The 102,636-nt window shown below is 32.7% G+C and overlaps 21 protein-coding genes across 31 annotated transcripts in view; 10 read left to right on the top strand and 11 right to left on the bottom strand.

The window, feature by feature from the left end:
• LOC129945368 (uncharacterized) overlaps nucleotides 1–1,647 on the bottom strand; it is a 7,364-nt gene extending 5,717 nt beyond the window's left edge. Inside the window, exons 1-2 of the mRNA XM_056055059.1 lie at nucleotides 1,495–1,647; nucleotides 1,120–1,426 (exon numbers count right to left, since the gene is read on the bottom strand). Of these exons, the coding sequence (XP_055911034.1) occupies nucleotides 1,120–1,426; nucleotides 1,495–1,503 (316 nt within the window). The 5' untranslated portion in view covers nucleotides 1,504–1,647. The remainder of the gene's footprint in view (nucleotides 1–1,119; nucleotides 1,427–1,494) is intronic.
• A 1,507-nt stretch (nucleotides 1,648–3,154) lies between these two features.
• Nucleotides 3,155–3,676, top strand: LOC129945725 (transmembrane protein 258). The gene is made up of 2 exons (XM_056055595.1): nucleotides 3,155–3,280; nucleotides 3,343–3,676. Exon 2 carries the CDS (start codon nucleotides 3,344–3,346, stop codon nucleotides 3,584–3,586), a length of 243 nt encoding a protein of 80 aa, XP_055911570.1. The 5' UTR covers nucleotides 3,155–3,280; nucleotide 3,343; the 3' UTR covers nucleotides 3,587–3,676.
• Nucleotides 3,677–3,680: 4 nt separating this feature from the next.
• On the bottom strand, nucleotides 3,681–7,158 carry LOC129945724 (tumor susceptibility gene 101 protein). Its single transcript, XM_056055594.1, has 9 exons — nucleotides 6,988–7,158; nucleotides 6,844–6,928; nucleotides 6,703–6,768; nucleotides 6,478–6,641; nucleotides 6,287–6,395; nucleotides 5,968–6,212; nucleotides 4,476–4,688; nucleotides 4,269–4,402; nucleotides 3,681–4,213 (listed from the first exon to the last, which is right to left on the bottom strand). Exons 1-9 carry the CDS (start codon nucleotides 7,033–7,035, stop codon nucleotides 4,027–4,029), a joined length of 1,251 nt encoding a protein of 416 aa, XP_055911569.1. The 5' UTR covers nucleotides 7,036–7,158; the 3' UTR covers nucleotides 3,681–4,026.
• Nucleotides 7,159–10,923: 3,765 nt separating this feature from the next.
• Nucleotides 10,924–13,646, bottom strand: LOC129945722 (differentially expressed in FDCP 8 homolog). Of its 2 annotated transcripts, XM_056055592.1 has the most exons (4): nucleotides 12,860–13,646; nucleotides 12,739–12,789; nucleotides 11,665–11,994; nucleotides 10,924–11,594 (listed from the first exon to the last, which is right to left on the bottom strand). In XM_056055592.1, exons 1-4 carry the CDS (start codon nucleotides 13,518–13,520, stop codon nucleotides 11,245–11,247), a joined length of 1,392 nt encoding a protein of 463 aa, XP_055911567.1. In that variant the 5' UTR covers nucleotides 13,521–13,646; the 3' UTR covers nucleotides 10,924–11,244. The 2 variants fall into 2 exon arrangements, with proteins under 2 accessions (XP_055911567.1, XP_055911568.1); XM_056055593.1 differs by lacking the exon at nucleotides 12,739–12,789 and having other exon boundaries at nucleotides 10,932–11,594; nucleotides 12,860–13,644.
• Nucleotides 13,647–15,153: 1,507 nt separating this feature from the next.
• LOC129946865 (protein KRI1 homolog) lies at nucleotides 15,154–20,349 on the top strand. The gene is made up of 6 exons (XM_056057226.1): nucleotides 15,154–15,359; nucleotides 15,425–15,712; nucleotides 15,778–15,953; nucleotides 18,263–18,420; nucleotides 18,481–19,336; nucleotides 19,399–20,349. The coding sequence occupies exons 1-6, from the start codon at nucleotides 15,227–15,229 to the stop codon at nucleotides 20,158–20,160; spliced, it is 2,373 nt and encodes a 790-aa protein (XP_055913201.1). The 5' UTR covers nucleotides 15,154–15,226; the 3' UTR covers nucleotides 20,161–20,349.
• A 2,452-nt stretch (nucleotides 20,350–22,801) lies between these two features.
• On the top strand, nucleotides 22,802–23,480 carry LOC129946871 (autophagy protein 12-like). Its single transcript, XM_056057237.1, has 3 exons — nucleotides 22,802–22,988; nucleotides 23,060–23,196; nucleotides 23,259–23,480. Exons 1-3 carry the CDS (start codon nucleotides 22,925–22,927, stop codon nucleotides 23,379–23,381), a joined length of 324 nt encoding a protein of 107 aa, XP_055913212.1. The 5' UTR covers nucleotides 22,802–22,924; the 3' UTR covers nucleotides 23,382–23,480.
• LOC129946869 (NADH dehydrogenase [ubiquinone] 1 beta subcomplex subunit 5, mitochondrial) lies at nucleotides 23,438–24,400 on the bottom strand. The gene is made up of 4 exons (XM_056057236.1): nucleotides 24,193–24,400; nucleotides 23,907–24,124; nucleotides 23,738–23,844; nucleotides 23,438–23,671 (listed from the first exon to the last, which is right to left on the bottom strand). Exons 1-4 carry the CDS (start codon nucleotides 24,275–24,277, stop codon nucleotides 23,530–23,532), a joined length of 552 nt encoding a protein of 183 aa, XP_055913211.1. The 5' UTR covers nucleotides 24,278–24,400; the 3' UTR covers nucleotides 23,438–23,529.
• An 848-nt stretch (nucleotides 24,401–25,248) lies between these two features.
• Nucleotides 25,249–32,203, top strand: LOC129946867 (rho GTPase-activating protein 68F). 6 transcript variants are annotated; one of them, XM_056057233.1, is made up of 9 exons: nucleotides 25,249–25,342; nucleotides 25,944–26,054; nucleotides 28,524–28,649; nucleotides 28,715–28,747; nucleotides 28,821–28,894; nucleotides 28,965–29,092; nucleotides 29,161–29,861; nucleotides 29,928–30,034; nucleotides 31,425–32,203. In XM_056057233.1, exons 2-9 carry the CDS (start codon nucleotides 26,006–26,008, stop codon nucleotides 31,623–31,625), a joined length of 1,419 nt encoding a protein of 472 aa, XP_055913208.1. In that variant the 5' UTR covers nucleotides 25,249–25,342; nucleotides 25,944–26,005; the 3' UTR covers nucleotides 31,626–32,203. The 6 variants fall into 6 exon arrangements, with proteins under 6 accessions (XP_055913208.1, XP_055913207.1, XP_055913206.1 ...); XM_056057232.1 differs by having other exon boundaries at nucleotides 25,268–25,342; nucleotides 25,941–26,054; XM_056057231.1 differs by having other exon boundaries at nucleotides 25,272–25,396; nucleotides 25,941–26,054.
• Nucleotides 32,204–35,091: 2,888 nt separating this feature from the next.
• LOC129946866 (eukaryotic translation initiation factor 3 subunit L) lies at nucleotides 35,092–37,345 on the bottom strand. Its single transcript, XM_056057228.1, has 4 exons — nucleotides 37,190–37,345; nucleotides 36,525–37,003; nucleotides 35,414–36,383; nucleotides 35,092–35,348 (listed from the first exon to the last, which is right to left on the bottom strand). The coding sequence occupies exons 1-4, from the start codon at nucleotides 37,217–37,219 to the stop codon at nucleotides 35,214–35,216; spliced, it is 1,614 nt and encodes a 537-aa protein (XP_055913203.1). The 5' UTR covers nucleotides 37,220–37,345; the 3' UTR covers nucleotides 35,092–35,213.
• An 847-nt stretch (nucleotides 37,346–38,192) lies between these two features.
• Nucleotides 38,193–39,982, top strand: LOC129946868 (acyl-coenzyme A diphosphatase FITM2). The gene is made up of 2 exons (XM_056057235.1): nucleotides 38,193–38,343; nucleotides 38,425–39,982. The coding sequence occupies exon 2, from the start codon at nucleotides 38,572–38,574 to the stop codon at nucleotides 39,736–39,738; it is 1,167 nt and encodes a 388-aa protein (XP_055913210.1). The 5' UTR covers nucleotides 38,193–38,343; nucleotides 38,425–38,571; the 3' UTR covers nucleotides 39,739–39,982.
• Nucleotides 39,983–41,416: 1,434 nt separating this feature from the next.
• Nucleotides 41,417–45,547, top strand: LOC129945850 (ganglioside-induced differentiation-associated protein 1). Its single transcript, XM_056055782.1, has 4 exons — nucleotides 41,417–41,632; nucleotides 44,413–44,605; nucleotides 44,694–44,876; nucleotides 44,936–45,547. The coding sequence occupies exons 1-4, from the start codon at nucleotides 41,525–41,527 to the stop codon at nucleotides 45,421–45,423; spliced, it is 972 nt and encodes a 323-aa protein (XP_055911757.1). The 5' UTR covers nucleotides 41,417–41,524; the 3' UTR covers nucleotides 45,424–45,547.
• A 305-nt stretch (nucleotides 45,548–45,852) lies between these two features.
• LOC129945851 (dehydrogenase/reductase SDR family member 4) lies at nucleotides 45,853–47,009 on the top strand. The gene is made up of 4 exons (XM_056055783.1): nucleotides 45,853–46,054; nucleotides 46,111–46,513; nucleotides 46,569–46,703; nucleotides 46,763–47,009. The coding sequence occupies exons 1-4, from the start codon at nucleotides 46,005–46,007 to the stop codon at nucleotides 46,931–46,933; spliced, it is 759 nt and encodes a 252-aa protein (XP_055911758.1). The 5' UTR covers nucleotides 45,853–46,004; the 3' UTR covers nucleotides 46,934–47,009.
• Nucleotides 46,956–47,812, bottom strand: LOC129945852 (charged multivesicular body protein 2b). Its single transcript, XM_056055784.1, has one exon. It carries the CDS (start codon nucleotides 47,722–47,724, stop codon nucleotides 47,092–47,094), a length of 633 nt encoding a protein of 210 aa, XP_055911759.1. The 5' UTR covers nucleotides 47,725–47,812; the 3' UTR covers nucleotides 46,956–47,091.
• Nucleotides 47,813–49,615: 1,803 nt separating this feature from the next.
• On the bottom strand, nucleotides 49,616–50,381 carry LOC129946550 (EKC/KEOPS complex subunit TP53RK). The gene has a single exon (XM_056056780.1). It carries the CDS (start codon nucleotides 50,334–50,336, stop codon nucleotides 49,653–49,655), a length of 684 nt encoding a protein of 227 aa, XP_055912755.1. The 5' UTR covers nucleotides 50,337–50,381; the 3' UTR covers nucleotides 49,616–49,652.
• Nucleotides 50,382–51,595: 1,214 nt separating this feature from the next.
• On the bottom strand, nucleotides 51,596–54,678 carry LOC129946551 (eukaryotic translation initiation factor eIF1). Its single transcript, XM_056056781.1, has 3 exons — nucleotides 54,500–54,678; nucleotides 52,606–52,763; nucleotides 51,596–52,530 (listed from the first exon to the last, which is right to left on the bottom strand). The coding sequence occupies exons 1-3, from the start codon at nucleotides 54,525–54,527 to the stop codon at nucleotides 52,384–52,386; spliced, it is 333 nt and encodes a 110-aa protein (XP_055912756.1). The 5' UTR covers nucleotides 54,528–54,678; the 3' UTR covers nucleotides 51,596–52,383.
• A 2,727-nt stretch (nucleotides 54,679–57,405) lies between these two features.
• LOC129947134 (protein ST7 homolog) lies at nucleotides 57,406–61,313 on the bottom strand. The gene is made up of 3 exons (XM_056057576.1): nucleotides 60,942–61,313; nucleotides 60,618–60,854; nucleotides 57,406–59,182 (listed from the first exon to the last, which is right to left on the bottom strand). Exons 1-3 carry the CDS (start codon nucleotides 61,078–61,080, stop codon nucleotides 58,050–58,052), a joined length of 1,509 nt encoding a protein of 502 aa, XP_055913551.1. The 5' UTR covers nucleotides 61,081–61,313; the 3' UTR covers nucleotides 57,406–58,049.
• Nucleotides 61,314–64,264: 2,951 nt separating this feature from the next.
• Nucleotides 64,265–69,951, bottom strand: LOC129946691 (bax inhibitor 1). Its single transcript, XM_056056963.1, has 4 exons — nucleotides 69,680–69,951; nucleotides 64,881–65,334; nucleotides 64,646–64,816; nucleotides 64,265–64,552 (listed from the first exon to the last, which is right to left on the bottom strand). The coding sequence occupies exons 1-4, from the start codon at nucleotides 69,736–69,738 to the stop codon at nucleotides 64,517–64,519; spliced, it is 720 nt and encodes a 239-aa protein (XP_055912938.1). The 5' UTR covers nucleotides 69,739–69,951; the 3' UTR covers nucleotides 64,265–64,516.
• A 7,657-nt stretch (nucleotides 69,952–77,608) lies between these two features.
• Nucleotides 77,609–86,472, bottom strand: LOC129944616 (cleavage and polyadenylation specificity factor subunit 6). 5 transcript variants are annotated; one of them, XM_056054164.1, is made up of 8 exons: nucleotides 86,120–86,471; nucleotides 85,848–86,057; nucleotides 85,321–85,776; nucleotides 82,333–82,488; nucleotides 80,985–81,472; nucleotides 80,633–80,920; nucleotides 80,510–80,578; nucleotides 77,609–80,431 (listed from the first exon to the last, which is right to left on the bottom strand). In XM_056054164.1, the coding sequence occupies exons 1-8, from the start codon at nucleotides 86,195–86,197 to the stop codon at nucleotides 80,227–80,229; spliced, it is 1,950 nt and encodes a 649-aa protein (XP_055910139.1). In that variant the 5' UTR covers nucleotides 86,198–86,471; the 3' UTR covers nucleotides 77,609–80,226. The 5 variants fall into 5 exon arrangements, with proteins under 5 accessions (XP_055910139.1, XP_055910138.1, XP_055910140.1 ...); XM_056054163.1 differs by having other exon boundaries at nucleotides 77,609–80,437; nucleotides 86,120–86,470; XM_056054165.1 differs by having other exon boundaries at nucleotides 77,609–80,428; nucleotides 86,120–86,470.
• Nucleotides 86,473–90,555: 4,083 nt separating this feature from the next.
• On the top strand, nucleotides 90,556–93,656 carry LOC129944154 (heat shock protein 83-like). The gene is made up of 3 exons (XM_056053365.1): nucleotides 90,556–90,697; nucleotides 90,764–91,700; nucleotides 92,162–93,656. The coding sequence occupies exons 2-3, from the start codon at nucleotides 90,764–90,766 to the stop codon at nucleotides 93,367–93,369; spliced, it is 2,145 nt and encodes a 714-aa protein (XP_055909340.1). The 5' UTR covers nucleotides 90,556–90,697; the 3' UTR covers nucleotides 93,370–93,656.
• Nucleotides 93,657–95,389: 1,733 nt separating this feature from the next.
• On the top strand, nucleotides 95,390–96,054 carry LOC129946186 (UPF0235 protein C15orf40 homolog). The gene has a single exon (XM_056056273.1). The coding sequence runs from the start codon at nucleotides 95,513–95,515 to the stop codon at nucleotides 95,924–95,926; it is 414 nt and encodes a 137-aa protein (XP_055912248.1). The 5' UTR covers nucleotides 95,390–95,512; the 3' UTR covers nucleotides 95,927–96,054.
• A 3,440-nt stretch (nucleotides 96,055–99,494) lies between these two features.
• LOC129944395 (heat shock protein 83) lies at nucleotides 99,495–102,203 on the top strand. Its single transcript, XM_056053784.1, has 2 exons — nucleotides 99,495–99,656; nucleotides 99,799–102,203. Exon 2 carries the CDS (start codon nucleotides 99,799–99,801, stop codon nucleotides 101,938–101,940), a length of 2,142 nt encoding a protein of 713 aa, XP_055909759.1. The 5' UTR covers nucleotides 99,495–99,656; the 3' UTR covers nucleotides 101,941–102,203.
• Nucleotides 102,204–102,636: the final 433 nt, after the last annotated feature.

Below are 102,636 nucleotides of genomic sequence, written 5' to 3'. Positions count from 1 at the left end.
TGTGCGGATGAACAAATGTGCTCTACAAAAGCAAGGAATATTTTAAAAAGGTATAACCCGAATAAACCTCATAAATTGGGCTACAAATTGTATGTTTTGAGTGGGTTTGAGGGAGTTTCGGGTTTCGGTTATAAGACAGAGGTTGAGACTGGAAAGAAAAACATTGTGAGAACTGAAGAGCCACATTTGGGAGCATCTTCCAATGTCGTAGTAAGATTATAGCGCATGATTGCTCAACACCAAAATTACATGATTTACTTTGATAACTACTTCACTTCTTTGCATCTTTTGGAATATTTAGCCAAAAATGGTATTCATGGTCTAGGTATTGTAAGAAGGAATAGATTACAAGTTGTCAAACGAAAAAGTAATTATGAAGAAAGACCGAGAATACTCAGAGGAATACGTAGCTAACATCAACGGAATCGATGTTTCAACGGTTGTATGGAAGGATAATAATCTTGTTACATTGGCTTCCACTTTTACTGGGCAAAATCCCATATGAGGTACGCAGATATGATAAAAAGAACTCGAGATATATCAACATCCCGCAACACAATGTTGTGAGCGAGTGTTAACTATGAATGGCTACATAAGTTTCTTCAAATTCTCATTTTGGACAATTGAACTCCTTGTAAAATATAAACAACAGTCTTGATCTAATATAGGAACTTTGATAAATCCCAAGAATAAATAATTTTATTTTTGATCTTACAATTTCGCTAGTATACTTTTAGAAAAACTTTGTACTCTGTGTAGAGATCCTTTTTGGAGTTTAAGTTCTGTGCTTACACTACTACGCAAAATCACGCTTATTCTATGCTATTTTTCTATTTTAAACTTTTACAATTGCAATTAAAATTGGCCCAAAAGGTACATATCTATTAAAACTGTAGATTCTTGGTCATATAGAGTGAAAAGTTCAACAAGGGTTTATAAATATTTCTTCAGAGCACTAATAAAAGTCGAACGTACATTTTCAGGAAACTATCAATTGTCAACTCTCTGTTGAGCTTAGCACAATCAAGATGCCTAATAGTTAATTTTTTTGTTGTTTTAATTTGGAAAACGCTGATCAACGAAAAATAACCTATAAATATGTAAACATATTGAACTTACCGCTTCCACCTGAACCACTGGGCTTTGCTTTGTTCACTTGTTCGCCAGCGTCTGGAAGTGGCTTTGATTTTACTGCCAGTGCAGTAGGGTTACGGTTGCGAATATTTTGTTTTTCATTCCAATATCTTCCTCGTGTTCTATCAATGGATGTGTTTATAACACTAGTAGCGGTGACCTGCCTCGGAGCCGGTAGTAAAGCTTCCTCATAGGTTGCAGATAAATCACAATCACCAGAAGGCTCATGGTGAATTTGTGAATAGAGTCGTGCCTCCAATTCGTTTAGATCTTCTACATTTTCGATATCAACCTAGAATAGCAACAAACACAAGAAACATTACATTTTTTGTGGGAAAAACTAATTAAACATGATTTTACCTCATCCATATTGTTATTTTGAAAATATTTATCGATAACAAATTATATTTTGATCCTGAAATCCAAAACAAAAGGGCACGAGGAAAAAGCGAGCCATTTAACTAAATAGAAATGAGAAGAAGAAAAAGAAATGAGAATTCGAGAAAACATGTCGAAACTGGACTCTAATTGGGATGTGTTAAAAAAGTAAAAAGTTAAGTTGTGGAAGGTAAAACTGTCAACTTTTAATGCTGCAGGGATGTCATAAATCGATTTTTTTTGCGGGCTGACATGGTTTTATCTTTCAAAAACATTTGTACGTTTCAGTTTTCAAAATGTAATTACATCGGTTGGATAGAGAGAGAAGATCAAATATGCCGACTTCTTCAAAAATACAGATCATAGGAAATCGGATGAATTTTCTAGTGAAGATTAACATGTTCATTTTTATTATACCATCTGTGTTGCCACAATGTATCTGCAGCTGCATAAGCAGTAGAGGGGTAGAGGGAATGGAGAGAGACAAATACAACAATATCTCACTTTGCGTCGTGGTTACCATTCAAAAAACACGACACAAATTTAAACGACGCAAAGTGAATTATAATTTTATATAGGAAACCATATAAAGATTCAAGATATGTTCCAGAGTTACGAAAATACTTTTGTGTAAAAAAAATTAAACAAGGTAAACATTTTAAAACGAAAATAATATTAAATTCTATTACATTCATAAAAACAACAAAACAAAACAGTAAAACCAATTAAAACAAAATAAAATGGTCAATCAATTTATAAAAAAATCAAACATTTATCACTGTCTGATGAGTCCATATTTGCTGTCGTTAATCTACTTTCTTTATCAAAATACCGGTCGAATGTTTGCTGAACAGCTTAGAATATAAAGGGAATCCATGAGTGTAATTTGCGTGTAATTTGAATCAAAAGTCATGGTCATCTTTTAAAAAAATAGCAACGAAAAAACGCAAAACGAAACTCAAAAACAAAACCTGAAATTGAATAAAGAATAGACCATTGGTAACTCTTTTTACTTCTTATAAAATACTAAAACTCTTTGACAGTACACTATTGCCGCAAGCCTAGACTAAAATGTAATAAATTAAATCAAAAAAGCTAAAAAATAGTTATAAACTTGGAAAACATTTAAAATATAAAAAGTTTTTCCACAGTCCACAATAATAGTTTAAAGTTTTTTTTTTCTAAATTCGTTATATAGTAAAAATGCATTAAGATTCTTGAAAACATATCTTGCTGATGTAAGAAAAATATTGCAATTAGGATTAAAAGGAAATTTAAATGAAATTCTTATAAGAATTTATTATAATAACAATACTTTAAAATATAATAACATAATAACAATACTTTAAAATATAAAAGCTAAGCTTTTGTTATACTTGTTACAACGCTCATGCAGACGAAGATGCTATAATAAAGATGAAAGTATTCCACTTCACTATTATCTTCATTTTAGATTTGTTTATAATGCAGACATTAATATCTTCGCTTTTCGGTCTTTTCTTTCTGTCCCACAAACATTATTTTATATGCAGCATTAAAAGTTACCAAGTGGGCAATCTGCCTTAAATAAACTATAGAAATTTGTTTAACTTTTTTCAATTGGCAGCACTGCAAGTAATCAAACTTTCCAATGTTCCACCATCCACACGCAAAATAGCAAGAAAGAAGACACACTCTTGTCAAAGTCAAACCAACCCAAAATAACTCGCCGGCCACGTAATTTGCTTTTGATTTATCCGATAAAAAACATAAAAACAATTAAATAAAAGTAAATAATTATTAAATTTAAATATTTCCATAGTCGAAATTAATTATTTCCTCTTAAAATAGAATGGAATCCATGATCCGATATGTATCACCGATCAACCCAGCTGTATTTCCTCATCTAGCTACAGTGCTTCTGGCCATTGGAACATTTTTCACTGCATGGTTTTTCGTATTCGAAGTGTCACGACCACGGAATTCTCAAAAAGAGTCTACCATCTTCAAAGAGCTCTTGATAAGTTTGTTCGCTTCGATTTTCCTTGGATTTGGTGTAGTTTTTCTCCTTTTATCCGTTGGAATATACGTATGAGTAGAAACAGACATTCCCTATAGTTTTAATATTTTCAATTACCGAAATGTATCAACAAGATAAACAATAAAACAAAAATACACAAATCAATCGATTAATATTTAACTTAATTGCTTTATTTCTGGATAAAATATATGTATATAAAAATAAGGAGTAAATTATTATGCACATTATGTGAAAGGTAAAATTACGTTTTTCGATTTGAAAACTTGAAACACATTAATTTCATTCCTTTTTTTTTATATTATAATTATTATGGTGTTCTTTGATTTGTTCTTTTGATTCTTAAAAAAAAGAAAGATTTTTTTAAGATAAATAGTAACTGATATTAAATACTTTTAAAATATAATGTTTAATTAATGTTTCAACTTTCAAACTATCAACAGACAACATTTTTCCTCGACAATCATTTCTGGATATTGCTTCTTTTTTTTTTAAATTTAGCCCGCAAGTCCAGCCTTTTGTCGGCACTTTTGCATTATTGCACGCAACATAAACTGTTTCCGGGACAGTTGGCGGACGTGCTTTAGAAAGGCTTCCAGGTCAATAACGCCACTACGCAAAGCCTCTCCCAAATAGTAAATGGCGTCTTCTGTGGCTGCTTCTTCAGCATATGCATTGAGTAATCTTCAAAAAGAAAAAAGTGTTTATCAAGAGAAATATAAATAAAAAATGATATTACTGTTTGTATAATGGAGCTGTGGTTACAACAGCCTCGTCGACATCAATTCCGTCGGATTGTTCAAGTGATTCTAGAGATTTTTCTAGTTCTTGTTCTTTATCACGTAGAATGAGTATATTTTTCCTTAGTTCGGCCTATTGTTGTCAAAATTAACATTTGTGGTTTTATTTACAAATTTTTTTAGAATCTTATAACTTATACTTATACCTGCTCTCTTTGCAAACGAGCAATAATTGTTTCGATTTTGGAACTTCCTTCGACAAGTTCTTGTTTTGTGCGATTAAGGGTTTCGATTTCAGCTTGACACTGATTTACTTTTTCCTGAACTCTTCGCCTAAGTTTATCTTCGACGGCACTTATAAGTGATGCTTTTATATGTTCTTCAGTAATGGTACCAGTTTGACTTGGATTTCCCGGATTCTGTTAAGACAAATACAAAATTTTAGCAACGATTATGAAATTGCATTAAAGTTCTTAGTTTAAAGAAATCAAAGGAATTGACTATTTGTGTTGTTAACATGAAATAAGCCAATGTTTTCGATGAACTCGAACAGCTGCGCTGTATTTCTTTATTGTAACTTATTTTCTGCATTTATTTATCATTTTAAAAACAACAATATTATGCTTTGCTTTTTATCAAATTGAAATAAAATCTTGGCAATTAAATCTAGGAACTATACGGGCCTAATATTTGTGAAGATGTAGTATCCGTGGTACGATGGTTAGCGCGTAGGACTATCATGCTACATGTCTTGCACTGAATCCATGCGTGTGCCACTTATCATAAAAAGTACCTTTTCAAATTAGACGTTTAGATTCGACATAAAACTGCAAGTTTCATGTCGAATTCCTGACATGACTTGCGCACGGGAATGGTTGAGAGTTATAAGACACTAGGCCCTGGTTCTCAACGAAGTGCTACGCCACCTAATTTATTATTAATTTTAATTTTGAGCGCATTTGGTTAGAGTTTGATGTAAAATTACAAAAAAAGACGTTCGCGACGTACAGACATTACAGACTGTATCACACAATAACAGACCCTGTACGCGGCAAGTCATGTCAATTACTGATCAGATCTTAACTGTTAGACTAACATAGGTGAAGGAGTAATTGACCTTGGAAAAACAAACCATGATTTTGGCACCCTTAAAACATAATCCAACGCCTACAAGGTATTGGCTTACGCTGAGGTTATCGAAATTATTAAAACTCATCAAGCTGTGTAGGGTTCCTTCATCGAAGTCGAGGAGATTAATTGTTTCAAAAAACAATTGCAGCGTAGGGGCGGCTGTCCAAATACAAAAGGAACTTGCAATAGTCTTTCAAAACTCTTTGCCGGCAAAAAAATTAACCATAAATTCTAATCTAAAAAGTCTTAAGGAAATTTGTTAGCCCTACGAGCAAGCAAGATTCCAGAGACGCTACAATCATTGACTGTATGCAATCTACTTCGATGCACATATAAACTCGGTAGAATCCAGTAGGTAGGGCACCTAGCTCGTAAAGAAAAGGAAAGACCATGGCGTGGCAGACAATGCTTTCATTAGAGAGACGGTGTAGGATGAACGAAAACTTGGGTGGCACAATTGGGTGTTGTAGATTTGCGATCGGGTTGAGAGTACAAATTATTGTTGGCAACAACAAATATGATAACTTAAAATTATTTGTATTTTTTAAATATTCTAAAAACACTTACATAGCCCGAACCATAGCCAGGAACTTGTGGAAAATTCATATACGGAGGATAACCACCGGCAGCGTTTCCAGATGGACCTGGTGCAGGCCCTGGTCCTGTTGGAGCAGCATTTGGCATATACGGCGGATACTGTCCAAAGTTGTTGTTTTGAGGAAACGATGGAAAAGCTCCTCCACCCCCACCTCCAGCTGGGTACGGCAAGAAAGAATTTGCATTATTTGCTCCTCCAGGCTGTGGCATAAATGCTTTTAAATGGAACAACAAATTAAATATTAAAACTTTATTCATCAAATTTAAAATATATACAAAAAATTCCTACAAGATGTTGGATATGGTGCAACTTGTCCTTTTGGTTTCGAATACACAGGTGGTTGGTCACCAAAAGTCACTATCATTACTTGGATCAAACCCAAAAGATCTGAAGTTTGCTAAAAAAATATAAGAACAAATTAGTTTAATACTCGTATCTTATCGAATAGTTTGGACTTTGAAGTGGAAATATTCATTTACCGGTTGCCAGTCATGCAAATATGGAAGATAAATCTTGCCATTGTGGTCAACATACATGGAAACCTTAATTTGCATGTTTGGAGTTGGTTTGACAAAGCACATTGGAGCATTCTGGGGATGAGTATCGGTCAACCAAATGCATATCGGAATGTGATAAGTGTTACCTAAAATCATAACATTTGTTTATAACTAACTATTATGATCAACAAAACTATAATCAATTACTTTTATAAACAACTGGTATGGTTCCCTGTAAGTTGAAAAGTTCCTTTTGTGTCCCATCATTGAAAACTAAATAAGAAATTTGTTCGCGATTAAATATTAAATGCAAACTAATGATAACATTATAACAACAAGCAAACTCACCGAATTTTTGAAGGTAATGTGTAAGACTTCGGTAATTGTTTAGTACATCAATCACATCCTTTTTTGTTGTGCTTATGTTCTTGTACTTGTAAGAAAAATATAATAATTAGAATTATTTTTGTACTTTATTTAAATATAGATTACCTTGGATAGTTGTTTAAGAACAATAGACTCTTCAGTAGATGGAAACATTATTGAAATTAATAACTTGGCTTATTTATATATCAAACAAATTCAATTGAATTTATAAATAAAATCAAAATAAAAATTTTCTTCTGTCTTTCATCACCTTCACCACTTACAATACAAAGTGACAGCTGCTAGCAAAAGTTATGAGTAATTTTTTTGTTCCGAAATCGAATTATGAGGATTGGCAGTACTGACATTTGGAAGTTTTTTAATCTAGTACAATATATTTCTGTACAATTTGCAAAAATTAACAATAATTTTTGATCACATTAGCCGCGCCGCAGAACAACCGTCATTTGTTTTTTAAAGGGTGTTTTTTTAGTTGTATGAGATGGTTGCTTTATTGCCAAACTATAGAAATTTACTTTGAAAACAAATGGCTGCGTTCAGCATCAGGTAGATATGATGACCGGATACCTTTTTGTTATTGTTTCACATGTTAAAGAACAGCTGGGCTATCAAAATATGAATCCAAAGCCAAACATAAACTTCTGGTATATGTTGCTACCTTGCTCATTCAACATTATGGTTGAATTTGCATTATTATATTTTTATTGAGTTTTGAAAATGTATATTACATGAATGCGTGAAATATAGTTCTTGCTGTCAGAGCTTTAAAAAGTGTCTTTATGACATATGGTTGATTTTGAAGGAACCTGAAAATGTATAAGCTCGTTCAATAAGGTATTTAAAAATTCACCTATCCTCGATAGCCTATCCAAACACGAGATTGAGCGTTCATAGAAGAGCTTTGTCCGAAAAATTGTGCATGATGTTCATTTCTGATTAAATGGCTTAATAAAAGCTGTATATGGAGTCTCAAGCAATTAACGATTCACTATTTCATCCATTGTAATTCATATATCGCCTTTAAATATCAATTCATTTTAAAATAAATTTAGTGACCAATTTGTTTTCAGAAGCAGTCTTGGTGACTGGACCTCTTCTTTGTGAAATAGCTTGATTATTTTTTATATAGTTGAGAATTTTCTCAGACAGATTGACTGACCCAGACAATCAAATATAAACACTATTCATTCTCAGCTAGCAATTTTTATAAAGCTTGAAAAATACAAAATCAAGTTCAAAAGTTTATCCATATTTCTGTTGAACGCGAAGTTGCCTACTAGTAGACTAGAGAATGAAGGTCAATGGTCTGCGATCTTCTAAAATTAAATGATGATTAGTTTTGATGTTTATTTCATTGTTAAGAGGCATGTATTCCAAACAGCTGTCATGGCAACGATTTTACCACCATACTCTTCCCATGAAAATTACCGTTAACTCTATCCTACCTACTTATGTTTCTAACACAAGTTCTACTCTTTAGACCCATTCTGGGTGAGTGATTAAAGAAAGGTTGTACATTACGATCAATTATCTGTCCCAGCCTTTTCTAGACATGATTTAATGTACTTAACTTATGACTTTGACTTACAGGTCGTTACTCAAAGTTTCCAATTCAGGAATTTTTGAAATATTGATATTAAAGCGTTAGAGGTATGTAAATGTTAGAATCATAAATTGTGGTACCATCTATAACCTGCCCTCGTCAGACCTTCAAGGTTGGATGTTAACTTTGTTCAGGTACAAAGGTATAATAAGCGCGATCTTGCATATAAGGTTTGGGAACGATATTGACTATTAGAACTAAGGCACATTTACTGCTAGCTACGTAACAAGGTGGTAACCGAAATAAGAAATTTCAAAAAGAATAGTTTTTTAAATAGCCTAATCCATTCGCAAGGAGGTCGAAAACTTTGATTTATGCAAGAGTAAATTGTGCCTCAGCGCTGAAATAGATACAAAAATGCTGAACGAAAGATTTATTACTTCTTCTGTTGAAACCTCAAGTGCTTCAAATTCTCATTACCATGAAGTTGGTGGGCCTGCGTCAATAGAATAAATGGCCATCTCTGGTTTCGGTTTTTCGTCCGTCTTCTCTGCCGATAGTGTTGAATTAATTCTCTCAATTAAATCAAAAGCCGTTGGCATTGACGATATACATCCATCATTTCTCAAAATTTTACTGCCTATTTTCTACCATACTTAACCCATATTTTTAAATTTATCCTAATGTCTGGTCACTATCCTATGCAATGGAAGCTAGCAAAAATCTTACCTATACCAAAAAATTCCAAAGGGATATTGTCCTTTTTGTCTAAAGTCTTTGAAAGAGTCATTCAAAAACAATTATATAATTTTTTTAATGCCAACAATCTAATTACTCCTACGCAATCTGGTTTCCAGAAGAAACATAGTTGTATCACTGCCTTAATCAATGTTATTTAAGACTTAAGGATGTCAATGGATAAAGATCATGTGTCATTTTTAGTCCTCTTAAATTTTTCGAAAGCTTTCGATTCAGTTGATCACATTATTACGCAGTAAACTTATTAATGAATTTAATGTTTCTTCTGCGACAGCAATCTTAATTTTTTCATACTTTGCAGGTAGATCACAAGCTGTGGAAATAAAAGGGTCGCTAATAAATTTCCTTCTAAATTTAAATGGTGTTTCGCAAGACTCCATTCTTGGTCCATTGTTGTTTTCAATATACATTAATTCAATTCAAGACGCAATGAAATTTTGATCCTTAGCTTTGTAAGCCGATGATGTGCAGCTTTACTTAAATTGTCCCCTCGGTTTAATAAACATACTATATTGAATGCTTATATGAGGATCTTGAAAGGATTTAGAATTGGTCCACAGCAAATAGACTTCAACTAAATCCTTTGACTGTATAGTTATTTTTCGAGCACCTCTTGATCTGTCTTACTTTCCTCGTATTGTCATGAACTGTATCCCGATAGAATTCGTTGAGACGACTAAAATTAAGGAATAACATTTGTTTGTGGTCCAGCATTATACTAAAAATACCAGTTCCTACTTATGGATGCGATTTTTTTTCTTCTTGTAGTTACTAAAGTAAACGAAAACTTACAGTCGCATTCAATAATACTGCCCGCTATATTTGATTGATATGATCACATCTCAGAAATTTCAAATCATATTCTAAACATGTCATTTGAAAACATGCCCAATTTTTGGACATTGTCCTTGCTTTCTGATATCCTACTTTCACAGACACCTCGCTATCTCTTCGACAGAATACGACGAACCTCATCTGCTAGATCATTACAACTTATCAGCCCACGTTACTCTTCTCTTACTTCTGAACGTTAATTTTATGTTAATAGCATTCGGCTTTGGAATGCCTTGCCAAGATCAATAAGAGAAATACGTGATGCTGTCAAGGCAAAACTCGAAATCAAAAAATACTTGTGAAGATCGTAATTTCATACATATATCTACTTAGTTGAAATGAAGTGAACAAATTTGTAAATACGTATGTACATTATGTATATAAATTTGTATACTATTTTGTAACGATTAAAAAACTGTTGTTTCAATTAAAATTTAATACTTTTGTCAAACGCCCTCTGCAATGTAGTATCTTTTATATATAGTTCCATATTTTTGTTTAATACTACACTTATCATTAGCTTATAAGTTATCTTATCTTAAGGTGAACAAGTTTTCGAAATTGAAATAAATAAATAAATTCACTCCTCGATTACTTCATAAGTTCCATTTTTGCTTCCTTCCATCAATCAATTATTGCCATAGGCTTTATTTTTCATGTTGGCTAGATAGATAGATAGAAGTTTAAAGGTGTGTTAACTCGCAAGATTTAGGTTGTTGATTGTGGTTAGCTCTTCAAGAAATAACAATGCCATTGAACTTTCTTTTGCGGGTATAGCACATAGCACCTAAAAGGCAGTTCAAAAACTATCAGCTGCCCAAATAGCGGGCTATTCAAAATTAAACCTTTTATTACAAAACCCCTTGATTTTTGATTTGTATTGCATTTTTAAAAATGTTTTGCGTTATTATTTATTTTGTTTTAATATTATATGACACTTTTCACATTACACAATAAAATACATAATATGATTCGTTAAAAATTTGAATAACAAAATATATACGCATATAGTTAATATCTATGATAAAAATTAATGATTTTTTTGTAAAAATACAATTATAGTATATCAAACACCATAACAAAGAATTAAATATACAGAAAAAACAAGCTTGCAAATGTTATTCTTATTATAAACAAAAAGAAAGACGCTTTTACATTTATACATAACTTTAAAGTAGTGGTCAGTATTTTAAAATTCTGAATTTGGGTAAAAATCAAATTACGAATTAATTCCCATTTTCAGCATCTTCAATCTCTTGTGTCTGCAATAGCTGACGCTCTTTCAAGCGAGTACATTTTGGACAAATCATATTTTTGCGTGTCATACAAACACGATGGTAAATTGATTTACATTTATCACATATGATACATCCATCGTCGAATGGATATATAACCTCATCATTGCTACATATCTCACAGATGTATGCTTTAGCTGTACAAAGAGCACAGGATCTAATATGTTTGTCGAAGATATTATAGATCTTGTTTAAAAATTCATACAATACACTTGATTCGACTTGTTCTAAATCTTTAAATGAATAAAATTCGCATGATTGCACAAGATGCCGTCTGGAACCTTAAATTTAAAAAAAAAATAGTAAGAAGTGAATTTTTTGTTTAATTAATAGGTAAGTTTATTTTATTACCAATTTGATTGTCCAGTAATTTTTCTTCTACGGCTACACGACATTCGAGTAAATATTTTCGCATATAAGACAAATTTTCACGTAGTTTCTTAATTGAACTTAGCTTTTGCAAAAATACAAAAAGCTTCGGATTGGCCTCTTCTAGTTTCACTACAGGCTTGTCAAGAAATAGATTTATCTCCTGAAGTGAAGCTCGACAAACTTTACGTGGCTCAAAGTCCCAGTTATGAATTATTCTTGCAGGAGTTACAGACACATCATTCCAATGGCAACTGGGACAAAAGTAGAGTCCATTGTAGTCACATAGTCGTGGTTCAACCCAATTGTTTTCTATAAAAAAAAGTAATATCAATTTTTCTAAATGTTTCCATAAGATAATTTCTTATTAAAGAGAAACACATTGAACTAATTAAAGCTAACGTTTAAGACAGAACGTCGCAAAAAACACAATTTTGAAACATCTAGAGCGAGGAAGTTGAAGTTCTAAATTCTAAATATTACTTTATCTTGGTTTTGTCAATCCTTTGTTTTATGAGATAAGGTAGGTATATAGTCATTAAAGGAAAAACAAAAACTCTACAATTGCATATTTGACTTCTTTGATCTTTACTGGTTTGCAGTAAACCTTCTAAATGTAACTTTATAAATGTGACAGACACAAGCGATTACGCATTACAATTTTGAAATATCAAAACAAAAGAAACCTTTCATCGCACTTAGGAAAGAAAATTGTGCATTAAACTATTTCCCGGCAGTTTGATAATCATCCCAAGGCATTGCATATTCTAGATGAATTAAAAGCATCACATAAAGAAGACTGAATCTAAAATAAATAGATATGAATATATTTAGAATTAGTTGGTACTTTCACAACTAGATTTGACTATTTAATTGATAAGAAGGTCAAATGTTATCTAGCGATGTTTGGAATGATGTCAATTTCTGTTTTGAAATAAATTCGGGCAACCGGTAAAAAAATGCTTACAATTGGAGTAATAGAATTCTAGCAAGAACTAACTGAATATAGATAGGAATACTTTTAAAAGTTCTTGATAAAGAAAATGGAATGTGTACCATGGTTTTTTGATGAACTTTTTCCCCAGCACTGCATGGCCTCTGTTATATCTAATAAAAACAATCACAGTAAACACAATGTAAAATCAAACTTAAAATCAAGTTAAAAATAACTACTTACTGAAATTCAATGGTGCCTGGCATTCGGCGCATTTGTAACCCTGAGCTGCCAAGCCAATTTCAGGGCATATATCAGAAATGGGATATTTACGCTCGGATACTACAACATGAGCACACACTCGCACTATATCATTTATGCATTTACTATGAACAGTGTACTGGCAATCATTGCATATGTAAGAAGCTTGAACGACGCTCCATATGATTCCAGTGCAATGGTCACAGTAGGTACGGGCGTTTTGTAAACTACGTCCTACATTTCTTACACTTAAATGATGCCCAATCACAGTTTTTGCAGATGGTCCAGCTTCATTTGGATCTTCTTCGGCTTCTTTTAGTCCTTCTAGCTCATAACGCAACTCGACCAAATGACGAACCAACCACTTTCGTTCGTCGCTTAATTCGTCAGTGCTCAAAACAAGCTCTTTGCACGTGTTGATGGCTTGTTCTAGATTAGAAATCGTTGCGTCCGAATTGAATATTAGTCTCCATTGTTCTTTGATTAGAGAAGCTGGTATTGTCAAGGCCTTATCTGATGAAGATTCTTCTGAATGTGATGATGAAGGTGTGGTAGATAGATTCAAGTAGGATGAAGTACTTTCACTGAGGAAATGTGTGACTGCACCTGGAATGCTAGCGATGCTTTCACGAAACGAAGCCATTGTATATAAATAACATAATAAATCGCGATTTGTTTTTTTTTGTTTGTGTGTTTAATTATTTTATTTACAAAATATACGCTGACTCGTCTGGATGTTTTGTTTTGTAACTAAACTAACTATTAAAAAAAAATCAAGGGGATAGAGGTGACACTTGACAGATGAGCTAATTCAGACCAGGATGTGTTCGTAAAGTAGTGTCCTAAATTAATATTAAGGCCTGATTATTCCTGACTGTTCTTTATTATTCGGAGAACTTTTCAATTTTCTCCGTAAGTGCTCAATATACTTTTGAATGTCTGAGAATACAAAGTTATTGTTACTTTAAAGCGAGATTTTTTATGACCATTTTCAAGTGCACTACCAAAATGGAGGATGTGATGAATTACAGAATATCAAGATAAATGCATAACAACAAAATTTGTTTTTTTTTTTTTTTTTTTTATCATATTGGCATATTTTCAGTGGCAAAATGGGCATTATTATCAGTTTGACGTTTATGCAGTTAAAAGTTTCTTAATGAAACGATATTTTAAAAAATCATTAAATCGTTTTTTACTCCAATACAGTTTACGAATCCATATTTTCTTATACTACGTTTACACCCATACTGTAACGATGTAACCTAAGTAAATCCAATAAACGAGAAAAATATACTTTTGCCAAAAATGACTTGTCAAAATTTTCGTGCACGGCAGAATAGATACATTTACCTCAGAAATTTGAATTGGAAAGTGAAAGATTCATACAGAAATTAACCTCATCGGTTACAGCGTATTCTTGAATTGAATGCAAGTATACTCTTAATTTGTACGAACAAATAAAATGGCTCAACTTTCCATTACAACAGCACGAATTTCTACACGCAGTTTTTTTTATAGATACGTGCAAATAAAAAATAATTATAACAATGTTAGAGCGAGGAAACATTTATTTCTATTTTATATTAATTTTCAGAGTTTACTTTTTAATATACAAAAGACGCAAAAATGGTTTCTTCCCTATTTTTGGCCAGTGTTGCCACACTTGATTTTTTTGTTTGGGATTCCTTTGATTTTAGTGCTCAAATGCAAAATGTACTTTGCATGTATCAAAATCAAACCCACTCCAAATCATATAGTGATCCAGCAGGGAGATACATAATTAGTTAGTACACCGCGCCATGCTATCAATTCAAAAAAAAACTTGTTTTAGGCTCAAAAAAATTAAATATAAAAAAGGTGGGTTAGGTCCGAAAAAAAAATATTTTTTTATGACTTTCCTCTTCCTAATATTTAAAACATGTTCTATTGACACCCCTACTTAACTGTAAAAAAATGAGAAGGAAATTATATAGGATATAAAAAATCAATGTCTTTTCATAAAATTATATTCATACAATTAAAATCATAGATTTCTCGTTTAAAATCACAGATTATCGTTTCATTAAAAAGCAGCAAACATCAGGTTGCGAACATTTTAAAGAAAAGAAAAATCACAGACAGGAATAATTTTGTTAAGCTTTTAACACAGTAAAGTAATCAAACAGAGCAGATAAGTGACATTTTTAATTTCCGCAACATTTGAATGACATGTATCTAATTTCACATAGCAACATTTGTGTTGTACTTGTCAAATCATAAATGTTGCTATCAAAACCAAAACCCAAACACGTGTGGTTCTAAATATTTCTCTTCAAAAATTTCCGCAAAAAATATTAAAAATTCAATATGAATAAAAATAAGAACAAAAATAATCTTTTCGATGATTCTGAAGAAAGTGACAAAGATATTGAATTTAATACAAACGCTGGATATGCAAAATCTTACAATAAATTTCGTCAAAAAGAATTATTAAAAAAGTGTAAGAAGAAAACTTGACTAAAAACGAATACTTGAATGATAACTAAATTAATTTAATTATTTTAGATAAGGATCGTGGAAACGATGTCTCCGATTCGGATTCATCAAGTGAGAGTGACTCCAGTGATGAGGATGAAATTATCGATTCCAAATTTGATCAGGAGTTCTTTAAGACACTTTCATCATTGAAAAGCAAAGATCCAACCATATACGATAAAAATACCCGATTCTTTGATGGTGTCGAACTCGGAGTTGGCGTTGGGCAAAATAAAAAACAAACATCCTCGAAACCTGTAACCTTAAATGATTATGAGCGCAAAATTATCTTAGAAAATGGGGGCAAATTTGAAGATGGTATAAAATGAGTTTATTTAACCTTTAATTAGCAAAGTAAATATCTAATATAATCGAATGTATAGAATCGGCAAATGAAAATGAAGAGCATGAAGAAGATGAAAGGGCAGCATCTCCGACGTATGTTGAAGAGCAACGTAAGCTTAAGGATGAGTTTAGGAAAGTTATCAACGCGGAAAACTCAGATGATGAAGAGTTCGGCGGTATTTTCAAGAAGAGAGTTAAATCTAAAGAGGAAAAGGTTTGTATTAATTTTATTTATTTGTTTGCATTTGAACTATAAAATAACTCAATGCAGGATTTTAATTTTAAATAGAGAACCTTATGAATATTCCTATAAAGAATGTTGAGTTTACCAGTTGCACTTGGTGCTCCGAGAATAATATCCAAGTGCTCCGTAGAAATATTTGGAAAAGTAAAAAATTATAAGACGGACTAGTAACTTGTTAATTTTAAGCTTCTGATATTGTAATTTTGATAATTGATGCATTTACATACAATACCACGAAGACTAGTGAGAGTGCCGATTGAAATAGAAACAGTTTTTTTTTTCAATTCATGCAAACTTTTAAACGCAGTACGGTGAAGTTAATTTGCAGGTGCTTTTTTTTATTTTGTTTTTATGCATTAAATATTCAAATCAATCGCTGGCTTAGGTCTGGATCATTGAAAAAAGCAAGTGAAAAGCACTCGCAGCTGTCGAAGAATCTCCAACTGATGGGTATGTCCAAACAAAATCATAATTTACGTAAACTAGTAATCCATTTAACCGCACAAATTGATTTTAAGGATTTAATTTTGTTTGGTCAATTTCGGTTTTCCATATACTTATTTTAGTGCTAAGAAATATGACGCAATAGAGACATCGGCGGCGCGCGTTAGATATTTCTGTAGGTTTTGAGTTTGATAGTTTGTCTAGTACCTACTAGTGCCACTGTGATCGATGCTACAGAAAAAAGATCAGTTAAAGGTTGTACCACGAATCATATTTAAATTTTAGATTTCCTAAGACAAGTGACAACAAACCTAAATGCGTAATTTGCCGCAAAGTGTTGTCGAACAGTGCAATATTTGCAGAAAAAATCAAACGTCACTTCCCAGGGATTCATCCAGATTGCAAAAGCAAACTGACTGATTTCTTCAAAAGAAAGTATGCTAAACTTACTAAATCTCAAACCCTTATTACTTATCACTCAAAAGCAGTGAACGAAAATGTGTTAATGGCATCCTATTTGATAAGTTTCCGAATAGCGCAATCTGGTGAAGATGGTCTTCATTTACCATTACTGAAAACTTAATAAAGCTATGTGTTAAAGACATTGTTGAATGTTTGTTCGGTTAAAAGGTCAAAAAACTTGTTGACAGCGTTCCTTTGTTAAATAACACAATATCAAGATGAATCGGAGACTTACCGGAGAATGTGAAAGCTACTTTTCTTTTACGAATAACTCACAAAATTGGCTATATTAATAGTATTTGTGAGCTACCAATATCTACAATCCTTTCAAGAAGATCTGTTCTTCTGCAAGCCGCCGTTGCCAAGTACTACAACTGGTGCTGACATTTTGATTGAACATTTTTTTGTATTGCAAATGACATACTATGGCACGACGCGAAAAGTGATCCGCGATTAAAAAAGATTGTGAACCGCTGATCTAGACCAAACGCTCTAGCATTCGCGATGGGGTTTTCATTAAAGAATGGATTTGGGTTTTCTTTTTGTTTCAAACCTCTGAACCAAAGAAGTGAGAATGTTTTGACTTTCTAAACTTAGTCTAAGTACATTACGGGTTATAGGGTTTGCTGTTATATCTTCCTCTCCATTCGTCCGTATTCCACACAAAATCAAATATACCACAAAGAATTCATCTTTCAGAAGAGCTAAGTAACAGCTCTTTCTTTCGTCAGTACTTAACGCTTTTTAAGATGACTAGCATTATGATAGTTTTGTACATTTTGAAAAATTGAATTCAATGTGATTTCCTCCAAGATCTCCTAATCTCCTTTCAAGATCTCCTAAAAGTGTAATTCATAGATTTAATGTTTTATTCATTATGAGGATATAAACAGGATAGGATATGAATAACATAAAGATAGGTGGATGTTGGGGAAAGGTTGTTTTAAATTTAGGTTGGGTCGCCTCCCTGAACCATCCTTTCTTTGTTAAGCTAGCTTTGGGCATTCGCCAGAGAAAGAAGAAGGTATCCTCTTCCCTCTCCTAGTCATCACTTGGGTGTTTAGTAAGTTGTCACTTCTTACGATAACCAATAGGGATAGTTAAGGCCTACTTAATTATAAGAGGTATGTATATCGGTTTTTCTTTGAAAATATTCGGCCCTAGATTTCTCAAAACCCAGAATTCCATTGATTTTCTTTAGTGGTGTATTAATCATTGCATGAAGTAGTGGTCCGATTGCCGCTTCCCTATCGAAACATATATCTATTTATACCTGACCTAAATACTATTTATTGGATAAGGTATCGATAGCAAACCCTTTGTATGAACTATATTCGTAATTTGTAATAAACATTACTTTTTTCTTTTTTAAGGAAAAAGAAGAAGCTGACTTTACCAAATGGCTAGCTGGAAAGAAGGACGATATAGAGGAAGAAGTTAAAAAATCTCTTGGACCACTTAAAAATTATTGGTCGAATGCAAAACTGCCTCAAAGAGAAAAATTCCTCCGAGACTATATTTTAAATCAAGGGTAAGGAAATCCTTTGAATATTTGATTACAAAATTTTGAGTCTATTATCATTTTATGTAGTTATGCTGAAACGAACTTTGCTGATATTCCAACTTATGAAGATATCGTTGGAGAAGATGAAAATCTATCAGAAGACGAAGTTGAACTTGAAAAACAAGAAGAATTCGAACATAAGTACAATTTTCGTTTTGAAGAACCCGACTCGGAATTTATAAAACGTTATCCGCGTACCATTGAACAATCTGTGCGTAAACAAGATGATTCACGAAAACAAAAGCGTCAAGAAATAAAAGAACGCAAAGAACGTGAGAAAAAACAAAAAATGCAAGAACTCGAAATGGTAAAGGCCATGAAGCGAAAAGAAATCGAAGAGAAAATAATGAAATTGAAAGAGGTCACTGGAAATGATGAACTCGGATTCAAAGACGAAGAGCTCGAAGATGAATTTGATCCAGAAGCTCATGATAGACGTATGCAAGAATTATTCAATGACGATTATTATCAAGTTGATGCGGACGAAGAGAAGCCCGAGTGTCCTGATATTGAGGAGTTGAAAGTAGAAGATTGGGATAACTATGATCCAACTAAAGATGATTATGGTAATGAATACAACGAGCCCCATTGTGAAGACGAAGATTTCAATATGGATTGTGATTATGACCCAAATGCCAAGGAAATTCTGCAACAAGAGCTTATAGAGAATACACGGGGCAAGAGGAAGAAGAGGAAAAGAAATCGCTTTGCAGAAGTAATCAAAGCTGAAAAACCTGTGTTCAATCCGGACGATGAAAAGACATATGGAGAATACATTGATGAATACTATAAATTAGACTGTGAGGATATTATTGGTGACTTGCCATGCCGATTCAAGTACACCGAAACAGTGCCAAACGATTTTGGATTAACAATTGAAGAGGTTTGATATTTTATAAATGAGGTAAATTTTTTTCTTTATTAAGTGATTTTATTTTATTTTAGATTCTTTTGGCTAAAAATAAGGAACTTAATCAATGGGCAAGTCTAAAAAAGACAGTGCAAATTCGTCCTGACAATGTTGAGAAAAAGGAGCAAAAACTGTATAAGATGAAGGCGAATAATGAAGCCTTAAAAAGAAAAATATTCAAAAGCCTTTATGGAGATGGATCAGACGATGAAGATGGTGAAGAAAACAATCAACCATCACCAAGTCAATTCCCTGTCAAGCGCAAAGCTTCCGAAACAGTAACCTCATCAGATTCTAAAATAAGTAAATCCAATGAAGAAACGGAGGAAAATAAGAATAATGCAGATTCTTCTGTTGACAAAACATTAGAAGAATCAAAAACTGAAACCAAGGCTGAAGCAGGTACTTCATCCAATCCTGACGGAGAAAAACAGAAAAAGAAAAAGAAGAAGAAAAAAAAGAACACAGCACAAAATGTACCGCAAGTTGGGGAGCAGCAGAAAAAAACAAGCCAAAAGCAAGAACCCAAAAAAGAAGACGTAAAATCAAAAACATCATCGAAAAATCCATTTAACAACAATAAGGATCAAAGAAAACACGCAAATGGTAAATCGAATGCAACTCAGAGCTCCAATAAAAGCAGTAATAAAAATAAATTCAATAAAAGCAATGCCAACCAGCAAAAAAACGGTGATAATGGTACATCATCACAGATTACAGATGACCGCCTAAAAGCCTATGGAATTAATCCAAAGAAGTTCCATAAAAAGCAGAAGTTTTTTAATAAGTCAGCGTAGTGTAAAAGTTACCTAGAGTCGGTTTACAGAATCTAGAAATTTGAATGGGTTCATTTGAACGAAATGTTATTCGTTCTATAAAAGACTTTTCGTATTTTGTCTTTTATTTTCAAACAAATCAAAACATGTTAAATAAAAATTGTATAATATTTTTTTATTTAATTAAATAGAAAATTATTTCGAATTGAATTTTCAATTAGTGCAATCAAATTGTAAAGATGATTCATTTATAACCCTGGATTGTGCAACTGGCATTGTTTAATAATTTATTTTCAAAGGCTGCTTTTTTTATTCTCTCCGATTCTTTAATTTGCTCCCTACTAACTTCGAACTAGACAGCCAGCTGGCCTCCTCCAAAAATATATTCTTTTGCTAATCAACGTTATAAAGTACACCATTTTTTAGCGTTATCATAGTCTTTTACGCTGAATATAGTAAGAAGAACTTTTCGAGTTGGTTCGTTCACGAGTCGTAGGCGATCAGTCTACCGGAATCTATTGAGTATAATTTTTGTGATGATGTCTACTTTGATTTAGATTGTAGTAAAAAGTGGATGAAAGTCAGAGTAGTTTTTAATAAGCACTCTAGTCCATGGTTCTCTACAACAGAAGCTGAGAAGTTATATACCCCTATTATGGTTGGGGAATCAAACGTTCAAAGTGAGATATTTTCATTAGCGAACACACATTCGACATACACGGTTGGCGAACTTTACAATTCATGTTCGAAATTCAGTGCTACCATACAAAAAAAACAGCAGGCATAAATAACCGTCAACTCATGATATTTCAAAAAAAAATGTTGTTCATTAATTGATAATATTCATACTTAATAAAAATACAAAATGATAAGCAATATAGATTTGTTTCTTGGAGAAAACGAAAATTACAGGAAAAAAGTAAGAATGCTTCGACTGCACAAAAATATTCGAGACAACTCTTATTTCTTGGAACGCCCTCATTCATTCTAAGTAGAACAAATATTTTGTACCTAATGGAAGTACATTAAATTCTAATTAATTCTTTTAGTTTCAGAGGATTTGTTGACGGAACCAATATAGGAATCGTTGATACGATTGAGTTGCGTCATCAGTACCTTAGCAGAAAAAGATATTACAGTGATAGTAAGTTTTTTGCCCGAGTGTAGCTTTTGGTTTTTAGTGCAAGTTTTTTTGGCGTGTGGCCATTAAATGTGCATTCGTTATGTTTACTCAAGATATCCTGGATCAACCCATGATTCCTATGTATGGAACTCCAGTAATTTTTAGTCAGTTTCTGAAACGTGGTATCAAATAGGAGAACGTTCAATGTTCCTTGGTAGTATTTTTTTTTCATAGCGAGTAGGTGGCCAAGTCAGTTGAGGGTTGTAGAAAATTGGTCCCAATATTCCTTTTGGTTTTTTATTTGAAGAACCAAGCTCTCCACCACCTCACGCTGCATTCGGGTTCGATTCCATCAGTTCGACTAACTTTTCGTACAGATTTTTATTAGTTCTCTTGCAGCTGAATAAAAATACATTGATTCATGTTATTTTATAAAAGAAATGAAACATAAATATAAACTTACATTGTTTTATTTTCCGACTTTCTTTTACATAACGTTCGACAAATAATAACACAAATGACATTTAAATCAATGAACATTCAAAAACCACAATAGAGTGAGATCAATCTTCGAAAAATGTATGACATTTAAGTCGAATCAACGGTTCTCAATGCACCAACGGTAATACAAATTTTTCACACTCACACGTTTATTCATTCGACTCGCCAATGGTAATAGGGGTAATAATAGTGTTTTGAGGTTTAAGGACTATATCTGTCTATGTGGGTTGATTAATGATTTTTCTAACCACCTTATACGCGTTACGTTAATTAAAATTTGTAATATATTACATAAGACAATAGAAAACAACTTATTCAGCTCTATCACGAATTCCATCGTTATAGACAAATTTTACGAATCCCGAAAAAATCTATTGGATCGGTTTTTCGGAATTCTTAAGAGTTTCCGATTACGATGGAATTCGTGATAAGCCAGGCTGTAATTAATAACAAAAAAAGTTCGTTTTTCTACCTAAGAACAACAAAATAGATCCAAGTGACATTTTGTTGTTATTAAATAGAGTTTTAATGAATATTTATAGTGTGTGCATTTGATTTATTGCAATGAATATTTATCACAATACTTTTTTAAAATTGTGTACTTCATTCTATTTTATTTAGATCACATCTGCATCAATGAATTGTACTTTTAACATAAAATAGAAGACCTTACGTTAGGTTAGGTTAAAGTGGCTGTCTAAGATGGAAACGGTCACAATTAGGCCAATTTAATGGCCCATTGTGATACCACATGAATCTTGAAGCTTCCTCCTAAGCTCAATGGAATCAGTTTAAGTCCCTTACGAAACGTGAGAGGCTGATTAGAACAGAAGACCTTACTTCTCTAGAAAAGTGTCCAATATCACTTGGATTTATTTTATACAAACTAAATCGATGAATGGATAAACTCAATTTAATCTATTTCATTCTTAACAAGTTATATTTAGGGTTCGTTTCCGAGCCCTTGTATTTTATACAAGCATGTAAGCGCTCCATTATTAGAAAGAAACATAATGTCGGTAAGCTAGTTCTACACCATCTGTCAAAATAAAAAATATATTTTTCTTTCACAAAAACAGAGCTTCAACTTTTCTATTTTTCTTAAAAAGTTAACATTAAAAAAATAATCATAATAAACCCCCATTTCAATATCCATCAATTATGTCGGAAACAGAAGTGACTGCAACTGAAAAGGAAACTACAAATGAGAAAGACACCTCAAAAGGCAAATGAATTACAATTCTAAAAACTGCAAATAATTGTTCTTAACAATCTTCTATGCTTATTTGTTTATAGTTTGTATTTTATTAAATGCAACTGGAAACGTGCCAATTATCAAAAAACGAAAATGGATGGTTGATCCAAACAAAACTGTCAGCTCAATAATGCAATTCTTTCACAAACATCTGAAAATGGATCCCCAAGAACAACTCGTAAGTCATAATTTTATATGCTATTAATTTTTCCTCTTAAAGCAATTGTTTTTCTTTTATAGTTTCTTTATGTCAACCAAACATTTGCCCCTTCTCCTGACCAATTCATCAAAAACCTATACGAATGTCATGGCACAAATGGGAAACTTGTCCTCTACTATTGCAAGAATCAAGCCTGGGGCTAGGCATCAACTTAATCATCATCGTCAAATCCGTTTCCCTACCAATGTAAAACCAAACATTATTTTAGTCATATTTTACTGAATATAACGGTATTATGTTTATTTCTGTATTATACTATTTCAATAGAAATTATGTATATAAAGCCTTGGTTTAATTGTCACCCCGAAGAGATTCCAAATGATCTGCGGCTTCCTTGGAAATCCTGTGGTACTTGGCAATAGCCGGGCGATAGTAGTAGGCTTTGTAATCGTTGCGTTCGGACATTTTTGCACGGACCCGTTTCTCAAGTTCCCTAAGAAGATAAGCGGATGATGTTTTGTTTCGTGTTGTGTTCTTAAGTCGACAATATGAAGCTTACCTTATTTGAGCCTTCTCATTCTCTTCGTAGAGATGATGGCACATTTTCTCGTATTCTTGCTGGGGCGATGGGAAGATGTACCTTGCAATAAAACGAGAAATTGGATGCTGAAATGAAACAAAAAACAGTTTACATAGCATCTTAACGATTTTGAATATAATTGACCAACCTTCTGAGTTTCATAGTACTTGGGAGTGTAGCCCTCTGGGATTTCAGTTAAAGTGGCAGGTCCAACAAAAATATTGGCATACAATATGACTGCTGTCATTGGGATTAGACCAAGCATTACGTAAAAATGAAGCATATCCTTGAATTTGTGCCATTGGAATCTGGATGGTGTGATCTGGAACTTATGTCCGCTCATTTGTCGTAATTGATTTTGAATAGCTGCAAGTAGATTGTTTTGGTTATGCTTATGAGTGGAACATGTTGCGTAACGTTCTTTGGAATACTACCATATTTAGCGACTGGAGAATTCAATATGCCACGATATTGGGAGAAGGCTCCGGCCGATCGCACGAGACTGCTAAACACGACCATTTTTTATCAATACAATTTATTTTACACTCGTGCTTTCTTTCAGTTGATTAAAAAATAAATGATCAAATTCAATTCGGGTTACTCGCGAGACGAGACAGAAAATTTTGACATTTCGAGGTATTCGCGAAAAAAACATCGGTAATGCAGTGAATATCAAAATTGACAGATTTTGGTGATGACAAACTCAAAATTAAGGGTCTGTTAGTAAAATATCCCTTTTAGGCTGGATGTTGCATTATTATTAAAGCGGGGCTGGCATGAATTATTTGCCAGCAATAAAAATCTCACGTTGAAAATTTCGTCTTGGTATCGTTTTTAACACGGATAATGTTGAAGTAGTTAGAACTGCACTAGTTACATGCCCTTGATATGAAGGAATGATTTGAAAATAGATATACATTGAGTTATCAATTTTGTGCATATATGTATATGCATTTCACGGTTTTTAAAATCGACAAAATTGAGAAATAAAAACATTACCTGTTAGCTAAATTTTTGTAAAAATGTGTTTCATTGCTTTAATAGCATTATTGTAGTGAGGATAACTTCTTATATGAAAATATTGTACTTAATTTTTCACATTTGGGATTAAACAACGAATAAAAGTATTTCAATTATGACTTTAGCTTGAAGGTTAAAGCTTCGCTAAGGCACATGGTACCTGGCAGTGCTTTTATGTGGTAATAGTATCATACGTGATACCAACAATTCCCAAAGAGGATATTGTAATTAAAATTGAACTATATCTTATCAAATTTAAAATGTTTGATGGCAATTGCTATGAAAACTTATTTCTTAATAGGAAAACGAAGTTGAATAATTGTTTCACTTTTTAATGTCGTTGGCAATAAAAAAGCCCAAATTTGGTGTACTCAATCACTGGTGTAACGAAAAAGTAGGGATTTTTATTGTGGGATTTTTTCTTTCATGTACCACCACTGGTTAATATGTGTTTTTGTGTGTTCGTTCATTGTTCATTCTTTATTTTATGGTTAAAATTGGGGGTGTTCATTTTGTTAAAAAATACAAAAAAAGAAAAACAACAGTAAAGTTAAAAGCGAAAATGTACGTGGTCTGCAGTTAATAAATTTATTTTTATTTTTGTTTGTGTTTTAAATTGTAAGAAAGCTCAAAGGAATAATTTGTCCAAAAACTCATACTAATAATTGTTGTTTTTCAAACTTTACTAAACCAAAGCGCATAATTGAAAATAGACATTTTGGAGAAAAACTAGGTGTGTTGTTCGTAGACAAAATTTTCTTAAATCCACAGTAAAAAAAAAACAAGATAAACACTTTCGTTGATAAGAATCATAATTAATTATTTACTCATTAATTAAACTTTTCTCTTTTTAATTTATGTACATACATTATTATTATGTTAAATTACGCTCAATATGAAAATAGAATTTTTCATTCATGTAATACCATCGTCTCTAGTCTATGCCCTTATGCGTCTTTTCCGTAACCTTTGTGTTGTTTTGTCTACTAAAAAATAAAATGACGTCAATCGAAAATGCATCTATCTACATTGGATTTAGTTGTTATTGTTTGTTTGTTTTGTGTTTTGTCTGTTCCATGATATCTACACAATTGCGTACCTGCCTAGCTACTATGTGCAATAAAAATATGTGTTAATAATTGTACTTTTATTTACTTTTCAGCAGTTAAAAGAAATCATATTTTATAAAGAGCTTAGTTTCAATCGCATGAAAGTCAAATAGCCAAAATGAATTCAAGCGGAACAGCTGCCTTGGGGTCAACATCAAAATTGCCAGGTGAGTTTAATGAGATGTTACTCAATTTCCTTTGTTAACTGAATTATGTATGTACAACTTGATAACACTAACACCTTTCTTCGAAATCTAACAAACGAGATCAAAGGTGTAAGAAATTTCGTTGTAGAATCTTGTTTCAAAAAAAAAGAAGGAAAACGTGAATACCCACTTATAGTATAATTTGTTTAAATTTTTAAAGCTTGTTCTAGTCGGACTTTTTGCCTGTCAGATTATATACAGTTTAAAAAAAGTTCATAACATTTTTGGTGCTACAATATCCATTCATGTGTAATAGAAATGTCTGGGATAGAAACGACCTTCAGCATTTTGTGAGATCTGAACGGTTAGCTTGCAAAGCAATTTTCTGAATAGGAAAGTGGATCTCAACCACTCCTCGGAAATCCGAACAGATAGCTTGAAAAGCACTTTTCTACTATTTCCTGGAAAAGATACTTTATGAACAATAAGATAGCTCATAGAAGTAAACACAAGACACAAGATATTTGAAGCAGCTGCCAAGAGTTTTCTCTTGTATGGCGCCCACACGATTGAGAAATCGTTAACACACTATGTGAAGAGAATATTTCACTTGCCAATAAACACGCCATACTACGTTCTTATGCTAGAAACAGCACTGTCACTTCTATTCGTAAAAATCTTGAAACTCCAAGTCGACTATCTACGTAACGTCTTCAAGATGCCTGAATATCGGTTCGTCAGGAAAGTAGTTCTGAAACTAATACAAGATCAAAGTAGCTGGTACCGTGAGTGGGCATGTCTTGCTGATGGATATTGCACCCGTTGAATTTAAGCTTCGTAGCGAATTATTAAGCTTGAATTCTATACCACACAGACCCGATTAACAATTGAAGTGCAGTATTTGCAACTTATGAAAAAAAAGGCTTAATAAATTTTGTCGGAAGCTATCCAACTCTCAGGGAGGCTCGCATGAAGCGTCTACCTCATCTGTTTTATATATGCGGAGCGTGACTGTCTCGAAACCGTATTTTATCAGTCCCTTATCTAGCGCCAGAGAAGCCACAGAGTTCTTATTGATTACGATAATTGCACTTCGATAAAGACTTTTTGACTCTGGGTTCTTTCGGGATCCATGAGCAAGCTCTCGGCCTGCAAGGAATATCTTCCTTTGCAACGACCTCGAGTTTTGCGCCTGGCCAAACTTCGCCCAGCATGCCGACAGCAAGCGCATAGAGATCGTTACAAGTGATGAGTTTGACAAGACCTTGATGCGACCCCCATCGCTTGTTACAGGCGGTGGACCAGGATGCTCTCTCATGACTTTGAGAAAACCAGCCGAGAGCCCCAGTTTCACCATCTGCCAACGGTCAGAGGTAATCGTGTCATCAATATTGCTCCTATCCTATGTTCTTGTTGGACTCCTTAAGTACATTACTAAAAGGTTTAGTGAAAGGTACTCTAGCAATGTTGGGGTGCTATTGTTCTGCAATTTGTGCTTTTTAGGGACGGGAGTGGACTCCTCCAAAGACCTTTGTCGCTTTTACGTGGAGTCGTAGGTGATGTTGGTCTTGTCTAGGATGGATTTAGCCCACATCTGCCTCTTGCTAAGGGTGGGATTACTTTCATCCCCTAATGTTGAACCAGGGGAGTTTAGAATCCTCATAGCATAACAGCCGACGTTGCCGCCGAACTGCCGCCCGGTGTAGCTGGTAAGACTAGCTAATCCGTAGGTCGCCTGGTATCAGGATACTCCGTTAATGACTGGGCTATTTTTACAAATTGGGCTCTAAGCCTGGTTGATCTTCGGCACGCTTCGTATAACACCTTAGATCCAGCCCAATTGGGAAGTTGAAGGGAAGGATATGGAAAAAGAGAACAGCAAATAAGCCATAAGCGTCCCAGGAAGCAAACAAGGTATTGAGAGACAGTCATACACATACAGTCAGGGAATAAGGAGCCATCAGCCAGCATAATAGCACAAAGTCGACGTAGGAGGGGGTAAGGAAGGAAGAGGTGAGCGACCTTTGGTTTCAGGACTCTTCTGGAGAAATAATTCCCGAGAATCATTGACCTTACTCAGCTTCTACAACTCGACAAGTTCGACGCTCACGTAGAAAAAGACGCTCAGGTAGAAGAAGACGCTCATACAGAAAAAAAAGCAACATTCAAATTTTATCAGCAAATGCTAACCTTATGCATGAAAAAAAAATTCCAGCCACAAACATTTGGATGTCTAAATACCTCAAATTGTCTTTGTTATTAAATTTTCTAAAATCTTAATTTTGTCAATTAACGTCTTCATTACTTTGTATTAAATGGTACCTCTAATAATTTTCGTAAATAATTGAATCCTTTTTTATGTTAATAAAATAATAATGGCACTTTTTCCTGCAAGGATTTTATACGATATTATTATTAATTTTGTATGAACCAAAACTGAAACTAAAAAAAAAAATATACACACTTGCAATAACAATAACATTTTTTCAGGACCACCGATTAGCCCACTCGTTGAAAACTCTGACGAACCACTTCCAAGTCTATCAGATCTGCACGATTTTGAGCCTAAGTTAGAATTCGATGATACCGAACTTTTAACACAATCTCCTATACCCAGTAAGTTCTTTACGATTGTCAAAAAATATTTACATTTTCTAAAAATCGGTGCTATTATTTTTCAGATGATGTAATGGTGGATGACTTTGTTTTAGCTGGTAAGATTCCAAAGAACAAACAAATTACTATTTAATTTTCTTACTAATTTCTATTGTATTGTATTCTGTTTAGCTGGAGAAGAAATTGAAGAAGCTGAAATAGAAAATCCTCTGGAGGACAACGATTTCGAAGATCAACTCAAGGAGGTTCGTCCTATATAAATAAATTAATAATTTCAGCTTATACATTAATTCCATTCTTTTGTTTTTCTTTTAGCAATCCGAAAGTTTTACCACAAATAAAACAAAATGTGATTTTCTTGGTACAGATAAACAAGGTCAACATATATTTGGCATTTATGCATCACGCTTTCCCGAAAAGAATCAAATGGAGAAGTTTATCCGGTAAGAATATAACATTTTTAGGTTGTGTTTGGAAAGCTTACAGAAATTATTAAATTTTTTTTTCAAAGGGAACTTATAAAGGAAATTGAACCATATGTGGAAAATGATTACATTTTAGTATACTTTCATCAAGGACTCAAAGACGAGAATAAACCTTCTGCACAATTTTTATGGAATTCATACAAAGAACTCGATAGAAATTTTCGAAAAAATCTAAAAAATCTTTATGTCGTCCATCCGACTTGGTTTATACGAGTTATATGGAATTTCTTCCGTCCATTTATAAGTGACAAATTTCGCAGAAAGCTTGTATATATTTCCACATTGGACGAGCTAAGACAAGCATTAGGTTTAACCAAGCTTAAATTACCCGATAATATATGTGAATTTGATGATAAACTTTATTCAAATCGTCGGAGTGCGCCAACAAGTGTGACTGACGGTTCTATTATCAAAACAACGCAATTTGGTGTTCCATTGAAGTTTATCACACAAAATAGCCCGTGCTTGAATTCCATTCCACCGATTGTACGCAAATGTGTTGATTCTTTATCGATGACTGGTGTTATTGATACAGAAGGAATTTTTAGAAGATCTGGTAACTATACTGAAATTAATGACCTCAAGTTAAGAGTGAATCGAGGTGAAGAGGTTGACTTGAAAGACGTCAATGTACATGTTATAGCTGGGTTACTTAAATCATTTTTGAGAGATCTTAGTGAGCCATTGTTAACTTATGAACTCTACGAAAATATCACAAGTTTCTTAGGTTGGTGTTGAAATGTAAATACAAAATTTGTTTGTGAATTAAATAAGAAATATGTTTTATTTATAGATTGGCCAAAAGAAGCAAGATCTCGAAATGTGACACAACTAATCAGGGAAAAGCTGCCTGAAGAAAACTATGAGCTCTTCAAATATTTAGTGGAGTTCTTGGTTAAGGTAAGTTTTGAATGATTCAAATCATTTTTATGAGTTCCCAGGTTTTTATTTTTATTTTATCTTAAAACTATCTTAAAGCCAGAAAAAAATTCTTAAAAAAAACTAATGTAAATTTCAAACTTAAATAATTTCCTACTGGCCCTACGCGGGTGCTCTAAGTTAATCCATTATCTTATAACTACTGCCTTTCGGCCTAAGAACAATTTTAATGCTAAATAACGAGAACTTGATCTAAAATTACGAAAATTTATTTAAAAAAAAACTTGGTATCTTTATCATTGTTTTTTATTTTTGTGTGTTTTTTTTTTTGGTTCCACCCTGACTGTCCCTAACCTAATCCTTAAACCTATGTAAGCCGGCCAAGACCAAACGCCCTTGACAACTTTAAATGACATTCTCAATTTGAAGCCACCAAAACTGGTTCTCCTGCCTTACCCTATCTCTTCGGTCCCTATCAGAAACAGTTCTACTGAACCGAAGGCGCTCCGTGCAGTGCGAGGACGTCTCGACTGTAAAGGAGTCGCCTATCTACAGTTTTACGGCTGGTAGATTAGAACCGCCTCCCTATCGTGTATCAGCCCTCGATTGTCTATACGCCGTAGCCATTGTCTCTCAAACACCCGAATCTTTTAAATTTGAGATGGAGCAACGTTGAACCATACCGGGCACCAATAGGCAATCATCGGCCGGATAACGCCATGTAGCAAATCACCTTCACCCTGCTGTCAAGACGGCTGCTAAAAAACAACCGTTTTTTCAGGGCAAATGCTCTCCAGCTCTGCTCAGTGCAGCACTCATATGTCTGTCGAAGTAGAAGTACTGATCCAACCAGATGCCAAGGTACAAGTTCCCAGGGTATGTAGGTGGAGATGAAGATTACAACAAATCTTCTTTTCATTAACCACTGACTGGTTTCACTCATAGTTGAAAAATAATATGATATAATGTCTAAAGCTACTTTGTCGCGTTGAGGAGTAAAATCAGGGTCCATATTCAATAAAAAGGCATCAGAAACTTTCATTCACTTTTCAAGAACGAAAAAAACTGCGATTACAATCAATGACATTATTTTTACACAATCGAAATTTTTTCGTTAAGAATGCAATGGAAGACAAATCGAAACAATGTTTCTTCATTGGACCTTTTTAGGCACTAAATTAAATTAAAAGTAGATCCTTTAAGCATTCTGACGTCAACAATTTCCTCATAAGAATAAAAAAGTGCCAACTAGCTTCATCGAGTATAAAATTAACACCGGGTCGGATTCGTTTATGTGGCCAGAGTTTGAGGTGGGGAAATATACCTGAGGAAAACTGTATTCAGTTTAACCACCAATAATTTTGTATATTTTTTATTTAATTTTAAACTTTATTAACAATTTAATCTATAGGTAATGGACTGCGAGGATCTTAACAAGATGACATCTTCCAATCTGGCAATTGTTTTTGGACCCAATCTAATCTGGTCACGTCATGCACAAATGTCGTTAGAGGAAATAAATCCAATTAATTCATTTGTAGACTTTGTGCTGCAGAATCACAAAGATATCTATTTGGTTGACATTAACAAAAAAGCGTCGCCAATAGATTAACCTAGGCTTTTATAATAATTTACAGTACGTTTTTTTCCTATTTTTTTATTCTATTCTCTTCTAATTTTTTTTTATTATTTATATTAATCTTTTTTGTTGTTTCTTTTTCTAATTTTTTATTACTACCAAAGAGAAATATTTTATAAAAAAAAATTGGAAATTACAATTTATAAAAAAAAAAATGAAGTATCCATTTTGGGTTGTAGAAAATTAAAAGATTAACAAATCTATCTCTGCACATACTTTTTCTCTCAAGAATACACAGAAATTTTATCAATCAACACAAATGTACATTTTTGTTACTGTTAATACTAGAAATAGTACAAAATTTAGATTGCACCGCTAAAAACTGTTATTTTTTAAAAATTAATATAAATTGATCATTTTTACAAATGGAAAAAAAGAATCTGGAAATTTTAGATTATATTTTAAGCTGAAAAGTAATTTTCGGTTTGCACTATTTCGAGTGTTTACAGTAAAATAAATGTACATAAAAACTGTTAGTTGATAAAAAGTAATGAAGAAAAAAATATTCCTCTTTTATAACATCACAAATCGCACATGTAAGAAAAAACAAACATTTGCGCAACATGTGAGGTGAGAACTCCTTTTTGTATTTATAATATTAAACTGTTAACAAAATACCGATTTTTTAAGAAACTATATTTTAACAATGCTGAAAGAGCACAATGTTTTACTAAAATATATATATCAAAAAATAATATTACAATCTCCAAAAGTAATGTTTAATCCAGTTTATGTTTTTTACACAAAAATACGATTGTATTAAATAAAAAATATAAAACAAATAATTCCTAAAAAAACATACATTTAAAATAAGAAAAATAACATGTGAAAAATAATATTCAAAACAAAATACATATTTGTTATTTAAAGAACATTAAAGTTTTTTTTTTCACGCGTGAAGAAATACTTTTGTTCGTCAGAATAAATGAAGATAAACTGAAAACAGGTAATGTTTCAATGCCATTAAACGCCTGTAAGTTATTTATTTAGTAATGAGGCTAAATGCGTTTAGTGGTTATCCCGTATGCGAGGAGATGGACTGTACGCAATCTACTTGCAAGCAGATATTGTGTCAAGAATTAATATCGCTAGATTCCAAGCTCACATGAGCGTAGAAAAACTGTGTCGCAAAGTAGTAGTATTATCAATTTCTTTAGTATGTTTTGTTATTAATTACAATTGCATAATAACTAAGTTTTAAGATTAAATAAAATAATTCAAATATATTGCTTTCTGTCCATTGGAATTCTGGACAATACTATCTCTGTATTCACCGCTGAAGCGACTGCGATCTTAAAGACTGCATAGATAATATCAAAACTACAAGGCCACTTTGTGATTTGTTTGGACTTGCTATACGAAATCCCAACAACGCCACCGTCATAATTAGCAAAATAAGAAACCATCTCAATAATCTGACAACAAACTAAAGCTAATGTGGGTTCCCGGTCACGCGTGAATTCTTGGTAACGAACAAGCTGATAAAGCAAGCTGCTCATGTTTCCCCTGTGAAATCTGTGCTTGCACTCAGAAAACGTGACTTATAAGGTGAAGTCAATCGTAAAATCAAAGCACAGACTAAATGACTGGCAGTTACCAGCATTTCTACAGTTCCATCAACATAGATAAATCTAAACCAAGCTACCCAACCTCAACTTCAAGACAGATGATCACCACTTTGGGACACTACGACTAGGGAACACTGCTCTTACACATCAACACCTTCTTAAAAAAGAAAGCCCTCCAACTTGTACAGACTGCCAAACAATCTTGGACGTTAATCACATTCTAGGAATGGGTGCATGCAAATACTTAACTTGTAACACCAGCTTATACAGTACACATCTAATAACCACCAAGATCCTAGGAAACTTCGATCCAAATAACATCAGAAAAATGTACAACTTTATAAACCTACATATCTTTAAAATCTAATTACATAAACCTTAAAACTTTATAAACCCAAATAACATTAAAATATAAATATTTAATTTTCACTATACATATTTATACTATTTTCTTTTTACACTCTTTAGTTTAAAAAAAAAGTTAGACAAGCTTAGCTTTTATAAAGAATCAAAAACCTCAGCAGCTAAGTCTCTTAACATTTTATATTAACTTGTAAATTTTAATTTATAGTTAATAAATTTTAATAATAATAATATTGCATGTTTACATATATACATTATAAAGCTAGAGTTCTTCGAATGTGTTTAATTAATTCATTTTTATATCTTTTTAAATTCGTTTCAATTTCGATTTTACTTGGAGGTTCATTAAACTTTTTTAACCCTTTATGAAGTATATTTTGTGTTCTGGAGTCTCTAAATATTTTGAATTTAAAGTTACAATTATTTCTCAAAGAATGAGGCTAGGCATCTTGTACATATTGCAAGTACGATGTAAGATACTTTAGCATCATATTGTATTTCATTTTAAAAACAAACATCAGAATATTCAGTATAATGCACTGCTTCACAGATAGCCATTTTAGGCAGGACAGCATCCAGACTGTAAATGTTCGAAAACTGCTTTTTGTTATACCTAGTTCTCATTGCTTTATTTTGCAGAATCTTAAGACGTTTGATTTCATCATTGGTTCCTAGGAATAAAATAGTTGAACAATAGCCACAATGAGGTTTAACTATCGTATTATAAATAATAACAGCAAATATTGTTGTTATATTTTTCCTAATTCTTCTAAGAAAATCATTTTTTTTTTATATTTTACCTATGGTGTATTGAATATGACTTAAAGTTTAATTTATTGTCCAATTTAATACGCAAGTATTTTATTTCATCAACTTGTTCAATTTCAAGGTTAATTCGATAATCACTGTTCATGACCATACACTTAGTTTTGGTCACATTAGTCTTTAACTTGTTAGCACTTAACTTTTGAACCACTCAAGTTCAATACCATGTTTTATTATTTCTCCAATTTTCAACTAAACATTCTGTCGATTGTTTCGAACGCTCTTTGAAAATCTAAAAATAACGCAACTATCTCCATCATGAACAAGCTGTATAAAAGTCATAATCAGCCAATTTAATGATGCTTCACATGAATGTCAAGTACGAAAGCCGAATTGGTTTTCTATAAGCAGATTTTTTTTTCTCAAAAAATGTATAAAATTGATCATACGCGCACTTTTCCACAATTTTTTCCAGTGTCGGCAGTCACGCCAGAGGTCTTGGGTTCAGTTCCTGCCAGTGCAACCTATACATATTGACAAAGCATCCAAGAACATTTCCTGCCATAAAAAATGCGCTCTGAAATTAGCCGTTTGGAATCGAAATAAACATATAGAACCTTCCTGACATTACTCGAACACAAGCGGAGCGGTTGAGAGTTGTAAGTCACTAGGCTATGGTTCACTACGATCTGTTTTAATTTACTTCTATAAAACTCATTTGAAATAAATAAATAATATAAACATTTTTAAATTTCTTCTTCTGTGTGGTTCTTTATTGTATATAATTTGAAAAAGAAACATATTTTCGTTTTATTTTTATTAAAATACGAATGGGAAAAATAGTCTACTTCCAAGGCTTTCTCCTTTAAATTGTAATGTTTTTCAACTTGCGATTAAGATCCTCAAATTTCAAGATTTTCCTTATGAAGAAGTCCCCGTATCTGTGCGAAACTTTTGTATCCGCAATATGAATCATGTCATTATCGATATAGAAGTCAAGCTATAGGCAAAAAGGAATTAATTATAAATAATAATTAGAGATATAAAAATAACAAAATGACTTACTTCAGAGCCAGATTGGAATTGCCCTTCAAGACCATTTGAACCTTTTGTCCAAACGAGATTCCTCATTTTGTGTTTGAAACACAATAAACGAATGAGAAGGGTCTTAATTTCATCATCGGTCTTAGCATCAATGAATGACGCCAATTTCTCCAATGGCAATGTAGTGTACAATTTCAAATAAGACCTGGTAGTTGGCACATCCTTCTGCTGACGCACTTCATCCATAAAGACCTGCAATTGATGTTCCATTGGATCCTTGACGTAATCCTCCATGGGTGCGTCTACTGATGGTGGGCATGGGCTCACAAACCGTGGGCAAGCAAAGAGGAAGAACATTTTAAAGGCCTCCAAGTCACCACATTGCATCTTGTACATATTGTCCTGATAGTTCTTTTCCCTCAAAACTTGCTGAATTGACTCGTCGATGCATTGTGGATGCAAGACCAAGCAAATAGCCAAAAGGTGGTACATTTGTTCGGCTTGCTTGTTAATTTGATCGTTTTGATACGAGCGTGTGCTGTACAACTGCTTGGTGCGCTGGATATACAAGAGAATATCTGAGAATGTTCGGATAGCATCAGCGTAGCGGCGCATCATCATGTAAGCGAAACCAACATAGTAGGATGTTGATATTTGGCACGCTGGGATGTGCGAGTATTGAGATTTCTTGTGAATCTCAATTGGCTCAAGTACTTTAATAGCCTGGTAGTAGTCTCCCAGTAGAGAATGAACGCGGAGAAGTCCAACCAGCGAAAAGTATCCCAACATCTTGTAGAAGGAATGTTCTCCGAACTCCCCAGCAACAGTTTGGGGATCATTGCCTTGTGAAATAGCTAGCAATTGTTTTTTAATGTTTGAAATGTCCACAAGGGAGTGAAGGACATTCAAAATGCACAAAATACTCCAAACGTTGTTGTGCTGTACGCAAAGCTGTTGAATTTCTTCTTGGCTCTTGTCGGCGAGACGTGCTCTGTAAAAAATTATAACAAAAACGAGTTCGATTATTTCGTGACCTAAAGAATCCACAATAAATTGCTGTCAAAAGTTTATAGAGAAAATAAATATTGCTTGTTGTGATAAGGAGGGTTTAAAAAAGTATACTTTTATTAACCTGTATTGAGCAAAGTTCTGGAACTGGTACACAAATTCATCAACCAATTCCCAAAGCCAAATGTCGGGTAATTCAAGCAAAACTGGGCTGGGCGATGAGATAATTAAGTTGAAAAAGTCGCAGTAGTTGAAGAACGAATTGATACGCTGTTCCAATTTCGGTCCACCTGGAATACGGGCGTGGATGTGGCGATAGTACAATTCTTTATATAAAATCAGGAAAACTTTATCGTGCTCAACCAAAGCCGATACTTCTTGCTCATCGGGCCAAGCACTCTTATCGAAATGATGATCACTGATCTGAGGGAAGGTATTCTCGTACATGTTCTGGATGTCGAAGATCACTCCCTCCTTAATGGCCTGGCAGAAGTTAATCAAGAAATACTTGACATTCTCCGGCATCTGCTTGGAATAGTAATTGCGTTCGTATTCCATGTCCAATTGTGGATCGCCAGTATGCCCATAATCATCATAAATATCCTAAAAAATAGATTAAATTAATAACTTTGTACTGAATAAGAGAATTAATTTTAAAGCTATGACTGTATTTTATTTTTTGTTAAACACAGGACCACTGAAGTTTGGTTATGTTGCACTTCTCAATTGTTGAGTTCTCGAAAGAGTATTTTTCTGGGTTTTTTAAGGAATACATTTTATTTGATATACCTGATTATTGTAATCTTCACCACCGTACATTGTTTTAGATTTAAATTATTACTTTATTTAATAAAAAATTGCAAAATTTGCCAGCAAGTTGACAGAAACACGCCAGCAGCAGAATATTTCAAGGGATAAAAGAGAAAGACAGAGATCGATATAATTTGATTAAGCGAAACGTCTATATACAATTAGTTATGTTCGAATTCAAGAATAAGATGTACTTGGTAGGTGTGTTTAATAAGCTGGAGAAAAATCGGCTAAGGTTATAAGGGATTGTCGTATTTTAGATAGTCGAATTGACTATCAAAGAGCATTTCGTCAGTGTTAGATGATTCAACTTAATTCATTTCGATTGAAGAATTTCAAAATTCTTTGTTGCCATGGTTAAATTTCAAAGTAGTTCCTACGTTATATCTTAATAAAAGTACCAAATGTGGAAAGGTTTGGCAGTTACAAGTTATTTACTAAAAACAGGCTACTAACAAAATAATTTAGTTGCTTGAGTAAGAATTTGGTAGCTCTATTCATATTACGACAGAATTATCATATATGTTCACATTATCACATCATAATTTAGCTTTTTAGCTATCAATTTGACTAACACCTTGCATAAACCATATTTGCCTATGTCATAATTTGCTATAAGCCCCTGTTTCAGGCCATCTCTATATTTCAATTATTTTACTTAGAAAGTTAACTGAGAGAAAGATTAAGTGAAATAGAAACTATAGCTACCAATAGGGGCATACTGTTTAATAATTTTTCACTTTTTTATTTCAAAAGATTTATACGAATCAAAATGCAATACCTTCTGTTTGTAAAATCTAAAGTATTATGATGCAGCTACTTTTTGTGCGTTCGTTGTAGCCTTAAGATGGTATTGGGACATTTTATATACAAAAGTTAAGTAAAAAAAAATTAGGTGTCATCCGCATAAAAACTCACGAAGATAGAACTATATTTTTTTTATATACAAGACACCCTATATTTAAAAGAAGTCAACATGCATACGTAGCATTAAATAGAAGTTTAAACGAACAGACCCTTTTGGTGTTTTTTTTTTCTAGTATGACTTAATTTAGCCAGGAACATGCCAAAATGACATTTCAATATTTTTGTACCTACAAAAATAAAAGCAGGGACCTAGTCAATTTACCGAAGTAATTTTTTTTACTATTTATTTATTTTAAATAACTATATATAACTTAAAAGTACCAGACTAAAACAATAATCTTCAACAGATTACTCATCAATGGATTGTCAATACAACGTTTTCTAAAACAAGTTGTTAACACTGAATTTCTTTGCGACCTTTGACACCATATACCTACTTAACATAATAAACGGCCAACTTTCTCTTCATAATAAACAGAAGCCTAATCTACACGATGGCCACAAAAAGGAAACCGATTCGACCTGTTACAGTCAATACGAATATGAATTTCCGACCTGGGGGACCAGATGTCTCTAGGTCAGAAGCTAAAGGTACACGACCAACTGCTGCACCAACGACCATTAAGGAAATCATAGTTACCACAATAATGTATGTTTGCAAAAAGACAATCTTCTTCGATACCAATCTCAAAGTAGCTCTCTACCTAGGAAGTCTGTTTATAATCTCATTGATTGGAGATTTTATACCTTATCCCAAGACTTATTTCTCCCGTTCAGACAATTTATTTAATATCTACTTTGTGAAAATCGGCTGGGGATGGACATTGCTGTTTAGTTTGCCTTTTTTGGTGATGACCTCAATAGTCCTATGTTGTGGTGATAGGAAGAAGATGCTTACAAATCACTTACCTCGATTAGTAGTCGCAACTTTCTTCTGGTTCTTCTGGACGAAGTTGTTTAATGTAATTGAGACATCTTATGGCAGGTGTACCGTTCGAGGATTTGATAGTAAATCGAGCTGCTTGCGAGCTGGCCATTTATGGAATGGATTTGATATATCAGGCCATGCATTTATACTGATTCACTCTAGTTTGGTACTAATAGAGGAGGCAAGACCAATTGTTAAATGGGAATCGATTAAGGAGCATCTGCGAAATGAATTGCACAATCGAAGTGTTGCCGAGCGGTCAAGTACAAATCCATTGAGGAACCTCAGTGATGAACAAGTGAAGATGCTTAACTTCTTATATGAGCGCTTGACTCCGGCCATTCGGACTCTGTTCATTGGAATTGCAGCGTTGCAGCTTCTTTGGGATGTGATGCTAGTTGGAACAATGCTATACTACCATAAGATGATAGAAAAGGTTGTTAGTGGAATTATTGCGATTTTGACGTGGTATTTCACGTATCGTTTCTGGTATCCATCAAGTTTATTGCCTGATCCAGCTGGAAGTGGATGTTTCTTCTATCAACGTGAAAGAAGTGACACATTTGTTTACAAGAGAGCTCCAAGTTTGACACCAACTACGCCTACACAACGTACAGCTAATGCTTCTGGTCAAGTACCCATGTTTATGGGTTTGCCTATTTATGCTAATCTAAGGGCAAATCAGGCCTCTACTACGCCTAATACATCAAATGTATCATCCGAATTTCTTTAATGAAGTTTTTTGTTTTATATCACTTAAAAATTATGTAGTTTTTAATTTCTTTTGTTTTTTTATTTAATTTTTGGTGAGACTTGTTTTGTTGTTTTTATTTGTTTAAATTTTATTTTCCTCTCTATAACTAGGTACATTGTTATTTAAATTTGTTCATATTTGACGTTTCGTTTTTCGATCAACCCATAAATGTATTAGTTCAGTATGGTTTTAAAGTGGTGTTCAATAAATCCTTTTTTTTTTTGTTATTCTTATTGTTTATTTTTATGTTGTTTGGTTGTTGTTAGATTTTTATATAACACAAATATGTACCTATTTACATATATTTGTTGAAGATTTAAATAGTATAAGAATTCCGTTGTTTGACAAAAACTGATATTTCTTCAAAAGAAATTTATTCGACGTTTTTAAATTGCCTTGAAATCACTATGATTCTATATTTTTGTAAATTAATTATATGGTAAGTCAATTTATACAATTTTTACTGCTCTCACTTATTCACAAAAACTGAATTGATCGGTTGAAGGTTTTTAACGGCTCGTCACACTTTAAGTACTGAAACCACAATTAAAATATAAAATCAAAGCCTGTGGTTAATTCGAACTGAAGTTTTAAAGGCCTAGACCCTATAGCATTTGTAGCACCAATAACAATATATGTACATTGTTTTGTAAATATTTATTTTATAACATGATTGTGGTGAAATTTTGAGGAACATACATATATCTACAAAAACATAAGTATGCATGTAGTTATATTTTTTTTATACATAACATTTTATGAGATATACATAATTGCACAGAAAAAAATTCTAGCAAAATAAAATATTTTTTTTCATATTATACAATTATGCAAACATATTCGATGTTAATATATGTTTTTATTTCCTAAAATATATTGTAAGTTTGTAAGTAGAACTGAGTGTAGGTGTTTATTTATCTAAATTTATAACTCTGGATAGGGGTAAGTTGGCTCATCGCTTAATTAATGTTTTTATCAAGCGTAAGGCGTGCTTCGCGATTTAGAAAAGAATCAATTGCTCGATATTATATTTTCTCAACCTGGACGAATCGAAAAATTGAAACAGGATACAAAACTTCATATATCAATGAAATAACTTGCTTAAAAGGGTTAAAAATAAAAATAACAACCTTCGAATTATTAATTCTTGAACAATAAAAGTGTATTAGGGCTGCTTAAGTGAATTCTACAATTAAAACGCCAAAATATGTTTATGAGGTGCACTAAACACCAGAATGCTAATCATAGTAAGGTAGGTGTAAACAAAAAAAAAGCCGTTCTTTCACCCTTTGCTGTTTTAATTGAGAACTAATCAGAATCATAACCTAGTTATTAGTAACACTAACGTCTTTTGCTAATGGTATTTTATGATTTTGAATTTGTTCATAACGGATAAATAGTCAACTGAAGCTTTCTATGCTATGACATATTAAAAAAAATAGAGAGGGTGATTACAAACCAACAAACACTTACTTTATCGGAACACATTATATTTATGCATACGTATACATACATATGTAAATAATTATCTAAGCTCAACTTATCATAACCAAATTTTATCCAGGTATCTACTGACTCCGAACTCCAACACTCATTTATCAATTTTACGCAAGTTAAGCTCATTTAAACTTGACTTCGATAAATAGGTACTCGATTACAAGCATTAGTTGTGTCTACCTATCTAATACTTCCGGACGGTTTGCAGCAAAGCTGGCGATAGCTTTTTTTGCTGTTGAAAACTCAAATTAAAATTTAAGTTAAAATAATGAGTGAAGACAATTCCGTGAACTTTGAAGATCATGAATTTAAGGAGCCTAGTTTATCGGAAGGACTCGTCCTTTATTTTCATCCAAACAATTTTCATTCGCTTAAAGTATGAGTACAAAATGTTAAAGTAAATATTATACAAATTATTTTTCTCTTATCATGTGACACTGTGCCATGCATATGGATGATGTATTTTTTTTACAAAAAATATAGTCACTGGAGCATCAAGATTAACTTTTCGAGAATTAAGTTAGATTATTATCTATTATTTTTGTTTGTTAACATTTGGAGGGTCAGAGCGATGAGAAAGTAACTAAGAATAATAATATGTACACATACTAACTCTTTTGTTGACTTTTTGAGTTAAAAGATATTATTTATCAAACCATTTATGAAGAAAAATTAGTTGAAAAAATGTGGGGTGTAGTGTTTTTATTGTAAATCTTTAAATTTAGAAAAGACTAAAAATCAATGTGTTTTTATTATTTATATAATATATAAACTTGTGTTACTATTTGAAGGAGTATCATATCATGACCTAATTTGCTAGAGTCAAGTCATCCCAGATCATTTCGTATACATTATATGTATGTACTTGATTTTGACCGATAGGCTACCTCCTTGTCCAGATTGATTGGCATATCTGGCTTATGTTTATGTATGCTTTGTACATTTAAGAAAGTGGCTTTTGTGCAAAATGTGAAAATATGTATTATTAAATAATTGTGTATTTTATCTTTGCATCGCTAAATTGGTTTTACTACCCTTTACATATGTCAACACAGTGCGAGCGTTAGGAAAGTAAAGGAAAGGATTTAAGAGTATTTATTTTTTTTTGGAATTCAGGTCAGCTACCGAAAAACATGTGCATTGGGTACAATTCAAAAAAATATGGGTAAGTTTAGGCAACAAAAGGGACTTCATTTGCAGTCAACTTCATTCTTTGAACGTACATACATTTTGACCAAGGCAACTAGTTTTCCAAGTGTCATGAATTTCAAATTCAGAACTTTACTTCACAAATTATTACTTTAAGTTCATAGTACAAGATTTACCAAACCCATTATTGCTTAAAAAAACACTCCTCAGACAAGCTACAGGTCGATTACGATTTTTCTTTTGTATTGTAAAGAAATATTACTTATTTCTTTTTTAAATTGACAGGGGACCCTTTTACACAACACATTAAATGGAATTGTGCAAAAAAGAGTAGTAAAGCTCAGCTTTCACGTGAATGAAAAAAAATGACCAGTTGTCATTTTGAAATAAGTTGACTTGACTTGATAGTTAGGGAGATTTTTCTTGACTAACTTTCCAGTCAACTTTCCAATAAAGTTGCCTTAATTGGAAGGCAATTTTTTGGCAGCTGGCCAATCAGATGCTAGACACTTGCCTTACTTTAATTATGTCGCCTGAACCTGTCCAATTTTTATCAACGTTTATTTTCAAACTCTATTCTCATAAGTTAACCTGGAATAGTACAGGGAACCCTGGGTCGCAATCTATTTGAACATCAGGAAATAATTTTTAGTATTTGTAAACAACCCGTAGCCTGTTCGGATTCGGCTTAAAACTGTAGGTCCCCTCCATCCCTGTCAACATTACTCGCACACATGAATGGTTGAGAGTTGTATGTCGCTAGGCCCTAGTTCTCAATGAACGGTTGCGCCACCTTATTTAATTTAATTTCGAACCAATAATGATTTTTTAAAGGCTTACCAAAGTTAGATTACAGTCACTGTTTGTTGATGGGTGGAAACTCATTCTTAAATTTAAATTCAAAGATACAAAATTAACAAATGTGTAAAAAAGATCCCAAAAATATAACCCAATTTTTGAAGAATTGTTCGTATCCATAGTTAAGTCCCTTCTTAATAATTTTAAGTTTGGACTGCTAGTTTAAGAAAATAGCTGTTTAAATTTGTAACATCTGTATAACATCAAAGCCTTTTGTATTTCGATACAAATAAGTAGACTTTGTGCCTTAGAAATGTTAGTTTTCGAATTTAAAAAAATATATATGTCGCGAGCTATGAAAGTTTAATTTATTTAAATAGAGTCTATTTTATATTTTCGTAAGTTTATTTATTTGTGAGAGCGGGTCAAAGTGCTGTATTTTAAAATACTGTTGGTCAAAATTCTGTTTGATACTGTACGATACTGTATGGTCATAATACTATATGGTTAATATTCTGTACATTTAAAATACTGTATCTCAAAATGCTGTATTGTCAAAATACTGTATATCAAAATACTGTATAATACTGGACGTTTTAACAGATCAATTAGTTTGGTGCAATTGTTTATGCAATTGTTGACTATGATAGGAAAAATTCATTTACAAATGTGAGAGAGATACAAGTAACTAAGAAGAAGAAAATGAGAATGATAAAACCATTTATATTATTTTTGTTTTTATTGTTTCAGAGACTTATGAATTATCATAAGAACGTATGTCATTTATCAAGGGAGTATATTAGAACATTATGGTAATGAAAAATTATTAGGTAATGATGTTTTCTTTAAAAAATATTCTGTTTTCAAAATTTTGTATTTCAAAATGCTGTAATGTGCTGCATTTTGATCATGCTGTATTTTGTACATAAAGTATTTTGATCCATACAGTATTTCGACCACAACCCCTTTTTTGTTTATATCATTTTTTGGTCCTAAAATTGAAGGGATAGAAGTTTTTGTTTTAAGTTTACTGGTAAAATTCTTTACTACAAAATTAAAACAAAAAATAGTAAGGGACATTGCCTTTACAGTAAACAATTTGCATTTGATTTATGGCATTTCTAGTTAAAATGATATGAAACTGTAGAGTATAATGGGTTTGAAAAGTGTTTAAAAATAGCAAAGTAACTTTATTTTTTGTATTTGCAGATCTTGTTCATACTTTACGAAAAACACATCAACTTTACACCATACGTGTTGAATCTAGCTAATGGAGAACAATATTCACATTGGTTTCTCAACAAAAATCCTAAAGGTGATGTTCCGGTACTTCAAGACAATGCATTTGTAATTCCAAACTCTCTAAGCATTATTAATTACTTAGAAGGCAAATTCAAAGGAGGTAATTCATGACTTATCTATAGATTACGAAAAGAAAATTCCGCATACATATTAGATACGTTATTAACTTTAAAATTTGTTGGTTTTAGAAAAACATCCCGCTCTGATACCGATTGATAAAAAATCAACTGAGTACACTAAGTTGGTCATGTACGAGGATATATTAAGCAAGCTTCCTATTGGAGCTTTAAGCCTTGGGTCTTTTGTACACGAAGATTTTCGATTAAATCCAAAACCACCTTTTATTGGACACATTCGTCAAGCATGTGTGGGTAAAAACATTTGTTTAAAGTATATTTTCAGTAAAAAATAACGATTTTTTTTTTTCAAGAAAATAATGAAAAGGTGTACGAAATCTTAAAAAAATCAGTTGATAAAGCTTCTGATTATCATAAAAACACTTTGTTGGCCAAGCTCAGTCTTCAAGATAAGCGAAAGGAGTTAGTCTATTCTAAAGTGCATTTTCAATGTGTTGTTGATAAACTTGAAGAAGTTTTGAAACAATTTGAAAAAGAACTTGAGGAAGGTCCCGACCGAGATTGGCTTTTATCTTCAGAATTTTATTCAGTTGATGTTAGCTTTGGACTACTATTGCATCGCCTTTGGAATTTAGGTTTCGAAGATTACTTTTGGGAAAACGGAAAGTTGCCAAAGACTAGCCAATATTTTTCACGTTTTCAAAAACGACAGGTTTTTAAGAAACTGATGCCAAGCAATGTCGGTGTGCTAACAAATATGTGGTTGAATACTCCAACTCATTATAAACTTGGAGCAGGTGCTATTGGAATGGCAATAGTAGCGGCAATTGTTCACAAGTAAATAAGTTTAAGATATAGTTTTAAAGAAAAATAAGAAGCCTTTATTGCATGAATAAATCAACATGTTAATATTTCTTGAATTTAATTAACAAATAACGAAAATAAAGTTAAATCAGTAAAATACATTGTAAATGTTTTTCTTCAGGTTTGGCAATAATATCTGTTTTTAATTTTGTTTGTATTTAAGTTTGAAGGACAACTCAAAGTTTAAAGCTAAAAAATGCTTTCTTCAAACTAATTTTAATAAAATTCATAATGTGTATCTACAATAATAATTTAATAATTAAAAATTCATTCATTTCAAATAAAAACAAAAACATATAAATAAATATGAACAGGGGCAACGCTGACACTGACAAGTTTACTATTTTACTTCATTTTATACAATAACAATACTGCTTCAAATTGAAATATGTTTTATTAATATTTTGACTTAATAAAAGGTAAACAAGCACTATCAAACCTCAGTATCAAGAAGATAATACGTTCATAAGTTCATATGTGCGTATGTACATAGATATTTATTAATAATTATTGAGTATAAAGTTCAATTATCAAATAGCCAAAAGAAAAACGTGAAAAATGAAACGACTTCATGGAAAAGTTGCAATTGTCACAGCTTCAACTGATGGGTAAAAATTAAATATTACATACGTACATACGACAATACAAATCGTTATTCCCTTAGGATTGGATTTTCCATCGCTAAACGGTTGGCTGAAGATGGAGCAAATGTTGTGGTCAGCAGTCGCAAACAGAGCAATGTCGATGCAGCTGTTGACAAACTCAAAAAACTTAACCTTGAAGTTCTGGGAGTCAAATGTCATGTAGGACTTTCCGAAGAAAGGAAAGCCTTGTTCGAACAGACTATACAAAAGTATGGCAAACTTAACATTTTAGTTTCAAATGCCGCTTCGAATCCAGCTGTGGGTGGAGTTTTGGAATGTGAAGAGTCCGTATGGGATAAAATATTTGATGTAAATGTTAAGGCAGCATACCTCTTGGCCAAAGAATCTCTTCCTCATTTGAGAAAAAGTAAAGGATCTAATATAGTGTTTGTTTCATCTATTGCTGGCTACGATCCTTTTGAGGTAGGTTAAATTAACTTAACTTAACCGAGTCTAATGTTCATTAAAATCGAAATAGTTGTTAGGCACCTATTCTGTAAGCAAGACAGCACTTATTGGTTTGACAAAAGCAGCAGCTAAGGAATTAGCACCTGAAGGAATTCGGGTCAATTGTATAGCTCCAGGAATTATTCGAACAAAGTTTTCAAAACCGGTTTGTTTGCAAATAAATTTACTTTTGTCAATCTAATAATCATTCAAATTTCATTAAAGCTCTATGAAAGTGAATCGGCGCATGATGAGGCATTATCGAGGATTCCAATGGGTCGGTTAGGAGAATCTGATGAAATGGCAGGTGTTGCATCATTTTTGGTGTCTGAGGACGCTAGTTACATCACAGGAGAAGCAATTGTTGCCTCCGGAGGAATGACTTCAAGATTATAATTTAAGAAGAAAAACAAGTACATGGAAAAGGTGGTGGAATTTAAAATTGAATAAAATATTTGTTTTATAAAGATAAGGCATTTTTTACATGAATATATATTTCTTATACAAACGAAACAACATTAAAAAGTAACAAAAAGAAAAGCCCAATTCAAAATTTATGTAGATCTGAGCTTAGCTAACTGAGATGCTATGTCTTTCTCTGATGTCTTATTCGATTCAAGCTCATCGCCTGCCGATGGAATGTTTGCCATCTTTCCAGAGATTTCGATACCAATCTCATCGAGCACCTTGTTAACAACGGCATTGCTTTCGTCCTCATCACCGGATTCCGTCAGCATATCATCCAAAGTGTCGTTTATCATTTCATCAGTCATTTCCATCTTCATGTTAGCCTGTTGGAAGTTTCGCATGCTAGCGGCTATAGCTTCTGGTCTCATTACTTTGTTCATATCGGCCATGGTCTTCGAAGTAGTACTCATAGCATCGGCCAAAGCAATATTCGAGCCGATTGCTTTGTTTTGGAAACCAACAGACGTTATCTTACTGTTTGCAGCAAATGTACGACTTTTTTGCTTCCTTATTTCTATCAACTGTTTGGCCAAAATTTTACACACATCATTATTACCAGCCTGGGCATTTTTGCGGATTTCCATTTCTAGTTTTTTCTCTTCATCTTCGAGCTTGCGGCGTTCTCTTTCGATTTCTCGGCCAGCCTTACGTAGGTTCCGATCATTTTCACGCTGTTGCTCCTTAACCGTTGGTTGTTTTCCGAAAAAATTATTAAACATGATTTCCTTTTTATCTGAAAATATTGTTTACTAGTTCTGCTTTCGCTAATGAAGATGATTCATTTTTTAAACGAAAAATTAAATCATGACAAATGTTTAAAGACAAAAATGGCGATTGACGTACAGCTGTTTTTGACAGTTTACAGAAGCGTGAAAAAGTATTCAAACACGAGGGGACAAAACAAATTGCAGGAAAGCACGTTATTGTCTTGTTTACGTTATTGATCCCAATAAAAATAAATTCAAAAATTAAAAAAAAAGGAAAAAAGGTACATACATAGGATTTAAAGGAAACAGACGAAAATATGAGGGTTGGTAAAAACGTCATTGATTCCGATTAAAATGGATTTGATCTTTATGATGATTCACAAATAGAGTATCTGTTATCTATTGCTCTGTGAGCTCAGAATTAAATAACAGAGTAAACGGAGTAAAATGCTGAACACAAATAATTTGATATTTGAAAGCAGGGATATTGAAAAAAACTTCCGCAAAACAATAAAAATGACGGAAGAGGCTATTCGCTTTAGTGCAGAAGGAAAGATAATTTAGAAAAAACTAATTACATATAGCATTACAGCTTAGTGCTCAAGTTGTTTCATAATTAAATAAGAGAGCGCTGAACATACTCTGCTTAGAATTCTACTCTACTCTGCTCGCTCAGACTCTGCTCAGTGCTCAGCTCTGAACTAAAAAGGAAAACGCCAATTGTCTTGTTTACGTTATTGATCCCAATAAAAATAGATTCAAAAATTAAAAAAAGGAAAGAAGGTTCATACATAGGATTTAAAGGAAACAGACAAAAATATAGGGGTTTGTAAAAACGTCATTGATTCCTATTAAAATGGATTTGATCTTTATGATGATTCAGTATTCTCTCACAACCAAATAGAGTATCTCTTATCTAAAAAAGAACAGCTAATCCAAAAAAGAAATACCTGATATACATTATGACTGGATTCGAACAAACTTGAAAATTGATTTAAATTTTTTATATTTTTTATTAAAAACAAAATAAAAGATGTATGTTATGTAAATTATTAGAACAAAATTATACTTTATAATAGTTTAGTTTAACTGATTTTTGAAAGCTATCTCAATTAAGTTATCTAACTCGTTCAATAACGTATTAAGAAAGTAACCAGAAAAGCCTATCCAACACGAAATTGAACGCAGCCATGATCTAAATTTCGAGGTCCTAAATAGGTTGTTCCTTCAGTAATCTAATAAATAAATTGTGTGGCGCAACAGTCCGTTGAGAACTAGTGTGTGCGAGTACTGTTGTCAGGGATGGAAGGGACCTACAGTTTAAGCCGAATCTGCATAATAACAGCTTTTTTAAAAATTTTGTTTTTTCTCTGCCATTCGATTTCATTAATTTATAAATTTAAACTCTATATTAGTGTTTTTGATCAATTGTACGATTCACATCGTACTTCTTGTATGAATTTTATGGAGTTTTATATATTTTTGGTGCCAATTGTTCATCTGTTCATACTTAAAAATTGTTCCACTTATACCCAACATTATGTAGATCGGAAAAAAGATACCCAACTTTATTTGTCAACTTCTGGAAGCAACAACTAAAACTGGTTTTCTTGTCTCACTCATTCCCTTCTTTCCCGATTTATGAAATCTTGGCAGTTTAAGATTTAAGTTATAGAATATAACAACATTCTAATTATATTTAAAAGGATTTACAAATTGTAGTCACTGAAAAATAAGAACTTTAAATTATAAAAAAAAAGAAACAACGTACGAGTATAAAAAGTTAAAAAAAAAGGAGAAAGCCCAGACCTACATTGAAAAGCCTACGAGACACAGATTCAATTTTAGACGAAATAAAGTAATATTTGCAAATCTTCAAAGTGTTTAAATGCAAACAAAATGCTTTGGTTTTTAAAATGTATTTTATTTATCTGTACAGTCTAACCGACCATATTTCTTTTCCGACCACGTCTTCTTACTTCCTGAAACCGCGATATGACTGCCTGACTATCCTGCATTTGCTTTTGGTATGATGATAAAATGCTTTCAAATAGCTTAGGTTGCTGACTGTGTGTGCTGAGCAAAGCTCTCTCCAATACGTACAAATCAACGCCTTTATCCTCAGGACTCGTGCTATACTGACTCAATCCGAAGTCTATAAGAATCAATTCATAATCACAGAAATCTTCTACTTTCGGATTAACTAATATGTTGGATGTCGTTAAATCGCCATGAATTATGTTATTGCTATGAATTTTACTCAAAACAATCCCTACTGATGCACAAAGATCTGAAAGTTTGGTCTCAGCTTCAGCAGTAGACTCTGACGAAACTATTTTCTTTATAAATTCCTTGCACGTTATTGCTTTTTCAAAGTACTGCATGTAGATTTTTTTGGAGTTGTAGTTTACTTGTAGAACTTTTGGTGCTAGAACACCGGCTGCAAGACAACGTGTAATCGCACTATTTTCAGCTTTGATTCGTTGCTTCGTAATCTGAGTGTCCAAGTCCGGGTGGCGGTATTTTTTGGTGAATCGTTCTTTTATGATACATTTTTCGTCGTTAAATTTTCCAATATAGACTCGAGCCTCAGCGCCTTGAGTTAATAGTTCTTCTGTTTCCATTTCTGATAAAAAATACAAAATTGTCTTGATTCTTGAATATTATAAAAAAATCCAAATATGTCAAACTGAGCAATAATTGACAGTTTGCTTGATATCATTGCCAGATAAATATTAATTTGATTTGGGGGTTGGTTACATTTTTTACGATATTGTTGGTTTGAAAAAAAAAAACAGGTAGTACAATGTAACAGTGAACGATTTCTTTAGTTTGTATAAATAGAGATGAACCTAAAGCTCTCCTTTCTTTAATTAGAAGGGCCTTAGTCTTAAAATAGCTTCGAGGAGCCATAGAAACCACCGACACCTCCGTTTAAACACTCTCTTCATTTCCTAGTGCTCACACTGTGTCTACATAATAAGCGATGTCCGTCTGTTTAACAGACAAATGAATAGAATTCAAATCGTCTCAGGATCAATCAATATTTAAGTAAATTCACAAACGTCAAATTTGTTGGTAGAGATTAGACATCACTGCTTTTTTGCGATGCTGATTACAATGCGATGCTCTTTGACAAAAAGCAAAAAACAAATTTTGCTTAATGATTGATGAGATACTAATAAACACACTGATTGTAATTAAAATCTGGAGCCACACATTTTATCCCCTCTAAAACTTTTCTCCATAATACTGACTTTGATTTTCTGCCTGCAATAAATTCACCTTTTTATTTTAATCTGATTTCTATTAATAGTTTAATTTGTGCGCTGGTAAAACAATCCCTGAAATTCATCAAATTAATTAATTTATAAACAATTTAGAATTTTATTAAATACTTTTCATTGTCTTTTACCGACATTTTTGCACCGAATCGTGTCCGCATGAACAGCGTATCAAGAAAATTCTTGATGCGTTTTTTCTTTATATTTGCGCATCAGTTTATCGAACTTTGCAATAATGAACAATTGATATTTTAAGTGATGCCAATTATTTGCGTTTATGAAGGTGCTAAATAAATGATCACAAATCTTCTTTGCAGTGATGCGTCTGTGAATTTACGCATTAATTGCTCCGTTGCGCGAAATATGTGTTTCTATTGCTAGTTTCGAGTGATGTATTTTTCCAAAAGTCGATCAAATGGATGTTTCACTTCTAATGTGCTTTTGTAATAAACGAAGTTTGTTCCTACATAAGGAGTTCTTAACACCATCGACTCCGGTTAAGCAAATGTCATAAAAGTAATGAGTGGTAATTATTGTTTATCTGCTTACAATAAAATAAAGTTTATCTTCAACAAAACAAGTAACATTATACAAGAAAATCATGTTCCAATACAGTTTTATTAATTACTTCATTCATATCTATTAACTAATAAATTTATGTATGTATTACCCTATTCGAATAATTATTAAACTCTCTCGTTTGTATTTTCTTCTTTAGTATTTTACTTTTTTTTTGTTTTATTATTAAATACTTTTTGTTAATTCTATATAACTCATTTTCCAATCAGTCAATTCAATATTTATGACTGTGGTATTATAAGAGATAAAATGGAACATCATACTGATTAAGTTTAAAAGGATTTATAAATTATACCGAAATAAAAGGTAAAAACTTCAAGTTACAAAAAAGAAAAAACAGGAAAAGTTCATGAAAAGTTAAAAAAAAAGAAAATCTCCACATAAATTTAAAAGTTTCATATCAATTTAACCATTTTTGAAAATAACGTGAAGTTGGCGTTGTTGTTTGTTTGTTGATCTATTTCTTTTTTTTGTTAAAAATTTATTAAAATTTATTACATATATTTTGTTAGGTGTAGTTTCATTTAAGAAAAAAAAGTTCAATAAAGCGATATATACGCTTTTAGTTTGTATGTGAAAACATTTTTTATTTTTATTTTGTATTTGTTTTTTGCAGATTTTAAAACTTTAAAGTTTTATTTTGTATTTAGAATTTGTTTTATTTTTTAATTTTTTTCTTTGTATTATATGATTTGTTCTTTTAATAATTAATTAATTACCATTACGCGAAGAATTCCTTATTCTTTGTTAACATAATATTTGAATAAATGGAAAATCTCATTTTACGGCTCGTGGTTAATATGATTTCTTAGAAACCGTGCACCTTCAGCTGATCGGGTTTTGCCAGACCTGATTTTGTTAACCACTGGCAGATATTTTCTCTTTGATCGCCCTGGAGCTGCAGAACTTCACCGTATTCTGGATGTTCAATGACTGTGCCGTTGCATGCGAATTCCTGATGAAAGAATACAATTTATTTCTTTTTTAATAAAAATACAAATACATTAAATATATTTAAAAAACAACTTACCTTCTTACATGCTCGGACGATTTTTTTCAGGTCATATTCTGATGAAAGCCCTTGAACTGTGGTTAGTGTCTTACGACCATTTCTTTGCTGAATTCTTATGTGTACAAGCCCGTCTTGTACATCATCATCAGCACCCTTGATTGCATCAGCAAAGGGGTCTGTAAAATATGAGGTGACAACATTAAAAATTTAATTCAAACAAAAGGTCAAAAGAAAAATGAATGTTTTTTAACCCTAGAAAGATAACCTACGTCGAATAGACGTAAAAATCATGTGTATCACTTATGGGATATGAAATAAGGTTATCTTTCTAGGGTTAATATATAACAGATATTTCCCAGAAGATTGATAATGCCAATTGAATTTAACTTTGTTTGATTTATAAAACAACACAATCTAAATTATTTTTCATTTGGTTCTGCCGCTATTTGATTGGAGTATCTTAACGGATTAGCTTAGTTATCCGATAGTTGGTTCTTCACAATAAAAGCAACTTTGTTTAATTTGATTAATTTTTAAATAACTATTATGAAACTTAAATATGAAATAAATACAACAAAGCCTAGAAACATTAAGTTACAAAAGAATTAAAACACGGAAGACAGATATAAAAAAATAATGTTACGAAAAGCTAAAATTACGAAAGAACAAAGATACGAACCACAAAGGTACGAAAACCCAAAGATAAAGCAGATTAAATATAGGAAACAAAAATATGCCTATAATAACACTGAACAATACAAAGAGTGAAGCTATTAATTAATATTCTAAACAGTACAATTTTTAGCAAAGCCCAAACTCATAGTTTTGTCTTTAATATAAAAGAAATACCAACTCTGTTAGACGTTTTTATTTATTTAAAAAAAAAATCGCCAAAATATCGCTCAATGTTTCTGAACTCTGTTATTATTTCAAATCACATCAGATTAAAAACTGGAGCCATTGATACTTCAACTAGAAACTTCAGTCAGCTTCGTTCTTCACTTGACAAGGTATAATTTAGCAAACTCTATAAAACAACTTAAAAGACTTGTACCACCTATACATTAAATTAGTTGTATCGTTGTTTGTTAACCTGGAGAAAGTGTGCGAATTCTTATTACTGAGCATTTATTCTTCTAACTATGTTAATACCGTAAAACTTTAGAGAAAGCAGTAAGGTTTATAAAAATATACATATTATTTCATTATATTTTCTAATATAATGCAACAAAAATATGTACTCCTTGAGATGAAGATTTAGCGAGCAGACAGCGCGAAAAATTATTTATTTAATTTCATCATGCTAGATCATTGCAATTACTGTTTGAAAATAAAACAAGGCTAATTAAATAAAATCCTTAACGCGCAGCCTATCCCCATTCAAATCAAATAGAATATGTACATTGTGGTATAGGAAGGAAAATAATGAATTAATTGTGTTAATAGGTCATGTTTTTCTTCTATTTGACTCTAGATGCAGATTCTAGAATTTTATCATTAAGCAACCATCAAATGGATTTTGTTGATTGAAAATAAAATTTCGAACATCATATTATAAAATTTTATCATCGATTTGACGATTTTATTTCAGTTTAATGACGTCACAAGGAAAGGCTAGAAAGATTTCTAAGACCATGACAATGAACTCTGTGATACCGAACCCAATACTGCTTAAATAAGTTCCCCCCAAAAAATATATTTACAAATGAAGACAATATATATTTATTCTATTTATAGTAATTAAAATGCAATTCATCAAAAATTAAATGTAAAAAATCGAATTTTTGGTGAAACACACAGCAAAAACGGCAGCCATTTTAATTGACTCATTTTTACGACGAGGTAAGGAAATAATTTTTCTTTAAGTCGGAAATAATGATTTTTTACAACAGCTTAATTCACAGGTTCTTACCAAATGTGTTTAAATTCTGGATGGACATACGATAAATAAATTAACCACGTCCAAAAAATAAAACTTCGCAATGGAATTTGGTTTAAAGTGTTTTCAATTGAATTGAACTCGTGTCGAGATGAGAAAATACGGAAAACTTTTTGTTCTGTACAGAATTGACAACGACAAATTAAAGACGACAGACGAAGACGAGACAGGCAACTACGTGGACGTGAACGTTACGTAGCGTAAAAGTGACGGAATGTAAAAACGAAATTATGGCGTGGTTTTTGACATTTAATGGCAGAGTTAAGTAATTATGTTTTTTTAATACACATAAAGTCGGAACCACATTTGTCTCGCCTTTGACTGTCTCATGATTTTGTTTTTCTCATTTGAAGGAGTCAAGAGGTAGGGGTGTAAGGCGCCAGTTATAGCTATCATTGGTTTTATCATTGAAAACAAACATTGGAATTTTTTTGACAGGTCGTTTAAAGCTATAATTCAAAACTTCAGCCTTTGAAAAAATGTGTGAAATCAACCGAATCCAAATGTTTACTGACAGAAATCTGTCACTGGAATTGTGTGAAATTGGAACGCAAATCAGTGGTTTGCTCCACCTTTGAACATAAAAGTATCAGCAGTTCAGGAAAATGCAATTCGGCCGGAAAAATAGAAAAATACATTTTTAGAGAAAAATAAATGTGCAATTACACTTTTTATCCTCAAACAAATTCGTTTGTGTGATTTCCGATTGATCAGTATATAATTTTCATTTCTAATCAAAAGGAAACACCATCAAATATCAATTCAAACATTTTTCTGGATCGATTTCAATGATAGCTATAATTGGCCTCTAAGGGAGATATTTTTAAATTAGTTGAATAATGTTAATTGTGGAATAAAATGAAGAGACGTATAAGAGTCACCTCAAAAAAGCGCAATTTATGAGCTCTAAATAAAATGTCCGAGCAAAAGTAAAAACCTTAGCGTTGCTGACTTTATGTTTGTTTCGTGTGGTATGAAAGAGACAAATGACAGTTCATTTCTTTTCATAAATAAGTCGGAGAGCCCCAATCAAACTCTGCTCAGAGCGTACTCGATGGGCTTAGGCTCAGCTGGGTACTCCTAAACTGGTTTTAATGTTTCACAATCAGCTGTTCGGTAAATTCACATGTATTCATTCAGTATTTAAATATGTACATAAATCACACATTTTCAAATCAAAATCAAATGGGGTGGCGCAACAGTCCGTTGTGAACCAGGGCCTAGTGACTTACAACTCTCAACCATTCCTGTGTGCGAGTACTGTTGTCAGGAATGGAAGGGACCTACAATTTTAGGCCGAATCCAAACGGCTAGTTTGAGAAAGCACTTTTTCATGACAAGAATTACTCTTGAAGGATTTGTCAATTCCTCGCAAGAGGCAGTACCCGCGAAAATTAATTTTTTTTAAATTAAGGTGGCACAGGCAGGGTTTGAACCCAAGACCCCTTGCATGACAGTAAAACGCACTAACCATCATGCCACGGGTACTACAATCACACATTTTATTGAATTTAAAAACAAAAAAGATTATTTAAAGTTCTCAAAACACAATTGTTTCCTGTTTTATATACTACCATTTGTTTTATTAATATGATAGTTTCGAATTGACTAGCTTTGTATTGCAATTTTGTATTCACAAAGCTAGCTGAATTTTGACTACGTAGTCACTAGTTTTATGAATACACGCAGTGTGTTATTGGGCAGGTTCAGGCAAAGTACATTTTGACCAAGGCACTTAAGTTTTTCAACTGTCAAGAAGTAGAGTTGACTTGATACTAATGGAGATTTTTCTTGACAAATTTTCCAGTCAACTTTTCATTAAAGTTGCCTTGATTGGAAGGTTATTTTTTGGAAGCACTGTCCAATCAGATAATAGAAACTTACTTTACTTTCAAGTCCCTTATGTCCTCTGAACCTGTCTATTTTCTATGAAGTTTTTTTTTTCTCGAATGAAAATACGAAAATGATTAAGTCTACCCCTGGTTACAAGGTAGATCGACGAATCGAAACACCAAATCTTGATTCAATTCTCGTTGTAAACTGAGTATAAGTCGGCAATATAGTTATAACCTTTTTTCGAACTTGCAATACTGAATTTGTATTACAAATATTATCATTTTTTAAGTTTATTGTCGAACAACTGACCGGATTTTGAAATGTGACGTGTTTGAAGTGGGAATACATTTCTGCAAATGACAACATTTTTTGTTCTCAGAGAAAAGAAATTTGTATTACAGGTAGATTTGCATGAAAAGTTTTTTAGATATATGTGAAGCCAACACACCTTCTGAAGTTATTTAGACGAAACGAGTAATTTCGAATTTGGTTTCGAAAAGTTTTAAATGTTGAGAAGCATTTTCAACTGTAGGTACTTTTCAACTAAGAACTATATTTTAAAACATTAATATCGATCGTCTTATTTGTTGGACTTTCTTACATTACTACAGGATCGACAATATTTAATAATATCGAAAATCCAGAAATGGCATAGTTTGGAATATGTAATTTAACACATTTGGGAAGCCAAATTCGAAGTCTTAATTCTATTTTAAGGAAAGTAAATGTATGAAAATAAAAAAAAAAAACTAGACCTGCCTTTTAAAAAGTATTTTTCTTGAAAGTTTTGCCGTTCTTGTAAAATATTTGTAACACTTTTATACAAAATTAGTGCGATAAAATACATTTATCACTTTTTGAATTCAAGTTATAAGACATAGGTCTTCTTCGGTCTACAACTCTTAAGCCATTTTTTTTATTTCATCACACTTAAACTTTCAAATTTGCTTTTTGGAATGTCTTTAAAAAGTTTGTAATGCAGCTATTCCATTTACTTCTTTTGTACTGCTTGTATTTATCAGAAGAAAATAAAACACAAGACAAAACGTTTACTTATTGAAATGGACATTTATCATTTATTTTTTTGTATTACACTTACATACATATTTAGTAAGTGAAAATAAATTAACACGCATTGATATTTTACAATAAATTAAGATATAAAAAACATAAAACTAAAATTTGTCATTCTAAATAATGCCATTTAGCGCACGCTAGTCTCCTAAATAAAGATCTAAACCGTTAGTCAAACACAATTTAGACACAATAATGTTTTGTTTGTCACCAAAGGGCTCCAATACGTTTTTCGAATTCGTTTGCTTTAAATAAACCAGTGCTAGGAGTAAGAATTTTTAAATTATTTTTGCTGTCAAACACTGGATAAGAATAACAAACAAAATACACAATATTCTAAATTATACGAGTAATAGAGTATAGGAAAACGAGATTCGTAAGAGAACACACAGTTAACATAAAAAGAAAGAAATATGAAGAGGCGAGTCTTGTTCTCGATCAAATAAATTAATGTCGTTACAAAAGAAAAAAAAATAATAAAAAACACCTGTTTTATGGCGTAGAAGAGATTAATCTGTATGTAAACAAAATCACATTAAATGCATTTGTTGTAGCGCTTTTTAATTCATCGCTGTCATTTTGCCCTCTCAAGCCTCAAGATAGTCGAAAGTCCCTAAATTCTTGACAGTTGTTGCAGGAGATTGCAAGGCCAAATAGCCTCGATTCGTTCCTTGATCAGCTGAAACGGATACGAGATCCAATTAAGTACAGTTTGTGCAATTATGCCCATCGGTTCGGGGTACTGGTGGGTCAGTAGCGCCAAAAGTGCTGTGAATGAACACAGACCTGCGGTAAACAAAATGAAGAACGGCAGTTCCTTTTTGGGATACACCGAAACTTCATGGAACGTTGGTAGAAGTTCACGATCAGCACACTCGGTGCATGTTGGATACGGATAAAAGAGGTGGCCTCGTTCAAGGGGATACGGCAGCATTCGAAACGTTCCCTCCCATGTACAATGTAGTAGATTGAGTGCTCCGTCGACATTCTTCCAATGCTTGAGATGAAAGAACGCGTAAGCGAGCGCTTCCGAATCACCGCGTTTGAGTATATGCTCTGGCGGAAGAATGAGTGGCTTGGTCTCTAGCAGATACTTGGGAACATGTGGGTTAAACTCCACTGCTCTATGAATCGCTTCAACGGCACTCATCTCAGCCGGACTGAGGCCACGTTTCGATGCAATGTCCGGCGAGAATTTATCGGCCACAGCTCTGGCCTTAAGGAGCGCTGCTGTGTAACAAATTGCCGCCGACTTTGGCAACGAAATGTCATCATATTTGGCTAATACCGCCTGACAGTCTGCATACGCTTGCATTTCAAGAAGAGTTTCGATTAGATTCTCATGGATATTCAACACATTCATGATCGACGGAATCTCCTTTGTCAGATCACGAAACATTTTTGATGCTTCTTTAAGTTTGCCCAACTTGCGGGCGCACATTGCCAAACGACGTTTTATATAAATTAAAACATTCGTATCACGACGGTGCATACCCTCAGCTATGGCACCCTGATGCTGTGTTGCTTGTGACTTTCTATAATTTGTTTCGGCAACTTTAAGTGCTGTTTTAAGAATTTTCTCTGCCTCAAGAATTGTTGTGGCTTCCTCCTCGGCTAGAAGAATGTATGCTGGTGCACATTCTGTATTTAATTCTAATGCATTGTGAGCAGCTTTTATTCGAACCACAGGATTTCGTTCTCGCCAAGCTGTTTGCATGATCTCGTACTCAGCTTTACCAGCATCACCTGAAAATATGTATATATACATATATTTTAAGATTGAAGTTGAAAGAATATAGGCATTTTTTGTGAAGTCCGTCTGTACAAAGAATTAAATAAAATTACGATTTGAAAAACACTGTAATCTTATTTTTAAACTTGTATTTTAAATTGAAAATCAAACGAAAATAGATTGAACATTCATGGTTTAATAAAAGCTTATTGCAGAGGATTTCAACTTATTTTTGATACTAAGCACAATTATACCAAAAACCAAAGACAAATCCACATCTTAATATTACCGAAAAGACTTTAAAATTTAGTAGTTTCCTTATGAGAAGAAAATTCTGATGATTAAACTTTTGCGGTGCCGTACCAACAGTAAAAGAGATGAATGGGATCGGCGATTTTATGTGGAATCTAAATGGCTTATTACGCATGGTAATTGTCTGCTATTAGGAAAATTAGAACTGATTAAATCACGACTGGCTTGAAAAACTTTCAAGGGTTTGTATAAGGTGCAACACTTGAACTATATTTTTTCACTCGTTTCATTAAAATTATACAGAAGGAGAAAAACTAAAAAACTCCCATAAATGTGTCTGACGCTTCTATAAAAGGAGGATATGGCTGAAGTAAATTGGTCTCAAAAGCATCCTGATAGGCATAACTATAAATTGCAATTATTAAAATAAATATTCAGAATTCTTTAACAAGTCTCTCCATCTACCCCGCTCTTGATCAGTTCTTTTCATGTCCTGGTGAAAACTATAGTCCTTACATTAATTATAGTTAAAACATTATAATATTTAACTTGTCAGAGATTATTTTTGAACTCATCTAGAATGAATTAAATGAAGCGGTCGAAAAATCATTCCTAGTCCAAGAAAGTACGTATTTACCAAATGTCGTATTGATAAGTATTAATGCACAATTCTATAAAATAAGGTAGCCTAATTCTTCCTAAATGAGAATTTATCAGCATTTGTATGAAATATTTTTAAGAAAAAAGATAAGAGTTAAGACGAATGATTTGTATTTTTATAGGACACCTTCAAAGACAATTTATTTCCTTCCAACCAGAAAGTGTGAAATAAGATAGTGAAAAGGAAGAGCTTACTCTTGAATGAAATAAAACTTATGATTATAAATATTGCAACTAACATTATGTTCAGACTTCCCTTTAGTGGCATTCAAGATATTAAAAACAAAGACTTTATAGCATTTTTATTTGTATGCATTATATGCATCGTCTGAGTAAAATATGGAACTATTGATTTCGAATTTATAAAGTTCACATACACAACAAATACATTTTAAATCACTGGCTAACTTCTTTAACTCACGGATCAACTTTAAAACAAGTCTAACTATATTCAACAGATGTGGAAGTGAAGTATGGAAAGTAAAACAACAAAAAAATCAATAACGTAATACGAATAATTAATACAACAATACAAACCTTCGCATGTAAAAAAGGTTTGGTGATCTTGTGCACTCAAATTCATGTCATAGTAAGTCAGCGGTTCCTTATTAGTTGTCCAATAGAATCTCTGATATTCAGCTCCACGAAATAAATTCAAAGGATTGCGCCAAACTTTACACTCTGGCATTTGTTGTCCTCCATTTGTACCATTTGTTTCCGACTGATTGTCACTGCCATTTATCCACGGACTAATGTGGTTAATCGAAACTTGTTCTGATAAAAAAAGAATAAAATAACATTTCAACAAATAAATGGCACAAGTTATAAAAGAAAATCCATCGAAGAATTTTAAATTCATACCAATAAATGATGTACCATATTTGCGAAAATACCACCATTCGAATATAAGGATTAATCCAGATATTAAACTGGAAGTACCGGTGAGTGCAACATAAAATTTCGGAGTGAGTGTACTCAAAAACATCGAGGAATCCCACATCTTTCTTTTTATTTGACTTCGTCTAAGATTATATATTTGTACATCTATGGGCTAAATTTGTTTGGTTTTCTTTTTGTTATTTGTGAAATTTTAATTCTAAGCAATTGTTTATTAGTTTATGTTGATATTAACACAATAAAATTAACCCTTTTGTCTGAAAAAAATAATTCTGTAATGATTTTTTTAATATATCGCAGAGCAGAGAAGTTTGACTTTTCGAGTTTTCAATTCTGACAGAGTGACAGCAAAGGTTTAGAGTGAAGTTGTTGTCGTTTGGTAAAATAAAATGAGCACATTTTGAAATGAGCTATTTTAGCAGATCGTAATAACAAAATGTTTAGGTGAGTCCGCACTTGATTTGGAAATATTATGGATTGTTTTTTACGTACTACTTTTAATTTTGGTTTTAAAGAATACAATACCATTACTTGAACAAAACTGTCAGAAGATATAAATTGTATCCGCTCTCTTAGAAATCTGATATAAGTTTCAACTAGAATTTATATATTAATTAATATTTTACTCGTGAAAATGGAATGGCAGGATTTAAGATCGTAAAAATTTGTTCAGATAGGACTAGAGATGCCAGATTTGCTTCGCGGGACAAACAAATATTTAAGTGAATGAGAAACAAAATTGATCTTTAGTTTAAAAACATTATTTAGGAATTTAACATTCTTCAGAAAAAAAAAAACATATACGTTAAACTATAAAATATAACAAATAAACAATTTAAACATAATTTTGGGCTGATGTATTTTTAAGAATTATTAAGTTTAAGCCGCATTTCGTTAAACAGAATTCCTAAAATTCTATACAAGACATATCGAAATTTTGCTGTATCGTAAGCTTTGCTTCTAACACAGACATTAATATTTTATTTCTTTCTTCCCGCCAAGAATTTTTCATTGAACTGAAAATTCTTTCAGAGCTTGCGTTAGAAATAGGCAATAAACAAACAAAATAAGAAATTTTTTTCAAAACTTGGGGTCTTGTTTTTCTTAAAAAGTTTACCCAAGTATGGATGGATTTTTCATTAACATTTCGAGACTTACAAATTCCTGAAAAAGCAAATCAACGTCTTTATTTTTCATTTTAAAGCAGTAAACAATTTTTAAGTAATTTTAAAATTTGTTTTTAAAACTTAACCCTGACAAACATTTTATATTATAACTAAAATCAAATTTATTCTCTAAATATTCAATAGCGTTTTCATAAAGTGCATCAATTTTTTTGTCTCTCTCATTAAGAATTTCGACTCTCGAATATCGAACAATAGTTGCGTTCAGTAAACCGAATGAGAAAAGGTTCGACTTTATGAAAAATTAAATGTCATGTTGCACGCACTTAAAATGAAAAAGAAAAGTATTGAACAAGACAAAATTAAGGGTATTTTCGCGGGATTTCCGGGACATTTATCTTCTCGGTGAGACAAAACTTTGTCGCGGGACAAAGACGGTTTCCGGGACAATCCCGCTCGTAGCGGGACCTCTGGCATCCCCAGATGGGACTCTTCGCAACTCACTGCTCTATGTTTAAATCCGTTTAATTTAATTTGTATGAATAAAAAGATGTAAATTCAATTAAATGTAACCCTTGTAACCGTATCTTAAACACTCCTCAATAAAAAAGAATAATTATTTCTAATGCATTTGCAAAGACAATTATGTTGTTCTTTTATCAAATTAAACTAGAAAAAAAACAATTAATTTATGTGCTACCATTCTCATAAATTAGTTTCTATTATTGTAACTTAAAACTTCTATTCTGATTTCCCTTTGTTAATCTCTTAAAAAAAGATATATGAATGTACTAAAATTGATATTAGAAAATTTGTATGGATAACATTTTTCTTCGTTTTTAGGAGTAACTGCACTGAAAACTTATTTGGCAGATTAACAAGTATCTGCAACAATAATTATGAAGTAGGGTAGATGGAAATAGATGTTTGCCAACAAATATAATTATGTATGTGAAAGATTGCATCCAGTGAGCTTCAAAGCTGCATTAGAGCACTCAATTTAATCTACAGATCTTTGTATTTTTGGTCTACTACCTCTATCTAACTTATGTAATTGCAATATTTTGCATCTTCTTTTTTTGTTGATATATTTGAAAGTATTTTTTTTAAATTTAATTAAAAGCAAAATTACATTGATTTTCTTCTTCATACACGTTCTTTCTTAAGAATAGCCTGATTAATAGTTTAACGCTTGATAACTTTAATTTCTTTTTTTAATATCTTTTGGCCAGTTTTATAATTGACCCATCAGTCTATCAATGTTTTTCAGTTTAAATTCAGTGATTTCTGTGAATTTATTACCACATTTTTGAAGTTTTTTAATTCCTATTTCTTGACAAAGTTTTAATTCCTAAAACTAGGGTTATCGAAAAATTATAACTCGATTGAGTTCTAACTTATGTATTTCCTTAAAAAGTGCTCAAGCATTGGAACTCTGATTTAGATCTTACTTTAAGAAATAACTTCGATTCATTAGGCCCTCAAATTTGGTACGAAATTAGTACTCAGTTTAGTAATGTATATACTTCTTCTTTAATCGACTAAAAGTTCAGATACCACAAGAATGTTTGATGTTGAATGTTAATAATAAATATGTAGTTAGAGAATACAACAGCCTTCGGATGAAGAAATTAATTGATGTATTCACACACTTTAAATATATGGCTTGCAGTTATAATGACCATGGACGTTAACATTCTACAAGAGAACATAAAATCTATAGACATTTTGTAGTGAAATATCTTCTTAAGTCTCAAAAGGTTAGTACCAAGTCGAAAATGAACGAACAATAAATCATACCGACCTCAATTCTATTAAAGTACAAGTTGCGCAAGCTAAGTTAAATTGAATTTCGAATCACCGACATTATTTTAATCAACAACGCCAAAGGTCTAAGCACAGGGGGCGTTAAACCAAAAATGTATTGACAAAAATGAACAAACCTGCTAGAAGCAAACAATAAAAATATCATTACAAATAATCTAACAATATTGGTACACAGAAAAATAAACATTATTTACACTCGACAATTTATTCAATGAACCAAAATCAATGGGAAAGTAGTTTACCGGAAAACATTCATTAATTTTTTGATAGAAATTCGATAGTTTTTACATATGGAAGTATGTATTATCTTTCAGTACAATAAAATAGAAACACACATTTGTACTATTTTTTAAAGTTTTTCTTTAATTTTAGTATAAGTAATGTTTTGTTTGTTTTATGATTATAATATTATACACAACATCAAATGAACCAAATTTGTTGCATAAAGATGCTTTGCCTTTAGTAAACAAACAAAAAATTGAAAGGTAAACCTATAACTTATTCCAAAAGTGGTTAATAATTATCCAAATTTTTATAATAAACGAAAAGAAAATTTGGTTGTTTTAATAACAGTCAACTGATTTTTATTTAGTCTCGTCTCTTGTTTTGCCTTTGTCTTTCTTCCTGAAAATTAAAAAAAATATATATCAAATTAACTTGTGAAATAACACTTTTTGAAATGTTAAACAAAATTTAATTTTACACAAAAAAACTTACCTTTTGTGTGAGAATAATCAATAGTTTCCTGAACATACTGATCAAATCGAAGAACAGATCAAGCGAGTGTTGAATGCAGTCCTTATTGCCCATACGGCATTTTTCGATGATCATTTGTGTGTCGAAGAGAACAAATGCAGCCATCGCAAAAAGTCCGACGTAGAGGTGGAACTAAAAAAGGAACAACTTTAATTAATGTTGAACTTGATTTTTAGATTTGGTTATTTTAACATACTTGTGACACTATGTATGACCTCATGAAAATATTCAGAATGCTCATCAAAGCCATTGTATTTAGAACACTGACAAGCAAACCACCAAGGAAAATATATTTTCCCTGTTCAGCCAAGAGTGCAGCTAAGGACAGTGTTAAAAAGGTTATAACTGTACCACTAAGTGCTGACACAATAATGGCGGGATTCAAGTGTACAACATATTCCAGCAAGGGTCCAAGAGCTTGTCCTGAACAAAGTCCAAAACCGAGAAGCATTGCCAAACGTGGATAGAAATTCTTTCCATTGTCTTTTACGAAATGAAGAGACAAAACCAAGACAATTGAGGCCAAGGCACCCAAGATACCAGTGTCAAGAATTCCGGTTAGAAATAGTACAGCACCGGCAGCAGATGCAGCTGTTGTTGCACCAAGGCATAAATAAACTCGCATCAAGTGATGACGAACTTCAGGCTCACTAAAATAAAAATTTAAAGCAAAATAAATAAATAAATGTAAAATAATAAATGTACGGGTGATTATACAAAAGTTGGTTAACTTTTGAGGATATTTTGTTTACGATAATTATTAAATCAAACTTCTACAAATTTATGTATGTATGATAGCTAATCCAATTATTAAAATATTGTTCCCAATCGGGCCAGTCACTTTTTTGAGTGAATTGTAAGGTATTTAAAAATTTCAGAATTTGACTGACGAGGTAATATAGTATTGCTACATGTTATACAAACTTTTGAAAGTATTATAATGAAATTTAATACAACTTAGCAAAAATATCTTACGATTTAATATTTATCACCTAAAATCACTTAGTAACAATTAAAAATACGGTATTAATATATAATACTGGGAGAGAATACTACATCAGTTTTCAAAACTGAATTTTGACATTTAACGTAACGTAAATATTCATCTTAAAAGTACAGGAAAGAGTCAAAAAAGCTACTTTAAGCTATTGGTAATAAGTGGGGCTTACAACCCTGAATCACGCATTGGTTATACACATCGGTAATAAAACCGATTTTAATGGACGAAAAAGGAATAAACCGGGATAAATTAAATAAAGTCCAACGTCAATGTATAGGCGAATCGATTCGCACGACCCCAGCTGCGGCACTGGACACCTTACTCTACCTAACACCTCTTGACATTTTTAGCTAACAAATAGCTGCAAGCTCTGCTATCTGTACCATCCACCAACTGCAATTCGACAGAAATTTTTAGATTTCTATACCTCCCTGATCTTTTTGGGAGAATAGGACATTCTTGGAGGATGAGTCAAACCATTTTTATACAGATGGTTCAAAAACAAAAGAAGGGATTGGTGGAGGTGTGTACTCTGAACGACTGAAATAAAGTGTCTCATACCGCCTTCCCAATCATTGTAGCGTATTCCAGGCGGAACTTTGGGCGATAAAAGAAGTCTTGTCCTGGCTTAAGGAAAACTTGATATCTGATTTCCGTATTTTCTCAGATAGTCAGACTGCTATCAAATCACTGGACTCTATCTCTACAAACTCTATAACAGTCCATAGCTGTCGATTATCTCTAATGGAGATGACACAACAGTTTAATATTCATGTTTGCTGGCTCCATGCCGGGCCATAGAGACATTCCAGGTAACTGTAAGGCAGATGAACTCGCCAGGAACGGTACAGTGCAGCCCATCCTAACACGTTTGACACACACTGGCATACCAATCGCTACTTGTAAACTGATGCTAATGCAAGACTCTGTGAGGAGGGCAGGCAACAGGTGGAACAACATCACCAAGTGGTAGGTCACAAAAAACATTTGGCCAACACTGGATTTTAAACGTTCAAAATTCTTGCAATCTCTAAGCAGATAGCATATAAGCTCGATAGTAGGTGACATAACCGGACACTGTCTAATAGGAAAGCACGCCACGCGATGAGGCGTATTCACAAATCACTTTTGCAGAAGCTGTATGGACGAGGAAGAAACAGTTCTTCATCTTCTCTGTTCATGCCATACTCTGGCTCAAAAACGCAAGATTTACCTAGGAAAATTCTTTTTTAACGATCTAAATCATATCAGCATAATCAGCCTCTCACGTATCGTAAGGAACTCAAATTAGTTCCATTAAGTTTAGGAGTAAGATTCAAGATTCATGTGGTATCACAATGGGCCGTTAAACTAGCCTAAGTGGGTCCGGTTCCATCTTGGACAGCCACTTCAACCTAACCTAACCATCTTAAAAGTAATAATGGTCATGAAACAAAAAACGATAACAATATACTTGACACAGGACTGACGCAATAGGACTGATGAAAAAGACGAAATTTGACATTATAATCAGGACTAATGTTTTTTTTTTTTGTAATTTCGAATATTAAAAAACTACATTTTCACAAATCAAAGTCTAATATGAATAAATAAAAATAAACTTTAAATTAACAAAAAAATAATGACTCACTATAGGACTGACGTGTTGAGTTGCTTGACTTAGCACGTGTATAGACAACAAACATAACCCAAACTCTTGTACAGTTATGGAGGCCCTCAAATTGTGCGACCCGCAACTAACTTTATTACCAACATTAAAGTTCAAAGTGGGATTTGACGTTGAGTCGGCGATATTTCGCTTGAATTTAAAATTTAAAAACACACAACCGACTGACGAATGAAACTGGATCCAAAATTTCTTATTTTTTTAAATTAAGTGTAGTTGTAGTACCTTATATTAAACTATATACATTCAAGATTGTATTAAACTGATAATTTTTCTCAAATCAATGATAATGGGCAGGTTCAGGCGATATAAGGGACTTTGAAAGTATGGCAAGTTTCTAGTATCTGATTGGCCAGCTGCCAAAAAATTGCCTTCCAATTAAGGCAACTTTATTGGAAAGTTGACTGGAAAGTTAGTCAAGAAAAATCTCCCTAACTATCAAGTATTCAAGTCAAGTGAACTTATGTCACAATTACAATTGATGATGTTTTTAAATTCAACTGAAAGCTGAACTTTATTACTATCCATGAATCATTGATTTTCTGCACAATTCCATTTAATATTTTTTGTAAAAGAGTTCCTTGTCAAATTGGAAAAATAAATATTACTTATATCTCTACAATACAAAATACAAATCTTGATACAATACAAAATACAAATCTTGATGGATTTGTAGCTTGCATGAGGAGTGTTTTGTAGACAGTAATTTTGTTGGTACTTTTTGTGCTAGGAACTCTAAGTAGAGGTTTGCGAAGTTAAGTTCTGAATTTGAAATTCATGACACTTGAAAAACTAACTAGTTGGCTTGGTCAAAATGTACGTTCAAAGTATGAAGTTCACTGCAAATGAAGTCCTTTATGTTGGTTTAACCTGCACAATGTTTAAAAGACAGTCACTTAATTGTTGGTCTTCGGGATTATAACATGCCAAAGGCTTGTATTCAAAACGAAGAACTGAAATTGGGTGACTTAATAGAGATCTTTCCATTGTTTTAAAGTAAATTGCAATCACAATAAAATATAATAAGTCTTTGTATATATTAGTTGATGACATCGAGTTACCCAACTTTTGTATAATCACTCATGCTTTCATTCAAATGACTTTATATTAATCATTAGCTTCACAAAAATTTTAATTGGTCTATCTTTAGACATTTACAGTATTTTAACAATTATTTATCATTTTTTTTTAATAGAACAGACCCACATTAAACTATTTAGAAAAAAAAATCTTAAAATTTCTTGTACATAATTTAAACTTTTTTACCAGTAGCGCTAAGAAAAATAAGTCTTCTACACCTAATCTTTATCGAGACCGCAGAGAACCAGTCAAAGAGAGTTTAATACTTATATTTTAATTATTTTTAATTAACTGGAATAGGTCAATATTTAAGTTAATGAAGGTAGATAGCAAATGTTAAAAACACACTAATAAACAAATACCTTTTTTTATACCTATTCGAAACATCACTCAGGTTGTTGTTACTTTTAAGGTTTCTATCCACTATAATAATTATATATTATGGTATCTAGATATTTGTAAACTATTTTTCTGTATATCACCTACGATGTTATGTATAATTGTTGGCAGGTACATATTTCATTAATAATTACTTAACTAAAAAAAATGATAAGAAATATCTTTGATTCTTGCTTTATTAAAACTACGATCAAAATGATTTGTTATCATACGATATCAAAATAGGAAAAGAAAGTAACTAGTCATTCAATACCCTATAACGTTCTCTTACTATTCTTCCTAAAATCTAGATAGGTACCTAAATTATTTCTTAGTAAAAACGTATCTACATACATTTTGCAGGTTTTTCTTCACAAATCTCGATCATTTCATTTTATACATAAGAAAACAAATATGAAAGTCAGCCGATTAATCTATAAATACATACTCGTACATCACAAAGGCCACGTCAGATGCATAACTAATAATACGAGAATTCCGAAACAAATGTAAACAAGGCTGATGAAACTAAAAGCCATTTAATTATTTACCAAATAATATATCAAAATATACCTACATTGGAAGTACTAATTTGAATTTACAACAAAAGAAAAAAAAAACAATAACCATACAACATAGAAAACTCGAGAAGTGTCTGTATGTAATGAAAATAAATTTAATTATAATTTTAAACTTTTTTTCAGAATAAGGTCGGGTCTCTTCCACGATATCTTATGCATTTAATTCGAGCTTTATGAATCCCCCCTAACTTACACTAAATTTCCTACATACATATGTAGTTACGTGAAAACTAATAATTTGTAATCTAATCAAAATATAAAAAGTTATTCATATTAAAAGCAATACTTACAATTTTTGTCCTAAACTTTGCGAAAATCGCTCAAAGGTTTGGAATGCAGCACTTGACATTTTTGCTAGATTATTTTCGATGTAATTATATTGAATTTGTGTTTTATTTTGAATATTAAATGATTCTAAAGTAATCGAAAGAAATAAAACTATGTTCTGTTCAGTTCCAAAAATATTTTTTTGTTTTGACTTTTACTTGTTCACTTATTAAGTTTTTCTGAATAATGAAATTTGATTTGGTTGGGTTCGGGTTCAATTCCAAAGACAAAAAATGACAAACTACGAAAAAGAGTAGGGATGGTAAGTGACATAGACAAACCATATAAAGACCGGAAACAAATCTGTCATTCTGGTTTGCCTACAAGCTGAAACGTCTACTTACACGCACCCTTAGGTCTAACATCAATTCACCGCTGCTAACATCAATTCACCACCCTCTAAAGTCAATTCACCACGAAAATAAGGAATAGTGCTGAGAAATTCTTTAGGGGTTGCACCTAGTGGCTACGGCGACATTAGCTATTGCATTTTTTGGGAAGAGTACGATAGCTCAGGCGACAAAGTTTGATGACGGATTTGTATAGAACAGTTAAAAACAAGTATTTTTTACTACGGGAGCGGGTCTGTTTCCCCCCATTTAGGAGGTAGGGACATTTTAAAAAAATATGTAAGTTAAATGGAAACAAAATAATGGTAATACTTACAACTAAGTTTTATAAATTTTTCAAAGCCAACACTTTTGTCTATTAGCTTTTTTTGAAATCAAGTCAAAACTATGCAAATTAGAATAGTTCCTTGAGATATTACATTTTTAAATAAATATTTATTAATCGAAACATCTCAGATGCCAACTTAAGACTAAAATCGAAAAACATTTTTGCTGTTAACTGTCGTTAAATATTGTTTAAGAAAGACCTTATGATTTCTTATACATGAATCACTTATTAAGAAAACAACATGTTCCTACGCGATTCTATTGAAATGTAACATAATATTTAATATCATATTTTATGATCGAGAGGATCGTGCTTAATGCTTATTATTATATTTTGGTTCATATTTTCTAATTAATAATGGAATAGATGTGTTAATTTGCATAGTTTTTGAAAAAAATTGTTTTAAGCTCAAAATTTGGCCAAAAAAGGTAAAAAAAAGTTTTGAAGTGTAATTTTTAATACTTAAATTATCTATTATTGTTTTTAGAATTCATTGTTCATATTTGTTTTTGATCAAAAACTGAAAACCAGATGATTTTATGTCTTCTTGTTCTTGAGAAAATTACCAAAAAATATATTTCAATTGAATTATTGTTTCCTTCCTTGAGTATTTACATACGTAGTCTTATTTTGATAGGAATAATCGAATATTTATTAAAGTATACCCAAGATAAATAATTTTTTTTAAATAGAGCTTATTTAAATGCTAAAGAAACTTTTGTAAGAAGAAGTGGCAAGAAATTGTTAATTTTTTATATATTTAAATACTATATTTAAAAGTGTGTACTACGTATAATACACTTTTCAATTCATTTGTTGTATTATGTAAAGAAAACCTGAAATATATTAGCGAAAATGTAAAACATTATTTTTTTTTAATTTTGAATCTAATATAGAGTTCTGATTGAGGTAAAATTAAACGTTCCAAAAATTATATTTTTGAATGTTATAATAATTCTTTTTTTATCGAATTTAAAAACGATGACTATTTCATAAAAGAATTTTGATAATTACAAAACAGTGACCAAGTTTTAACAATTTCAATATAAGTTTAGTTTTTCAAATAAAAATAAATAATAAAAGTGTGACATCACCTCAACATCACACATAACTTAAATGTTTATTTCTTCGAGGTGAGTTTGAAAACGTCAACAAAAATTCCAATGTTCGCATTTTTAAACTTTTTCAATAGGAAAATACGAACATTGGAACTCACTCGGAGGTGGTTTTTTAAGTTGTTTTGTTTTTTACTAAAAAGTATGAACGCAAAGTTCCTACTCACACTTCAAGGATTCCAGGAAGGTATAAACCATTCCTGTAGGTACATTATTGTACCAAGGACACGACCGAATGAGTTCCAATGTTTGCATTTTTAAACATTTTCGATAGGAAAATACGAGCATTGGAACTCACTCGGAGGTGCTTTTTTAAGTTGTTTTGTTTTTTACTAAAAAGTATGAACGCAAAGTTCCTACTCACACTTCAAGGATTCCAGGAAGGTATAAACCATTCCTGTAGGTACATTATTGTACCAAGGACACGACCGATTGAGTTCCAATGTTCGCATTTTCCTACCGAAAATGTTTAAAAATGCAAACATTGGAACTCATTCGGTCGTGTCCTTGGTACAATAATGTACCTACAGGAATGGTTTATACCTTCCTGGAATCCTTGAAGTGTGAGTAGGAACTTTGCGTTCATACTTTTTAGTAAAAAACAAAACAACTTAAAAAAGCACCTCCGAGTGAGTTCCAATGTTCGTATTTTCCTATCGAAAATGTTTAAAAATGCAAACATTGGAACTCATTCGGTCGTGTCCTTGGTACAATAATGTACCTACAGGAATGGTTTATACCTTCCTGGAATCGTTGAAGTGTGAGTAAGAACAATGCATTCACACTTTTTTGTAAAAATCTAAAAAACTTTTAAGAACATGACCAAGTGAGTTCCAATGTTCGTATTTTGCGGCATTTTAGTAAACAAAACAATTCGTCGTAGAAGTCAAATTCTCACCACAGCTATTTTAATAAAAAAAAACATCTGTCAAAACAAGTAAATACACCGCATCGAATTGTTGTTGCATTTCAAATTTCAAAATGGACGTCATGACAAATTACAAATACAACAATGTAAACAAATGGGTGTTGGAGGGTAAAACGTACGAAAGATTCCGGTCTTTATATGGTTTGTCTATGGTAAGTGATTCGATGGGTTTTATGGTGAAATTTATAAAGTGGGGAGATTCACACGTCAGATGAAACCGTTCAGTGAAATAGATGAGTCGGTGATGTGTTCCTGGCTTAAAAAAGTTTAAGTTACAATGTTAAAAGTAGAAATTTAAAACAATAATTTTTTGCAGTTGGGAGTTTCCGGAATCTTAATGTCACAGTCAAAAGAAAAGGTAATTTTTTAAAAGCTAAATGCATTTAAATAAAACAGAATTAACTTAATAACTTGTTTGTATTTATCGAATATTTATTTTATTTTTTTGAGATCCTGTGAAATGTGAAAGTATTTTTTTTTTATTTTGAGGATTCTGAGGAACTGTGTAATTATGATGTGAAATTAGTGGGTAAGTAAATATTATTCATTTTAAAATAAATAGCCCGTGGCATGATGGTTAGTACGTTGGACTGTCATGCCAGAGGTCTTGGGTTCGATCCCTTAATGTGCCATTTAAAGTTTTTACACGGGTACTGCCTCTTAAGAGGAAAGTGCTTTCTCAAATTAGCCGTTCGGATTCGGATTAAAACTGTAGGTTGCGTCCATCCCTGACAACAGTATTTGCACACAGGAATGGTTGAGAGTTGTAAGTCACTAGGCCTTAGTTCTCAAAGGACTGTTCCGCCAGCCAATTTATTTTTTAAAATATAAATTAGGATGCAAAAGATGGCACTTATGTCGAGTTTGACTTTTAAGTTTATGCATGAGTGATTCCTAATTCAAAACCAGAAACAAATTTTGCTGTTTTTCAAAGTTATTTTTTTCTGAAGCCTATAGAAGCTTTCGGATTACCAAACATCATAATCTATTTCCAAGCCTATATTGGGCTTAAAGATATACTACACTTGTCGGATTCAAATGTTTAACAAATTGAAAAGCAATATTGGTACGCTGTTTATTTGCACTATATCGTGCATTTTCGTATAAATGGATTCGAACTTTTTGTAAATAGTGTCATCCTACTAGTAGTGACTATAAAAAATATCGAAATAAAATTGAATGTCAAATTAATTTACCCATCGACGATTTAACAACCGCTAAAAACATCTTGTATGAAGTCATTTCAAAGGTTGATGAGAAATGTAGAGCTGAATATATGAAGCGTTAATTCCAACTCACAGCCGATTAAATCATAACCTTGCAGAGAACAACTTTTTTAAGGATTCCAATAATGTCCGTGTGATTTCTTTGATGGCCAGATATAGATTTAAATTTCATTCCACATAGACCTGATTTACCCCTAGAGTGTAATATGTGCAACCTATCACAAAGAGAGGATACTGTCCACTTCTTGGGAAAATGCCACATTCTCAGAAAAATCAGAAGGAATGTATTCAGAAGTCTTTTTTTTGGAAGATCAAGTGATTAGTTTATTGAATGAAATAAATGTTGTCAAACTTTACGAATTTTAAAAAACTGCGCTAAGATATAGAACTGCTATAATGAACGAAGATTTCTGATTGTGTTTAATTATTATTTTTAATCTATCATGAAGTTTGTATTGTTAAAAAATTATAAATATCGTTTTCAATATTGAAAAGAAATTATATTGAGGGCTTTTAACCTTAATTGTGTTTTGTTGTCAATCTGGCACACGGCAATCGCCACGCTATAATGATTTTTGTAAACATTTTTGGTGTGTAATGTAAATTTTACTTTAATTCAATAAAATCTATATCTATCTATCCACCTACTTTTGTAGACCCTTATTATGAAAAGTAAGTCGAAAATTCGACTAAAACACTCAATGTGAACTTTTGAAATCACAAATTTCTTGAGTTTGAAAAAATCGATGTTACCGTTGTATATAAAATCATGTATTATCATGTAGTTGTTTTTTTTTTACGTTCGCCGTAGATGGCTTTGAAAGTTTAATATACAAAAGATAAGTAAAAAAACTGCAATAGCTAATGGCGCCACAGCCCCCCTAGAACACCAAGATGATTTTACTCTATTTGAACTTCAAAGTTTACCCACAAATTGGATTTCTCAAACTTTCACTTTTAGTAATAAGGGCCTTAAATGTGTTCTGCTTGTCTGTTCTTATCGCAACAAAATTTTGAAATTTATATAAAGTAAGACTATCAGCTTACATCAAGCGAACTAAGCAATTTTAACTGCTGTGTAAGACAAAAATATCCGTACCCTGATTTTAAAAAATCATAATGAGGGTACAATTCAAAACTTTTATGAGTGTCACACACATTTTTGTTCGTCCTGAATTTTTTATTAGACCGAAATTTTACTTTGAGTAGCAAAAATTAATCAAACATTTAAGTTATAGATGAAGTTCAATTTGAACTGAATAATAGCTCATAAAGAAAATTTATCCATAATCAACGATAATTGTTTTGAAACTAAGAGTAGGGAAAAAGTGAAATATTTTCCTGATGATACCAATATAGTAGTAGTATAGCTTGTTTACGTAAGCTCTAGCTACATCCAATCATGATTTAGAAATTGAGTAATGAATTCTAAAATAAAAAATTCTATAATTATAAAATAAACATTAATCATTGTAAACTTAAAAGCTTTTTTATGTGATACAACTATGAAGGTTCTAGTAATCGAATTGAACACAATAGTATCTTATTTTTATTTTATAATTAAATTCTAATCATTCAAGTAAAATATGTAGAAGTTTTCAAGAGCCATAAAATGTTTTAAAATTGAAATTAAAATAATTTTATTTTAAATACAGATTTTAGAAGAAAAACAATTAGTTTTTGGACGTTCCTAGTTTAAACGATCCGAAAACCGACCGTAAACGTATTTAAAAAAAAAGCCAATGTTAAAATATGACGGTCTGTATATTGAAGCAAATTTTAAAACGAGCATTAAAACTTTTAAAATTCAAGAGGCCACGGTTACAATAAGGGTTTTTAAAAAGTCTTATATTTTGAGTTTCATTAACAGGAGTGTCAAAGTTAAAGTTTTTATGGATGATAACTTAGATAATTTTGTCGTACCTAAACAAAATTCATATTTTCGTAATTGAGATAAAACCTTGCATTTTAGGTGACGAGTTGATATGTCATCATCACTAACGAAGCACTTTCTGCCAAACTCTTGCATTCATATTAAGAAAAACGATTTACAAACAACAAGTTTGTTGTCGGCTATCATAACAAAAACAAAATTATTTGTAACAAAAAATATATTATTGAACTACATGCATTGCAATTTTTCAACAATCAGTTAAATAATATTAGTATTTATTTTAGATAAAGACAAAATTTGTCTTTATTTCTCCGATAGCTAGTTGAGTACTTATTCAATTAAAAAAATTACTTATGGATTTCTAAATGATTGTAAAACGTATTTGTTTTTTTTTTAACTGATTGTAACAACTTTAGTTGTGTACAAATATACCAAAAAAATATATCCTCTAAAAAGCATTTTTTTCTGATTGTAAAAACATAAATATTTTATATAAAATTCTTGAACAAAAACGAAATTGTTCACCACTTCTTGTCATGTCTAGTTGTATGTCGCTCTATTTTAAATGTAAATTTAATAAATCTTTTTGTTTTTTAATATACTTTTATTTATAAAACTGTAACAAAATAATTTTAATTTATAAATAAATATACTAACAAAAATAACATCAATATTTTTACTTACCATTATTTATCAGAACTTGTTCTTTTTCAAAGTACACATCTTCTTAATTTTATTCAAGCATTTCTTTTTGAACACATTACAAAATTGTTAGTAATTTTCGCTTGTTGTTATAAAAACAAATTTTAAAGTTGATATTGAAAATAAATGTTTAGTTATTTATAATGTTAAATCAACGAGGTTTGAAGCGATTTGATTGTAATTTTATGTTAAGAATTTGATATGTCTTATTTTATTTTTGTATCATAGCGTCATATTTTTTGACTTTTTTCTGACCGATTCACTCGGCCACCTTTTTACACTTATGAGTATGACAGAACAATGTAGACTTATTATACAAACGGCGTTGAAAACTTGAAAGTTTTGGGTTTATATATATTCAGGATGGTTTTAAAACAGTTTTCATTGTAGAGCATTAGGCTTTAGTCATAAAACATTGACAAAATTGAAAATTTAGTAAATTTTTAAGGGGACAGAATCAACTTAATAAGTAATTAGAATATTGTTACATCATATTACTAACAAAAATCGGCTTTATATACGTATTATGTTATCTAAATAATATTAGTTGATCTGGTATGTCTTAGTTATATTGAATTATTTTATCAATTAGCGTTCTGCATTTTAGTTAATTTTAAAGTTTTTTAAAAAAAAAAAGTTTACAAATATTTAAGACATACAAAGACAACTGAAAGTTTTATTAATTTAACATAATAAGCCACACTTTCAATATATATTTTTTAAACTTTATTTTTAACTATGAAGTGCACATAAACAAATATTATAGTTATGGCCTGTTATGTTATTTCAAAAATAAAGTATAAGCTGATAAATAAGAATATATTATAAACATGTAGTCCGTTTAAAAACAAAAATATTTTGTATAGGTATCATTTTTAGCTTAACGGTATTACCTCATAACTTATTAGTTAACAAGTCTTTCTATCAAAAATAATTGGCTCAAAAAATAAAAATGGTTTAGAAAGTGATCTTAAGTCAATCTTAAAAATAAAATCTTGTTGATTAGACTTTGAGATATTCTTTAATTGTTAAATTATCTTTTAACCATTAACCCGTTTTAATACTAATCCTTATTTGTCATTCGATTCCTGATTCAATCAAGAGTGTTGTGATATTTGGTTTTTAATTTTCTTTTAAAAAATTTATATTTGAGGTAAAACGCGCAACCAACTTACCATACACTTATTTTAGATTTAATAATTATGTATTTATAGGCTATATGTTCGTCTAAGAAAATCTTTTTCACTTTTTAATTACACGTACTGACTTTTCAAGTTTAAAGATACATAATCCCTGTTGTTAGTTATTATCACATTACATAATGTAGTATTAAGACACCAAAAGGCAAAGAATCGAAGTGTTTTCTTATTTTATTGGATGGAATAATAGCATAACACTTCTTAACTCAATATTTCTTTTTTAATTTGGTCTATGGAATGTTAATACATGTTTTTTTTAAAGAAACTTCGAACAATTGATTTAATTGATCCGTTTTCCAAATTTAATTTTTAAATGTTAAAAAATAATTATATTTAATCAATAGCTTTTTCTTAGAATTTTAAGACCTTTGGTGTTATTTCTGTAATTACAGTTTTTTGGAATTAAAATCAAACTACTCTTCCTATTCCAAAAATGTTATTGTCTAATGGCAGGAATGATGCTAGAAAGTTTCCTCTGTTATTATTCTGTTTTCTCAATCATTACAAAAGAAAAGCAAATGAAAATCTTAATCATCAAAAAAAAGTCCTCGAAATCTTAAAATGTGTAAGGTTCATCATATTTAAAGAAAAATGAGATTCCTAATTCAGCTTTCTTAGTAAACTACATGCTCGCAAAAACTTCTTAGTTTCTTATTCCTTGTAAACACAGTCATTCGTTTTTAGCCAAGTAAAACCACAAAATATTTATATACATTCACATTTCAATAATTAAGTTTGTTTTTGATCTGAAGAGGATTAGACTTTAGCATTTGTCAGTTAAAGGAACTTAACACGAAATATTAAATCAAAATCGACAGCTCAAACAATTTTGTTAAGCGTATCAAGTCTTTTGTTTGCGTGTGAACAAATTTTGCTCAGCTAGTTAAACAATTTTATATACATATGTATATAAAAAAATAGTACACTTTTCGCATGATAGCTTTGTTTTTGTACATTTTCAGAAAACCATTAACTTTCAAAATTGTAACATAGAGTTAAAGATAAATATCCAAAGTTGTGATATCCTGACCTAAAATCGAGTTCTTGTTCAACATTATTCTCAAATTATCTCTTGAAGTCTTTAATTTAAATTGGCAATTTTAAAACCATACTCACTAAATAAAAACAACTAAAGGATACCAAATTCAAATGTAAATTTTTAAATTTCTACCATGGTAAAAATTTCAAAAAATCTTTCAGTATCCAAGACCAACTCATTATGTGATTGAAGTGATTTTAAAATCACCTTGTTAAAGGATCTACCTGCATTTCTATGGAAAATTCTAAAAATCGTGTTAGTAAATTTACGCATGCAATCCTAACCATCTAATGCCTAAATTATACACACAAGAAGAGTATTTTTCTACAATTTTATGCTATACAATTTTGTTTTAAACAAAAATATGTTAATTTTATATACTTGTTGTTTATACTATCGTCTACTTAGATTATATCAATAATTAATAAGAAATTATATACATTTTGTATGTATTTTATCACAGATTTATCACAGAAAATTTACACAAGTCCTAAGTTTATAGATCTTACTACAAGTTATATTGTATAAAACATATTTCAATCGAGTGAATATGAGCGAAGTCTTTCCAGTTTTGTTTTTCTTTTTGTTTCAAGTGAATTAACAATTGATTCACACATTTAAGTGCAACTTACACAAAGAAATGCTCAACATTATTTGAAATATCAAAAGTTATGCAGTATGTTTAAAGGAATAATAAAAACATTAAAAATAAAGAAATTAATTTAAATCACAAAATAAATATCAATAAAATAATTTTTAAAATTACATTATTTTTGTTCCTTAATGGTCGACACAGTGACCGTGGTTTATTTTTGTTATTGTTGTTCCTTATTTAAAATATATATATATAAAAAAAAAACAAAGATACAAAAAGTACTTAATCGAAAAGAAAAGTAGCTTTGTGAAATGAAATGAGTTTTTGTGTACACAAAAAAAATATACAAACTATTCATAAATGAATATACATAAAAGGCGATGGCACAATTATAATATCGTGTCAGAAATGAATGAGTGAATACTAAAAAATATTATAACAATGAACTGAATACACATTTCATATTCGGTTCAATCTTTTAACTATGATAATCTAAAAATGGGAAACGATACTGTATGATTACATAGATTTTATAAGAAAATAGCTGGTTCGATCCGTACATAAGCAAAAAGGTAAGGTTCGAGCATTCATTTGCTCATTTTGCACATTAAATAAAAAATAAATATAAAATAATAAATGTAAAGAAAAAATTATTTTCACAAATAAGACAATACAGTGTTTTTTCTTTTTCTTTTTTTTTTTTTGGAATAAACATTTAATATATATTTTATTTATGAAATTCAATACATTCTTCTTATGAGGAGGCGCTGTTGATATCCCCTTGACGGCTGTGTGAGATGTTGTCTCGAAGTGTTCTTCGGCTTTTTGCTTTTTGCTGTGAGTTGAGTTCTTGTTTGTAGATATATTTTTTGTTGTTGGCGATGAAGTAACTCGTTCTGAAGAATGCCTTGCCGCTTTGATGAAATATTGATTTTTAGAACTACTTTTGTTGATATTGAATAATTGTCTTAAACTTCTTGCCATTGCTCTTGTATTGGAGCATTGGTATTTTGTTCACTTTTAAATAATCTTAATAGGGATTCCATGGTAAATAGTAAAATCATATAATTAATGTTTTATGCTCAATTGTTGATGTTCGGTTTTAAATAGAGTACAATTCTCATTTGTATGGATCTAGTGACGAGATCGATGCTCTTCGCGGCGATCGCGTTCGCGTTCACGGTCACGGTCGCGATCACGTTCACGTTCACGATCGCGGTCACGATCTCTGTCACGATCCGAAGACCTATACCTTTCCTCATAATAGCTGCGCTTAGAAGGTGGATCACTTACTACCTCTGCAACGGCTTCCGGTGATTTGCGGGGTCTGGCTGATCTGCTAGAACTAAGATTTAATATTGCGTGTTCGAGTAAACAATAGTCGACCTCAATTGTCAGTCTGTTTAAAAACACTTACCTGTCGTCTCTGTAATGATCTGCAGTTGCACGTTCACGTTCTCTACTTCTCGAGCGTTCGCGGTAGCTCCTAAAAATATTTTTTTATCACTTGATTAATGCATATGTATGATTTGAAACTTACGCAGCTTCTCGATCTCTTTCCCTTTCCCGCTCTCTAGACCGTTCGCGATAACGTGATGACGATCGCTCACGCCTTGGTCTTGATCTATGAGTTCGTTCTCTGGAGCGTGATCTTTCTCTGCGATTGTAGCTCTTAGTTTCGATCCCATGGAGGGTGTCCTGCAGGGAACTTATCAATATCTTACAGCGTTCGTCATTAGCAACTTTCGATTGCTTTATTAGTGATATAGCAGTTACAAGAGTTTCAATTGCACTGGAATATTCACCTGCTGCAGCATCTGATACCGCTCTGAAATATTTAACTTTGAAGTGATAAACACAGCTTTATTGTATGACAATTGTATAACACAAACCTTGCAATTGCTGAACTACTAACAGTTCTATTCCTTCCCATTATCTCTTCGAACTCAACTTCATTCAATTGAGGAACAATAGCTTGTTCAGGGAATGGTCCAGCTGGTTTGGCTTGTGCACCGGGCCATGGACCCCGTGGTGCACCTTGTTGAGCAAAGTGCGGAGGACCTTGATGAGGCATAGCCATTCCGGGTTGCGGGCCCGGTGGACCATGGGGTCCACCCATTGGTGGTCCCCCAGCATGTTGAGGTGGTCCACCACCTTGATTGAAGAACGCTGGATTAACATGAGGAGCTGGTCCACCATGTGGTGGGCCTCCGGGTCCACCCATCTGCGGTGGTGGTGGTCCACGAGGTGGTCCTTGCATATGAGGAGGCCCTTGTGGCGGGCCAGGTGGACCTTGTGGTGGAAAACCACCATGCATGGGAGGTCTACTCCAGTCCGGTCGCGGTCCTCGTGGGGGCATGCCACCTGGCGGTCCCTGGAACTAAAACACATTTATAACAAAAATTGATATTGAAAGTATAAAACTTCACATTTTGTTTTAAATCCTCCCTCTCACCAATATAATTATACATGTAACCCTTTTTGTAAATATTTGAGTATGATTTTATGTGTAACAAAGTTTTGAATAAGAGAACGTATATTTATTTGCTTTTTGGAATTAAATGCAATATCGTATTTGTTTGCCTTAGCTAAGTTAAAAAAAAAAGATTTTGATACTTTTTTTAGTACTTTTGATCTTATGAATTAAAGAAGTTCCCTTCTAGTTTTTGTTTAAGTACAAAAATATCAAATTTATAAAATTCGAATTCAACATTTTTAAACTGGACTTAAAAAAAATCCTGCCTGCTTATATATTCGTAACACAGTTATGAACCCTCATACCTGATTTTGGTTTTAAAAGTATTATTAAAAAGAATTGGTATTTTTTCTTATGCAGTAGGCGTCTGTGATTTAGCGGCATTGTTCGTTTACATTATTACTTTCACTAATGATGAATTTAAAAACAGATACATTCTTGAATGTATAACAAATAATTTTAATATTTGTTTTTCGATTCAATTCCTTGTTTAAACATATGAACTGTTTTATGGGTTTTTATTTTCAAATTAAATATGAATAAATATTTAAATCTTTTCATTGGCAGAAGTGACAAACCGACTTGTACGGCGTTGAACAATACCATTAAAAAAAATTACATTACTTTGTATTTTAGCCAGTTTTCTTATTCTAGTTTTCATAATTTTATTTTTGAATTTGTCTTAAAACGTCTAATTTATAATAATAAAATTAATATTACGCAATAAAGAATAAATATAGATTCATTCTAATTAATTAGTTTACCATTTGTGGCCTTTGTTGATGAGGCGGACCATTCATAGGACCGGGCCTTGGTCCATTTGGACGTGGACCATTCCACTGGCCCTGATTAGGATAACGAGGCGGTCCTTGCATTTGATTCTGTGGTCCCATTGGTCCTCCTTGGTGCATTGGCGGTGGCTATAGATAATGGATAATGTTTAACACACAATTCTTTATAACAAATACATTTTTTTTAAATTGAATACAATGAAAGTTGTTTGTAGAATTATTTATATTTAATTACGGATTTTTTTTTCATAATAATCATGCAAAAACTATACAAAATAACTTTTTTTCTACTAGGTTAGCAATTTTTTAAAGATTAAATGTTAAAGGATTTTGTACATTATGTGAACTGAGTGCAAATTATAAAAAAAACGAAAAAATGGAAACAAACTACTATTGTGTACTTGTAAATTATTTGATTTGTTTACGTTTTAAAATTTTTGTCATAGATATTAGATAAATCATTTAACAAATACAAGTGCATGTTCTACGTTCTCTGCGTTATTATTAATGATTTTGATGTGACATAAACAAATAATAACTAATAATTTAAAAAAAAGTAAAAACTGTGAATTTCAAAACTTGTAAATTTTTCTTTTACTTAAATCCTTTTTGTTGTTTCATAAAATTTTTATCTTAAACTGCTTTAACAAAATCAGCAAGAGAATAGCATGAAATTGAATGTATGAAAATATTATAAAACTGGTGATTTTTTAATCACACATGTAGTTTCAATCCTGCAATAGTTTCTCGGAATGCTTTGACATTCGTAATCGTAAACAACATTGGCAAATCGTAGAAATGTATTACCAAAATAATAGTTCTGTTCGCGCATAGCATCACATGTCAAAATTTGTGCTTTTCCAGTTTTTAAATTAAATTATTTTTAAAATATAATTCCAAACCCTTATCTTTACAATTTAGTTAAGTCTTTGGTCATAACATTACATTATATGCGTTTTATTTGTTTTTGAACCCACACGTATAAAAAAAACATCCTTTATTTAAAATATTGATCAAAGATAATATTATACATACGTATATTTTGCATATCAATTAAAAATTACATCAACGATTGCTTCAGACTGTACCACTATACCGGAAAAGGAACAAATATATTCCTTTTAACTGGATTATTCGGTATGATTATGTTTACAAAATTCATGTAACATCTATTTTGTATTACTAATTATTGAACATTTTAATGATTAATATAAATTCAACAAAACAAAAATGGAAATGGGTCAAAGAAACCGATGTTGCCAACGAAATTTTTATTCGAATCGCCTACGATGATAGTTAGATACATTTCAAAAATAAACTTTGTGCTTAAGTTTAAACATTTGATTTTTCTGTATTCTGTAAAAATATCCCAAAACTTTAAAAATTGACTTGAATTTAATTTATGCTGAGAGCAAGTCTTAATTAATTTAATTACATATTTAATATGTAGTAAAATAAAAAAAAATACCTTCACTTAGCAGGTTCGATTAGCTAAGAATGAAATTATAAACCAAAGATCTCAAAGAGTATCTACTTAAATACTACAGAAAAATGTATTATCTGGTTGAATAGTCTATTATTATTATATCACAATTTTAAATAAATGAAAGAATAAACATTTCTTAGACTGTACATTAACAAATGCTTTCAAATCTAGGCATATTTTTGGAAAAATTTATTTGGACCACTTCTTAAAATCTCTGTATGTACATGTAAGTAACAATTTTGACGGTGTTAACAAATTATAGATTAGTTATGTTTTTCTTAAAATTTACCAATGTCGGTAAAATACAGGTAAAATGTTTTTAAACATTTTTTTTCTTAAGCTATTAACCTCCATTGATTGATTCGTTGTTGTATTATATAATAAAAAAATTATCTCATAAACTTATGCATACAATTTAGCCTGGTCTGGTAATAATAATACAAGAAAAAAATAATTCTTAATACTAGAATAGTTTTAGTGATATAAGTTCCCATGCGTACCCGCAACTGTTTTAACTAATAAGAGAAATAGCTTGTTCATAAAAAAATGCAACTGTATGTATAAATAGTGAATTGAACCTTCACTTTTAAAGTTAACGTTTATTGAAATGCCTTATTTTGAAACTTTCACCTCAATTCTATCGTTTGGCGGCTATTTGTTCGTGTTAGATAAGAAATAATGAGCACGTTTGTATAGAACATAAAGGGCAATTGTGTGTTCCACAAATTTTGGGATTATTCTTTCTTGAAAGTTTTGGCATGTAGCACACTTCAGCAATGTGTAAATTATGGTTTCAGGTGAAAAATATTGATAATATAAAATGGCTAGGGTAATCTTGTGATTTGAATAAATTACTACTTTTTTTGAGTTTCCAGATAAAAAAGAACATAGTACAAGAAATGCTCGTTTAATTATCTATATAAATATAAACTCATTTTAACTATTGTTATTGTGAATATAGTAAGTAAATTAAGGAATAGAAATATATTAAAACAAAAACATTTCAACCTAAGAAATTATACATTACTGACTTTGGCCAACACTGTACAATGTACATAGGTACATACCTACATATTCATAAAGAGCAAGTTCTAAAAAATAAACATAAACCTTAACCTGTGCTCACATATTTTAGTAAATTTCTTTAAGGTACATAAATAAAATAATTTTTACCTGTCAACGAAAACTAGATGACCTAATTTTCAATTTCAAATTTAAACACAAATTTTCTTCCACGCCACTCAAATTTCAAAGTTTACTCATTGTTAAAATAAGTAATATTTGTTTTACAATTATAGACCAACTTAGGCATTTAATACATAGGTTAGCAATATAATGCAAAAAATTCGGTAAAAAAAGTATTGCTTACAAAAGAACTACAAATTAAATGTATTTTAAGGAAAAACTAAAAGATCTACCATACAAAATCGAATTTGTCTACAACCAATTGAAAAAATACAATTTTTTGCACTCACCTGCATTCGGGGTGGACCTTGATTAGGTCCTGGAGGACCTTGCATATTTTGAGGCATATGCTGAGGACGAAACTGACCAGGTGGCATATTTGGATTCATCATACGGGGTTGATGGCCAGGTGGTGCGCCCTGCACCGGATGTTGAGGCATTCCTCCCATATTTGGAATCGGACCTCGCGGGCCATTCTGCTGTGGAGGTACCGGCCGAGTCTTTTGTTGGCTCTCGAACTGATTAAGCGCCTGTTTCGTTGGATATGTTACCACTGGAACTTGTCCGTGGAGTTCTTTTTTGGACAGACGCTCCATAACTATGCGCATGCTATTTTCTGAGCCCAGTGAAATCACACAGAATCCCTTCGATTGGCCATTCGAACGGTTTTCAAAGAACTTCACCTCTTGGAAATCCGCCACGCCAATGTCACGCATTGTATTTGAAATATCTTGGTCAGTTGTCCACTAAACGTCAATTATTCAATCATAAATTACATTTGTTTTAACTAATTGGGTGTCAAGCCTTTTGTACTTACCCATGTCAAATTTCCTATATAAAGTTGATAACGTCGCCCCATGTGATTAGGAGTCAGGCTACCACTTTGATGGTAAACTCCATTGGATGTAGCCCCCGAATTATCATCAGCTTGGGATGAGGCGACTGAGGAGCCGTCCACGACTGCTACATTATCATTTGGTACGCTGATATCATCGTACAAATCTACACCTTCCGCGTTAAAATCATCCTACAAATAAAGAGGTTTTTTTTTATTCACGAATTACAATTAGCTTTGACAATAGTTATTACTTGAGCCTGGGTGCTAAAATCTTTTTCATCCAAATCATCGGCATACAAATCGATAACCACGCCGTCAGCCATTTTCATTTGGAATTTTTTCCTATTCACAAAAACGCCACAACTGCTTCGGTCGGTCACCGGCAAATTGAATTCAATAAACTTTTAGGTTTTTTTTACTTTGTATTTAATAGATGAAAACATTCATTTTTTAATTAAATTTAGGATTTATGATTACTACTTTTTCATATCAGAAATATGAATGAATTTACTAAATTAATGTTATATTATTTAAGTTTTTCTGTGAAAGAAGTAGAGAAAACTTTCGCACCTATCTATCTGTGCTTTGCACTGTGCCTAGTAATCAGCGAAATAAAAAAGCGAAATGACTGGAGTTCGATGACATTTGTCTGAGTGTGAAAGAGATACATACATTGTTGCAAAAGCAATAGGTTTGTTTGATTTTGAAATTGCATTCAATTTAAAATATTTGATTTCCAATTCCACACGAGAAAATTGACTTTCTAGCAACTTTAAACCAGAATACTCTTTTAAATTATAAAAAAGAAATATCCTCTTGTAACCAGGGTAACAATGATGTTCTAATCGATGACTTAATATAATAATCGAGTTTTATAATGTCGAATTTCCTGTCTTCTAAACAACTATACGTTGTAGTAAAAACAGAACGCAATCAAGACCAGTGGTCAAAAATGGAAAGGGGGGTCAAATTGCTAATGTAGATTCTTGCAAAGATCGCTAATGCCAATCATCAAAACAGAAACGAAAGTTCTGTTTTAATGTCTTCTGCTTCTGCAGCTTTTCCATGGAGAAATCTAGTTCTAAACAAAAGTTCCAATTTTTGTTTGTTCTAGAACGGCACTGGAATTTTTAGGATTCGCTTCCTGAATTTGTTTGTTTCGCAGCAAAGAACAGGGTCAATAGAATGACGAAAGCGGTCCGTTTTTTTTAACATGTCAGAACGCGGACGGCAGTGGCACGTTATCACGGACCCAACTGACCTTGTTGCCTTAGGGGATTTTAATTTAATAGCGCTAATCAATCATAAAATCAGCGCTACATAAAAGAACGAGAGCTGCTCATGAGCTCTATGAGCAGAAGAGGAAAAAGAGAGGGCATGAGAAGCATGCGGTCGAAGATGTTGAGAGGTTTAAAAGCAGGAATGAAGTTCAAAAGTTTTATGAACAGGTGAAACGAAATTCACTGGTGCATAAACCTAGAACCGAAGGCTGCAAAGACGAAAGTGGAAACATTATAGTGGAACTGCAGTCAATGCTGAGGATATGGAAGGACCACTTCTGCAGACTGTATAACGGCGACGACGAACTGAATTCCGCTGTCAGGTAGGATGATCCATTCAACATAGACGACGTAAGCCAACAATCCCGTCCTCCCGACTTAGACGAAGTAAAGATTGGCATATCTAAGCTGAAGTCTAATAAAACCGCTGGAGCAGATTGCTTGAATGCCGAGCTCTTTAAAGCAGCTGGAGATAAGTTGGTTAGGAGCATGCACCAACTTATCTGTAAGATATGGTCGGAAGAAAGCATGCCCGATGAATAGAACCTCAGTATTGTTTGCCCGATCCTGAAAAATGAGACCCTCTATACTGCACCAACTATAGAGGAATCAGTTTACTTAACATCGCAAATAAAATCTTCTCTGCCGTAATATGTGAATGTCGTCAACAACCTGATAGGTCCTCATCAGTGTGGTTTTAGACCAGGAAAGTCTACAGTTGATCAAATATTCACATTACGGCAGATCCTGGAAAAAACCCAAGAACACCAAATCGACACCCACCATCTTTTCATAGATTTCAAGGCCACAAACGTCCGTTTGTGCAGGATGGCCATGGAGAATTTACGCTACTCCATAAAGGTTGGAAAAATCTTAACAGAACCTTTCGACGTCAAAAAAGGTTTTAGACAAGGTGATGCGCTGTCATGTGATTTTTTTAACATCGTGCTTGAAAGAATAGTGCAGAGCTCACACGTCAACACTAGAGGCACTATCTTACAAGAGTCTGTCCAATTACTGGCAAGTGCTGATGACATTGACATAATCGGAAGAACTCAGCGTGATTTCAATGGGGCTTTTGTGAGTATTGAGGCGGAGGCAGCAAAAATGGGTTTAACGGTTATTGAGGGCAAAACAAAGTCCATGCTGTCGTCAATAAAGAACATACAACACCGACGTCTTGGTCAAATGTCACCATTGACAGACGTAACTTTGAGGTAGTCAAGGACTTCGTCTACCTAGGCTCCGCTGTAAACGCACAAAACAACACCAGCGCTGAGATCAAACGCAGAATAACTCTTGCTAACCGCTGTTTCATTGGACTAAGAAAGCAATTGAGTGTAGAGGGACCAAAGTGTTGTTATATAAGACCCTTATCATCCCCGTCCTGCTATACAGTGCAGAAGCATGGACTATGACAAAAGCGGATGAAACCACCTTGGGTCGCTTAGAGAGAAAAGTTCTTCATGTGATCTACGGTCCATATGCAACGAAGGGGAGTAAAGAAGAAGATGGAACGACGAGCTGTACGGGCTGTACAGCGACGTAGACTTAGCCAGAAGGGTAAAAGTCCAACGACTAAGATGGCTGGGTCACGTAGAGCGCATGGAAACCAATGCTCCGGTCCGGAAAGTCTTCGAATCTACACCCACAGGACAGCGCAGTAGAGGAAGAGCGCGGATCAGGTGGCGCGCACAAGTGGAAGGTTACCTCACCCAACTTGGAGCGCGAAACTGGAGACATCTAGCTAGGGACCGAGCTAGATGGAGAAGTTTGTTGGGTGAGGCCCTCGTTCACACAGGACTGTAGTGCCACCTTAAGTAAGTAAGTAAGTAATCAATCAAAATCGGCTTATTTACTTAAGCTTGGTAAGCAACTGGAACTAAAATTTAGCAAAGTGGTACACTACGCAGCACTAGCTAAATTTAATATATTTGTTTCTTAGAAGGTCGTGGAAGGGCTTGAATTAATTAAAAGCCCTTTTTTAAATAGATAAAAATGATATTTCGAATATAAATGCAAATATATATAACATTATCTCCTAAAATAAATTTAAAAGCAAAATATTCTAAAAATGTTTTTTTTTTTTTTTAATAGTCTCAAAACCACTCCATCATTAAATATTCTATGGCCAAGTTTAATTGAGTTACAGAATAAAATATTGTTTTTTGTGTATATTTTTTTCCAACAAATTTAATTGGTAATTGAGAAGTTATTGGTTGAAAAAGTAAAAGCAAAATTTGAAAATAGAATTTGAGTTGAGAAAAAGAATTTGTTGAAGCAACATCATTCAATTTGTAATACAGAGGATAGTTCACCATAAGATCAATCGCATTTTCGAAACAATTTTCTTCTGTTCAAATTTTGCCCAGGTTTTTGTTTAAAGTTTGTAGAAAAAGTGAACTAAATTTTAGCTTAAGCTGTGTACCTCCTACCCTTTAATCCATAACATCTCAAATAATGGATTTCTTTATGAAAATTTAGCTTAATCTAAAATTAATTTCTCACACAATAAAAATACAATTTTTGGTTATAAATATAATATAATATCACGTTAAAATAAAATAATACTTTCACAATTTAATTAACATATTTAGCAAAGCATTCTAGCTGAGGGGTACGCAGCCCTAAGCTGAAATTTGAAAAAAAAAACGTGAACTAAATTTTAGCTCAAGCTGAGTGACACAACACCAAACAGGGGTTGTTAAAAAATAAATTAAGAATGTCCATTAATTTTTTTATAAAACGAAGTTAAACTTACGAATGTTAAAGAAATGGTTACCCCGTATAAAAAAGTTAGCAACTGACCCAGAAAAAAAAAGATTGCAAGAGATATATAGAATTTGTGTCCTTGAATTTTTGTAAACAGACAGAAGTAATTGGCTCGTTGATTCCCCACACATGGTAGAGCAGAGCCTGATTAAGTTGATTTTTACCCGGGCCCATTGGCTTCTTTGTTCTGTCGTGTATGGCTAGTTTCAACTGCCAGTTGTCAACTTCTTCATTTTAGTTTAATTTTATGGAATAGGCCTTATTATTAAGATCATTGAATACAATTCAAATCCATAGTGCCATTACAGTACACGCGGCACCTAGTTGCTTCGGCAACATTAGCTCGTAGATTCTTTTAACTTATACTTATAACACTTTCAATACCGTATTGCTTCTGCTGGCAAGGGATAATAAATAGCTCTATAACAAAATAACATAGATTTTATATACATGGATAAAACATAACAATAAAAATATTCAAGTGGAACTAGATTTTGAATAAAAATAACGATAACAAATTCGCATTCCAAAAAGTATACAATCAAACAGTTCGAATTGGGACTCATTTACGAACGAGTATCCGGTTCCACAAACATTTCTTCTAGAACCTTCCAAACTTCGAGTCTCGCCAGAAATTTTTTCGAAATGCTAGGTAATTTGTCAACCAATTGCACATTAGTGAAAAGAAGCGTGGTTCGTCTAGAAGTGCCGGCCGCAATTTGACTGTGAATTCTCTTAATTTTTGTATTGTTAAAGTTAAAAAAGAAACTTGCAAAGGTAATTTAAATAAATAATTGTAAATTTATAACAAGTTGTTAATTTTTTGTTAAACAAAAATTTCAGATGCCAGAAGAAGCAGAAACTTTTGCCTTCCAGGCTGAGATTGCTCAGCTTATGTCCCTGATCATCAATACGTTCTACTCGAACAAAGAAATCTTCCTTCGTGAATTGGTTTCTAACTCCTCTGATGCTCTTGACAAGATTCGCTATGAATCTTTGACAGACCCCACCAAACTGGACAGCGGCAAGGAATTGTTCATCAAATTGATTCCCAACAAGGCCGCTGGCACATTGACCATCATCGATACTGGTATCGGTATGACTAAGGCTGATTTGGTAAACAACTTGGGTACCATCGCCAAGTCCGGTACCAAGGCATTCATGGAAGCTCTTCAAGCTGGAGCCGATATTAGTATGATTGGTCAATTCGGTGTCGGTTTCTACTCTGCTTACCTTATCGCCGACAAAGTAACAGTCACCTCCAAACACAACGATGACGAACAATACATTTGGGAGTCATCTGCTGGAGGTTCCTTTACCGTCCGCCAAGACAACACTGAACCCCTTGGACGTGGTACCAAGATCGTCTTGCACATAAAAGAAGATCAAACTGAGTACTTGGAGGAGAGCAAGATCAAGGAAATTGTCACCAAGCACTCTCAATTCATTGGTTATCCTATCAAATTGTTGATTGAGAAAACACGTGATGAGGAAGTCAGTGATGACGAAGCCGCTGATGAGTCAGAGGAAAAGAAAGACGAGAAGAAAGAAGACGAGCCCAAACTTGAAGATGTTGGTGAAGACGAGGACGCTGACAAAGATAAGAAAAAGAAGAAGAAGATCCAAGTCAAGTATACTGAAGACGAGGAATTGAATAAGACTAAGCCCATCTGGACCAGAAATCCTGATGATATTTCCCAGGAGGAATACGGCGAGTTTTACAAATCCTTGGCCAATGACTGGGAAGATCATTTAGCCGTCAAACATTTTTCAGTTGAAGGTGAGTTGTCTTTTTTTCAGTTGGAATTGTTTTTAATTTCTTGAATGACTCATTTATTAGGACTTGTACAAAAGATTTTGCGAAGTAAATTTTATCAATTAAACCAATTATTTTCTTTTGTGTAACAATGGTTACACATCTAACTGTAACCTTACAATTTTATGGTTTTAAATATCGTATAAGAGCCTGCGTCACTTCCAAGAAAATTACTCATATTTGTATGGTAATCATGGTCATTAGTATGATCGGATCTTATTCCCATTGGTTTATTTCATTTACTTTAGAAACAAACAGCATTTTACGTAGCAATGATACACTTCTTGTAGCCTGTAGCATATTAGATGGTTATATCCCCCATAAATAGCAAATCGAATATTCGACGTTCAGTCAGAGTCATTGTCTATTTTGTATTTAATTTTTTTGTTTAAGATTATTTTTAACATTTATTCACTTATTTTTAGGTCAATTGGAATTCCGTGCTCTTCTCTTTGTGCCACGTCGTGTGCCCTTCGATCTCTTCGATAACCAAAAGAAGAAGAACAACATCAAATTGTATGTGCGCCGTGTGTTCATTATGGATAACTGTGAGGATCTCATTCCATCCTACTTGAACTTCATGAAGGGTGTTGTTGACTCAGAAGATTTGCCGCTAAACATCTCACGTGAAATGCTCCAACAGAACAAGGTTCTTAAGGTCATCCGCAAGAACTTGGTTAAGAAGTGCATGGAATTGTTCGAGGAACTGACCGAAGACAAAGAGAACTACAAGAAATTCTACGAACAGTTCAGCAAGAACTTGAAATTAGGTGTTCATGAAGACACCAACAGCCGCGCTAAGCTTTCTGATTTGTTGCGTTACCAAACTTCAGCTTCGGGCGAGGAAGCTTGCTCTTTGGCTGACTATGTCAGTCGCATGAAGGAGAACCAGAAGCACATTTACTTCATCACTGGTGAATCACAAGACCAAGTCAGCAACTCTGCCTTCGTTGAACGTGTCAAGAAACGTGGATTCGAGGTTGTCTACATGACTGAACCAATCGACGAATACGTCATCCAGCACCTGAAGGAATACAAGGGCAAACAGTTGGTATCAGTGACCAAGGAAGGTTTGGAATTGCCAGAAGACGAGGAAGAGAAGAAGAAGCGCGAAGAAGACAAAGCCAAGTTCGAGAATTTGTGCAAGGTCATGAAGTCGATCTTGGACAACAAAGTCGAAAAGGTTGTCGTGTCTAACCGTCTTGTTGAGTCACCCTGCTGTATTGTAACATCACAGTTTGGTTGGTCAGCCAACATGGAGCGTATCATGAAGGCACAAGCTCTACGCGATTCCTCCACCATGGGATACATGGCTGGCAAGAAGCACTTGGAAATCAACCCAGACCATCCAATTGTCGATACTCTCCGCCTCAAAGCTGATGCCGATAAGAACGACAAAGCTGTGAAAGACTTGGTCATCCTGCTTTTCGAGACATCCCTGCTCTCATCTGGTTTCTCATTGGACAGTCCACAAGTTCATGCCTCAAGAATTTACCGCATGATCAAGCTTGGTCTTGGCATCGATGATGATGAACCAATGGCTACAGAAGAACCAACTGCTGCTGGAGGAGGTGATGCACCACCACTAGTGGAGGATGTAGAAGATGCTTCCCACATGGAGGAGGTAGATTAAACAACTCCCATAGAAAATAAAAACTATTCCAACCGAGCGCTTGCTGCACAATAGTATATTCCATACACATTAAAAGAAGAAGAAACAAACTAAAATTGATTAAAATTAATAACACATACAAAATAAACTCATTAGGAATCCCCACCACATGGCAATGCTGCGTTATAGTGGCATCGGAGCCTCCACTGCATTTTATTGAAAACTGAAATTAGGCTTTTTTTTTAAAGTGTTAATCCTCTTTTTTTAAGTATAATTGGTGTGAAATAAAGTTCTAGGCTTTATAGAAATTTTATTTTGTTTTAATTTTTTGCGAGGAAAAGCTAACTGTCTTTCCTTTGATCTGTATCTGTTTTTTGAATAAAGCACAACAATGTTCCATAGGTATGTACGTCCACATTAGAACTTTGGTGTCATCCTTAAAAGGTTGAAGGCTCCTCCGGCATTTCTCTGACCTCTGATATCCTCGCAAAAAAGTCCAATGCAATGGTAAACAAGTTTTCTTGGCTAATGGCTATGAGTTCCGTAGTAAACTTTTGAGCATTTATATTCCCAATGTTTAAAGGAGCCAGGCTAGTCCAAGCTACAAGTTTAAATCGGTTAAATAAATTACAATCAACTAATAAGAGGAGGGCAACAGAAAGATAGTACTGACATTTCAAATGTTTAGAGACGAAATATATCTACTTTTAGTGTTTATTTTAAGTCATCCGTAGATGTATTGAGCAAAGTTGAGACGTGTTTACTTTGATGCCAAATTTAATCATATTTTGTGTTAACAAATTTTATTCGGATTTAATTTTCAATCGAAATAAATCCCTCTTCGGTGGTCCAATTTTCTTACTTAAGGTCTTAAGGTCACCCAACAAACTTCTCCATCTGCAGTTTCGCGCTCCAAGTTGGGTGAGGTCACTTTCCACTTGTGCGTGCCACCTGATACGCGGTCTTCTTCTACTGCGCTGTCCTGTGGGTGTGGATTCGAAGACTACGGGCCGGCGCATTGGTTTCCATGCGCTCTACGAGACCCATCCATCTTAGTCGTTGGACTTTTACCCTTCTGGCTAAATCTGCATACGGGACCGTAGATCACACGAAGATAACCGCTTTTGTCATAGTCCATGCTTCTACACCGTATATCAGGACGGGGTCTTATACGTATACCGACCCTTTGGCCCCTGGAGAGAGGACTTTACCACCCAATTGCTTTCTTAGTCCAAAGAAACAGCGGTAAGTAAGAGTTATTCTGCGTTTGATCTCAGCGCTGGTGTTGTTTTTTTATGCGTTTACAGCAGAGCATAGGTAGAAGAAGTCCTTGACTACCTCAAAGTTACATCTGTCGATGGTGACATTTTGACCAAGACGTCGCGTCGGTGTTGTATGTCCTTTCTTGACAACAGTATGTACTTTGTTTTGCCCTCATTAACCGTTAAACCCATTTTTGCCCCCTCTACTCTAAAACTCCAATTTTCTAGGTATGATCTTATTGATATTGGGAATAACCTTTATTTAATGGCTGAAACACAAACAAGCTTCAGCTTCGGCTAAAGTGTCAAACAATTTTCCGACTCATGTCATGACAAAATTCACCATTTAACGATTTTCTCATTAATCCATTAATGCAGCACGCGCATAGGTACTCTTAATTTTGTTTTGGTTAGATGGGAAAAGGTTTAAGTATTTACGCAAGGAAACACTATTAAACCACACTAAAAAGTTATTTTTTTTAATGGATAATACGGCGCACAGAAAGAGAAGTAATCAACCTCTTCTGCCTGGGAACATTCTAAGATTTGAGTTAAGTGCAATGCCCTAAAATGGTGATGGTCATTATTTATTTACGAATAGGTATCAATCAAATTAAAGCGTGTACAAATTATAAAAAGATTATTTAAATATTAATTTTATTTGATGCAATTGTTATTACTCATTGATAGAATTTCTTTTTAAAAATGTAGCATTTTTAATATGGCAACACTTATCGACCAATTGTCAGTTCTTTGACATTTCGATATAAACAAACTTCAACCATTTATTATTATTTTTTTTACATAAACTTCTGAAACTATTGTGTCGTCTTTTTTAAAAGAAATGAATTACAATAAAATTAAACAAAAAATAAAAACATATTTTTAATAAGAGAAAATCTATGAACAATTTGTTATATTTTAAACAAATCATCCGGACAATGTCGAAGAACAAAAGTAAAAAATCGCCTGTGGTTCTACCTCCCGGTACAAAAACAGTGACCAACAACGATCCCATTCAAATGGATAAAGCTGGAAATATTTGCATTAAGATTCTAGCTAAACCTGGAGCCAAACAAAATAATATCACAGATATAACAGATGAAGGAGTTGGTGTTCAAATAGCTGCACCACCTTCGGAAGGAGAAGCAAATGCAGAATTGGTAAAATACTTGTCCAAAGTTCTTAGTCTACGTAAAAGCGATGTAAGTTTGGACAAAGGATCACGTTCTAGAAATAAAATTATTCAAATCAGTAAAGGAGTGACGACACCGGAAGCTATAGTAGAACTTTTAAAAAAAGAATCTCAAGCGTAGTATAGTGTGTCTGAGAAATGAGACTTGTAAGCTTGTAACCTACTTATCTGCATTTTTGTATACACATTTCTTTGGGATATTTTTATTTGTATTTATGTCAATATATATAATAAATATAAGAAACTAAATATGCGAGTAATTTCATTGAATTTGAGAATTCGTCTCCTTTCATTGTTCTGTATGTGCTTAGGTTTTCCCTGATAATGTAAGAAATTTTACCCCTCTGTGTCTCTCGGCAGGTATACGCTTTTAAACAAGCTTAAGTCTTTTTTGGTATAATCTAACCACAAAAATAGCGTTGTAATGTTTCAGGTCTTCCAAATAGGTATAACGTATCAGTTGCATTCAGCCGTCAAACAATTCAACCGTAAGACTCTCGCTTCTAGGAAATTCTTATCAGTTTAACCTTGAGCACAAATTCGGACGAAATGTGAAGTATACAGATTCTCTTTTTAAGCGCATTAAAAAATGTGGAATGCCTTGTCCTTGTCAAGAATAGTAACCCCTTAGTATTTAAATGAAGCAAGTAAAAGATTGTTCTACCTTTTGTTTAGTTGAATTTACATATGTATATGCAAACATTTTAATTTTTGATTTTGTGGTTTTAATATTTAATTTTAAATATAGCTTGTTTTATAGATGGGATATTTTCAAAAGCTAGCAGAACTCTTGCCAAAAAAGAAGCAACTATGTTTAATGCTGTGAGAATGCATTTTCATTATTTAACTGTATTTGACTGAGTGAACTAAACTCTGGTCGAGATGTGCGAAGAACCTGAAATGAGTTACTTTTTTTATTTTAGTAGATTGAAGACTTTATTTCTCGATGTTACCTTGCAAAATCTTACTAGTACAATGGTTCAGTGTGCAAATATATTATAAGTAAGGAGTTTTTGTATGAAAACGAATCTGAAATATTGCTTTCCTTACCTGTTAACCACTTTTAAAATGCTCGTTTAAAGCCAGGGATAAGTTAAATACAACTGTCTTATTGAATGTGTATGTTACAGCAGCACAGATGAAGGACTCACAAATTTATGTTGAATTTTAACAGCTAATGAGACAGTTATAACCTTAGACAATTTGTTAATAGTTCACAACGAGACTAGACGTAGATAAAAAAATGATGTAAATAGGTAAAACTTAACTATCTAATCTACTTGCATTTGAAGGTGTTCTAGACCAAAAAACTTAACATACACTTGTAAGTCCACACCATATTAAACATTTCAATGAGGTTTGATAAAAACTTTCAAGAAATTTCAAAAACCCAACAGACATAAAAAACCATAGGAGCAACTGCTTAAAGCTTAACCTTTGAGATTAAATAAAATGCTTACACGTCGCGTCCTTCGGTTCAAACGCACTCAATCAAATTCATCCTCTCTTGAAGAAGAAAACAGAATTATGTAAACCAACGAAACTGTTATCACCTACAGTGTTCCGATATGGTTCACCATAATCAAAAACTGCAATAGAAAAACTTAAAATCTTCGAGAGGAAGATACTAAGGATATGCACTGATCTACAATTCCACCTTCAACGACAGAAGAACTTTAGCAATCGAAGAGTCTACGAAGAATCTGAAATCAAGCCACTCGACCAGTTCCTTGCACAGGCAGCAAGGAAAATAATCACGAAAGTCGCCAGCCACACTGACCAATTAATGAGAAGAATGACCAATCAGGAACGAAACCCGGACCCGAGATACCTTTGTAGTATGGATATCTTGGACAAACTCCCCACTGACGACGACGTGTCCTTCTATGATGGCCTGGAGTCAGCATGCTACCGCGACTGAACGCCGCCACATCCAACCAACCTCCATCAAGACAACCGGGACTGAACAAAGCGAGATGAACCTCGCCATCGATTTCATGTTAAACACGTAATGTTAATTTTGTAATTTACCAATGTATGTATAAAGTTAGGCCCCCTTAGTGCCAACAAATGTTTAATAAAAGTTATTGTTAAGTATTATATATGTTAGAATTAAGCCAAATGTATATAAATTATGCATGATTCAATAAATAAAAATGTAAAAAAAATGTCCTGCGGTTCAAATGTAACTCACTAACAACTGAAATACATATACTTCAAAATTGAATTTGTTGGGCCTAATCTTAGACAAATTTCTTGGTTCCTATGCATACCTACATCACGTTTTCAACATTATGTATGTACATATATAGGATCATGAATGAGTTTTATCTCGTGGTTTTCCAAAGAATGATCCAGAAGCAGACACTCCATATATGTATGTATGTATATGTATCTATGGATTGTTCTTATTCCAGATGTTAATATAGACCTTTAAGGATTGAAACAAGAGGTTTGGCTTTTTAATCGAAAATGCCGCTTAAAAGGTTCCCCAATACTATAATGAAAAATATAGACTCCACGTTTGTGGCCAGCACAATCTTACAAAATTAATCTCTTCAAAATATGGGAAATTATAGATTGTAGGATTATTAGAAAGCTTGCACAGAGCTAATGGAGCAATATAGAACGGAAGGCAAAGAAATTCCTCTTAAGCAATTGGCGCCCTTAATTTACTCTAAAAAAGAACAAACTTTGTTTGAAAAAATAACAATTGTCTTACATATGTATGAATATTGCATCACTTTTACCTGCATACATACATATGTAGGTACATACATATTTCTTTTTATTAAAAAGCATTAATTTTGTTGCAACAAAAAAAAAACAACGTAACCTATATAAATATTGTGGTTACTTTTTTAAGTACATATGTATGTATGTATGTACAATCACATATTCTGATAAAACAACTTACTTATTTTCATGAGAAAAAAATCAATGAAAATAAATAATTCCAGAAAATTCATTCATAAAACAAAGTAAATACACAGTACAACAAAAATGCTCTTGCACGCAAAATATATGGAAAGAAAAATTCTCGAAGGTCGTGGAATTCTCGAAACTGACGGTTGTCATGTAAACAAAACAAAAATGACATATTTAGAGTGAAGCGTTCCCTGTTAGAGCAAAATGCACATGCATAAATAAACAAGATTTAAGAAAAAAAGCTGTATACAAAATGTTTTTACCAAAAAAACTTGATAAAAATACAAAGTTTTTGCCAATTTTATAATTATGTTTTCATTTTCAAACTTAAAATCAAACTTTTGATAAAGATTAAACGTTTTAAAAAGATATGAATTCAAAGTCAATTTGTAAAAGTGATTGGAAATGGGTTGTTTGCAAATCCCTGAAACGAACATTTACGTTCCACTTTAAAGTCTTACAGTTTGAGAGTCTCTGTGAAAGTAGTATTAGTCAAGCTGTGTGTTTTTAATATTTCTTATATCTTTTGTCAATTATTTTTGTATGAAAAGAAATAAATGATGAATTAAACTAATATTTATTTTGTACAAAGTTCTTAGAAACTGTATTTGTAATTTAAATAAATTGGTGTCTTATAAATAAATTGAAAAAAACCTAGAATCCACAACCCAAAACAAACGGAAGTGGTGGTAGTTGATTCTAGAAATGTCGGGAAATTTCGGGAAAATCTCCTTTAACAAATAAAAACCGAGCGATTGCCTCCCCTATTCATCAGTTCATAAAGAAAAGCCTTCAAGTGCGAAACTATCAAAGCGTAAGCTCAAGCGAAGAATATTCTCTCTCAGTGCAGTGCCAGTTATTGGTTTAAATTGTGTGTAATTTTGAATAAATTTCAATTTGCAAAATAAAACAAAAGAATCAAGGTAAGTTTGTGCTATATGAAAAATTACCATTTTTGTATCAAAATGAAAATGTGTAAATTAAAAAGAAAAAACATTTATATTTCGTTAAGAAATGAATATCTGGTAAATGTACTACATAATTTTCTTTTCTTGAAACTTCCAGATGCCTGAACAAGAATGTGAGACTTTTGCTTTCCAAGCTGAAATTGCTCAGCTTATGTCCCTGATCATCAACACATTCTACTCGAACAAGGAAATCTTTTTGCGAGAATTGATTTCAAACTCATCTGATGCCCTGGACAAGATTCGCTATGAATCCCTGACTGACCCCACAAAATTGGACAGTTGCAAGGACCTGCAAATCAAGTTGATTCCCAACAAGTCTGCGGGCACACTGACCATCATTGATACAGGTATCGGTATGACCAAGGCCGATTTGGTGAACAACTTGGGTACCATCGCCAAGTCCGGAACCAAGGCGTTCATGGAAGCTCTTCAAGCCGGAGCTGACATCAGCATGATTGGACAGTTTGGTGTTGGTTTCTACTCGGCCTACTTGGTTGCTGACAAAGTAACAGTCACCTCAAAACACAACGACGATGAGCAATACGTTTGGGAGTCGGCTGCTGGTGGCTCGTTCACCGTACGCCAAGACAGCTCAGAGCCTCTGGGACGAGGTACAAAGATTGTATTGTACATCAAGGAGGACCAGACGGATTATCTAGAAGAAAGCAAGATCAAGGAGATTGTCAACAAACATTCCCAGTTCATTGGCTATCCAATTAAGTTGCTGGTGGAGAAGGAGCGTGACCAGGAAGTGAGTGACGATGAAGGTGACAAGGATGACGAGGACAAGAAGAAGGAAATGGAGACTGATGAGCCCAAGATTGAGGACGTGGGTGAGGATGAGGATGCTGACAAGAACAAAAAGAAGAAGACTGTTAAAGTTAAGTACACAGAAGACGAAGAATTAAACAAGACTAAGCCCATCTGGACCAGGAATCCCGATGACATTTCCCAGGAGGAATATGGCGAGTTCTACAAATCCCTGACTAACGACTGGGAGGACCATTTGGCTGTAAAACACTTCTCAGTGGAAGGCCAGTTGGAATTCCGTGCACTGCTCTTTATTCCACGAAGGGTGCCATTTGATCTCTTCGAGAACCAAAAGAAGCGCAACAACATTAAGTTGTACGTGCGACGTGTGTTCATCATGGACAACTGCAATGATTTCATTCCAGAGTACTTGAACTTCATGAAGGGAGTTGTGGATTCAGAGGATCTGCCATTGAACATTTCTCGTGAGATGCTCCAACAGAACAAAGTTCTCAAAGTCATCCGCAAAAACTTGGTCAAGAAGTGTATGGAACTGTTCGAGGAATTGAGTGAAGACAAAGAAAACTACAAGAAATTCTATGACCAATTCAGCAAGAACTTGAAATTGGGTGTTCATGAAGATAGCAACAACCGCGCCAAAATTGCAGACTTTCTGCGATTCCATACATCGGCGTCCGGAGATGACTACTGTTCGTTGGCCGACTATGTTAGTCGCATGAAGGAGAACCAAAAACACATTTACTTCATCACCGGTGAGTCCAAGGATCAAGTGAGCAACTCTGCCTTTGTTGAACGTGTGAAGAAACGTGGATTCGAGGTTGTTTACATGACCGAACCAATCGACGAGTACGTCATCCAGCATCTGAAGGAATACAAAGGCAAACAGTTACTGTCAGTAACGAAGGAAGGTTTGGAATTGCCAGAAGACGAAGAGGAGAAGAAGAAGCGCGAAGAAGACAAAGCCAAGTTCGAAAATCTGTGCAAGGTCATGAAGTCAATCTTGGACAACAAAGTCGAGAAAGTCGTCATCTCCAACCGTTTGGTTGAGTCTCCCTGCTGTATTGTAACATCACAGTTTGGTTGGTCGGCAAACATGGAGCGCATCATGAAAGCTCAAGCTCTTCGCGATTCATCGACTATGGGTTACATGGCTGCCAAGAAGCACTTGGAAATTAACCCAGATCATGCCATCATTGAAACCCTGCGTCAAAAGGCCGATGCCGACAAGAACGACAAAGCCGTCAAAGATCTGGTCATCCTGCTCTTCGAGACATCTCTGCTTTCATCTGGATTCTCACTCGACAGCCCACAAGTTCATGCCTCAAGAATCTACCGCATGATCAAACTAGGTCTTGGTCTCGACGACGAGGAACCAATGACGACCGAAGACGTCCAGAGTGCTGGTGATGCACCTCCACTAATCAGTAACGACATAGAAGATGCATCTCACATGGAAGAGGTCGATTAAGACTTTAATGCTTAATTAGCTTAACAAATTAGTAATTTATTTAAACTAAACGTAAGATAGTTTTAACAAGATAATTTTATCAAAGATTCCATTTTGCTTTATTACCGCGTTATAGCGGCGGACGTTATGATAGTTGTGGAGAAGTCAAGTCATTTTCAGTTTAAATAAATTGATTTTAAAATGCAGAAGAAATAACATAATTTTTTATTTATACGTTGAGAGTTATGATAGTTAAATAAAAATTAATGTTGAAAGAACGAAAATGTTGCCTTTATTTTAGTTCTTCTAATTGTTTGGGAAGGTAACTAATAGCTTGATGGTTGGTTGGGTTTACCCAAAAAGCCTTCGCATTACAAAAGAATATAGTGAAACTATTGGGATTGGTTTTAATTGAGGCGGAAGCTTTCTACATGCAATAAGACGAAGGCTCTTCAAAATATATTCACCCCCTCTTGAAAACCGAATGGAACCTTTTTCCGAACGGAAGGTTTTTTCTAACCGATTCGAAGAATAATCATGCCTATTACCGATGTCGTGTTTTTTCGACGACTCTCGTTTTCTCTGTCGTGTCGTTTTTTGAGTGGCATTGCATATACAAAAGTAACAAATCTGTCAAAACCAAATTAGAGTCTAAATAAAAAATCATTGTTCAATGTTTAACAAATGGGGTTTTATTTAATTATTGGCAAAAAAATA

This window comes from Eupeodes corollae, chromosome 2 (assembly GCF_945859685.1).
Source record: "Eupeodes corollae chromosome 2, idEupCoro1.1, whole genome shotgun sequence".
Taxonomy (NCBI): domain Eukaryota; kingdom Metazoa; phylum Arthropoda; class Insecta; order Diptera; family Syrphidae; genus Eupeodes; species Eupeodes corollae.
The sequence above is the reverse complement of the archived record's forward strand: the minus strand, read 5'-3'. Positions and strand labels throughout refer to the sequence as shown.

Bases quoted from the DNA above. Each gene is read 5' to 3' on its own strand.
- LOC129944395 (XM_056053784.1), top strand. From the start codon at position 99,799: ATGCCTGAACAAGAATGTGAGACTTTTGCTTTCCAAGCTGAAATTGCT.
- LOC129946866 (XM_056057228.1), bottom strand. From the start codon at position 37,219: ATGTACGGTGGTGAAGATTACAATAATCAG. The intron at 37,004-37,189 runs GTATATCAAATA...TCTATTTTTTAG, and splicing joins GTGAAGATTACAATAATCAG to GATATTTATGATGATTATGG. The intron at 36,384-36,524 runs GTTAATAAAAGT...AATTTTTTACAG, and splicing joins CAGAACTTTGCTCAATACAG to AGCACGTCTCGCCGACAAGA.
- LOC129946186 (XM_056056273.1), top strand. From the start codon at position 95,513: ATGAACAATTTGTTATATTTTAAACAAATCATCCGGACAATGTCGAAG.
- LOC129947134 (XM_056057576.1), bottom strand. From the start codon at position 61,080: ATGTGGGATTCCTCGATGTTTTTGAGTACACTCACTCCGAAATTTTAT. The intron at 60,855-60,941 runs GTATGAATTTAA...TTTTTTTATCAG, and splicing joins ATATGGTACATCATTTATTG to AACAAGTTTCGATTAACCAC. The intron at 59,183-60,617 runs GTTTGTATTGTT...ACATATTTTCAG, and splicing joins AACCTTTTTTACATGCGAAG to GTGATGCTGGTAAAGCTGAG.
- LOC129946867 (XM_056057233.1), top strand. From the start codon at position 26,006: ATGAATTCAAGCGGAACAGCTGCCTTGGGGTCAACATCAAAATTGCCA. The intron at 28,650-28,714 runs GTAAGTTCTTTA...ATTATTTTTCAG, and splicing joins AACACAATCTCCTATACCCA to ATGATGTAATGGTGGATGAC. The intron at 30,035-31,424 runs GTAAGTTTTGAA...TTTAATCTATAG, and splicing joins TAGTGGAGTTCTTGGTTAAG to GTAATGGACTGCGAGGATCT.
- LOC129944616 (XM_056054163.1), bottom strand. From the start codon at position 86,197: ATGAAAATGGCTGACGGCGTGGTTATCGATTTGTATGCCGATGATTTG. The intron at 86,058-86,119 runs GTAATAACTATT...CTTTATTTGTAG, and splicing joins ATTTTAGCACCCAGGCTCAA to GATGATTTTAACGCGGAAGG. The intron at 82,489-85,320 runs GTGAGTGCAAAA...CATTATCTATAG, and splicing joins AAGGTCCACCCCGAATGCAG to CCACCGCCAATGCACCAAGG.
- LOC129946869 (XM_056057236.1), bottom strand. From the start codon at position 24,277: ATGGTCGTGTTTAGCAGTCTCGTGCGATCGGCCGGAGCCTTCTCCCAA. The intron at 24,125-24,192 runs GTAGTATTCCAA...ATCTACTTGCAG, and splicing joins TTCTCCAGTCGCTAAATATG to CTATTCAAAATCAATTACGA. The intron at 23,672-23,737 runs GTAAGCTTCATA...TTATCTTCTTAG, and splicing joins AATGAGAAGGCTCAAATAAG to GGAACTTGAGAAACGGGTCC.
- LOC129945722 (XM_056055592.1), bottom strand. From the start codon at position 13,520: ATGGCTTCGTTTCGTGAAAGCATCGCTAGCATTCCAGGTGCAGTCACA. The intron at 12,790-12,859 runs GTAAGTAGTTAT...TGTTTTTATTAG, and splicing joins CCAGGCACCATTGAATTTCA to ATATAACAGAGGCCATGCAG. The intron at 11,995-12,738 runs GTACACATTCCA...TTTTTTTTATAG, and splicing joins AAGTTCATCAAAAAACCATG to AAAACAATTGGGTTGAACCA.
- LOC129944154 (XM_056053365.1), top strand. From the start codon at position 90,764: ATGCCAGAAGAAGCAGAAACTTTTGCCTTCCAGGCTGAGATTGCTCAG. The intron at 91,701-92,161 runs GTGAGTTGTCTT...ACTTATTTTTAG, and splicing joins CAAACATTTTTCAGTTGAAG to GTCAATTGGAATTCCGTGCT.
- LOC129945724 (XM_056055594.1), bottom strand. From the start codon at position 7,035: ATGTTTCCATCTACTGAAGAGTCTATTGTTCTTAAACAACTATCCAAG. The intron at 6,396-6,477 runs GTAAATGAATAT...ATATTTTTTTAG, and splicing joins ATTTGCATGACTGGCAACCG to CAAACTTCAGATCTTTTGGG. The intron at 4,403-4,475 runs GTATAAGTATAA...TGACAACAATAG, and splicing joins CTCGTTTGCAAAGAGAGCAG to GCCGAACTAAGGAAAAATAT.
- LOC129945851 (XM_056055783.1), top strand. From the start codon at position 46,005: ATGAAACGACTTCATGGAAAAGTTGCAATTGTCACAGCTTCAACTGAT. The intron at 46,514-46,568 runs GTAGGTTAAATT...AAATCGAAATAG, and splicing joins CTGGCTACGATCCTTTTGAG to TTGTTAGGCACCTATTCTGT. The intron at 46,704-46,762 runs GTTTGTTTGCAA...ATTTCATTAAAG, and splicing joins GAACAAAGTTTTCAAAACCG to CTCTATGAAAGTGAATCGGC.
- LOC129946550 (XM_056056780.1), bottom strand. From the start codon at position 50,336: ATGGAAACAGAAGAACTATTAACTCAAGGCGCTGAGGCTCGAGTCTAT.
- LOC129946691 (XM_056056963.1), bottom strand. From the start codon at position 69,738: ATGTCAAGTGCTGCATTCCAAACCTTTGAGCGATTTTCGCAAAGTTTA. The intron at 65,335-69,679 runs GTAAGTATTGCT...TTTTTATTTTAG, and splicing joins CAAAGTTTAGGACAAAAATT to TGAGCCTGAAGTTCGTCATC. The intron at 64,817-64,880 runs GTATGTTAAAAT...TTCCTTTTTTAG, and splicing joins GGTCATACATAGTGTCACAA to TTCCACCTCTACGTCGGACT.
- LOC129946865 (XM_056057226.1), top strand. From the start codon at position 15,227: ATGAATAAAAATAAGAACAAAAATAATCTTTTCGATGATTCTGAAGAA. The intron at 15,713-15,777 runs GTATAAAATGAG...TCGAATGTATAG, and splicing joins TGGGGGCAAATTTGAAGATG to AATCGGCAAATGAAAATGAA. The intron at 15,954-18,262 runs GTTTGTATTAAT...TTCTTTTTTAAG, and splicing joins TTAAATCTAAAGAGGAAAAG to GAAAAAGAAGAAGCTGACTT.
- LOC129946551 (XM_056056781.1), bottom strand. From the start codon at position 54,527: ATGTCCATCCAGAATTTAAACACATTTG. The intron at 52,764-54,499 runs GTAAGAACCTGT...CATATTTTACAG, and splicing joins CCAGAATTTAAACACATTTG to ACCCCTTTGCTGATGCAATC. The intron at 52,531-52,605 runs GTAAGTTGTTTT...TTCTTTCATCAG, and splicing joins TCGTCCGAGCATGTAAGAAG to GAATTCGCATGCAACGGCAC.
- LOC129946871 (XM_056057237.1), top strand. From the start codon at position 22,925: ATGTCGGAAACAGAAGTGACTGCAACTGAAAAGGAAACTACAAATGAG. The intron at 22,989-23,059 runs GCAAATGAATTA...ATTTGTTTATAG, and splicing joins TGAGAAAGACACCTCAAAAG to TTTGTATTTTATTAAATGCA. The intron at 23,197-23,258 runs GTAAGTCATAAT...TTTCTTTTATAG, and splicing joins TGGATCCCCAAGAACAACTC to TTTCTTTATGTCAACCAAAC.
- LOC129945850 (XM_056055782.1), top strand. From the start codon at position 41,525: ATGAGTGAAGACAATTCCGTGAACTTTGAAGATCATGAATTTAAGGAG. The intron at 44,606-44,693 runs GTAATTCATGAC...TGTTGGTTTTAG, and splicing joins AGAAGGCAAATTCAAAGGAG to AAAAACATCCCGCTCTGATA. The intron at 44,877-44,935 runs GTAAAAACATTT...TTTTTTTTCAAG, and splicing joins CATTCGTCAAGCATGTGTGG to AAAATAATGAAAAGGTGTAC.
- LOC129946868 (XM_056057235.1), top strand. From the start codon at position 38,572: ATGGCCACAAAAAGGAAACCGATTCGACCTGTTACAGTCAATACGAAT.
- LOC129945852 (XM_056055784.1), bottom strand. From the start codon at position 47,724: ATGTTTAATAATTTTTTCGGAAAACAACCAACGGTTAAGGAGCAACAG.
- LOC129945725 (XM_056055595.1), top strand. From the start codon at position 3,344: ATGGAATCCATGATCCGATATGTATCACCGATCAACCCAGCTGTATTT.